The following is a 144,179-nucleotide window of genomic DNA, read 5'->3' as shown; positions in this document are numbered from 1 at the left end:
GCACTCTACCACCCTGTCTCCATGTTTAGGGTTTCTATGTTCATATCCCAAAAAATAACTCACTATCCCAGTGACTACCTTTCTCTAACTTCATCTCGTGGTAACTCCCACTCAATGTCATACTATAACTGCCAACCATTAACTATTGCCCTAACTACCTCTCTCTCTCTCTAACTCTAACAATAATGCTAACTCTTTCTCTTAATCACTCTAACTACCCAACCATTCTAACTACCTGTCTCTTTGACTCTAACGTTTACGCATATTGTCTAATTCTCTAACTCTAACAATAACGCTCACTCTTTCTCTTACTCACTCTAACTACCCAACCACTCTAACTACCTGTCTCTCTAACTCTCAAGTTTACGCATATTGTCTAATTCTCTAACTACCTGTCTCTCTAACTCTAACTTTTACGCATAGTCTTATCTAACTCTCTAACTCTAACTATAACGCTAACTCTTTCTCTTGCTCATTCTATGTCGACTTCTAAGTATTAGCCTAACTATGCAACGACATCTAAGTATTAGACTAACTATGCAACGAGGTTCTAACTCTAACTATAACTATAACCATCTTTGTCTCTCTCACTTTGACTACGACTCTTAACTTATTCTCTAACTTTATCACTAACTCTCACTCATCAAAGTCATAGTCTAACTACCAACCATTGTAGCTGTTACGCTAACTATCAATTCTGCCTAACTCTAACTCTAACGTTAACTATCTATCTCTCTAACTCTAGCTATAATGCTAAATTATTCTCTAACTTTTTCACTAACTCCCTCTCTCTCGTAACCCCTTTATCTCCGACTCTCTCTATTTAACTCTCCAACGGTGCTCTACCTCCATCTCCCCCTTATCTCCAACTCTCTTTATGTTACTCCATACTTCACTCTAACTCTCTCTATGTAACTCTCCCTCTAATGTATAATCTAACTACCCACTCTAACTCTATCTTCTTAACTCTCATTCTGTAGCTGTAACTGTAACGAAAATTGATTGCCTCTATAACTTAAATTGTCATGTGTAATCTATAACTTAAACCGTCTCTATAACTTAAACTGTATCTCTCCTCTCTTTCTGAAAAATCTCTTTTTTTGTCATACTATAAACCATCACTACACCAATTGTTGCTAGTGTGATTGACAACGAGACCACCATGAATATTTAGTGATAGGTAGGCAAAGAAACAATCAATAACTACTCATTCACAATCTGTCAAACTCCAAATTGCATTAACTCTACAAAGAGACACAACAGTGTCATGCAAGAGAGACTCAAAGAGTAAGGGAGAGACCATGTTGAAAGAAATGACGCAGGCATTGCTTTATTTTATTGCTGGGTTACATCAATATTCTGCCTGACAAGATGCAATCTTAAGTCAAGCATCTCGTCCACTTGCCAAATTCTTGCTATCTGCAATTGTATCTCTAGAGCTTTCTCTGCACGCCTTTCATCAGCTTCAATTCGACGCACTTCGGCCTCAATCCTGCGGAGTTCGACCTCCTTCATGGTTTCTGCAAAACTGGATAGTCCTTCCTTCAGCTCAACACCCAAGGAGGAGCCAGCTTCGGATAGACGGTGTTTCTTCTTGCATCGTTGGCCCCGAACGGAGGCGGCAGGCCTACCACCATAACTTTCTCCAGCACCAGCACTGCTTGGCGCACTGGTAATTGGTGTGGTTGGTGGTCCCTCTTGGGAGGGGGTTGCTACATTTTGATGCTCGTCATTGTTAGGGATGTGGACGTCATCATTGTCTGCATCACTGTTGTCGTCGTCTTCATCCTCCTCTGGTGCCCCAGGCAAAAAGTCCTCCCCATTGAAGCCACCGGCTAAACCACGCACCTTGGGTGTTCTTCCGAGAACCTGAGACATCCTATCAAAAAATTCCCAAGTAGACGGGGATGCACCAGTACCTTCTTCAGCCCTTTTCTCTCTTTGGTAGGTCTTGCGAAGAGAGTCCCATTTATCTTTGCATTGTTGTGTCAAGTAGGTAGACGAAAACTTTGAGTTCATTTGTAGCGCAAGACCGGACCAATGCTTCTGCTTGAAGTTTCCTTTGCCTAGGCTAGTCCACTTCTTCTGGAAGAAGTCGATCAAGCACAAGACCCTTATGGTTGACCACTCCAAACCTTTCTTCGAGTTGGAAGGCTTTTTAGCCTTGCCCTTAGAGTCACAACTGCTGAAGACATAGTATTTGTGACTAAGCTTACTTCATTTCCTTGCTGAGAGGTTGCCTCGACCGTTGGAAACTCCAGCAGAGGTATGTTCTCCTCCATGGCAAGAAGGAGAGCAGGAATAGATGGCAAGGAGCCATCGGCACTTTGAGGAATTGAATGTCCAAGTGGACAAACGCTCGACAGGAACACCGGCATGGATCCAGGTGGAGCCGTTGCAGTAATGCCTACCATTCTATTGTGTTCTGTAGGGTTTGGCGGTAGGTAGTGGATCCCCGAAGGAAGAGGCAATTGCAAATTGACTTGATCATGCATAATGTAGTCGCCAGTCTGCAAAAGTTGACTGAATCCACCGGGTGGTGGCGGTGATGGCACCATCTCTATGGGCAGAAATTGTGCCTGAATTGGATGGGGTGGTTGTTACCGGTGGACGGAATGTGGAGGCCGATATGTTGTGAACGCACTCAACATTGGAGAGCTTGGTCGCAAACGAGGAGAGCGTTGGTGGTCCATTGTGTTTCCCTGCAAGCATTAGGACCAGCACCATTAGCTAAAACGCGAGGTAAATATTGATACTTCAACACAGAAAGTGTCGTTTGCATTGTCATTAAATGGGAAAAGTTTCTAAACTGCTCTACGCCTTCCCGAGAGAGAGAGAGAGAGAGAGAGAGAGAGAGAGAGAGAGAGAGAGAGAGAGAGAGAGAGAGAGAGAGAGAGAGAGAGAGAGAGAGAGAGAGAGAGAGAGAGAGAGAGAGAGAGAGAAATGAAATGAAATGAAATGTTATATTAACATCTTCAGAAGGCCAAAGTGACCTATGAGACCAGGAAGTTACAATGCGGTGTATCTGATATCAAGTCAGAGAGAGAGAGAGAGAGAGAGAGAGAGAGAGAGAGAGAGAGAGAGAGAGAGAGAGAGAGAGAGAGAGAGAGAGAGAGAGAGAGAGAGAGAGAGAGAGAGAGAGAGAGAGGATACCTTAGTGTGTAGGGCTAGCTGTGGGTTACTTGATGTTTTAAGCTCGCTACCTTTTTCCTTCGAAACACAGTAGAGGTCGGAGCTTTGTATGACAAGCGGCAGTGCCTTTAAATATTTTTTTTGATGTGGCGCAGAGCAGGTGGTTAACGCTTGGCAAGGCACTAATTATGGTGCAATTGCATCAACTAATCACTTATTGAAAGACGGAGAACAACTGTTTGAGAGTGTAGCAGTTCTCGACTGTACCCTAACCGCGAGCAGAGCAGGTGGAGGTTGCTACCAAATTCGGGTTGGTTGCCGCCCTATGATGGCGCTGCAGCAAGCAGGAGGCAAACGCCAACAGGTGGCTCACATGGTGGGTACTCCAAAAGGTTGCCCACAATAGCAATAAACGCAGCGGTGAACTACGTTCATTGCCCGGCAGGTTGCTCACGTGGTGGGTACTCCAAAAGGTTGCCTGCAATAGCAGTAAACGCAGCGGTGAACTACGTTCACTGCCCTACTTTCGCACGAAAAATGCTACGGCTTTAAATTGACTGCCACGTCGGACGCTGGAGCCGCAGCGGCATGAAATTTGTTCATGTGCGCACCTCTTGAGGGGCTTCTGGGCCGGAAAGGAAAACAAATTTTTGTGCCATTTGGTCCTCTATCTTGGAAAAGGGCCTTCACAATGGACGCCAATAGTTCATAGGTACCTGCCCAGCATGAAAAGGTCGCCCACTTTCCGCCAAAAATTTGAATTTGAAGCGTGTGTAGGCAAAAATCCCATTTTTCGTCTACTCGAAGAGCTCCAAATATCCTGCTCGCGGTTCGCCTCGTTCGCTTCTACGACTGCATGTAGAGGTACATTTCTAGCCATATCTCGCCCCTAAGCTTTTCCTTAACTTTCGTGTGAAAATTACGCCAAGCTCTACGGTCTGTCTCCGTCTCGCCCATCCGAGTCCGAGCAATTCGCTCCACAATAGAAATCAAGGGAGCTCAATTCGCGCCATTGCCAACAAATTTGAACCGTATTTCCGATTTCGTAGGGTTGGAAGCCTGCCAAATTGGCGGCCTCCGGGCGTATGGGATCAACAGACAAAAATCTCCTACCTTTTGGGCGAGGGGCGGGCTCAATTAGAAGCAAGGAATACAGAAAATTCGTTAATTTTGATGCGTAATTAACAGCATCATTGAATTTGTATAATTTCTGTGTGCATAATTTTGCGTCATTTGCGTCACTCAGAGTACATGTGCGCACCTTTTCATGAGATGAAGCAGCAAGCAGGAACGCTAAAGGTGGGTGCGAGATTTTCTAGGGGCTTTCCCCCACCGCTCGCATCGCTGAAGAATGTGACCATGTTCAATGTACTGGAACATTTCTAATCTAACGCATTCTACTATAAAGACCAGACTATAATCTAACGCATTCTACTATAACGCAGGAAGGGAAGGAAAGCCCCTGTTTCTCTCTTCCTGGGCTTTTCTTTACTCTGTCGAGCCCAGAGAGAGAATGCAGCCCCCCATCCCACTCCTTTGAACTGGATTAGTCTAGCGGGATTTCTTTTGCTTCAAGCTGTCGCAGCTCTAAAACCTTCAAATTGCGGCTCTCCGGCATATTCCAATATACCTTGCGCTCCTCTTGCATATAAGCTATGGCTCCTTCCCGCCCCCTTCTATTCATCACATTATACATTTGGCTGGTCTCCATCTCTGTTAAGGCAGGCACACTATTGGGCAGTTACAATTTCAATCTGAATGCACACACGGATGATGAAATGTGGGCTTTGTTCAACAGCTGGAGGGCTAAAAATCCAAGGCCTTACGACAACAATAATTCGTTGGATGAGGAACTGAAAAGGTTCAACATTTTTAAAGAGAACGTGCAGTACATTAAAGAGCACAATGAGAAGAAAAACTCTTCATATTGGCTGGGCCTTACCAAGTTTGCAGATATTACAAATGAAGAATACAGGGCATTGTATCTCAAGGGATCAAGGAGTGAGCAGAACCAATCGTCCGGCTCCAGTTACAGCATTCCTTTTAAGTTCAAATCGCTTGTGCAAATACCTTCCTCTGTGGATTGGAGAAAAAGTGGTGCTGTCACTACTCCCAAGGATCAAGGCCTTTGCGGTAATCTATCATTTGTTATGGTTTATGTTTATGTCTTTTCTATTGATTGCTGTTGTGGTGTGCAACTTTTGGCAACATGGATTACTTTGCAATCCCACCTCTTGTTAATTTTACATCTACTGTTGCATCATAGTGAAAATGCAAATATATCACTATTAACATCATAAATGAGGCATGTTTTTAACACCTATGGTTTCTATAAACATAGGTCTATTCAATTTTTGTTGATTCGAAATTTTTTTGGTGGAATGAAGGCGACTATACAAAGGAATGATCGAGTTTGTGCATTAGATTGTCCACATTGTCTTTTTATTTATTTAGAGGGATATGGCCTTTGCGGAGTTTTTTTCTATCTTTTAAGTGCATCATATATAAGCTGCGGCCAGAATGATTAATCTTTAGAAAATTGAATCATGTAAGCTACTTGAAATTACAGGAAGCTGTTGGGCATTTTCAACTGTTGCAGCGGTGGAAGGTGTGAATCAAATAGTTACTGGTGATTTAGTTTCCCTATCTGAGCAGCAACTGGTGGACTGCGATAGGGAGAAAAATCAAGGTTGCAATGGTGGCCTCATGGACTATGCATTTGACTTCATTATCAAAAGCGGGGGCCTGCAAACCGAGTCTGATTATCCTTACATGGCCATGGGTGGAATGTGCAACTCTCAGCGCAAGGTTGGCTATTTATTTTTAATTTTTATCTTTCAATTGCCATTATTTTAGCTAGTATTTTCTGGTTATAAGCATAAGAGATTTTATACAGCTCACTGTTTTGTGTTTTATGTTTGGTAGCTGAACATTTTCAAAGTTTCAACAAGTTCTGAGGTAACGATTAAGTGATGGCTGGGGTCGGTGAGTGAAAATTGGAAGCTTACCAGTTGTCATGTCTTGTCCCCGATTGACATCTTGGCTCCATAGCACCAGAGACTTATGATGTAGTCTGTGTGCGATAAACATGAGCAGACACTTGCCATGATATAGTCTTCTCTCCAATATTCTGTTAGTCACATGGAACTTCTAACTTCTGAAACATTGAGCTTGTTGCCACATTGGTCTTGATTGGTAGCTAAGCTCTTCTACTCCAGGCTCTTTATTAGCGAAGAGTTTATTGTGGTAGATCCTGATAATACACTCATTTGATCATTGAAACATTGTTTTGAAGAGTATAATGTGCTCACATAGTAGGCTTAGATGCTACTTACATCAAGTGGGTAGGCAGCTGCTCAAGCAACTTTAAAGTGGGCACCTGTTGCCAGTTGCGCCACGTCGTGAAATGTAGCGAAACCCACGTTAGTTGAGCATACTCAGCCTCGAGCCTTCTGAAGCTAGTGGCTCACGATAAAAGCATGGCCTATATGCATGGCAATTTACTTTATATTCAGCCCTTTTGGAAATCTTAAAGGTCGATATTGTTTTGTGCAGCAAAACTTGGAGATTGTGACTATCGATGGGTTTACGGATGTGCCTGCGAACAATGAGGAAGCTCTTCTCCAAGCTGTCTCTCAGCAACCTGTTAGTGTTGCTATCGAAGCGTCTGGACAAAATTTTCAGCTGTATGCAGGGGTAAGAAATGGCTTAAATTCAGGGGGCTTGATTTACATTAAACAATACTAGGTTCTCCCATGCAACCTTTAGCATGTTTTGTGAGTGTTTATACATGCTGATGTATTTTCGTGTTACATGCTGATGTGTTTTGCTTGTCAACATTTATTCATGTGTGCGTATGCAAGTTTATTGTATTGTCACAATGCGACACAAGGAAGCAAGAAGCAAGTCATTGAGATACATGCTCATACAGCAATATTCATTTAATGTCGTCTCTGCTCATGCATGTAGATGTCAGTTTTGTGTATAACAATGCTAGTAACTGGCAGTGCATGTGGATGACAATGCATCGTGTAGTTGTGGCAATAACCATAACTGATCATTTTTGCAGGGCGTCTTCAGTGGCGAATGTGGGACTCAACTTGACCATGGGGTTACATTGGTTGGTTATGGGGCTATTAAAGATGGTTTGGAGTATTGGATTCTGAGGAACTCATGGGGCGAAGGATGGGGTGACGCAGGGTATGTGCTCTTGGAGAGAGGCAGTGGAAAGCAGGAGGGTATCTGCGGAGTGAACATGATGGCCTCTTTCCCGGTTAAGCTAGGGCCAAATCCAGCCTCTATTCTTGCACCTACATTTTCCTCCCTTTTGCAGTTGGGTGGTGTTGAGGATGATGGTACCCACTCACCATTAGCTCGTCAGCTCCTTGGTCGAAAAGCTGCCTGAGCATTTCAGCATAATCCCATTTAGCCCTGTACATATTCTCTCATGATTTGGCTTGTTTGATACCATTTGTATCCTGGTGTAGAATTAGCCCACACCATGACGCTGTCCCATTTGTTTGCATGTACATTGCATTGATTTGATTAAAATGCTAGGTTAGCCCTATTTTAACCCTAGGTCTTTTGGAAGAAGCCATTGTAATTGGGGAGGAGATACTTTTTACACGAGGGCGCCTTCCTATTTAGCCTAAAGGTGATATTGTTGTTGTAATTGAGAAGCCATTGGAAGTGCGGAAAAGCCCATTACCATGAGGCCTTCAAAAGGCTGTGTAAAATGCTCAAATTCATGAGCTTCATCACCTAAAAGGTTGGCAATTGCAGTGGACAAGTTTTTTTTTGTTCACCATTGTTACAATATAACTCCCCCTCCGCCCCCCCCCCCCCCCCCCCCCTCTCTCTCTCTCTCTCTCTCACTCTCTCTCACTCACACATCCATCTTACAAGCAAGGGCAGCTCTTAAGTGACCACTGCATTGACATAGGATTGGTACACTCACAGGAGCCATAGCATCTCAACCACGTACTGCATTAAGGAGGCGGAATTTTGTGATATCTTGTATATTTTGGAATATGGATACATTCATCAATATATAGTCATTAGACTTGAGTCTTTTTGATAGCTTGGAATTGTTGCCAGAAATAAGGGAATGAAGCATTTCTTACATTTGAAGGGTGATGATGTTGTGTGCTTGCCCATTGGCGATCTCTCTCTCTCTCTCTCTCTCTCTCTCTCTCCCCCCCCCCCCCCCCCCCCCCCCCCCCCAAAAAAAAAGAAGGATAAAGAGGGGGCGGTCAATACTCCTTATTAGTGCATATGTTGCCCTTGTTGTGTATAATGGTTTCTAATTTAGCACACATTTTGTCCTCTTGTTGGTGCTTCGCATTGTAATGAAAGCTACCAACAAGAGAAGGACCAAATTAAGAGGGTTTTGAGAGAGCTAGTGCGCAAGGCAAGGACATAGGGTAGAAGTCCCTATTTGGAGACGAATAGATTGGGAATGTTGGTGTGGGCCCAATATGTGTCCAAATGTATGTTAGGTGCTGACTTGGAGCGCTACGTGGAGCTCTACACGTGGCACTAAGTTGGTGATGTGGCGCTGGGGAGCATTGGAACAAATTGTGTGTAATTTTTTTGAGGGTGAGTGGAGGTATGAGCTTGCCCTTGCATGTGCGTGGTAACTGCCCAAGAAAAGTTTTGGCAGTTACCAGTACCACGAATGGTGCTCCTCCATAAAGGCCTGACACTGTGCCACTTCAGAGACGTGCGCCCTCTCAATGCATGCCCTGTGTGTGTAGGTACACGCTACGAATTCTTGGTGCGCCAGTGGCCAGGTCTTGCTGTGCCAACCTGCTAGACTTTCCAAACCATCCCAAGATCTTTGAGGTGCGGGGGAAGGCGAATCCAGCTTTGGCAAGTAGAGCTGGCTCGCAAACTGAGCACTGGAGTCAAATTAAGAGGCTGCGCTGATATTGGCTTCTGCTGGTTTCTTCAACTTCTGAGACCCGAGGAATCACAGTCATACTGGTGCAATCCTCATTACAATGCTGTGCGACTTCTGTTCACAACAGTTGTTGGGCTCATCTTTGGAACCATCTATTGGAGACTAGGTCAAAAAACGTAAGTTTTAGTGTACAACACTCTGTACAAGCTAATGTATGTCACCATATAAGCTTCGCTAACTCTTAATGTGTGCCTGCAGGAGCACAACCTCTGACTTGTTTAACATCTTTGGGGCTATGTATTCAATCTCATTGTTCATGGGCTATCAAAATGCAAATACTGTCCAGCCAGTTGTCGCTATTGAAAGAACCGTCTTTTATCGAGAACGGGGAGCAGGAATGTACTATGCATTAGCATATGCATTTGCTCAGGTAGAACAAAGGCAAATTTCACTTTGTTTGTCTCTAGTGACCATCAAAAAGCTAACTCTTTAATCCAATTGCCTTTGTTTGTAAATATCCACCTATTTGTATGCATGTGCATGTCTATTACATGTTTGCATGTGTTTTTTGTGTGCACAAGCTTGCTAGACACATAGCTTATCGATCTTACAAGCTTGTGTATGTTTTTAGATGCTAACATCATCGCGAAAACGGTTTGAGGTCATCACAGCAGAGGCTCCTGCGGATGTCAAAAGCAATCTTGTGCAAGTACTCAGAGCAAATGCTTGCTCCTCCAAGGTGAGCTGCAGTTGCTCACTCAGCAATCATGATTCATGTCTCTGAATTTTTTTCTTTCAGGGGTTTCTTGAGCATCCCTATAATGTGAGGTGTATCAGTGGGATTCATGGCATGATTGTCTACTATTCTACTATTTTTCTGAACTTTAAATCTGCTTTGAAATCAGAATAAAGGAGTGACATTTATGCATGCTTTGAAGGCTACATAATTGCATTTATATTCTGAAGACTCAACAAAGACTTGAGCTTCAAAAAGAGCACCAAAAATTTGAGGTCCAAAATGATTGTACAACTGGCTGAAAAGTAGTTTTAAAGTTCTAATATGAAAGAGGTCAAACACAAAACCTTCAAAAACTTGGGGTCCAAAATAAGTAAACACTCGGCTGAAAAGTAGTTTTAAAGGGCTACTAGGTAAGAGGCCAAACACTAAACCCGCATACTTGTAGTAATGCCTCGGATACTTCTAGCGGCCTATTGGCGAGACCTTCGCAATTTCTCCATTTGTCTTCTTCGTGCATTGGCATGGAATGGATGATCAACATGCAAAGGCCTTAGAATTAGACCTGCTGAGGAACCACCCTCCCAAAGAATAGCTCGCATTCTATTTTCAAAAGCGAGTTGTTGTGCTTCCCAAGCTTTCTTAGAACTCTTTGCTTGAGCTGCCTCTTCTTGTCGTTGTCTACGTGCATCTAGTTCTGCAAGTGATTCAAGTCGTCGTTGCTCTTTCTCCACTTTCTTCTGCTCTCTTGCTTTTGCAATCTCGTCTTTCTTAGCGTTTTTAGCCTTCATGCTCGCAATATATTGGGATGAAGTGAGAATTAAATTGTTTGTATAGTCCACAAATGCCTCTCAAGGTGCTTGTCTTACTGATACCTCTGACATTGGTACTCGTAAAAGATCAATTACACGAGTGTTTTCGCTTGGAGATTGGTTTCTTTGCATCGGCAGCTTGCTTGAAGAGATGGGATTGTTCTCCTTGTCAGACTCCACTATTTCCCGAGCCAATCGAAGATTTGATTGTATGTTTGTGCTATCTTCTCCTTGCCAAGGTATTTCATGCTGGTTGTTTGCTGATGGAAATTCTGAATTGATGTCAGCATACCCTTCTACAAGTGGCAAATTAGTATCATCTTGAAAATAATCTCCCTGTAGCAATCTCATAAAACTGATTTGATGTGCTGATTCAATCTGATAATGTGACGTTGACAGGTCAGTTATCCCAATCTGCTCATTTTGCGTGTGACTTGCCATTGAGCGTAATGCCAAAATAGCCTGATTCTCTATTCCTGCACTAGGTGGAGTGCTGGGTACCTGTGAGATGCTTTCATCATCTTGATTTGCTGGTTCATTTCTGATCTGTATATTATTGCATGGCATGCCATCGAATTTTACCGCTGAAGCATCAAGTGGCCAAATTCCTGTTGCCCGAAAACCTACCTTAATGTTTGACTCCGTTAAAGATAGTTTTAGGGCACTCGCCACAATGGTTGCGAGCTCTCTCTTGCTTGCTTGGCTGGATGTTGTCCGTTGCTACCACATTGCTCTCTCTTTGCAAAAATTCGTCTTTAATGATTTGAAGACGGAGACATCCAAGGGTTGTAGCTTGTGTGATGTATGGGCAAGTAAAGTGATAGTATCTATGCCAGCTTCATGTGCTCTTGCCACCACTTCGAGGGAAACATGACTTCCATGACCATCAAGAACTAAAAGGTGTCTGCTGTCAAATCTAATGTCTTGTATGATGAACTTTCGTAAGTGCTCTAGCCAAGCTTGGAAGAGCTCGCCTGTCATCCATGCTTTCTTTTGCATGGCCATTGCAGGCCCCGCTTCACAGTCTTCAATGTAGTTGTCACTCATTCTACTTCCCTTGAATATATAGTATGAAGGGATTGCATGGCCAGCTGCATTAACACAGCATAATACTGTCATCCATTCTCTAGAATCACATGTAATACCATACACTGATTTAGTTCCCTTCTTTGCAAGGATCTTCATGCCTTTGTCCCTTGACCCTTGAAATCCAGTCTCGTCTGCATTCCAGATATTAGAAGGCGGGTACTTATTTTCATCATACAGCATCCGAAGATTCTCGTGAAGAGTCTTGACAATTTCTGGTCTGAACCTTATTACTCTTGACTGATCTAGGCCCTCAGAGACACGAAAAACAAGTTGAGGGTGCCGTTGACGGAACCCTTCCCACCAACTCCTTCGAGGAATGCCATTTGTGAAGAGTGCGTGTCTTGTCTGACAAATCTCTGCCACCTTTAGCTTGACATCCAAGACAAAGACACCATGTCCTGATTCGCACTTTTGAAATATCCATTTTTGTAGTGCTTCTTCTTCACCGAAGGTGAGTGTGGTTTCCGGCCCTCTCCTCCTCTTTTGTGATCGTCCTTCTTCCCAATTTGTTATTGCAGATTTGCTCATGCCAAATTGCATGGAGCATTTTTGCAAAGAAAGTCCTTGTTCTCGCGTTGAAAGAGCTTTTGCCATGTCCTCCTCTGTCCAAGATAGCTTTGCACGCGTTTGTTTTTTGATGGCTGGTTTTGGAGTGGATCCCTCTGGTTGAAATATTGGTTCTTGACGTTGTATATCTGTGCTTGGTCTCGGAAATGTTGCCTTGGCTTGGAGCGCAAGAGGAGGCTTCTTAGTTTCTGTTGTCCATTGATTCGTCTCTTCTTGATGTCATGAGATTTCCTAAACAACGGTGAAACAGGTGAAGTTTGGCTTGCTGGTGCACTGCCTTCGTTCTTTCTCGTTGCCCTTGTACCTCTGACCATAGCCTAAATGCAAATATAAAACTGATTATTAGCTAATGAACTATGCAGTCGGTTTAAAGTAACCGTGGTGGACAACATATGTGAAATACTTAGACTTTAAATGGTTATGCAGATTCGTAACAATCTTATTGTATTGTTGGAACTCAGTCACTGACGCTCTCAAGTAGGTGAGAGTATTCCTTTACAGAAAATTTTTTCTTCGGGGAAGGGGGAGCGGTCTTCTCTAGGCTGGCAGCTCGCTTTGCAACTCCTGTTGTTGAAGAGGACTCCTTGGGATTGATGAAAGGAGCTTTCTTTCTTGGGACACTGCACATGAAGGATGGCTTTACATGCACATGTCCACAGCAATAGGCTCGGCCACCATGTCTATGTACTAGTTGAGAAGTACACAAGAAGTCAGCCAAACAGGGTGTCTTTCTAGCAAACATGTCTTGCACTCACATGGAGCCTTTGAACCCATCTGTGTAGAATTGCATATTTGATCAAAACTGGTTCTGAAATTGTTCTGCAAATCAAGTTTGTATGTTCTTGCTGGGATTTCTAAATGGTTGTAGTGCACACTTGCAAATTTGTTTTTTCTTGCTGGGATTTCTAAATGGTTGTAGCAAGGAGTAAGATTTAAAGATAGAATTGGTTGTAGTTTGAATGGGTTGAGGCTAACAAAGTGGAGTCATGGAAACCAAAGTGAGAGCCAAGTAAGAGTGCTGGAGACAATTGCAGGGCAGAAAAGAGAGTGTTCATGGGATGCAAGACAAGTTAAAAACAGTGGCAAACACCGCATATTTGCATGGAGGTGTAAATCGTGACTGGTCGTAACTGTAATTTGAACGTAGTGGCTATAAATTTTTTTTTTATCATCACTTGGAACTTGTACTGATTGGATTTCTACATGGATGATTCATGATTGCTGAGGTATACTGTCTTTGATTGTGTGTAGGTGTGGAGCCTGCGTTGGAGAGAGGTGGCGATTAAAGAGGGCATGGAGCCTTCTCGGGAAGAGGAGACGTTCATTTTGTATTTTTAAGACACATCTTGTAAAAGCCTTAATATTGAAACAAGAAGTTTTTTTTTTTGGCCCCATCATGTTTCTAAGTCTTGGCCCTAAAAAGGCCCCCGCCTTTTAACTGGTATCTCTACCCTAGGAGCTTGAGATTTTGGCTCAAGAAATGATGAGATTCATGGTGCTTGAAAAAACCTAGGTTTATTGTAATCCCACCTACAAATCTCGAGATTTACTTGGACGTTTCAAAACCTTATGCGAACGTGCTCTTTAGATGTAATCACCTATGCTCGCATCTCGAAGGCATATTGGCATTACATATGAGGTTGAAATGAGCAAAAGAATTGACGATGAGATAGTCAAGGGTTCTTGGGTAAAAGTGTCGTGATTGGCAATGCTTTTGTCAACCTATGTGCCAAATTTGGTGTACTTTTGAAAGCACAATAATTTACTAACAAGCTTCCTATCCAAGATATTGTCTCTTGGGTTGGATTGATAGCAACTTTAAAATAGAAGGCCTAGGAACCGCTAGCCAGATTGTTCAACTAGGGTTTCTCGTCCAATGTAGTCTCTCAAACTACATTATTTGTAGGATATGCTAAAAGGGGCATGGCTAGGAAGTTGTAAGGGCAAGGATCCTATTGTGGCTATGTGAGGGCAAGGCCTGCCACATGTCAAGCATGTATGCTAGGAAATTGGCATGTGCACATGGTAGTGCTATTGATGCTGAAAAATGCTCCCCATTTTTGGGCAACCGCATTCGGCATCAACAACGCTACCATCTGCATAGGCCAATTTTGGCTACCCCTCCTCCCAAGCCTCGTTTCCCACAGTCTCCTTCCCCACTTCATCTCTGTAAGGGTTGCTTCCCACGATCGTCTTCCATGACAAAGCATTCTTCACCATCACTTTTCTTGCATGCACTTCACGGCATCTCCTCCACGCATGCCAAGTTACCCCTTAAAATTCTCTATCATCCTTCTCTCCCTAAGTGTCTCCACTTAGGCTCATATACCAATGTAAGACCAAGGGAGTTTAGCATGCCAGTAACCTCCCAACCGTGCTCTCAATAGAGTAGGGTTAGGGCTCTCTCTTATCGATCCCCACCTAGCATACATGCTTGACATGTGACATGCCTTTCCCTCATAGCCACCATAGGACGCTTGCCCTTACAAAAGTTGCAGGCTATTTTTCAAGAATGTGAAGCAAGGCTTTCTTTCTAGATGTAGTATCCTCGAATGCACGCAATGGAGGCTATTTCTAGCAAGAGTTGACCAATAAAGTTGTACATTGTTTTTAGATGTAGCTATCTGTGCTTGCATGTTATGCAACGTAAGAAGTAGATACGGGCAAACAAATGATGAGATTGTTAGTTAGGGGCTATATACGATTGCAAGACGTGCATAAGCTACAGGGAGCAATAGAAAATTATGGGGCTAGAAGAATCATGGGAGGTCACCACAATAGTCAATTTTACCTAAAGCCAACCGATGTGGCAATTATAATGGGAACTACATGAATCAATCTTCATAGGCAATTAAGACTACACTTTGTGGGACACTCCCCCTACATTTTTGTAAACTTCTATGTAGAAAGCCTAGGGATGAGATTAAGGATGGAGTGCTAAAAGCTCAATTTCTCTCTCACCTAATTTGTGCTTCATTCATTGTAATGGGCCACTTTCAATGTATGATTTCTAGCCAAATGTGATCCCTAGAGGATTCCATGCACATATGAAAGTGAATTTTATGCTAGAATTGGAGTTATGTCATGTTATTTCATAAGTGCCAACTTTGAGGCAAAAGAGAACACAAGAGGTTGGAGCTCCATCTCCGCTTTCCCTCTTTCAAATAGCACCTTGTATTCATGCCTCCTTTAAGCACATCATACTTAAGAGATCGTGGCTTTTCTACTTATTGGGTTCATCGTTCTTCTATTTATTTTGTCGATTATCTTAAGGCTAGACTACCTGCTTGAAATTGTGGAATGATTGCTTAAGTGGATCTGTATTTATTTTGTCGATTATCATAAGGCTTGACTACCTGCTTGAAATTGTGGAATGATTGCTTAAGTGTGTCTGTATAAGTGTCTAATAACTTTTTCTATTGCTTACAATTTTCTTATTTAGGCAATGTTTGTGTGCATTTAAGTATAAACATTAAATGCTTTGGGTGTAAGGTTAAGGAGAACTATCCCATTGCTTGAGAAGGTGATACATTACCTTGCTTCTAACACTTAAATCAAAACCTAGGATTTAAGGGAATGAATTGATTGAGACAAGTGATTTGGAATATATGTTTGTGACGTAGATTTTTGAGGTCTCTTAGGATTGTCCCTAGGACGCTAAAAACCTGCCTTTGTGTGTGTGTGTGTGTGTGTGTGTGTGTGTGTGTGTGTGTGTGTGTGCACGTGTGTGTGCGCACGCATGCATGGTGCACCACTGGGATGTCTCTACCTCCCTTTTTAAAGAATATGTTAGAGATATAACTGGAAACATCAAACAAAAAAGCTATCAACCTATTAGGCCTCCCCAATCTCAGAAAAATAAAAAGTCTTTCAAAACATATTAAGTGCGTAAGTGAAGGGTGAGTTTAAGATATAAAAAGACAGATGAAGGTGGAAAGTCAAAAGACTTTTTGTGTCCATATAAAGAGGTGGTCAACTTCACATTGGTATATTCAAGTTTCTCTTCTCCTTTATTTCACCGTTAGCCTTTTCTTCTCTCTCTCGCAATGTTGTATCCGTCCTTCTCACATCCAACTTATACTATTGCAAATATACGTGCTTCATCATTGCCCGTTGCTGCATGATATAGGTTAGCACATCGTTTTTATTGTTGTTGAGGGTAATGCTTTTTAATTTTTTTGAAGCCATTAGGAATACCTAGTATAATGCTAAAACATTTTCTTCATTTCTTTTCATAGGAATCTCCATAGATGCTGCCCGAGCGATTGATAGACACCATCCTTAAAATGCCATATTCATGACACATGGCAAGGAAAAAAGAAGGGAAATTTTTGTCCTATTTCTTTCATTGCTTCTAACCAATCTCAATGGATTCTCCTTTGGTTTTGAGAGCAAAAAGGGGAGAGAGATGCCACATGGAGGAGAGAGGTAGGGAGAAGAGAGAGAGAGAGAAATGTCGCGTGTCAGTCATAGGGACGAGCACAAAGCGAGAGATTTTTTCCCTCTGCGCGACGCAACAAGATGAGGCAGGAGAGTGTCTTTTTTTTATAATGTTCTGCGCATTGTGTGCGAGGGTTCTACTAATATTGTTCCTTGCGGTCAATAACTTTCTTGCATTGCGACGGAGGTTGCAAGGCAGGGCGGTGAAGGGAAGAGGGTGTGCTTGATCCGTTGGAATTAGACACGCATAACAAGGCAAGGAAATAGGGTGTGTTGGGGCGGAGAGGCGTGGATGGCAAGCGCAATCATAGTTGCATGGCAGATCCAAGCGAGTTGAAGTCTTGGCGCGCTCACCTTAAGCGTGCAAATTAAAAGGCGAATGGTGGATGTTTGCGGAGACAAACAACCTAATTTCTCCACATGACATGCATACTCTTCTTCATGACCTTGCATTTCCAAATCGAGAGTTGCATTTTCATTGTCTCAAAATGGACATTTGCGAAGCTTGTGAGCTTTATCATCGCTGGTTGCGACCATTTCTTTTTGAAGCCTTGTGAAAGTCCATGGGATACCACATTGTAGTTGTTGGAAGGTTTTAGGAAATGTTCTTTGCTATTTGTATTGTTTGTTTGCCCACATAGGAGATGATTTTGTGGGACATGGATCTTATTTTTGTAAATCTCAAACCTTAATAGAGATGCTCTCTTAAATAATGCATTGTAAACAAAGTAAGAAGGAGTGGCATCCATGTGGTGTAGGTTGAGTAGTTGGAGGACAAATGGACACTTACTAAATGAAAGCGAGTCTCTAAATGAAAGAGGAGAGAGTAGCCATGTTTAGGGGGCTGCTTGAGATAAAAGAAGTAGAAGAGGAGGTCGCTACTGGGTTTTGGAGCAAGAAATCAAAATTTTGCACATAGATTTCTTAGTCGGCATCAAAATTGTGCAATCTAGGAGTCTTTTTTAGGGTTTTGATATGCTTCAAACGTGCTTCTGTATTCAAATTTCGCAAATTCTAAGTGTAAAGTTTTTTTGCAACACCCTTGAGTAGTAATTTGAAGCTTTTTATTCAAATTTTGGTGTCTACAATTGTGTATTTTTGGAGTTTTCAAGTGTTTTTTCTTAGTATACAAATCATTGTAGCAAAAGGTTTATGTCTCATTATCATGTTACAATCTCTTATTAAGTTCGTAACCAATTTTCTTAACTATGTATTAGCCTATCTATGTCATATCTCAATTCAAAGACTTGAGAAGAAGGGCGTTTGATTTTCTATGTTATATGTGGAAGTGTTGGTCTAGTTGCAAAGTGTGTGAAGGGAAATCTATAGAGGCATTGGGATAGTTTTTCTTCTTCCTCGCACTATCATACCCCAAATCAAGTAGGGCTATCAAGGTCTGTGTGTTTACTAGAAAGTATAGTGACATTGGTGGGTTGTAGTCTTCCCCCTAAGTCAATCGCTGCTGCTGATGCAATTAACTTGAAGCCACTTTTGCTTTATGATTCTTACTTGTTTCTTTCCTTCTGCTTCGGCTTTAATAATCTATGGTATTTTTCTTCCTTTCTTGTCGTTGGCTACATGCAATCCATTCAATAGTTCATCAATTTAGTGATCCATGGTTTCCACTGCCATTGATGTAATTGGCCATCTATTGTCTTGAGTCTGATGGCTCCATTGCTAGTAATGTTCTTATTGAAAAGGGTCCTGGTCCTCTAGTAGTGAGCTTGCACTTAGCTTTTTTCAATGTATAAAGGAGTACCAAATCGTCTTTTGAATTTTTGAGTCTACAAATTTTGATTTCATCAACAAACATGTCAATATTTCTTTTCATAATTTCATCCAATTTTTCTTGATCATCAAGCCTAGTTGATAATGTGTGGGCATCTCATTCATACACATACACTTCTCACAAGGTTGGTACTATAAACACAATGGAGAACAAGATATATGCTATAAACTAATTCAAATAGTTTTGTTGCTACACTCATCTTGTAGGATGTGCCAACGAGACACTTGAATAGTTCCTTCTGGGTGTTTCTATTTCCCACTACTATTTTTCCAAGGATGAATAGAGTGTCTTGTTTTTCCTTTCAACTTGACCATTGGCTTGCAAAGAGTAGGGTGTGAACTTTCGTGAGAAATCACGAAATCACCTTGTTAAGAGTGTGTTCCTTGGTTGTGTATGGTACTCCAAAGTGTACAACGATTTGTTCATAAAGAAATTTGGTAGTAACTCAGGTGGTGAGTGCTTTTTATAATAGCCATATATTTAGTCTATTTTGTGGAGTAATTTGTGGTTATAAGTATATATTGCATCTTGTGCCTTTGGTTCATTGCAGTGGTCCAAAAAATCCTAGTTCTTACTTAGCAAATGGTCTCGTACACACACACACGTGTATGTATGTATATATGTGTGTGTGTGTGTGTGTGTGTGTGTGTGTGTGCATATACCCCTTGAACTTTTAGATATCGTGTGTTTCTCAAGAAATGGGAAGATTTATAATAACTCAAATGTTCTATAGTTATGCCATGCTTATACACACAATGTCCTAGGATCCTTCCTTGTCTTTCCACTTGCACTTTTTAGGCTTTAAGAAGGTTTTGTAGATGTACAAGTGAGTAAATACTTTTGATGATTGAGAAGAATGGTATCACCATCTCTCTATGAGAATTTCCAAGTAGTCTTATAGATATTTCTTAACCGCATGACACAATAGTGGTTCAAGTCAAATGGAAAGACCTTATAGGAAAACATGTTCCATTCCCTTGAAAAGGTTGTTTTATGTTGGTCTTTCAAAGCAAATTGGTAACTAATTGTAGCCAAAGAAGCTGCTGTTCAAAAAGTGATAAGCTTCTTTTCTTGCTATTCTTCCTAGATCAAGATTTGTAATGGGAGGAGGGTAATTATCTCAAGTATTGACTACCTTGATTTATGTTAGGCTCACATAAACCCTTTGTTGGGTAAATGTTGCCAACATGTAAGAGGGATCAACTTGATGGATAGACCGGAGGTCCCCACACCTTTAGGCTTTGGGGTCTAGATGGCTAACTAGTTTGCAAAATCTTTAGTTAAGCACGCATATCCATCGACAATACTAGGATGGGTGACGTACCCCCGGGAATTTTGTCCCCATAGATTTCTTGCATGGTTCTCTACATGGGATTAGAGCTAGGTATTGTGCATTGCACTTTAAAGGCATAGTGACTGGCATTTGTGAGTTCTCAGACTCGTTGGCTAGCAAAGTGGCCTTGTGTGTTGTGTCCTTTCTAATAATCTTGGATAAATTGGCACCAAGGGGGGATGTTGGGTAAATGTTTTTAACATGTAAAGAGGGCTCAAACTTGATAGACTGAAGGTCCCCATCACCTAAAGTATTTGTGATCTAAATGGCTAGTCAAGTTTGAGAAATCTTTTAGTTAACTAAACATGTGCGATGACAACATTGACATGGGTTACTTCTCAAGAAGTTTTTTCCTACATGGTTTTCTCCACCCTTATGTTCCAGGTCTTCTTTGACGCAATTAGTACACGAAAGATTCACTTTGTACGGTAGGGATAGAAGTACGGCTAAGGATACATATTTCTGTTTCTCAATTCTTGTGAGCAAGAGGTACAAGAAAAAAGAGAGAAAAGTTCATGAGCATAAGACCATAGAGGAGGAGAAGGTAAAGGATGAAGAAGAAGATAAGGTAGAGGAGGATGAAGAAGAGAAGGTAGAGCCAGACTCTTGGGCGTAGACTCTGAGCAAACTTTCATCATCTCAACTTACCTTAAAAAACTCCCACCATGGTTGGCAGAGTATTTAGGGTCTTCATGTATAAGACAAGAATATGACATGGATTATGCTTTGGGGCTTGACGTGCTACTTTCAACACAATTAGATTGGACTAAACATGTAGATTTAAATCCAAGGGTTACCACAATAGTGGGTGAAACTGAAAAGCTTATGGGAGTTTCACAAGAGCTGGAGCCAATGAAATTATAAAAGTGAAATCCTTTGGCTCAATTTACTTATATTTCCTCTATTTTCTCAGTGTATAATCAAAAGGTTTAATTTTACAAAGGATGTATAGCTTCCAAGAAGCATCCGTTCAAGAAGATATTCTTTACATTATCTACAAAATGTTATGTGATTTTTACAAAATGTTCCACCTAAACTTTACCAAGAGTCCTAATACTCTTTCTTGTGGTGGCCTCCTATATTATACTACATGCTAAGTGACTTCTTCACGATGGCAATCTCGTCTTTAGACTTCTCAACAATGAGCATATCATTGACATAAAGTATCAAGATCTTCCAGGTATACAATCAATGATCTTCTTGGCTCCGTACATAACCTTGGGACTGTATGTACTTGTCAAATAACTTGTACCACTACCTTGAGCCTTGCTTTAGGCCATACAATGCCTTATGCAATTTACACACTAGTTCTACCCTCATAGGATTTTCACGTTTAACTTTAAAACCCTCTCGCTATTTCATGTAGATGTCTTCTTCTAGATCCTCATGAAGGAAAGCCATCTTCATGCCCACCTGGATGAGTTCCATGTCCTCAGTGGCTATTAGTCCAAGCACAAGAAGCAATGTAGTCATCTTGACTACTAGAGAGAAAATCTCATCGAAGTCTACACCTTTCTTCTGCTTGAATTCCTTAGCAACCAATCTAGCCTTATACTTAGGCTTGGAATCTTCTACCATGTATTTCTTTTTATACACCCATTTGCAAGGCAAAGCTTAATTTCCCACTAGCAAATCTCCCAATTCCCAAGTCTCATTTACCTGCTCCCACTTCACACTATCTTCCATCAAGATAGCCTCTTGGTAGCAAGTAGGCTCTCCACAGTCAGTGACCAAACAGATAGCCTAAAACTGGCTAAAAACGCTCAGGGGCACGCGAAAGTTCATCATCAAAATTGAGTCCCTTAGATGTTAGTTTCATAAACAATTCGTTGAACTTATTTAAGTGTGAATTGAGACTGTTGCTCTCTTTCATAATCAAATGCATGAGATTTTTCATAAGAAAAGTCTTACTCGAGGTACACTTGCCATCACAAGCTGAGCATAGTGACTTCAAGAAATCCTTTGTAGTAGTCTTGTCCATAATTGTAAAGAAAATGGACTCACCAAGGTTTAGGCGAATGGTCACCATAGCATGAGCATCAAGCTCCTCCCATTGATCATCAATATAAACACCATCTCTGCGCTCTTTCAATGGTGCTGCAAGGCCCTTATTGACCAAGACATCAAGTATGCACCGCCTCCATATCGTGAAGTTTGTGCTTAGTTTGTGCCATCAAACTTCTTGATATAATACTCTTCTTTCTCAGAAGATCTAGCCATAACCGACAAGAGCAAAATGCAAAAGAGTGAGACTAAGGATTTTGAAATTTCTATGAAATTTTTGGAAGAGTCATCTTTGTACGGGGAGAAAAATCTCAAACCCAAAACAAAAACAATCAATTCATAAGCCATTAAGGAGTGCTAACAGGGCATCAAATCCCATATACTGCTCAAAAAACACTATTGAAAGACTGCCAACTAAGCGTGAGAAGCACCTACACACCTCTATACATGTCCTATGGCGAGGCCACGAGCAAGTGGATCTCCAACAACTTGTATCACTAAAAGTGTCTCATACATCCAAGAACATCCCCACTCAATAAAACCTCACGCAGGGCCCTCCAAAGGTTCGCCAGACTCAGTGACTAACCACAATCTTAAAAATGGCTCTTTCGAACCAAGTCTTAAAAACGACCGAGTAACTGTCAAATCAAGCCAAAATAGGATCCATAATGGCGTACATAGGCAATATCTGCAACACAATGTACATGAATTATATTGATCACTGCAAAGTGCAGGAGATGCGCATAAACAAGCGTCAATAGATATGCAAGTAGCAAAATCACTATCCCAACGGGGATCCGCTCTCAAAAGAACATAACAGTGTCAAAACTATGCAAAAATTTGCAAAACCACCCATTGAAGTGAGAAAACTATGCATAGAACTGTCAATTGAAATTAATGTATGAAGAAGACCTGTATTCAATCTTGAAGCCGCTACTTGTGTCTGTTTGAAGCCTGAGATGGTTATAAGTATGAATAAGGAATAATCAACTCTTGATAACCACAAATACACATACATAAAATGTAGCAAGTATGGTTGCAACAAAATCTCTCTCCAGCCAAGAGACAAACATGCTTCATTGAAGCACAACTTGTATGCTTGTATATTTGTGTCTATGTCTCTAACTTGTAATGTAATGGAAATGGCCTATGAACTTTGAGAATAGCGGAATTAAGAGAACTAGAGTGAGCATTTTTATGAGACTACTTTGAGAACATAGAGGGTGAACTCATATCAAGAGACCATGATAGTATTAGGACAAGTGTCCTTCTTATCCCTTTGAGAGAGAGAGCTTGGATAAATGCATAAACAATTATAATAAACTAGAATCTCATTGGACCCCTTTAGAGGCCAACCAATAGGCTTTAGGCACCTTAAGAGGGCAACATGGAGAGGAACTTGACATTTGTCCTTGTTGCTTCTTTAGACTAGGCTTGCCTTGTGTGAGGGTGTGTGTGTTCTATCTCATGTCCTACAATTAGGGATTGCCCCCCCATGCGTAGGGATCTTGGTTGACTTTTGGAACACCGTAAGCCCCTCAAGCACCTTAGTCATGGAGGACCTTAAGCACCTTAGTCATAAAGCACCTCAAGCACCTTAGTCAGCAAGCACGACAAGCACCTCAAGTTTCGGCCGGGTTCCCACCTCAAGCACAACCCTAGCTTGCCTAAGTTCCTAGGTCTAAGGACTTTTAACACTAACCTTTGGGAGTTCTTTAATGAAGCTCACCCTAAGGTCTTTAAGCTCCATTAGCTAGCATTGCTCTTTGACAGACCATCTCTTATTTGGACCCTTTGACTTTGGCCCTATGTTGAAATAGATTCATAAGCACATGTCTACATTCTAACCCTTGTTCACGTTTATCCTCCCACATTAAATGATCAAATCTAATATGAGAAAATCATTTGGGTTGGTTAGATATTAGATTTTATGACATGTAATGAGGCTAGAGAGCTATGCTCACTCTCTCTTTGTGTAGTCACAATCGGAGAGCTACACTCTCACTATGTTGAAGTTGCTGATGCTGAAAGTATTTGAGTGTCCAATCTAGAGAGAGTCTCTCTCTTTGTGTGTGTGCGTGTGCGGGCGCGCTCTACTGTGTGTGTCCTTAAGGACTTCAATATTGAAGTCGAGATGAATCCCCTCTCTTACTCAATTCAAATACACAATCTGTCTTGAGAAAACAACCTTTGTGTTTTTTATTTTAAACGTCATGCACTACAAAATAGCTAACAAGCTCTTCTACAAAGTTGTAGAGCTCAAATAGAGCTTCATTTTGATAAAAAAATGTTTTTGAATATGAGTTTTTTAAGCTCAGGTTATGAGCAAAATAGTGGCGTGCTGTCAAAGCGACCTGTTTCTCTGTCTCTCTCTCTCTCTCTCTCTCTCTCTCTCTCTCTCTCTCTCTCTCTCTGAGCTCACAAAAAGCTCAATCTCTCTCCCCTTGGGGCTTGTGGAGTTTATCCCCTTTCCACCTTGATGCGTAAGCTCTATGTGCCGAGCTAACAATGCCTCCATAGTGATGGAAGCTTCGACCTTCGATTCGTTGCCGATGTCAGGCTTGTCGGAAAGAGGGAAACGTCGGAAGAGGAGTAGCACCACAAACTTTGGCTCTGATACCACTTGAAGAGTGTGTATGCACGAATGCGTGTGTGCCATGCTGTGTGAGGATTCATAGCATGAAGTGCGTGAACCATAGAGAGTGAGTTATTTTCTCTCGCTCCTTATTCTATGTCAAGTAAAGAATAAGTGAGTTAGTAGAGATGGGTTACTAACGGACGTCCGGCCAGTTGGCTTGAACCCCAACAAGAAAAGGCCAAGATTTTCCATTGGCCTCTAAAAAGAAGAGTTTTTGAAGATGATGATTAGACAAAACATTGAGCATCAAGTAGCTGAGCAGCTGGGAGCTCTGTATTTGCTAGCCAAACTCCTGAGAGTGCTGACTCCTAGTAAGCCCAACCTCCCCGTCAAGATATTCCTCCTATGGTTCCATTCGAAATTAGTACAAGGGTATTTTGAAAAATTTTTAAATATCAGAGGAATTTCCACAAAATACAAAGAGTATTTTGGTAAATTCCCCGTGATATATTCCATTGTGTCACGAGTTGCGTTTTACTTGGAGGAACGTGTTGGCAGCAGACATGGCAACGCCACCTCTCAGCTTCTTCGGTAAGGCAGTGGAGCTCTCTCCGCTCTTGTTTTAAAGAGGGAATCTGTTCGTTGTTAGGTTTTCTTACGCCTTATGTACAGTCAGAGGGCCCGATGGATTGTCATTGCTGGTTGGACCCCCCTTCCAAGGCGAGCCTGCTGCTCAAATGCTCAAGTAAAGCCTTCTCTCGTCCTCAAGAAGTTTTCTTTTTCTCTTTTTTTTTTTTTCAATTCATTGGATATATATCACATCGAGCACTCTCAAGGACGCAAAGCCCCCATCACTCCTGAGCAGTATCTCCCTATGTTCTTCTAAGCTCTTCTTGTTCTCTTGCTTGTGCTTAATGCAGAGCCTATACACATTATGCCATTTCTCACGGCCCTCTTCATGGTGGTCACGATTATTTGAATAGATGTGTCAAAATGCGCTTTTGTTCAACAGCTTTAGAAGGAAGGCATCCATACTAACTATGTCCGACAAGATTTCAATTATGGGTGCAATTTGTTTGAAAATTTATTTCATTGTCTGCATGTTTGTGCGGCTTTGAATGCATAGGATATAGCTCCAAAAATTGGTTGATTAATGAATAATGGTAATTTAGATAGCAGTTGGTGTACCCAAGAGCTTATGGGGATGTAAAAGGATACAAATCTCTTGTCACGTGTGTAGGTATGTTTGATGTAAGACGATGTATTTGTAAACAATATATATCTGACTCAAGCCTATGTTCATGCTATTCAGGATACCTTGTGTGTCAGCAGTTTTTAGTAATGATGGCAGCATGCTAGCGGTGACTTCAGAAAATGCTGTAACCATTTATGATACAAGAGATGGGGCAATCATTCAATTGCTAAAAGTTGCTGGAATCAAAGCAGCTGCGTTTTCTCCAAAGGGCACCTTCCTGCAAACTTTTGAGCCTCCAACTCAATCACAGAAAAATGTCACAGTTTGGAATGTTGCAACAGGAGATGCCGTCTTTCAGCAATCTCAGAAGACCTTCTCAAAAGCAGCTTGGTATGTCTGCTGCAGCTCGCCGAGTTTTCAAATCCATAAGGGTTGGGATAAAGGCTTGCACTTTAAGAGCAGGAAGCTGTTAAAAGCTTTTTTCATTACCTGAAAGCTTCAATGGACTGCATGCATACTGTTTCACTAAACTGCAGATCTGATAAATGATAAGTGTAGCTGTCGCATGTATATCGCATGCATGCAAAGTCTGGCTGTGTTTAAGTTGGGAAGGGAATGTCTGCTCCTGTGTTTATTTTCTAGGAATGAGGTATTATTATATTTGCACATTTGAGAACGTTGCAACGGTTTGCTCCAGGCCAACTATTCAGTTTAGTGATGATGAGAGTGTGGCCTGTCGCACTGTGACAAACGAGGTGCATTTTTTTGATCCTAAGGATTTCACCAGAGGCATTATTGAGAGACTTCGAGTGCCTGGAATTGACATAGCACAGCTCGCCACGTCACCTCCAACACATGTTGCAGCATACGTTCCAGAAGTAAAGGTGTGTTGTGTTTTTGCCAGCCGCGCTTTGGGGTTATAAAAATAATAGTTAACCTTTTACACTTTGTCTATTCTCCTCTGCACAAACTTGAGAATACCAGTTTCTGTCAGAAATTCAGAATCTGTTAAAACTAGTTTGGTAACTCTAGTGGACATATAAGTGTGGTTTAAAGGATTTTAGAAAAAGTGCATGATGTCTACTCTGTTCCTAAACCTTTCTTTGGGCTTGAAGAGTAATACTACCCTCTTCAAGCAAAAACTCCATTTACTGGTTTAAGCTCTCAAAAGTATTTGTACAATATGGTATTTTTTAAAAACACCAACCTAAGCAGAGCAATAATAGCTGCATTAGAAAATTGATTTGAACGCTGAAATAATTTTTGCTAGAACTTAAGTATCATCCTCACACAGGAGACCCGATTGTTGTTCAGCAGGGGACTGACTCTCTTTAGCATTGCTGAGACTGGCCATCATGGACGCTTGGAGTTTCAAGGTGAGGTTCGACCTGCTCGGCAATTGACTGCCCATTGGCAGCCTGTTAAGAGTGGTAGGCTCTTTCCACAGGAGATCATTTGTTTTTTACTACTTGGGAGGCATCAATTTGAAGACTGGATTTGGCTGGGAAAGCCCCTTGTTCAGTTGGACTGGGATCCCGGCGAGTGGGAGTGGCCTTTGTTGAGTGATGATGGAGCCCCTCTATCCTTTTTTGAGTACACTGTCTCCCTTGGGAGGAGGCTTCTTTTGCAGACCCGGCACCCACCTCATCGTCCACGCCGGTCAGAGGTATGGCAGGATTAGCGCATCCTCCCAGCTTTCGAGCGACAGTTTTGGTCATGCATCTGGTCCCTCCAGATCAGCTGTAGGATATGTTTTTTCATGTGGATGATAGCACATGTATGATTGCCTGTTGGCACTTGGTCAGTAGTCATTGGTCACGATCTGACTTGTCAGAGATGTACTTCAAAACCTGAGTCTTTGCGGCATTGCTTCTGGGTTTGTCCATATGCGCAGCCAGTGTGGATGGCAGTTTGTTGTTTGTTGATTAGAGTGGGCATCCATGATGGGTTTGTGACGTGGGGGGCAGTTGCATGGCTTTTGCAATTTCCGGGGTCACACCCTTTTTTTTCAGGGCTTGCTAATAGATCTGGTCTTTATGCTTACTCCTTTAGGATAAAGACCGGCAACATCATGCTCTGGACCATGTGGAAGGCTCGATTTGCGCACATTCTGGGCTCACAATCCTCCCTTACGTTGCATACTCTTCGGGCAATGGGATTCTTCAGTGGGCTCCTCCAAGGCAACGGAGGAACGTCGATGCGTCTTTCTTCACACATGGTCAAGTTTGTTAGTTCTTTTCAGTCTGCGGGATCATGCCCACATCACATGGCATTATGCACCTCCCCAGTGGTTCATTTTACTCTCATTGTACAAATCACCTTGATGTTTACATAGCCTACACACACATTGTTCCCTTGTTTTTGTACTTCCTCTGGGTGATAGGCCATTCAACATCTCCAGAGGTCTCTTTTGTACACAAAATACAACCCCTTTTCCAGAGAGAGAGAGAGAGAGAGAGACCAAAAGTTACAATTGGTGAATCTGGTACAGTGTCTGAGTACAAAAAGTACAGATTTTTAGGCGACAACCCCAAAACGGGAAAATGTGTGTAATTGTGCCAAGTGGCGCATTTTAATGCACTTTCCTCATGCATGAAGAGGTAGCGCTGATTTTTAAACTGGGAGGCTCATTTTGCAAGAACTGTCAGGTTAGGAGCTATGGAGTGCTTTCTGTCCACTCTATGTACGGTGTGGTGCTAGGAGTGATGCCCTACACACTACACACTGCTCTCTCTCCCCCCTACGTGCAGTTATGTGATGCCCCACAAGAGGGCTCTTCATTTGACTAATGTACAGTTGTGTGGGTTCATGCGCGATTGCCGAGGCAAGAGCCTCTTACACAGGTACTGGATTAGCTAGTTGCTAATCCCTTGCAGGTATAGGTGAATTCGGAGAGGTTTCACGTGAGAAATCTCGTCCGATTCAAAGGGCAAGTAGCCCTACTGGTGCGGGAGCTTGAGGACTTGCTACGGATGCGACCGGCTCATGAAACGGAGCCCAAAACAGGGAATTACAGCCTGCTGTGTATTTTTGCAGGTTTAGGTTTCGGCCCTAAACGGTCCCTAATACCCCCAGGAGGTCCGGGGACGCGAGGGGACCGTTGTAGAGGTGATCTGACGCATTTTCGGGGCAGAAAACAGAGAATTCAGCGTGCTTCAGATTCTCGCCAGGTTTTGTAAATTGTTCGTATGCGTTGGGAAAGTCATCGATTGCGTGGGGATATTGTCTGTGAAGCGTCCTAGTACAATTATGTTGCCGAAATCGGGATTTCAGCCCGGATTATGCGGGACAACTCGTAGGAAATCACAGGTTTTATTCCCTCTGTTAAAGTATAAAAAAATACCGAAAGGGGCACCAATTTTGGGGCCTACAGGTTGTCGGCATCTGCTCGGGTCATTCTAGCTTCCGAGCCGTGTGTGTACTTAAGTGTTAATTCCTATCGCAGGTTCCTTTTGCAAAGTACTCTCTCTCTCTCTCTCTCTCTCTGTGTGTGTGTGTGTCTAAAGTAAAGTAAAGAATTTCGGGCGAAAGCCAAAGCCCACCGCCCCACGGGCCGGTTGCATACCCCCCTCTGAAAGAAGAGCAATCGTGCGCGATTATATCTGCAATACTCAATCAATTTAGCTAAAAAATATTGGAGGGTCATTATAAGGGTCAATCCTGAGGGTCATTCAGTTTTCTCATTTTGTATCGGAGCTCTTGATCTTCTGCTGTAGCAAAATTAGCCATTATCTTGGACCGCACTTATCTTTAAAGAAGTGTCTCGATGCACTAAAGTCATATACCTAAGCAATCTCACCCAATTTCGAATATATTCCATGGTTGACACAACACAATGCAACACAGATGATTACAGATGCAAGTTACAAGACTTCAAAACATACAATCGTCGATGAACACTCCCCCCATAACTAACTAAAAAGGTATGGGCCATGAGATATTCAACGATGCCCTCATCACTCCCCCCATAAATAATCTAAAAAGGTCCGGGCAATGAGATATAGAGGCCTGCTACAACCAAACGTTCTCTAGACCACAGCCCGCGTCGCTTGGAGGCTCTAAGTGCAACTAAACTCCCCAGACAGCCTGCGTCATTCAAAAGTTCCACAACGAACATGAATACTACTCTCAGAAAAGCTCGAGCCATGAGATATTCAGACATTATCAAGCACAGTTCTTCTCTTCATTATTCCTCCTAGACGAAGGTCCGAGCTATGAGTATCACATATTTTCAAACGCAGCTGTCTCTTGAATACTCCTCCCCTCCCAAGAAAGCTCGAGCTATGAGTATCACATATGTTCAAACACAGTTTTCCTCCTCCCAGACAAAGGTCCAACCATGAGTGATTTAAAGGTGATTCCCAAAATCATTGAAACCAGCATCAAAACCAGAATCAAGCAATCTCAATTGACACCAAGACAAGTTTAAACATGTTCAAACAAGTCAAAGCAAGTTTAAACAATTTCCAAAGAGTATTCACGCCACTTGACTCTTCTTCCACATGTGATGAATATCACTTTCTAGCATTTTATGCCACCTTTCACTTTGAGCCTATATAAGGCCATAATGCTTAGATTGTAATTCCTCTATCATCATAATCAATCAAGTATTTCTATTTTCATTGAGTACACTCTCTCTAATCTATTTGCATCTAATTGTTATGAAACTCTCACTACAATGAATGTCCGTTAGTCTATCCAAATTCCACCATAGGCATTACAAGTGGTATCAAAGCTTGCAATGTGATTAGCATTTCCTAATCATTCCATTTGGTCCTAATCTACTCATCCCTCCCCTCCCTATGCTAGATTGAGCTTCACCATATGCTTAGTCACTAATCATAATTTCCTTTTATATTATTTAGCAATAAGCATACCTACACTTGTTGATTTAATCAAGGTGTGGCATGTTCTTGGTAATGCCAATGAGTCACTACCTTCGCTTGCTATAATCACTAGTGCTTGGTGTGATAAGGTTTTGGATTTTTTTGTGTTTTGAGTACCCTTTGAAATTAAACATGTGTGTGTTTATCTTTTGAAAAGGTCTTGAAGAAGTCAAAAAGGCTTTTAATGCATTTGTGGGACCATTGCCCAACTCTTTTTTGAAGGAGCCTTCACAAAGACCAAAGTTGCCTGGACCTGCCCGAGGGCTGCACAAAACGGCATGAAGCTGACCGGATTTGCCCGAAATTGCCCAGGCTGCCCGGATTTTTACCCGACTACCCAGACTTGCCCGAAACTGCTTGGCCTGTTTGCGCCTACCCGGATTGCTGCCCGACTGTCCGAGCTTGCCTAGCCTATCGACGCTGCCCGATTCTTCTAAGGGGTGCTCCCACGAACTCAAGGGTGCTTTAAGAGGGGCTTCTCCCACCAAGCCCATGTTCCTACACTCTTAAGTTAAGCTCCAAGGCTTACTAATCCTTAAGGCATGACACCTTCCTTGAGAAAGCCCAAGTTTATGACTTCCTCGAAGACAAAAGCAAGAAAGCAAAAGAATTTAAAGGTGGACAATCGATAAAATTTGAATCCTTTTTTGGATTTCGAGATGCTGTAACAGACTTGGACACTCCAAGTCAAGAATCAATCGCGATAACACCAAATAACCACTTCAAAACAATTCACAGATCACAATAGATTTGCACTGGCTCCGCGGAGTTCTGTGCCTAAAGATATTGGCCCCAAAGACTGGCGTCCCTTTCAGTATTTCTTTATGTATTAAATCAATGTTAAAGTACAGAGAGCGGTTAGGGTTTCACTTTCAGACTCTGCGTCCAGATGCTCTCCAAAGTGAGCCATAAACCATGTATATAAAGATTACAAGGGATGCCCAAAAGCAGAGCCCCAAAAGCTTTCACTCCAAAAGCAGTTTCTCTCTCTCTCTCTCTCTCTCTCTCTCTCTCTCTCTCAATGAGAGCAAAATAAAGTAAAGCGTAGCCCAAAAGCTGGGATTTGCGTCGCTCAAAAAAAAAAAGGTTTTTTTTTTTTCACCTCCGTGATTTTCGGAAATATCCGCACATTGCAGCCACGTGGCATGGCCGCCTGCTTTTAGGGCTTCCAGCCATTTTAGGGTTTCAACCAGTAGTTAGGATTAGGGTTTTCAGAAATTAGGGTTTTTGCAAAATCAGGGTTTTTGGCAGAAATTAGGGTTTGCAGGAATTTTAGGGTTTTTGGCAGAAAATAGGGTTTCTGCTGTCGGTAGCCATGTCATCACTTTGTGACAGATGCTCCGAGGGCTTTGGCCTTCATCCAGCAGTTTGACATAGCCTTCTCTGGAGGGCATTACTTAGAGCACTCCAAGATTAGGAGGGCTCCATCTTTTCTCAAAGGAAATGCTCGAACATGGTGGTCCACTCTTATTCTGAGGAAAGAAGCTCCAGTCAAGTGGTTGAAATTCAACAGGCTCTTTATTTCTTCTTGGCTGACTCGGCAGTACGAACAGGATATAAGAACCGCTTGGAACCATCTTCGGATGACCAAGGGAGATTCTTTGGACGCTTATTGCGAGAGGTTTTGGGACTCTTTTCTACCAACCTCTTCATTTAAGAAGGTCACATTTAAGGAACAAATGGGGCGGATTTGCTGCGGACTCCCTACAGAGATCCGAGACTACTGCCTTGAACAAAAGTCAAATTCTATCCAAGAATTAATGGGTCATGGGAAACGAGGTTTCTCGATACATTCAGGAAATTTGACTTACCCCACTGATGAGATCTTGACTCAAAGAACCCGACAGACCTCTAACAATGAAAGTAGAAAGAAAAAGAGTTCCCAAGAAAAGAAGGATAAGGATGCACGACCCCAACTGACTCTTCAAGAAAGAGCAAACTATATCAGAGAGGGGAAGTGTTTTGGTTGGGGGAACAAGGGCACATCTCCGCAAAGTGCTCGAAAAGGCACAAGAAGGACAAACTGAAGACAGGCCAGAGAGTTAGAGAGCAGGAGAGGAACGTGGCAGAAAAGGCAATATGAAAGCAGGACTGGTACTAGATTGCATGGGTACTGACCCAAGCCTGATTGATGAAAGTATAAAACTTTGCCGAGCTTGGGGCAAAGTGAAAGATCAAGAAGCCCCGATTTTCTTCGATGGAGGAGCCAAGGCCAACTTCATTTCACCTGACTTGGCGGCACGGCTCGAGATTACACCGGACAGGATGTGACCAACCAGCAGAGGCAGTTCTAGCGGCGCGCGGACGGGACATAGCCATTACACCTGTCATTGGAAAACGTTGGTTGCATTGTCAGGGGTATTTAGGGCACGAGGACTTCGACATCATGCCTTTGGGGATGATGGCCTCCTAGGAGGGCAAAGAAAGCAACCTTGACGAATGAAAAGGGCCGAACAATTGTACTTGATGTAAAATTGAAGGGAGAGTCCGTCCCTATTGTGTCGGCTTTGGTCATTTCCAAATGAATGAAATGTAGTCTCTTTGTTTACTCCATCTACTTGAAAGAGTTAAATGATGAACACAGAACGAACATGTCTGAGCTTGACAAAGAATGCCAAGATTTTCTCCACACACATGCTGATTGTTTCTCTGAGGGCCTGCCAGGCGAGTTACCCCCATCTCGTCCTGAGGATCACACCATTGAATTGATTCTTGGAATCACACCACCGAACCCGCCACCTTACCGTGTTAGAGATCATGAACCAAGTGAAAGACCTTGAAAAGGGTCTTATCCAGCCGAGTACCTCTCCCTATTGCTCTCCGGTGTTGTTGGTATTAAAGAAAGACGGATCTTGGAGAATGTGCATTGATTACAAAGCTCTCAATAAAATTACTATCAAAAACAGATTTCCGATTCCAAGGATCGATGATATTCTTGACCGACTTTAGGGATCCTCTTGCTTCAGCAAGATTGATTTGAAAGGCGGATATCACCAGATCATAATCGCTCTGGGAGATGTCTACAAGACAACCTTTTGGACAAGTTTCGGTTTGTATGAATTTTTGGTGATGCCTTTTGCCCTTACCAATGCTCCAGTGACTTTCAACCGAATGATGGATAGGATTTTCCGAGAGTATCGATCTTTTGTCGACACTTTCTTTGATGACATTATAGTCTTCTCCAAGGATGAAACAGAACATCGACACCCCATCTGCTACAGGTCTTTCAGGCATTGCGTGATCACAAATTAGTAATCAATGCCAAAAAGAGTGAATTTTTCTTGCTGGAGATACACTTTTTGGGACACATCGTCTCGGCAAAGTAGGAGTACAGATGGACCTGCCCAAGATTGAGACTTTACGTGACTGGCCAGATTTGAAGAATGTTCATGAAGTTAGAAGCTTCTTGGACTTGTGTTCTTACTACCGGCGGTTGATTCGAAAGTTTGCAGAGGTAGCTTCCCCTTTGCACATATTGACACAGAAAGGAGTCCCTTTCTCGTGGGGAGACCGACGGAGGTGACTGTCTTTCAGACACTTAAAAAAAATTTGACTACTGGACCAGTGTCGACTTTGCCGGACTTGCAAAAGTCATTGAAGTATATTGTGATGTGTAACAAACTGTTGACGTGTCGGCCTACTGAAGAACGGAGCTACCGGCCGAGGGCCTAAATCCTAAGAAGAACAAGTAACAGAAGAAGTCCTACCGACTTATGGGGACCCCGTCCGATGAGGCCCCAAGTGACAAAGGATTAAAATAAGACACACATGCAAAAACTAATGACGTGGCAGATTTTCGAAAATTACATTGGCATGATGATGCGGCAAGCTGTACGGATTTCCGCGTTTTGCGATGACTGATGACGTGGCATGCTGTACGGATTTTCGTGATTTACGCTGGCAGCTTTTTGGCTTTGTTTTTGGACCAGATGCTTTTGAGTTTGAAGGCTTTTTACTGTAAACTGCTTTTGGGGCCTAGGGCCTTTAAATATGAGGTTAGGGTTCATTCTCTGGCATGCTTCCTAGAGAAGATGCAGAGTCTGGAGTACCGACTTGTACTGTGTTGATGCACTATAAAGAAATACCGAAAGGGGCGCCAAGGTTTGGGGCCAATACTCTCTGGGGTGGAATTCCGCCACTCCGTGTCCCGTGTCGTCTCTCTCTCTTTTAGTTCAGTTGTTATTGAAGTGCTAAAAGTCTGTTCAGTCTGTTCTTTTCTATTGGCATGTGGTGCCCGTCTTGTGACAGTGGTATCAAAGCATCAGGCATGTGCTTTTCTGAAAGCATACCGGTCCTACAAAAGAGCAGACAGAGCTATTGGAAGAACAGACAGAGCTATTGGAATTTTATTTGAGGGATCTTCGCCCTCCAACCTGGACTTATTAGCCACTCCCACCCTTACTTCATTGCGCATCGGGTGCGCTCCCGTCTTCACCGCTCATGTCTTACAGGGCATAAGCCATAAAGATCACTTGCAAGAGAAGGATCCAGATTTGTTTCAGGTCACTGTTTTTCTCAGAAGCAGTGCCATGCAGATGTTGATGTCTATAGCTACCAAGCCGCACACTTCCAAGGACTAGGCAAGTTTTTAAGAAAATTTTTGCCCGAAGTTATATGGTTTCTGACATCTTCCTTCGGAGTGCAACTTCTGGCAGAGTGGGGTAACCTAAAATGCTTGCCATGGAAACCGTAGCAGATTATAACTTGAAATTTCTCGACATCTCTCAGTAGATGTCTCTTCTCGAGTTGATAACCTTGGTGGTTTAGTGCGATTGCTATCTTGGGACTACGATAGCCGCCAAAGGAACACTGTCTGTCCAAGAGCTGATGGACCATGTCCAAGAGCTGATGGACCATGCTGTGCTCAGCTATGACCTTATGGAAGAAACCTAACCCTAATTTTTGGTGTAGGTTTCAGGATGGAAAGTCAGTCGACTTTGACAACACAAATTCATGAGAAGGAGATTTTGGTAGTGATCCATGCTCTTATTCAGTGGCGACATTATCTACTCGGAGCCGATTTCACGGTCTTCACTGATCATCAGAGTTTATGCTACTTCTTGTCACAGAAGCAACTTTCGGAAAAGCAGACGCGGTGGGCTAACATCTTGTCATAGTTTCACTTCCAGTTGTCCATGTCCAGGGACAGAAAAACTTGGTGGCAGATCGGAAGCCCTTGGTCTTGCCTATTTCCGCGATTCATCATAGAAGCTTCGAGGACATGGTTGATTAGTATGACACAGATCCGGATTTTTCCAACGTATTTACTCGAATACAGAATGGGGAGGTAGTAGCGGGATATTCCATACGGGATGGCTACTTGATGAAGAAAATGATGTGCGTCACACAGCCGTTGATGGAAAAGGTTTTGACTACGTGCCATTGTCCACCTTTTACTGGTCATCCTGGCATCGACAACACCTTGAAAGGTGTGGAGTGTACTTCTTTTGGCCGAGACTCAAGAAAGATGTGGATGACTTTGTTCGCAGTTAGGTCAAGTTTGACAGGCATAAGGCACCGGGATTGTTACAGCCTTTAGCCATTCCCACCCGCCCCTGGGAAAGTATTGCAATGGATTTCATTTTTGATCTCCTGAAGACATAGAGTGGGCATGATGGCATTTGGACTGTCATCGACAAATTTAGCAAGCAAGCTCACTTCGTTCCATTGAAGAAAACAGTCAAGCCGGATCGTTAGCGAGACTGTTCATTGCACAACTTTTCAGACTACATGGCATGCCTGAGGCAATAGTCTTCGACAGAGATCCCCGATTCACGAGTTTGTTTTGGAGGGCTATTTGGAAGAACATTGGCACACGGTTGCAATTCTCATCATCATTCCACCCGCAGACAGATGGGCAATCTGAGATTGCAAATTCAGTTGTACTAAATTTATTGAAGTCTTACATTTTTGATCAAAAGACTCAGTGGGAGTTATTTTTGCCCTTGGTGGAATTTGCCTATGATAACACGATCCACTCTTCGACGGGGAAGGTGCCATTTGAGATCATTGAAGGTGCTCCGAAGGTTCCACCCTTTGCACTAAAGAGAAGAGTTTTGAAGCCTGCCGATACACGAGGGATTTGGACATTGCTTTTGCCAAGGTCTGAGAGGCTTTAGCGAAATCTCAAGAACGACATAAGAAGGCAGCATATCGACATCGACGAGATTTGAAATAAAAGGAAGACGATTGGGTGCTCTTACGTTTTGAGAAGGCATGCCTAAGAAAGAAAAAGGGAAAGCAGCTTTTTCCAAAGCTTAGCATGAGGTATTATGGTCCTTTCCAGATAAAAGAAAAGATAAATGATGTCTCCTTTAGACTCAAGGTGCTCGATACTTGGAAGATTCATAATGCATTTCATGTGAGTGTATTGAAGCCTTTTAAAGGCGATGTGCCCGATGATGGGGAGCCTGATGAGCAACCCGAAGTAGAGGAAAGCGAGGAGATACTCGTTCCAGAATAGATTTTGGCACACAAGGACAGAAAGATAAAAGGTAAAGTGATTAGGCGGTTCTTGGTTAAATTCAAGAACTATCCTGCATTGGATGCGAAGTGGATGGAGGAGGAGGACCTAGCAGATACTCCTTAGATTTTGGAACTTTACCTTGAAGCATTCTGTTTAGCATAGTCTACTCTGGTAGAACCTCGAATTTAGGGAGGGTGAATCTAGTGCAGCGGGTTTGCACAAGAGGGGAGTCACTCCGCTCCTTTGTCAACGGATTATCCCGATTTTGAATAGAGTCACTGATGTCCCCTTTGGGTTTCAAGGATACTAATGAGTAGTATCTTGCTGTATGACTTTATGACAGTAATTCCCGAAAATAAAAATGATTGATTTGTACTTGACTTGTTTGAGTGCAGGAACTGAAAGACGGAATGACTGTAGCATTTTGGTCTCATAAATCCCTATAGACATGATTGCAATAAGGATTAGCTAATCGGGCATCAGCGAGGTTTGGAATGGATCTAGATGCAATTATTAAATATGTTGCCGATGGTCATGGTCTGAGATTTGGAATGAATTTGTTTGTGATCTAGATGTGATTACTAAATACGTTGCCGATGGTCATGGTCTGAGATTTGGAATGAATTTGTCTGTGATTTATCATGTGATGTCGTGTGATGTCAAGATTTCGTGTGATGTCCTGTGATGTGGCTGTCGTTTCGTACAAGTGCTAGACGTGTCGTGTCTAGTGCATCGGTACTAACAGTCAGTGTCTACTAAGACAGTTTATGGCCTCTGTCTGTTTTGTAGGCGTAATCGAGGGCGATTACAATTCTTTCAAGAGGGGGGTATGTCACAAACTGGTGATGTGGCAACCTAACAAAGTTGTCCCAACTTATGGCCAAGGGACGAGGGGGCCCCGGGGACATTAAAATAAAGCGCATAATCTGCTGACGTGGTTGCTATATGGATCTCCGCAAATCACGTTGACTGTACGGATGGCCTCAAAACGTGCTGGCTGCTAACGTGGCCCGACTGTACGGAATTCCGCGATTTTTGTTGGCTGTTGACGTGGCCTGACTGTACGGAATCCCGCGATTTCTGCTGGCTATTTTTAGCCCTGGCAGCTTTTGGAGATTATTGCTTTTGAGTTGAAGCTTTTGGGGCTCTGCTTTTAGCAACCCTTGTAAACTATTTAAAAGAAGCCTTAGGGGCTCACTTCTCAGAGCATCTGGACGTAGAGTCTGAGAGTGAGCACCCGTGGACTCAGTTGTACTTTGCACACAGATTAATATAAAAATAGATACCGAAAGGGGTGCCAGTCTTTGGGGCCAATACCTCTTGGCATGGAACTATGTTGGGCCGTGTTGCCTCTCTTTTGTTGTGTCAGTTAATTTGAAGTGAATCTCTGCTGTGTCGCGGCAGAATCTTGACTTGGGGTGTCCAAGTTTGTTACACTTGTGGGTGGTGTGCGTGTGTGGATGATTGCATGCTGTCTGTTTTCTTGTTTAATTGCCCTGTTTTTGATCAATCGGCTAAGGTGTTTAGAGATTGTGGTGGCCATGGAGGGTCGGGTGTTTGAACCTATAGCCTCTTTTTCAGCTTGCTCCATACTAGGTTTTTGCTTATGCAAGTTGTAGAAAGTCATAGCCCTATAGATTCTTGCGAGGCTCTCTCTCTCCCAGAGTCTTGATGCAAAGTATTTGGCGGTGGTGGTGCTTATTTTGCTCGGATGTGCCGCTGCTTATGGCCTTGGAGACTGGAGTTGGCTATTAGAGATTCTTTGATGGAGTTTATGGCCTCCTTGTCGAAGTCTGCGTGGTGTGGTTCTGCTTCGGCTCTCTACTTCCTTCTTCCCTTACTCCTCTGCTTCTAGCTTTTGTTGTATCACCCATCTTCTATAACTTTGTATCAATGGTAGTCTTTCTGTATGCTATGTGGTTGTTGAATAACCTAATATCGATGTAACTGTAATATTATTACGTAATGCAAAAGGGTATCAAGCCCCCTTGAGAGAGAGAGAGAGAGAAATGAAATGTTATATTAACGTCTTCAAAAGGCCAAAGTGACCTATGAGACCAGAAAGTTACAATGCGGTGTATCTGATACAAAGTCAGATTAACAAAATAAATTAAACTAGGATAACAAAATATAAATACTGCGGGATCCTAAACTAAGCAGTACAATGTGAAGACTGATCTTGTGAGCGCCTCAATCTCCATAGAGAGAGAGAGAGAGAGAGAGAGAGAGAGAGAGAGAGAGAGAGAGAGAGAGAGAGAGAGAGAGAGAGAGATTTTATTATCGTCCTCGGAGGTCAAATATGACCTATGGGACCAAAGATACATGTAATGTACTATGTATGGGGCTGACAATTGATTCTCTATGCTCCAGGATTGTGGTGGTGAGAGTCGAAATTGAGAGCCCACACTGTGGCTGTGAGAGGAAAGTGTGTAGGTCTAAGTCATGGCTGATAATGCGAGGGAAGTAAGTTTGGATGTGAGGAAAAGTGAGCATTATAGTAGTGTGTGGTACTCAGACTCTTGAACTTGCAGTGAGCTTATGTGGAGAGTCGATTTGACTCTTTTCCGTTGCCCCAGCACCTTGTCTCACATCGAAGGGAGTGGGAGCTAAGCCGAATGGCTGCGATAGTGTGTATCACCGACAAAGGGATAGGCTCAAGCATATAAGGGTGAGTATGGTTTCCTCTCTCGGCAGAGAACATGGTTTTGTACTTGGGGGCAATATGGGTGGTGTAATGTATGAAGCGTGATGCATCGGATTCGTCCCAAGTCGCAGTACATTGGCGTTGTAGAAGAGCTTCATTCACTTGGGAGTCTATTGAGGCATCATGTAGCAAGTGTAATTCATCCCATCTCCCAAACCACTTGCTACATGAGAGAGAGAGAGAGAGAGAGAGAGAGAGAGAGAGAGAGAGAGAGAGAGAGAGAGAGAGAGAGAGAGAGAGAGAGAGAGAGATGATGAAATGAAATGTTATATTAACGTCTTCAGAAGGCCAGAATGACCTATGAGACCAAAGAGTTACAATGTGGTGGATCTGATACCAAGTCAGAGTAACAAAAATGACAATGACAAAATAAAATGACAGAATAAAATGCTATGGAATCTGAAACAGCTAGGTGTGATCTAAGCAGATAGGTGGGATAGCTAAATCACAGATCACAAAAGATCCAGCATTGGTCGCTGGTGGATCTCATCAATCTCCTCCATGGTCAATAGCCTGACCGGGCGTCGTGCATGTTGGGCCAAAGTGATCCGAATCCTCTGATGCAACCTGCTGTGTAGTCCTCCACAGTCGTGGGCGTCTGGATCTCCCTAGCTCGGTCGCTCGGTCGATCAGTGTGTCTCCGGTGTGAGGCGGCGAGCTCTCCTGTGATAGTAGCTCCTCCGGGTGTCCAGTGTCTGCTCTAAAGAAGTTTGTGATCCGTCTCTGAGACTGGCTGGCCTCTCCTCTCATCAGGCTCTCTCTGTGTCTGCGCAGCTCAAGCAAAAAACAGACCCAAGCATCTCTGATCCTTGTACTGCATGACTCTAGAGAGTGGTCCAAAGCCCTCTCTCAACAAGCAGTGGAAGCGGCCGCGTATCTCGTAGTAGACGGGGCAGTGACGTGTACTGCAACTCTGTCTCAGGCTATGTAAACAGTGACGTGTAGTGCAACTCTGTCTCAGGCTATGTAAACAGTGACGTGTAGTTGCAACTATGTAAACAGTGATGTACTTGCTCTCATACTAGGCACCATTTGGGAGATTTTCCAGTCATAGAATCAGCCTCTTTTTCTTGCGTGCGTGCGCGCGCGCGCAGAGAGAGAGAGAGAGAGAGAGAGAGAGAGAGAGAGAGAGAGAGAGAGAGAGAGAGAGAGAGAGAGAGAGAGAGAGAAATGAAATGAAATGAAATGTTATATTAACGTCTTCAAAAGGCCAAAATGACCTATGAGACCAATCAGTTACAAAATAGTGAATCTAATACCATGTCTGGGTACAAAAGAACTAGAAAAGAACTAGAAGTGGAACAAAATACTACTACTACTACTACAATCTAAAACTACGTGGGTGTAGCAGCTGATACAATAGGTACCCGGTAAACTGGATGTAACAGTGTGTGAAACAAAGATGGAAGAAATGGTGAGGATCCATCCTCATCTGCACTCTGGATGTCGAGAGAGTATGGCTCGAATCTTCTGTTGTAGTCTCCGTCGATGCTGTGTAGCTCCTCTCCTCAGTCGCGGTCGTCTGTATCTCTGTAGCTCCAATGCTCGGTCGATGAGAGTGCCAGTAGTGGTCGAATGAGTGTGGGACGAGCTCTGCAGTGGTGGCTGCTCCTCTGGCTGTCCCATATCTAGTGAAAAGAAATCTGTAATGTGTCTCTGGGACTGCCTCTCTCTAGCTCTCCCCAGTAAAATGTCTCTATACCTGTGTAACTCAAGTAGATATAGTCCAAGACATCTCTGATCCTCATAACTCATGACCCTAGATAGAGGACCAAAACCCTCTCTGAATAGTGGGAGAGAGAGAGAGAGAGAGAGAGAGAGAGAGAGAGAGAGAGAGAGAGAGAGAGAGAGAGAGAGAGAGAGAGAGAGAGAGAGAGAGAGAGAGAGAGAGATTATTTTTTGCCAGGGCTCGCCAGCTAGTGTACGTATTTATGAGCGGCAAAATGTTGCTCAAGGTGATCCAGTGGCCCGCCGTAGTTTCTACAAATCCTCAAGTGCAAGGTTGCTTTGGAATGTTGGATCTACAGGGCTTCTAGTTCTAGCGCTGTCAGATGTGGACAAGAGCAACCAAAGCTATTTTGGAGAGGCACGACTCCACTATTTGAGGAGTGACGGGAGTCACGAAGGATCTGTCCCTCTAAGTGAGAATTTTTGCAGTTTTTTTTCCTTTGCTTGTGGTTTTCATAACAATATTTCTCCTTCTTGAGTCAGAGTGGTAATATGTAGAAGTCTGTACATTTTCCTAACTGTGTCATCTGAGTTTTGCAGGTAAGGAGGGACCTGTGCATGATGTGGGGTGGTCTCCTTCAGGCAGAGAGTTTCTAGTGGTTTACGGATGTATCCAGATAACTTTGTAGTTTTAATGTCTTGGCCTGTTGAAACAGCAAAGACTGTAGAGTTGGGCCTCTTTTTTGCTAATGAAAAATAGAAGCTCCTTTTTGGAATTTCTTTTTGGCTGCCAAAATTTGGTTATTGGTTAGATGCACAATGGACACTAAGCACCTGGACAAGACTCTATATAACAATTACAGCTCATAAGCATGCCTTGAGATATGAAGATCTATATATAGCTCATAATGGAAAGTAAAAGGTAGCAGATGCATCAACTAAGGTGTTCTAAAATTCAAAACTAAGGTATATAAAAGAAACACTTCTGCTTTTGCATAGACATGGAGTATTGGCACTGTGATGGTCCCAATTGGTGTAATTATATTGTTTCTTTTTGTGAAGGAGTTCGCAAGGAGTATTCACATTGTGATGTTCACATCTAGTGTAATGTTATTGTTTACTTATATACATGTGTAAGTTACTTTCTTTTTGCCCCGTTTGCTGTATTTTTATTGGAGGAAGGCCTTGCTTGATCAGGTTTTGTGCCTATTAATTTCTGAACTCCTTGACCCGCAAACAGTTATGCCTGCTTGTGCAACCTTGTACGATGATAAATGTAGAGTACTCCACAATTTCAAAAGTGGACCTTACAACACTGTTCGTTGGAATCCACATGGGAAATGTATCCTTTTCCTTGAGCTTAATATAATTTATGATTGAGAGAAATTAAATCAAAAGATAACGAGAAGCGCTGCTTTTCATAGTCTTTGTTTTGCTTTACATGTTTTTCTCAGTCTTGTGTTTGGCTGGCTTCGGCAGTTTACCAGGAGACATTGTGAGTTTTTTCTTGGCTCTATCGGGCCCATTTTCTGTCTCTTTTGTGATTAATTGCCATTGAGGTGATCCATCTATGCAGACCTTTTGGGAGCGTACAGGCTTAAGTTGTCTGGGCAGCACAAGAGCAGAATGCTCAGTTACTTGTGAGTGGTCAGTTGATGGTAGATATGTGTTAACAGCAACAACAGCTCCTCGTCTGCAAGTAGATAATGGGTAATTTCTTTTGATAATTATGTCTTTAGGAGTATTTTTAAACTATTATATAGTCCTGAAGTAATTGAGTTTTAAGGACAACTTTTCAACATAAGAGCAATTATACAGGTGTTTGTATATGGTTAGACCTTTTACATGTAAACCTTTACAGACGAGCAACAGTCTGATTTTTGATTTTAAGATTATCATAGTGCCTGCTATCAGTTAATATTCTTTCTATGTATTATATTTAATGGGGGAGGGGGGAGGCTTTTTAGAAGCTAAATGTGTTGCATTTGTTTAGCTGCATATAAACAGTATTTTAGCATTTGTAGTTCTGATTGCTGATTTTTCAGGATCAAGGTTTTCAAATATGATGGCTCTCTTTATTTTGAGAAGAAGTACGAAAAGCTGTTTCAGGTGTTATTGACCTTATCTTTGTTTTTGGTTCAATTACAATTACACATATGTAGATATGGGTATGTACGTAGATAGCTTTATACGAGTAGCTGTCATGTCAACTTTGTATTGCTTGTTTTGTAATGTGTTGGTGCGGTGAGTGACAGGCAGAGTGGAGACCAGCTGCTGTGGGAGTTTACGAAGATAGACCGGCTTCTCCTCAGGCAGTGGATGATAAGAGAAAAGACAAAGGTCTGCCTGTTTTTCTCTGATGTTCTGTATTATAACCATAATGCAACATCCAAATTTTAAAGCAAAGGACTGTATTAGCATACTTTTCATTAGTGTAGAAGGACAATAAGATCTAGTGTATTAATTTTCTTTTTGGAAGCTTGTGGGGTTCAAACTTGGGCAACAGCTCCTATCTTGGCCATAGTTGATCCCACTCAGCCATTTGATGTAATGATGGATGCTTTTGATCATGCGTTGGGTGGGGTTCTCATGCAAAAGGATCATGTCAATTGCTTTTGATAGTCACAAGTATTCAGCCATTCAAATGCGATATCTACTGTATGACAACGAATTTTTGGCCGTTGTTTATGCTTACCGGACTCGCATATTCAGTGGTCCGAATAGATCTTCAGCTCTGACATACATTTGTACTGAACCAGTAATGCATGCTCGTCAAGGACATGGGGTGAGTTTTTGGCAAATTTTCACATGGTCATTGAGTATGTGCCTGGTCTTCAGAATGTGGTTGCAGATGCTTTAAGCCACATTGCTTGGGCCACAAATTTTGCCATAATTTATGTGTAGATGGAAATTCCTATATGTTTCAAGAATGAATGTTTAGTAATTCGCGGCTTTGGAGATGCCTTTGAGATCTCAAGTCTTTTGGCCCAGCTGCTGTGTTGTTTTGATTGGATTTGTGTTTCTCACAATGCACCATTGAGAAAGATTTTGATTCAAGAACATCATGATGTCACGTGCACATCTAACCCTATGTGCATGTGGACAAGCTGCAACTCCTATTTCTAGGGTTTAGGACAGCCTAGGAAGTGTTCTGGCAACCTTCTGAGCCTGTACGCAGGACATGCATGTCCAGGCACTTAGAGTAGCCGCATACCCTCTGATTCCACAACCCATGATCACTAGCATCAGTACCCAGTACCCAGCATGGGCATTTTCACCGCATAGGAACCCAGTATCTGACTGTGTGTGAACCACCTCTTAGTAGGCAGATTTTATTATTAAGTTACTTTTTAACTACCAAATCGTGGGGGCTGATTTGGGGCTGCTCGACCCAGCCTTTTCCAGCTATATATGTGACCCTTGGGGCCCCGGTAGACATCAGAAGACCCAGCGGATCAGAAGCACCAGCAGTAGACCTGTAGTGCCCCCATCCTCTCCAACGTTTTCTCACAAGACAGGGTTTTTGATCAGCGTTTTCAGCCCTTGATCATCATCGTTTTTCAGCCAGCAGCGTTTCCGCTTCTGCCGGCATACAGCCGCAGTACCCCATCAGATCTGACCTTTTCCTCATCGCAATTGGTCGTACCATCGTGGCCAAGACGACGAGCAGTTTTCAGCACTCAGTCTAGCCAGCGTTTTTCAGTTTTCAGCCATCGTCGTCGTCACCGACGATAGATGAGTCCCTTAGCTTCGCCGCATGACCCAGACCTCATAAGCATCCCTAGCGTTTTCAGTTTTCAGCAGATTCAGTCCTTAGCCTCTACCTTGTCGCTGACACTGTCGTCGTCATCTTCGTCGACATCATTATCGTCGTCATCAAGTACCACAGCATCTAGAACCATTGTACCAGACTTTGTGCAATCTAAAGCAAATACCTCTCTAGCAATAGAGAGGGGGGCCTTGGAGGGGGGTTTGGGACCTTATGTTGTCTCTTCTCTCTCTCTCTCTCTCTCTCTCTCTCTCTCTCTCTCTCTCTCTCTCTCTTAGCACTCTTCATTCACAGTATCCACTCACTTTTGTTTTGGTCATTGCACATTCTCTCATTTAGCAAAAGAAGGCTCTTCCTTTCTCTAAGTAAAAGGAACCTTGAGCACTCACTCATCACTCATCTGGAGCATACATCATCATTTACTTCCGTTGCACATTACATTGGTACCAAAGCTCTTTGGCATTGTTCAGTAACATCACTCAAGGAAAGAATCTTGAAGAACCACATATTTTTTTTTTTGCTTGTTGAGATTGCACGTAACCCAAGACCACTTGGGCGTGTCAATCCCTAATCTGTGTCTTTGAAGAGTGGCAGGTAACCCAGAAAAGAAGGGCTTGTCCAGCCTCCCCTAGTTTCTCTTTTCCACTCATTGAGTGCGGACCTTGCACTTAGTGGCAGGCCAATCGACGTGAGGTGGGAAAAAGCAACGTTGGTGTGAGCACAAGGCCGCCAAAGGGTGTACTTGCAAGAAGGAGTTGAGGTTGGATAAAACCTTTTTAAACGTAGATTGCAAGCCATGAACCCAAGTATTCAAGAACCTAAAGAACCAAAGCACACAAGAACCCAAGAACCAAAGAACCGAAGAACTCAGTGCATGGTCATCACTCGAAGCGGAATGGGTACTTTGTGTGAAGGTGATGAGAGTGGAGTTGGAGGAGACGAAGTTTCTACACCAGGAGGATTGTTCCCCGATCCTCCCCCCATCCCCATCTACGCCACGGATTGTACCAAGCCCTATGGAGACTTTGGTCAAGTTGATGATGGAGATATGCTACAACAAGAGGCTCAACGTGCCGCCATGGATAGAGATCGTGAAGAAAGAAGGGCGGTTATGGAGCTTGAGCGTGAGCAAGCATGCGAAGCTCAATGCATAGCGTTTGAAGAAAGAAGGGCAGCTATGGAGCTCGAGCGTGAGCAAGCACGCGATGCTCAACTCACAGCGGCCGAAGAAAAGCGAGCGGCTATGGAGTTAGAGCGAGAGACGCAGAGGGACCAACGCATGCAGGAGTTGGTCCTATATGTACTCTCCACGAAGAGCGACCACTCAAGGGACCGGCGTGTGATCACGTAGCACAGGTAGAGGCGACGACTCCAACAATCCAGTCACTCACTGAGAAGTTGACGTTCAGTAAGTATGATGGTAAGATGGATGCTTCTGTGATTCATTCTTGCTTGCATCAATTCAATGCTTACTTTGCGACAAGAAAACAAGAAACAATAAAGGTTTGACTGTTGCCATGTACCTAACGGGTGATGCCATTAATTGGTATCAAGCTTGGTAGGAGTCACAGTTGGCTGAGCATCTTGAGCATGTCGAGGAAGGCGTACCCCTCTCTCTCAGTTGGGGCGACTTTCAAGACAAGCTCAAGGCTTGTTTCATGCCACCACAGTACCTTGATCGGTTAAAAGAAGATTGGCGTGGTATTAAACAAAATGGCACTCTTGCTATGTCTTTTTCTAACCGTATTTTGTAGATTGGCGTACAATTGCGCAAATCGGATGCCGAACGAAAGGAGGCTTTCCTTTTTGCTTTAGACGAGTACATCAAGTTGGATGTGCAAGCCTTCAACCCTACGAACTACAATGACGCCGTTAGAAGCACAAGAAATGAAGCACAACAAAGGTAAGCCTAAGGAGAACAATTCAAGTACTTCTCAAGACCAAGTGAATGGAACGATAAGGCCAATGATACGCATAACGGTAATTCTTCTTCTCAATCTTCTTCTACACCTATAGCACATAACTCTCACAATAATAATAAAGAAAAGGCTAAAACTCAGGACACCTATAAGCGTAAGGTGCAGTGGAAGTGAATGTTGAACTTTGCTCAAGATGAGTGCTCCGAATTGTGCTCAAGGGTTCCTTTTACTTACGGAAGGGAGAGTGCAAATGATCATAAACAAAGTGAATGACACTGTGAATGAAGGTGCTGAGACTGAGAGAGAAAAAAGAATACGACACCAGACGGTTGTCAAACCCTCCTCCAAGGCCCCCCCTCTCTATGGTGAGAGAGGTCTATGCTATTGATTGCACAAATCTGGTACAATGGTCTAGATGGAATGGACTTGCCGACAATGTCGACGACAATGATGACGACGACGAGACGGGCTGAAATCTGGAAACTCTAGAGGCTGAAATCTACAAATCTGCTAATTGCTGAATTCTGACACTGTGTCGGCGAGGACGGCAATGGCGACAATGCGACGACGATGCGCTGAAAACGCAGATGCTGAAATCTGCAGACAACGGGCTGAAATTGAAAATGCTGGCTGATCTGACCGTGCGGCGAGGATCTGTTGCGGGTAGGTAAGATCTGCGAGGTTTGGGGCTGATCTTGCGGAGTCTAAGTGATGAAAACTGGAAACGCTATGTGCTTGGGTTGAACTGTCGCCGAAAACTGCAAAACGCTAGGCACTTTGCAAACTGGAAACGCTAGGTGACTGTAGCAAAAACGCTATGCAGATCTGTAATCTGAAAACGCTAGCTGCTGAAGTCTGAAAACGCTGGCTGATCTGGGAACTCCACAAACACCAGGTTGGTCTTGTGGCTGAAAACGATGAGTCTCCTGTCGGTCTTGCTGAGAAGGTGCACCTACAAGTCGATGGAACTTTGCTGCCTCTTATGCCAGAAAGTGCTAGTGCTAGGTTTCTTTTATAGAGCTTAGCAAATTTGCCCTACCCAGTTTCCGAACAAAGTCACTTATTAATAATAAGTGAAAAATGAATAAAATAGGAAAAATGGGTTGTGTGCATTGTTAAATGCTCATGATGGATACTGATTGTAATGTTGATGATCATGCTGTGTGCAACCAGAGCGTATGCAACTTCTCTAAGTGCCTGGACATGCACGGCCTGCTCAAAGACTGCGCATGCAATGCAGATGAACAAAGTGACGGAGTGCCAAACCGTTCACCAAACACACGCAAAAAATGGAATTGAATCTTGTCTTTCCGACCTAAACCTATCAACTGTGGCAAATCACAATGGAAATGCCGATGCGTGAGTGACAATCTTACTTGTGCTCTTTCTGAGACTGTGTCATGCCAAGGAAGAGACATGGAATGTGAATTCCTTGAATGCAAACTTTTCTTCTTTTTGAGAGTGGTCCGCATACATCTGTGCTCATCCGTGAGTGAGTCATGTGCATCGTTCAGTACGGCATGCCTGTGAAAATGGAACACATAAAGACGGTGATGAAAATACAAGAAATTGTCACAAATGAAACACTCAAACAATGCGTGTTGACTAATTATGCGAACACACAATACTTCCTGAGTGGGTTCTTTGGACCGAAGCTCGAGAGCCAAGATCGGTGCTGCGTGATTGATCGTGTCTGCAATGAGGTTAGCTTCACGAGAAAAATCATCGACTAAACCATCATCCTTGTGATCTTTATTATGTAAATCATCATCCTTGCGAATAATCACATCTGTATCATGCAAAACATGTGGGTCGTGCTTTGGAGAAGAAAAGACTGAGAGAGTCTCCTTCTCCTGTTTCTTTTCAAACTTCGCCTGCACATTAGAAATGAGAGGTAAAGAATGAACAACTTTCTCACCACGAATGATGACGGGAGAGTCACTTTTGGCATTTAGAGTGAGAGTATTGTCCGCCCAATCAACGAGAGGGTTATGCTCACGAAACCATCTAATGCCAAAATCATATCACATCTTGAAAGAGGACGCTACAAATTTTCTGCGGAAGGACGCTTGCTGAACAGTGAATAACACATCAAGGCACTCTCGTGTAATGAGAGAGTCCATACCGGAAGCAAAGCCCGACACCTCGAGAGGAGATCTCTTGCGAACCTCCAAGCGGGCCTTTTTGACAAGAGAGTCACCAATCACATCATGCATACTACTAGAATCAAACAAGACCACCATGTGTTGACCATTCGCATGACCATAACACTTCATGAGAGACTCGTAAATGAGAGGATCATTAGAAACTTGGGACACACGAGTGTTCTCATTTATGGCATTAACAAGGGATGTGGGTTCTGTGAGTTCTTTAGGTTCGTTGGATGGGTTCTTAGGACATGTGCTCTTTATATGACCCGTGATGTGACATTGATAACAACGACCTTTCTTAGAATAAATGACTTGTTCTTCTGCCGTTATGTATCCTCCTATGATTCCTTGTGCAACTTTTTCATATGGGGTGAGCTTAGGTTTAGCAAGTGTGTTAGCATTACCCTTAGATTCATTTTGAGTGTTCTTTTTCGAAAGCCTAGAGGAAGATTGGCTAAAAGAGTTATCTTTCTTACCATTCTTTCCGTTCTTACCGTTTTGTGGGTTCTGAGGAGTCTGAGAGGTACTGTGAGACGACTTGTTCTCCTTGGGCTTTTGTCACTAGGACGTGGCATCTGTTAACTATGTCACGAGGACATGGCAACTGCTAACCTTAGTTGTTGGTTTCTTTCCAATGATTTTTGTTTTATTTTTGAGACCCTCTTTTTGAAGTTGCAAATGGTCGGAGAGTGTATGGCCCATGTGAATGGTAGTTTCATACGCAGATGGGAAGTTGGTCGGCACTGGAATTCGTATAGTAAGAGGATTTCTAGGCTCAGTTCAGGATCATGTAGGTCCCCCCGTCGCACTTAGCAAGTTGGTGTATACTAGGTAGTGAACTCAATAAAGGCATAAAGTCAAGGTGAGATCACCAACAGAAAGTATCCGACAGTTGGGCCACATTGCACTTTTGGATGCGGTCCCAATGAGGATAGATGGTCAGAAGACCAGTGGGAGCCCAACGGAAGCATCTCCTAAAAATTAGGGAACTGCTATTTTTTGGGCCGTGAAATGTGTTCGCGTCATTACCTTCGGAATGACAAGGGGAACATTTTACAACTTTGCCGCGAAGTCAACTGGGCAACCAATCAGGAGATTTTAGGCGGCAACCCCGAAACGGGAAAATGCTTGTAATCGCGCCAAGTGACACATTTCTGTGCACTTTCCTCATGCATGAAGAAGTGGCGTTGAATTTGTAGCTGGAAGGCCTCATTTTGCAAGAAGTGTCACAGGTTAAGAGCTATGGAGTGCCTGTTTTACACTCTATGTACAATGTAGTGCTAGGAGTGATGACCTGCACACTACACACTGCTCTCTCTCCCCCCTATGTGCAGTTATGTGATGCCCCACAAGAGGGCTCTTCATTTGACTGATGTACAGCTGTGTGGTTTCATGCTTTTGTGCTGAGGCAAGAGCCTCCTTGAGCAGGAAGAGGAGTAGCTAATTGCTACTCCAAAAGCAGGCACAGGAGAGGGTTATAACCTCACCAAACAGGTGTGTTTTCAGAACTGTGTATGCGCTGTAATTTGACTGTTTTTCAGCCATACGGATGCCAGAACCATTGGGAACAATGCCCCATTGACAGAGGACAGTTTGAGGACTGTTTAGGGCTGAAAATAGGGCAAAAACCAGTAAATACAGCGTGCTGAATTTATTGTTTTTGGGCAGGAATCAGCGGGTTTACGCCGGTGGAAGTGAGTTCCAACAGGAGAATTGGTTTCGCGCAAGTTTTGGGGTACTGTTGACAGAGCAGATAGAGAAGTACTGTTGTGGGCTTCCTAAGGGCTTCGGGACTACTGTACCAAGAACAGAGTGGCTACCCTTACCCAGCTTATGGAAGTTGCTAACACTGGCCTTGTATTGTTGAAAGGAGAGGAGAGTGGGTTTCCGAGCAACGAGAAAGGACGGCAGCAAAAGAAAAATTTCAGCGAAGAAGCCCTTTGTGAAAACGGCTCTTGAAGCGGCACAGGGGTCAGAAAAGGCCACCAAAAGACAAGGATTCAGCCGGGACTTCTGGAGCGGAGGCAAAGAAACAGAAAAGGAAGCCTTTTGTGCGCAAGTTGCTCAAGGAAAAGAAGGTCCTAATGGCTGAAAACAAATGCTTTATATGCGAGCAACCCGGTCACTTTGCTACTAATTGTCCACAAAGGAAAAGACCAGCTGATTCAGATGATAAATAGGACCAGAAAGGCAAGAAGCCTAAACCCACAGCTGGTTTGGTGCCAGATATGGTGGGTGATAGGCCCAATGCAGATGCCAGTGAGTTATGTAGGGCATGGGGTAAAATTAGGGATCAGACGACACTCATCTTTTTCGATCTAGGTGCCAAAGCAAACTTTATCTCACCAGAGTTAGCTATGAAGCTGGGCATCAGAGCTGAAGAGATGGGGTACACAGCAGAGGCAGGGTTGGCATGTCCTGGCTACTCAGAGTGTGTTACTCCCATTATTGGAAAGCTACGTCTGCATATTCAGTAGTATGTGGACACAGAAGAGTTCTATATCATGCCATTGGAAGGGTGCGATGTACTAGTTGGAATTCCGTGGATGTTCAGAGTGCATGGCCTGTTGGATGCCTTCGGCAAGACGATCACCCTTCAAAATAGGGACAAAACTCATGTTTTGGATGTAAAGCTCAAAGGGGAGTCTGTCCCTATTGTATCTGCTTCGGCTATCACTTCTGTAATAAAGAATCATCTTTCTGTGTACTTGTTTTTTGCACGTGATGTCTCAGATAATTGTTAGTCAAATTTATCTGTGTTAGATAAAGAAAGATCAATATTTTTGCAAGAGTTTAGTGACAATTTTTTTGATTTATTACCGTCGCGATTGCCGCGAGAGAGACCTGAGGATCATCGGATAGATTTGGTGCCAGGGTGTAGCCCACCAAATAGACCTCCCTACAGGGTTAGCGCGGCGCAGCAGAAAGAGATTATGGGGCAGGTTGAGGAGTTATTAGAGAAGGGGCTGATTCAGCCTAATTCTTCACCCTTTTGCTCCCAGTGCTCCTAGTGCAGAAAAGGATGGCTGATGGCGCATGTGTATTAATTATCGTGCGTTGAATAAGAATACCATCAAGAATAAGTTTCCTATTCCTAGGATTGATGATATTCTCGATCGTTTAGAGGGTGCTGCAATTTTCAGCAGGATAGACCTTAAGAGTGGCTACCATTAGATTCGTATAAGGCAAGAGGATCTGCACCAGACTGTGTTTAGAACGACGTTTGGTCTTTATGAGTTTTTAGTGATGCCATTTGGGCCAACAAATGCTCCTGCCACGTCCAACAGAATGATGGACCGGATTTTCAGCTCGCATCAACAGTTTGTTGGGACGTTCTTCGATGACATGATAGTCTATTCGAAGAGATAGCATCATCTCTTCACGCTTTGCAAAGGAAAGAGGTCACTATCAGATGGACCCAAACAGAGATTTCAGCATTTAGTCTCTTAAAAGTTGACTTCAGATCCAGTAATTGTTTTGCCAGATCTCAAGAGGTCATTTGTGGTCCAGTGTGACGCGTGTGGCAGTAGCATCAGAGCAGTACTAATGCAAGATGGATGGTAGTAGCTTATGAAAGCCGAATTTTGCAAGGGCCAGAGAAGACTATGAGAGTCTATGAGAAAGACCTCTTGGCCGTGATTCATGCGCTTTCTAGCTGGAAGCACTACCTCTTAGGTGCTGATTTTGTTGTCCAAACAGATCATCAGACCTTGCGATACTTCTTGACACAGTCAAAGCTATCCGAAAAGCATATGTGATGGGCAAACATTCTTTCTATGTTCCACTTCTAGATTATGCACGTGGAAGGCAAGAAGAATGTTGTGGCTGATGCGTTATCAAGGAAGCCACAAATTTCAGCTGTGTCAATTCCTTATCATCATAAGTTAGATGACATGAAGAAACAATATGCTATTGATGAAGATTTTGCAAGGATCTTCGAACAGTTGCAAGAGGGGCAGCATCATGAGCACTACCTCCTTAGAGATGGTTTTATGATGATGCATGGCAGACTTTGTGTCACTAGGCCATTGCGACATAAGGTCATAGAAGAGAGTCATGTCCCACCGTATGCAGGGCATCGTGGTATTAATGCGACAGTTAAAGCGGTAGGGACATTCTTCTATTGGCCTACCTTGAGGAGAGATGTGGATGCCTTTGTGCGAGCATACTTGATTTGCCAAAAGGTCAAGTTTGACGGGCAAAAGGCACCAGGGTTGTTACAACCACTGTCGATTGTGGATAAGCCATGGAAAAGCATTGCTATGGACTTTATCTTTGATCTTCCAGGAACGTTTCAGGGAATGATGGTATATGGACCATTATCTGCAGGTGCAGCAAGCAAGCCCATTTTATCCTTGTTAGGAACAAGATAAAATCTGATCAGATGACACGCTTGTTCAAGTACAATGTGTTTAAGAACCATGGTATGCCACAATCGATTGTCAGTGATCGTGATCCCCGCATGACTAGTTTGTTATGGAGAGGATTGTTTGAGAACATGGGCACTACCCTCATGTTCTCGTCTTTGTTTCATCCACAGATTGATGGACAGTCAGAAGAGGCTAATTGTACTGTCTTAGATCTGTTGAAATGCTATGTGTCAGATAATAAAGGCAAGTGGGAACAATATTTGCCTATGCTTGAGTATGCGTACAATAATGTGGTGCATTCGTCGACTGGCAAGGCATCTTTTGAGATTGTTGAAGGCGGCAAAAAAGTTCCTCCCATTTTACATAGAAAGGACAAGATCTTTGAGGTAGATCGATATGTTGAGAACATGGATGAAATGTATGAGAAAATTAAAGTTGCCTCGAGAAGACTCGAGCGAAACAAAAAAAGGCTGCTGATCGTCACCGTCGTGAATTGCTGCTATCACTTGGTGATTGGGTTCTGTTAAGGTTCGAAAAGGCAAGGTTAAAGAAGATGAAGGGGAAGGAACGGCTGTTTCCTCAGCTCAGCATGCGTTACTATGGGCCTTTTCAAGTGCTTGACAAGATCAGCGATGTGGCTTACAGGCTGAAATTGCTTGATGCGTGGAAGATTCTTAATGCGGTTCATGTGAGTCTTCTAAGACCCTTCGTGGGTGATGTGCCAGAAGATATGCTAGATGAGGATCAACCAGAAGTTGAGGAACTTGATGAGATCTTGGTACCTGAGCAAGTTTTGGCACATAAGGACAGAAAAGTTAAAGGAGAGGTTGCAATACGCTACTTGGTGAAGTTCAAGAACTACCGGCCTATGGATGCAAAATGGATGGAAAAGCATGAACTGTCTTAGTCACCAAATGTATTGCAGCTTTACCTTGAAGCCTTTGGGTTACAACCTACTTACGCCCCAACCCAACGTGTGCAAAGGAGGGGTGATGATAGGGCTAGCACATCAAATGTACATATGAATTCAGTGTAATAGATGGAAATGGCAAAAGTATGAAGGTCTCATTAAGTCATTTGTATCTATGTGTTACGACCTTTCTTGCGGATACATGCAATGATAAAAGAGTGCTAACAACACAAGATCATCAGTGGCGTGTATTTATGGTATGCAATCGAGGACGTTTGTCACGTGAGAAAAACTCAGAATTCAGCATATAGAACAATAGCAGATTCCCCCCAAGACGGTTGCAGATGTTCCCCCATTTTCAGCCATAAAAACGGAGCCAAAACAGTCATTTTCAGCCACCGAAACAGTCCCAAAAAACAGTAGATAGAAGAACTCAGATTTCAGCCATCAAGTCGCCGTCGTCATCACCGTCGTCGTCATTGGCATAGTCCAATTTGCATCTGTCCATTGCATACGCATTGTACACCTTTGTGCAATCAAAGTAGACCACTCTCGCCAACGAGAGTGGGGCCTTAGGAGGAGGGTTTTACAACCTCTCGGTGTCGTATCTCTTCTCTCTCCTTCTCTCAGTTTCATTCACTTGTACGCACAATCCACTCACTTTGTTCGTGACCACAGCACTCTGCAGACGGAAAGCTCTCTCTTTCCCTAAGAACTAAAAGGAACCTTGAGCAATAAAGATCACTAATCTTGAGAAAATACAACATTCATTCTGCTGCACCTAACATTGGTATCAGAGCTTTGGAAGTATTCTGCATTACTCAAGGAAAGAACCACAAGAACCACAAGAATTTTTTTTGCTTGTTGCGATCGCACGAACCCAAGTTTACTTTGGCGTGGCGATTCCTAATCGTGTTTTGTTGAAGAGTGACAGGAATCCCAAGAAAGAAGGGCTTGTCCAGCCTCCCCTTGTGTCTCTTTTCACTCATTGAGAGTGGACCGTGCACTTAGCGGCCGGCCAATCGACGTGAGGTGGGAAAAAGCAACCTTGGTGTGAGCGCAAGGCCGCCAAGGGGTGCGCCCGCAGAAAAGGGTAGAACTGGGGTGAAGAGAAGATCCTTCTCCAACGCGATTTGCAAGCGAAAGAAAACCTCAAGAAACCCAAGAATCAAGACCCCCAAGAACCCAAGTTCCTCGTGAACATAAGAACCCAAGACCCCCAAGAACCCAAGTTCCTCGTGAACTTCAGAACCCAAGAACCCACAAGAACCCACGATTGCAGAATGATCATCACTCGAAGCGGATTGGATACTTCGCTTGGCAGTGATGAGCATGAGAGAGGCGAAGAAGAATTTTCTCCACCAAAAGGTTTTTCCGACCCTTCCCCATCTACGACAAAGATTGCACTAACTCCTATGGAGGAGTTGGACCAAGAAAGAAAAGCCTACGAAGAAGATATGGAAGCCATCGAGCGTAAGTACCAAGACAGAATGGCAGCCATAGCGCGTGAGACCAAAGCACTACAAGAACAGAGCGACCGACAAAACAAAGAGTTCTTGCGACTTTTTTCTCAAGTACAGGCGTACTTTGCACAGAATCACGGAAAGGAGACCGTCTCAGTCTCTTCTTCTCCAAAGCATGATACACAAGATTTGCATGTTTGTGTGAAGCATGATGATGATTTGATTGACAATGACTTGCATGATCGTTTGAAGCACAATGATAAGCATGATGATTTGGATGCCAATGATTTGCATAATGATTTGGATGACAATGACAAGCATGATGATTTGCATGATCAAGATGTGATTTCTCACAAACATGATGATTTGCATGATCAAGATGTGATTTCTCACAAGCATGATGAGTTGCATGAAAATGATGTGATTGTTTACAAGGATGATGTGTTAGTGGATGCTTTTTCTAGCGAAGCTAACCTCGTTGTAGATTCGATCAATCACGAAGAACCGATCTTGGCTTTTGAGTCGAGGTCCAAAGAACCCCCAGAAGACGATTCAATCATTCAGGACGAAGCGATCTTGGCTCTCAAGCCTTGGTCCAAAGAGCCATCATAGGAAGTATTATGTGTTCGCATGATTGATACGCACTCATTGTTCGAGTGTTTCATTCGTGAAGGTTTCATGTATTTTAGTCAGCATCGTTATGTGATCCCTCTTCCTAGGCATGACATATTGTATGTTGAGCACGTTTCTCTCATGGATGGGCACGAATGTATGCGGATTGTTGATGAAAAGTTGAAAAGCTTGTATGTCAGGAAGTCACATTCCATGTTTCTTCCGTGGCATGACACAAATTCGGAACGAGCACATGATAGTATGAGCACCAAGCATGGGTATTTCCATTGTGATTTGCCACAGTTGATTGATTTTGATCACACAGAAAAGATTCGACCTCATTATTTGCATGTGTTTGATGAACGGGTTGCTACTCCGTCTATTTGTTCATCTACATTGTATGCACAGAGAAGACAAGTTTTTTTTCCTCCACTTTACATGGAATAGGTATGTTCATGGTTTTGTGTTGGAGATGGTTTCAGGAATTTTCAGCCATGGAGATTCTTGAAGACGAAAGAAGCAGGACTCTAGACGAAGGTGAAGCAAGAAAGGAGATTCAGAAGACTTTGAGTCGCTTTCGGCGCGGCCCAAAAAAGCAAGCGTTGCAGACCTTTATGAAGTTCAAGTACCGCACGACCCCCACATCAGAGTGGGCCGGCGAAGAGTCCCTTCCAGGATTCCGGATGCTGTTGGCGATCTCCCTCGACGCCATACAGTTCGGTACCAGTACCTCACTTTGAAAAGGAGGGGATGTCACGTGACACATCCCAACCCTATGTGTCCGTGGACAAGCTACACCACATCAGGGTTCAGTCAGTCCGATCAGTTTAGAATAGCAGTGATCTGGCACTTTTTCGAGTCTATTCGTAGACCGTGCATGCCTAGTCACTTAGCATAGATGCATATCCTCCGGTTGCACACAGCATGATCATCGGAATTCCCATCAGAATCCATGAGCATCAGTTAGGGGAATTTTCCAGTGCATTTAGCCTATTTTCCTATTTTTGGTTATTTTCACTTATTATTTTTAAGTGACTTTCCAACAAAAGTAGGTAGGGCAATTTTGCTAAGTTAATATATAAGCAAACCCAAGTTAGCACTTTCTGGCAGAAGAGGCAGCAGGAGCTTCCCGCTCAACAGGCAACTTCTCAGCAGTACCCCCCCCCTTAGACCCCTAGCGTTTCTGTTCCCAGCAGCAACCACCATCTCTGGCGTTTCTTCTCTAGCAGTCATCGCCATCGCCATCGCCATCACCATCAACACACTAGCGTTAGCAGATTGATGTCGCCGCAAAGACCATCAGCATTAGCATTTTTCATTTGCAGAGAGCCCTACTTTCAGCCAACGTTTCTCATCCAAAAACGCCAGCAAAACCTCAGCCTTTCTCAGCGATTTCAGCCTCAGCACTAACGCTAGGAAAGCTGCAGTTTCAGCAGGGAGAAAAACTCAGAATTCAGCATATAGAACAATAGCAGATTCCCCCCAAGACGGTTGCAGATGTTCCCCCATTTTCAGCCATAAAAACGGAGCCAAAACAGTCATTTTCAGCCACCGAAACAGTCCCAAAAAACAGTAGATAGAAGAACTCAGATTTCAGCCATCAAGTCGCCGTCGTCATCACCGTCGTCGTCATTGGCATAGTCCAATTTGCATCTGTCCATTGCATACGCATTGTACACCTTTGTGCAATCAAAGTAGACCACTCTCGCCGACAAGAGTGGGGCCTTCGGAGGAGGGTTTTACAACCTCTCGGTGTCATATCTCTTCTCTCTCCTTCTCTCAGTCTCATTCACTTGCACGCACAATCCACTCACTTTGTTCGTGACCACAGCACTCTACAGACGGAAAGCTCTCTCTTTCCCTAAGAACTAAAAGGAACCTTGAGCAATAAAGATCACTAATCTTGAGAAAATACAACATTCATTCCGCTGCACCTAACAACGTTTGCGATTTCGAGAGGGGGGTATGTCACGAGGACGTGGCAGCTGTTAACTATGTCACGAGGACGTGGCAACTGCTAACCTTCGGTGTTGGTTTCTTTCCAATGATTTCTGTTTTATTTTTGAGACCCTCTTTTTGAAGTTGCAAATGGTCGGACATTGTATGGCCAATGTGAATGGTAGTTTCACCCGCAGACGGGAAGTTGGTCGGCACTGGAATTCGTATAATAAAAGGATGTCTAGGCTCAGTTCAAGATCATGTAGGTCCCCCCGTCGCACTTAGCAAGTTGGTGGATACTAGGAAGTGAACTCAATAAAGACATAAAGTCAAGGTGGGATCACTAACAGAAAATATCCGACAATTGGGCCACATTGCACTTTTGGATGCGGTCCCAATGAGGATAGATGGTCAGAAGACCAGTGGGAGCCCAACGGAAGTATCTCCTAAAAATTAGGAAACTGCTATTTTGGGCTGTCAAATGTGTTCGTGTCATTATCTTCGGAATGACAAGGGGAACATTTTACAACTCTGCCGCGACGTCAACTGGGCAACCAGTTGGGAGATTTTTAGGCGGCAACCCCAAAACGGAAAAATGCTTGTAATCGCGCCAAGTGACACATTTCTATGCACTTTCCTCATGCATGAAGAAGTGGCGCTGAATTTGTAGCTGGGAGGCCTCATCTTGCAAGAAGTGTCACAGGTTAACAGCTATGGAGTGCCTCCTTTACACTCTATGTACAATGTAGTGCTAGGAGTGATGACCTGCACACTACACACTGCTCTCTCTCTCTCCCCCCTATGTGCAGTTATGTGATGCCCCACAAGAGGGCTCTTCATTTGACTGATGTACAACTGTGTGGTTTCATGCTTTTGTGCTGAGGCAAGAGCCTCCTTGAGCAGGAACAAAAGTAGCTAACTGCTACTGCAAAAGCAGGCACCGGTGAGGGTTATAACCTCACCAAACAGGTGCGTTTTCAGCGCTATGTATGCGTTGTAATTTGACTTGTTTTCAGCCAGACGGACGCCAGAATCATTGGGAACAGTGCCTTACTGACAGAGGACAGTTCGGGGACTGGTTAGGGCTGAAAACAGGGCAAAAACCAGTAAATACAGCATGCTGAATTTACTGTTTTTGGGCAGGAATCAAAGGGTTTATGCCAGTGGAAGTGATTCCAGCAGGGGAATTGGTTTCGCGCAAGTTTTGGGGTTGTTATGTTGCCGAAATTTGGCCAAAACAGGTGGTATCTAGTTGGATACAAGTAAAGAATTCCCAGGACTCTACTTTGTATTTATCCTCTCAAAGTATAGAAGAATACCGAAAGGGGCGCCAATTTTGGGGCTTACAGGTTGTCTGCGTCTGCTCGAGGCATTCTACCTTCCGAGCCGTGTGTGCACTTAAGTGTTAATTCCAGTCGCAGGTTCCCTTTGCAAAGTACTCTGTGTGTGTGTGTGTGTGTGTGTGTGTCTAAAGTAAAGTAAAGAATTTTGGGTGAAAGCCAAAGCCTACCACCCTACGGACCCGTTTCAGCTTTCCTTTGTTGTGCTTCATCTCCTGTGCGAGAGCAATCACTACCGCCTTGTTGAGATTGATTGGATTGAGTACCTCGACATCAAACTTGATATGCTCGTCGAATCCATAAAGGAATGCCTCTTTGCGCTCATCATCCAATTTGCATAATTGGGTACCGAGTTGCATACCATTTTGCTTGAGACCGCGCAAATTGTCTTTCAACCGTGCTAGGTACTGAGGGGGCACAAACCACGCCTTGAGCTTGTCTTGGAACTCAGCCCAATTAAAGGAAAGGGGCGCGGCTTCTTCGACTCCCTCTAGGTGCGCGATCAACTGTGCCTCTTGCCATGCGTGGTACCAATTAATGGCATCACCGGCAAGGTACATGGCTGCCGTCAAAACCTTGTTATTTCTCGTCTTCTTAGTTCTCGCAAAGTAAGCATTAAATTGATGCAACCAAGAGTGAATAATAGTAGCATCTATCTTACTGTCATACTTATTGAATGTCAACTTCTCAGTGACGGGGTTATTAGAGTCCGAATCTCTGCTTGTGCTACTTGATGAACTACCAACATCTTTGACCGGCTTGGGCTTCGAGGTGAGTACCTGTAGGACCAATTCTTGCATGCGTTGGTCTCTTTGCGTCTCACGCTCTAACTCCAAGGCCGGTCGTCTTTCTTCGGCCCCAAGCGCGATTGCTTGCGCTCACGCTCCAAGGCTAACCGTCTTTCTTTGCGCTCGCGATCCAATTCTGCCTTTCTTTCCTCGGTCGCCAAGCGCGCTTGATCACGCTCGCGATCCAAGGGTGCCTTTCTTTCTTCGCACTCGCGATCCAAGGTGGCGCGTTGCGCTTCTTGCTGTAACATCATGTCCATCATCGTCTTGACCAAAGCTTCCATAGGATTTGGTGCAACCCTTGGCGTAGATGGGGAAGGGGGAGGTTCGGAAAAACCTCTTAGTGGGGAAAATTCTTTTCCGCGACCTCCATGCTCATCACCTCCACGTTAAGTCTCCATTCTGCTTCGGGTGATGTCCATACACTCGTATTTTGGGTACTTAAATTCACGAGGAACTTGGGTTCTTGTGGTTCTTTGGTTCTTGAGGTTCTTGAGTTCTTGAGGTTCTTGAGTCCTTGAGGATCTTGAGTTCTTGAGGTTCTCTAGCTTGCAATTGGTGTTTGAGAAGGCTTTTCTCTTACCCGAGCTCGACTCTTCCCTACGGGCGCACCCCTTAGCGGCCTTGCGCTCACACCAAGGTTGGTTTTTTCCACCTCACGTCGATTGGCCGGCCGCCAAGTGCATGGTTCGCTCTCAATGCGTGAAAAGAGAAACAAGGGGAGGCCGGACAAGCCCTTCTTTCTTGGGTTACCTGTCACTCTTCAAAAACACGATTAGGAATCGACACGCCCAAGTTGACTTGGGTTACGTGCGACCGCAACAAGCAAAAAATTTTCTGTGGTTCTTTCCTTGAGTGATACAAAACACTGCCAAAGCTCTGATACCAATGTAAGGTGCAGCGGAAGTGAGTGTTGAACTTTGCTCAAGATGAGTGCTCCAAACTGTGCTCAAGGGTTCCTTTTACTTACGGAAGGGAGAGCCTTCCGTTCCTTTAGTGAGAGAGTGCAAATGATCATAAACAAAGTGAATGACATTGTGAATGAAGGTGTTGAGACTGAGAGAGAGAAAAGAATACGACATCAGACGGTTGTCAAACCCTCCTCCAAGGGTCCCCCTCTCCATGGTGACAGAGGTCTATGCTATTGTTTGCACAAATCTGGTACAATGGTCTAGATGCAATGGACTTGCCGACGATGTAGACGACAATGATAACGACGACGAGACGGGCTGAAATATGGAAACGCTAGAGGCTAAAATCTGCAAATCTGCTAATTGCTGAATTCTGACACTGTGTCGGCGAGGACGGGGATGGCGATGACGCGACGACGATGCTTGAAAACACAGATGCTGAAATCTGCGGACAGTGGGCTGAAATTGAAAACACTGGCTGATCTGACCGTGCGGCGAGGATCTGCTGCGGGTGGGTGAGATCTGCGAGGTTTGGGGCTGATCTTGCGGAGTCTAAGTGCTGAAAACTGGAAACGTTGATGTGCTTGGGCTGAACTGGCGCCAAAAACTGTAAAACACTAGGCACTCTGCAAATTGGAAACGCTAGCTGATTGTAGCAAAAACGCTATATTGGTCTGCAATCTGAAAACACTACCTACTGAAGTCTGAAAACGCTGGTTGACCTGGGAACTCCACAAATGCCAGGTTGGTCTTGTGGGTGAAAACGCTGAGTCTCTTGCCGGTCTTGCTGAGAAGGTGCACTCCAAGTCAATGGAACTCTGCTGCCTCTTATGATAGAAAGTGCTAGCGCTAGGTTTCTTTTATAGAGCTTCGCAAATTTGCCCTACCCAGTTTCCCAACAAAGTCACTTATTAATAATAAGTGAAAAATGGATAAAATAGAGAAAATGGGTTGTGTGCACTGTTAAATGCTCATGATGGATATCGACTATAATGTTGATGATCATGCTGTGTGCAACCAGAGGATATGCAACTACTCTAAGTGCCTGGACATGCACGGCCTGCTCGCAGGCTCACAAAGGTGCCATAACACTTCCTAAGCTGACCTGAACCCTAGACCTGAAGTAGCTTGTCCACATGCACATAGGGTTAGATGTGCACGTGACATTAAGTTGACGCCTGATGAAAAATCTGTTCAAGGAACCTTAGGAGGTAGTTAACTCTTGAAGAACTAGCCGAATATGCAAGAGAAGGAAGATGTTTTGGATGTCACACTAAAGGTCACATAAAACGAGTTTGTCGTAAGAAAGCACCTAAAGAACCCACATAATCCACATCATTGTTAATGCAATCAGTGAGAACACTAATGTGTCCCAAGTTTCTAATGATCATATAGATGAGTCTCTCATGCAGTGTTGTGGTCATGTTAATAGTCAACACATTGTGATCTTGTTTGATTCATGTAGTATGCATGATGTGATTAGTGATTCTCTCATGAAGAGAGCATGTTTAGAAGCTCTTCCAATAGATCCCATTGTGATCTCTGGTTTTGCTGGCATGCACTCTTCTTTCACGTATGAATGTCTTGATGTGACAATGATAGTTCAAAATGTCGGTTTTTTTCGTAAGTTTGTGGTTTCTCCTCTCAAAGGATGTGATTTAATTTTTGGCATCAAGTGGTTTAAAGGTTATAATCCACAAGTTAGTTGGAAAGAGAACACTCTCTCTCTCACAGTCGAAGGAGCACCTCCCGTGGTTCTTCGCTGTGACACGAACATTCCATCTGTGTCATTAATCTCTCACTCTCAAGTTTTGAAAGAGGATAAAACACGTAGTTTCATAGTCTCTCTCAGTACGCAGTCCCACAGTCTCAAAAAGAATCAGTCATTGCATGAAAAGGAATCTCTCTCAGTCGTACATTCTCCTAATCACGACATGCATTTTTTGCATGATAGAGATGTGATTGTTCGTAAGGATCATCAAGCCTTCAAGTTGCTCCGGTTTGTATCGAGTACACCTTGGGGTGACCGTCAAGTTAGATGGTTTCAGTCTTGTGAGCAATTTGGTGGTTTGGTTGATTGTGTTCCTAGTAAAGCTAACCCAATTGCAGATACGATGAGTCACGCAGAACCGGTCTTGGCTCTCGAGTCGAGATCCAAAGAACCCATTCTGGAAGTATCTCTTTATCACATGATTAGTCAATATGCATTTGTCCGAGTCTCTCATTGGTGACGGTCTCTTGTATTTTCGTCACCCGCTGTATGTGTCTACCTTTTCATAGGAATTCCATATTGCACGATGCACACGATTCACTCACGAATGAGCACAGATGTATGAAGATCGCTCTAGAAAAGATGAAGAGTTTGCATTCAAGGACTTCAGAATGTTTCACCAATGTAGGTCATGTTGATCGGTTTTGCATGTTCATTCCTTGGCATGACACAGTCACAACAAAAGCACGAGCACGATTGTCCATCAAGCATTGGCATTTCTGTTGTGGTTGGCCACAATCGACAGTTTTGGGTCGAAAAATCAAGTTTAGCTCACATGCTTTGCGTCTGTTCAGTGAACGGTTTGGCATTCCTCACATTCTTCATTTGCATTTCATGCAGAGTCATTTAGGAAGAATAGTCTTTTTATGTCACTTGACAAGGAACAAATATGTTTATGATTTTGTGTTTGAAGTGGTTTCAGGGATATTCCTCAGAGGTGATTCTTGAAGAAGGTGAACCCGAGATCGTAGACAAAGTTGAGATTATTCTGTGTCGCTTCCGGCGTGGGCCAAAGAAGTAAGCACTACAGACTTTTGTGAAGTTCAAGTATCACGGGACCCGAACAGTTCTTTCCAGACTCCCAAGAGTTGTTGGCAGACAATATGGATACCATACAACTCGGTACCAGTACCTCACCTTGAAAAGGAGGGGATGTCACGTGCACATCTAACCCTATGTGCATGTGGACAAGCTACAACTCCTATTTCTAGGGTTTAGGACGGCGTAGGAAGTGTTCTCCCAATCTTGTGAGCCTGTACGTAGGACGTGCATGTCCAGGCACTTAGAGTAGTTGCATACCCTTTGATTGCACAACCCATGATCACTAGCATTAGTACCCAGTACCCAGCATGGGCATTCTCACCGCATAGGAACCCAGTTCTTGACCGCTTGTGAACCACCTCTTAGTAGGCACATTTTATTATTAAGTTACTTTTTAACTACCAATTCGTGGGGGCTGATTTGGGGCTGCTTGACCCAGCCTTTTCCAGCTATATAAGTGACCCTTGGGGCGCCAGTAGACAACAGAAGACCAGCGGAGCAGCAGACTTGCAGTGCCCCCATCCTCTCCAGCGTTTTCTCACAAGACAGCGTTTTTGATCAGGGTTTTCAGCCCTTGATCATCATCGTTTTTCAGCCAGCAGCGTTTTTGCTTCTCCCCGGCGTACAACCACGATACCTCATCAGATCAGACCTTTTCCTCGTCGCAGTCGGTCGTACCATCGCGGCCAAGACGATGGAGCAGTTTTCAGCCCTCAGTTCAGCCAGCATTTTTCAGTTTTTAGCCGTCCTCATCGTCACCGATGGCAGATCGGCCCCTTAGCTTCGCCGCATGACCCAGATCTCATCAGCATCCCTAGCGTTCTTAGTTTTCAGCAGATTCAACCCTTAGCCTTGACCTCGTCGCCGATACCGTTGTCGTCATTGTCGTTGACATCATCATCATCGTCGTCAAGTACCACAGCATCTAGAACCATTGTACCAGACTTTGTGCAATCTAAAGCAAACACCTCTGTAGCAATAGAGAGGGGGGCCCTTGGAGGGGGGTTTGGGACCCCATGTGGTGTCTCTATCACTCTCAGCACTATTCATTCACAATATCCACCCACTTTTGTTTTGGTCATCTCATTAAGCAAAGGAAGGCTCTCCCCTCTAAGTAAAAGGAACCTTGAGCACTCACTGATCACTCATCCTGAGCATACATCATCATTCACTTCTGCTGCACATTACACATGAGGTCCCTTTTGCTGCTCACCCTGGAATTAACAAGACATCGCTTTTTGTCAGCTATATATATTTTTGGCCTCAGATACAACAAGATGGATCAAGTTTGTAAAGGGTTGTCGCTAATGTTAGATTATGAAGGCCTCGTGACAACATCCTCAGGGTTTACTTCAACCTTTGCTGGTACCTCAAGAATGGTGGGAAAGGACCAATATGGATTTTTCCACCTCTTTGTCCGATTACCTAGAGGTAATGCTCAAATTGTAGTGGTGGTGGATCCATTTAAAAAAAAGGCACATCGTATTTCTTGCAAAAAAGCTGCTTCTACCTCTCGCATGTTGCATCATTGTTTGTGCAACATATTTTCAGATTGCATGCCTTGCCAAAGTCCATTGTTTCAGATAGAGATCCAAAGTTCACTGGATATATATGGATTTCTCTCTTTAATCTCTTGGCACGAATTTGTTGTTCAATTCAGTCTATCATCCTCAAATAGATGGTCAGACAGAAAAAGTTAATCAGATTTTGAAAGAGATGCTTGGACATTACATTTAGATTGATTGGCATCTTGGGAATATTGTTTGCCACTTGTGGAGTTTGCTTACAAAAATTCTCCTGATTTAGTGACCGGCATAAATCCGTTTCAAGTACCATATGGGCATACTCCTCTTGTGCCTACAAACGTCATTCTTCAACACAAAGTTGTATTAGCAGATCAATTGGTTTAGGAGATGCAAGATGTGTTTGTACGAGTTTGTGATGAATTGGTTTATGTTCCGCAGAATTATTAGAAAGAGGTCAACAAGCATCGTCGTCATGTAGAATTTCAAGATGGTGATTTGGTTCTGTTATATGTAGCACTTCATCGCTACAAAATTGTGAAGTCAGTTTTTTAGAAGTTACTTCTATGTACCTTTCAAGATTATGAAGAAGAATTTAGTTGTGGTTACAAGTTGGAACTTCCGTCTTCGTGGGAAAGAATTTCATGGCTCAAACAGTATATTCAAGGAGATTTGCCTACTGCAAACTTATCTTCTTTTGTGCCAAAAATTGAGGATGAGCATATCTTTCTTTTTCCCGAAAAAATTCTTGGCGTTCATGAGAAAGAAATAAGAAGAAAAATCTCAATAGAATTTCTTGTCAAGTGGATGGACCAAGATGAGTCAGATTCTACTTGCAAACAGATGAAGACATGTCACAGTACCCCAACCTCCTTCAAGAGTTCTTTGATAAGTGGACGACTTTGATTCGACGCATGGGTTTTATTTTAAATGGGAAAGAATGTCACGATTATGACATGTTTGTGTGTTCGATCATCTCTACTTTGCCGATTGCTGTTGGGAATGCGAAGAGCAATCAACTCAGGGGGATCTCTGCCTCGATTGGTTGCAATTCTTTGTCCTAAAGTTACACCTCTTCATCAAGAGCCACGCCCTTGCGATGACTAGCCATGTTCCTTTACCCCGTGGTTGCAGCTGTTCGCCTAAAGACACGGCTATTCACCCAAAGGACATGTCTGTTTGTTACTATTTGCTACTCTTCATTCGTGTCTCTTGATCTCCTATAAAAGGAGCCTATTGTACTCGGTTCCAATCAATCAAGCGAGAATGTTCTAGTCCCTTGAGTTCAATTTCAACTTCAGTCTTGATCACACCAATAAGTAGCATGAAACACTAATTAGTAACTAGTTACTACTGGAGTCCTTACACCCTCGGCCTTCTTGCACTAAGAAACTAACTCTGTTTGTGTCAAAGTGCCTTCTCTATGGATTCTTATGTAAGGTCTTCCCTCAAAAAGTTTAAAAGCAATTTTCCAAAAGCCTTGGGCTTTTTAGCCCATACACATGGTTAAGAGCAAAACAAACTCTAAAACCCAAAGCACAAAAGCAAGTGCATTTCAAGGAAAAGCAAAGCAAGCACTTTTTGAGGAAAAGCAAAAGCAAGCACTTTTTGGGGGAAAGAAAAAAGCAAGAGAAAAAAAAATTAGTTTTTCAATTCTATAGAGAAAATTAGCTCTCTTGAGAAATTTTTTGCTCGAATCTTTAGAGAGAGAGAGAGTAGATTCTAGAGAGAGAAATTTTTTCTTGGAGAGAGTAGTAGAGAGAAAACATTCTAGGGAGAGAAAATCAGCCTTCTCTAGAGAGAGGATAGAGATTCTAGTAAAGAATATCAATGCGCAGCCTAGGAGGATTCTAGCTTTGACTAGACAACCTTTCTAGAGAGAGTATATGGATGCAATGATTGGTTGCCTTTTTGGCCTTCGACGGAGAAATTGCAATCCAAAAATGTGTTACACAGGGCATGCCCACTTTGTTTTAAGACAACCCCTATCAAATTGGAGGATTCGCATTGCTTTAAACTACGTCAACTGAGGATGATTGAAATCATTGTTGGAGCTTTTAGACTTTTGAGGAAAACTGAATGTAATCACTTCTGCCGAGGGATTGGACGGAAACACAGAGACAAGTACAGAACTCTGAAACACTTTCGCTTCAAACAATTGAAGTTTAAAGAGAGTGAAGAGAGAGAGAGAGAGAGAGAGAGAGAGAGAGAGAGAGAGAGAGAGAGAGAGAGAGAGAGAGAGAGAGAGAGAGAGAGAGAGAGAGAGAGAGAGAGAGAGAGAGAGAGAGAGAAGATGTCGGAGTGGGATGCCCCTTTACACAGTTGGTGGACTTGAACTGCCACTGTCAGCGTCTTTATTAGTTGAGCTCTTCTCGTACAAGGAGTTGGAGGGCTGAAATCCGAGAGTTGGTGCTCAAGCATCACATGGCGTTAAGCTGCAAGTGAAGTGTGTGAAACGTGATGCCTAGTGTATCACAAACTGCTGACATAAGAAGAAGCAATAGTCTTGCCGACTGGCCTATTTTTAAAGGAGAGTTCCCACCAACTTACGGGACCTCGTTCGATGGGGCTCAAGTGACCTAAAGAGATTAAATAAAGCAAGACCCACACACAGAGATTCGCGTGGGAGCATGATGACATGGAAGTTGTATGGACGCCCTGTTTTGTGTTGCAGTGCCACGTGGCAGACTGTACGGATTTCAGCATTTTATGTTGCTGATGTGGCGGGTGTACGGATTTTCGTAATTCGCGCTTGTAGCTCTGGGCGCTAGATTTCCGGACTAGATGCTTTTGAGTTTGAAACTTTTCATGTAATTGCTTTTCATAGGCCAAGGGCCTTTAAATATGTGCAGAGGGCTCAATCTCTTGCACTCTCCCTGGTGAAGGTGCAGAGCGCGATTACCGGCATTGTACTGAGTTCAAGCAATATAAAGAAATACCGAGAGTGGCACCTGGGTTTGGGGCCAATGCTCTCTTGGGGTGGAACTCTGCCACTCCTCGTCTCTGTGTTGTGCATCTCTTTTAGCTCAGTGTCATTTGAAGTGCTTAAAGTTGCTCAATTTGTTCTTTTTCATTGAGACGTGGTGCCTGTCCCTGTTACAGTGGTATCAGAGCTTCAGGTGAGTGCTTTTCTGATAGCATACCGGTCCTACCAAAGAGTAGACAGAGCAAGATGGCGCTTCCAAGTCCTACATGATATTTTATCAAAGAATCTTTGTGTCATGACCCCGGATTTATTAGCCACTCACCCTTACTCCATCCCGCATTGGGCACGCTCCAGTCTTCATATCTCTGTCTTACAGGGCATAAGCCATTAGGAACCCAAGACATGGCGTTCATGGATTCGGCAGAATACTTGCAGTTTCTCCTTAACGAGCTTCACGACATTCTTTCGCGGCATCCTTAACAGAATCTCCCGATGCCGCAAAGTTTTCAATAGTTTCTGAATTACATGTTACCCCCTTTGATGTCCCCCCAGGTGGTACCTCCTTCTTCGGCACCAGAAAGTACAAGAGCTTCCAACGGGCAACCATCCTTGCCGTCTGTTCCAGTCGGGGATTCGGGACACGCGCCCAACCAACCAAAAGAATTCAAGGATGGCGGATCGATAGTAAAATTTTTCACCTTTTCCGGGATGAAAGATCGGAAGAAAGCATTGCAGTTCCTACAACAATTTGACAACATCTATGCTTTGAGGAACTATACGAAATAATCCAAGATTCTCGAGTAGCGGGATTCCTTAAATATAATGCCATGCAATGGTGGAGTTCAATTGCGAAGCAACCGCATGCTCCAAGAACCTGGCAAGCTTTCAAGACACTATTTTCACGTAGTTATATGACTTCTCTCTTTGAAGTCCGGATCTTGGTAGAATGGGGAAACTTGAAAATGCTTGCCACAAAGACCATAGACAATTATAACCAAAAATTTCTTGATGTCTACCTTCCAGTGTCCTTCTTTAAGCTCATTATCTTGGAGATTAGTGCGAGCGATACACCATTAGACTACCATCACCGTTAGAGGAATATTGTCCATTCAAGCAAGTCTCAACCATGCAAGAACTTATGGACCATGCCGTGGTCGGCTACAAATTGATGAAGGGAAAGTTGGAGTTTACCACAGAACCAACTCCGGCCACCAATCAAAACTCTCGGCAACAATGAACAAATTCTCGGGATTCTCGTGGAACCCAACCTCAAAGGCCTCGTCTGACACAGCGTCAACGAGAAACCCTTCTTTTCTGCTCCCATGATAGAAAGATCCACAGGGCCACCTCCAGCTAAGAGAGCTAGACCTGCTATTGCACTAGTCCCTGATATCTATGGCATATGCCTTGAAAGTACAAATGAATTGTGTCGAGCATATGGCAAAGTCAACGGCTTGAAAGCCCTTATTTTCTTTGATCCCGGAGCTACAGAGAACTTCATCCATCCAGAATTCTTGAAGCAGATGCATTTTGATTATGATCCAAAGGGTGGAGAAATTGAAGCCGAGCTAGCCATGGGGCAAACTCAGAAAGTGGTACCGTTCTCCAGTGACTATCCAAGATTATCATGGAAAAGCCGATTTCCACATTATGAAGTTGGGCGATTGCGACGTTCTATTGGACATGCCTTGGCACGACAAGAATGATGCGACACTCCACATTCGTAACTGAACCATTACCTTGATGCAGAAGGACAAGCCAATCGTCCTCAAAGTTCGGCTGTCCGAACAAAAACCTCAATGTAGTTAGATACTTTTGAACTCTGTTTGAGAAAGTTTTGTTTGAAATGGATGGTATTTGTTTTAAACTTGTCTTGGTGCCGATTTAAATTGTTTGATTTTGGTTTTAATACTGGTTTCATTGATTGGTGATTTTACTCGCGGGTGGAGTAGTGAGAGATGCTGTTTTGGTATTGTCTGAACCTTGGACGACGAAGACGGGATGTTTGGGGAGTGTTTTGTTGTATGCTTGAAAACCTCGGAATGACGCAGACAGGATGTCTGGGGAGCGTTTCGTTGTATGCTTGAAAACCTCGGAATGTCGGAACAACGTAGACGGGATGTCTGAGGAGCGTTTCATTGTATGCTAGAAAACCTCGGAACGATACAGACGGGATGTCTGGGGAGTGTTTGGTTGTATGCATGAATCTCCAAGCGACGCAGACTGCGGACTGGGAAGAGTTTCCGTCTGTCTCAGTGGAGTACTCAATGGCGCGCTGTTCGTTCTTGTAACATGCATATGTGAGCATTTGTGTTGCATTGTGATGTGCCAACCATTGAAAATATTCCTTTTTGGATAATATTTTTCTGGGAAGCCAACGACCCAAGATATCAAGAGTTCCAATTTGGATTGAGAAAATTGATTCTCTCTCTGAATGTCCCTCGGAATGACCCTTCTTGAGTTGTTTTGCATATATGCTGTAATTGCGGACGATTACTTTCTTTCAAGAAGGGGGGATGTCACAAACTGTTGACGTGTCAAGCCACCAACCTGCTGATTCCGGCCCAAGGGACTAAACCCTAAGAAGAAGCAACAGAAGCAGTAGAAGAAGTTTTACCAACTTGCAAAGTCTTGCCGAGTTGCCTATTTTTAAAGAAAAGCTCCGATCAACTTACGGGACCACGTCCGATGGGGCCCAACTGACCTAAAGAGATTAAATAAAGTAGGACCCACACTCACAGATTTGCGTAGAGCATGATGATATGGCAGTTGTATGGACGCCTCCGTTTTGCACTCCGGTGCCACGTGGTAGACTGTACGGATTTTCGTGTTTACATTGCTGACATGGCAGCTGTATGAATTTTCGTAATTTGCACTGGCAGCTCTTGGGACCAGATGCTTTTGAGTTTGAAGCTTTTCATGTAATTGTTTTTCATAGGCCAAGGGCCTTTAAATAAGGGCTCAATCTCTGGCACTCTTCCGATGAAGGTGTAGAGCGCGAGTACTAGCATTGTACTAAGTTCAAGCAATATAAAGAAATACCAAAAGGGGTGCCAGGGTTTTGGGCCAATGCTCTCTTGGGGTGGAACTACGCCATTCCCTGTCTCATGTGTCGTGCATCTCTTTCAGTTCAGTGTTATTTGAAGTGCTTAAAGTTGCTCAATTTGTTCTGTTTCATTGGGACGTGGTGTCCATCCCCGTTACGTCCACATGACCTGCAACAATAGCATGTCCAACCAAAAAGTAGGGAGCCTGAAAAGTACGACGTTAAAATACTCTTCTTCTCGTGTGTGTGTGTGTGTGCGCGCGCGCGTGCGCACACGTGCTAATAATAAAGGAAAATGGTATAACCTTTCTATCACCTAAGTGTGGTAAATTGGTTATGCCATTTCCCCTTGAATAACAGGTTTCGAGTTCAACTACTCTCGTTGGATAGATCTTTAAGGTCTCTTGGGATGGTTTTCTACGACGTTAAAATACTCTTCTTCTCGGGTGTGTGGGTGGGTGTGTGTCTGCGCTAATATAAAGAGAAAATGGTATAACCTTTCTATCACCCAAGTGTGTAGACTGGTTATGCCATTTCCCTCTTGAATAACAGGTCTTGAGTTCAACTCTCCCCGTCGGATAGATCTTTAAGATCTCTTGGGATAGTTTTCTACGACGTTAAATTACTCTTTTTCTTGGGTATGTGTGTGTGCTAATAAAAAGAGGAAAATTGTATATCTTTCTATCACCCAAGTGTGGTAGATTGGTTATGCCATTTCCCTCTTGAATAACAAGTCTGGAGTTCAACTATCCTCATCGGATAGATTTTTAAGGTCTCTTGGGATAGTTTCCTCCGACGTTAAAATGCTCCTCTTCTTCTTCTTCTTCTTCTTTCTCTCTCTTTTCATATCAGTACATTATTGCGTGATTGTGTTAGAGTTCAGACATCTCTCTGGATTCGTCCAGTTGGTCCCAATTTCTCTGAAGGACAGGCGTTAGGGAGCGAGGGCTGTTTTGTGGCTGTGCTTGACCAGTGTGACGTAGGTTTCTCATGTCGGGATGTGTGTAGCCACGTGTAGCTCAGGGTTTTGGCTCAGTCTCATGGCCATGTAGGCTCTAGTTTCCCTAGGTGTTTTTTTGAAACGAACGAGGAGAAAGGATCTCCTTGCTACACAGACCGCCTACAGATATGCGTCGGACGAACCACCCGACCATAGCCACCATCCGGCAGCTCCCTCGTGCTGGGGCTAGCGTCCGAGGACGTAGGCGTGCATCTGTAAGACCGAGCGTCCCATACCACCCGGCCTCACCTCCTCGAGGTGACCTTGCGCACTCCTAGCCTCGTGGGCTAACCATTGGCACTCTGCTAGTGGGGGTCGATAACTGTAAAAATGAGGCCTTGGCCTCCCTTTTATAATAATGGCCGGCCACATTGGCCGTGTTCACACTACATCCGCTCGGACACTGGACGCCCATCCGGACGGCATCTGGGCTAGATTCCCTCTCCTGTGCGCGGGACATAACATACTTCCCCCCTTAAGAACCATTGATGTCCTCATCAATGAAGTGGGGATACTGAGCCTTCAAAGCTCTAACAGGTTCCGAAGTAGCAAACCTTTCAGATTGACCCTTCCATTTAATTAAGTACTCGTCATAAGCCTTTTGGCGCGAATGACGGGTACGATGATCTAAAACTGCTTCTGGTTCTCGAGGAATATACTCAGTTTGCATATCTTGCCATACATTTCCTCGATAGGCACAACAATGTCGGCTTCGCCCAATTTCACTCTAAGGCGGCTGACATGAAACACGGGATGTACACTAACATCCGAAGGAAGAGCCAGTTTGTAGGCAACTTGGCCAATTTTCTTTGTGATCAAGAACAGACCACAATAAGTAGCTGAAAGCTTATAATGCTTTCCCATTCGCATAGTCTTGGAATCCTTGGGTATCTTCAGATAGACCCATTGTCCCACATCTAGAGTCCTTGGAGATCTCTTTTGATTAGCATAAGTAGTGACTCGATCACGAGCCGTTCTTATACTATCCTTAGCCAATTCAAGCATTTCTTGCATGTCATACAGGAAATCACGAGCTTGGCGTTCCATGACTTTCTCTAAGCCAATAGCAATTGGGGATTTAGGCTCAAATCCATACATCAGCATGAATGGGCTAAATTCAGTAGCAGAATGCTTGCTACTATTATAGGCAAACTCTAACTGTGGAAGATATCTTTCCCAATCAGATTGCCTATGAGAGACATAGGCTCTCAACATGTCCTCTAACGTCTGATTCTTCCTCTTAGTTTGTCCGTCGGACTCGGGATGGTCAGGAGACGACATACTCAACTTCGTCTGAAGATGAGCGAACACATCTCGCCAAAATCGGCCAGTGAACTTAGTATCTCGATCATTGACGATATCCTCTGGAAGACCATACAACTTATAAAGCTGATCGACAAATAAACCCGCCAACTCATGGCTTTTTACTGTCGACTTCGTTGGTATATTTGTGAGTCTATCGACCACAACCCAAATAGCGTCATTGCCCTGACTAGTATTAGGCAAACCAACGATAAAGTCCATGGAAATACTCTGCCACTTGGCATATGGGATTTCCAATGGATGTAGCAGGCCAGCTTTCCTAAGGCGCTCTGCCTTATTGACCTGACATTGAGCGCATCTCTTCACATAGCTCTCTATGTAAGAGCGGATCCTTGGCCAATAGAAATATCGCTTGACCAAAGCCAAAGTTCTCTGGATGCCTGGGTGCCCAGCGCTAGGAACATCGTGGCATTCGCACAAAATCCTTTGTTGAATCTCATCGATTTCCGGCACGCAGACTTTACCATTTTGGAACAATAGTCCACCTCTAATGGAATATTGTTGCTGTCTCGTCTCTCCAGCACGACTCACTTGGGTCTCCGGACCACCCAAGCCTGTATGCGAGTCATGCCCCGCTTCGACCTCGTTCCATATCTTGCCAAAATGGCCATCAGAACGACATAGCCCTCGGAGAGAGATAGAAATCCGTCGAGATTTCAGCCATAGACAAGGCATTGACCTCAGGAATCCTGCTGAGCGCATCGACAACTCGATTGCTGGATCCTTTTCTATAGCGGATCTCAAAGTCAAACTCTTGCATAAGCTCAACCCATCTAGCCTTCCGGCCTCTGAGATCACCCTGATCACAGATATAGCGCAAGGAATGATGATCTGTCCATGCAACAAACGTAGAGCCATACAAGTAGTGCCGCCATTTTCTCAGGGCGTGGACTACGGCGTAAAGCTCCTTTTCATACGTTGGATAACGCATCTCAGCGTCAGAAAGCTTCTTACTTTCAAACGCAACAGGACGTCCATCCTGGTATAATGCCGCACCAATAGCATACTCACTAGCATCCGTTTCAACCACAAACGGTTCGCTAGGATCCACAATGTGTAATATTGGCGCAGTAGTCACCAAGTGCTTTAGTGTCCGAAAGCTCTTGTCGAGACGCTCATTCCAGACATAAGGGGGATTACCTTTACGATGAGGGCCCGAAGTCTTCGGCCCTTTCACCCCTCCTTTTAAAAGTTGCGTAAGCGGGGCAGCAACTTTAGAGTAATCCTTGATAAACTTGCGAAAGAATCGGCGTACATTCTTCAGAATGGGCCATTTTCGCACTTTATCCAACTTTCGAATTTCATCGCGAGTAATGATGTGACCCAAGTACAGAAGCTCTTTCTTAAAAAATTCACACTTCAAAGCCTTAGCGTAAAGCTTCTCAATTCTCAGTACTTCGAGAACAGTGCGTATATGCACTAGGTGCTCATACAAACTTCGGCTGTAGATCAAGATATCATCGAGAAATACAACAACGAAGTTGCCTAAAAATGGTTTCAGCAGATCATTCATCATCTGCTGAAACATAGCTGGAGCATTGGTCAAACCAAAAGGCAAGACGAAAAACTCGTAGTGACCATAACACGTATGGAAGCTTGTCTTAGGAATATCTTCCAATTTGATCCGTATCTGATGATAGCCTGATCGCAGGTCTATCTTCGTAAAATACAACGCTCCATGGAGCCGATCCATCAGATCGTCCATGCGCGGGAGCGGATACTTGTTCTTGACAGTGAGCTTATTCAACCCCTTGTAATCCACGCAGAAGCGCATAGTGTTATCCTTCTTTCGAGAAAGTAGCACTCGCGCTCCCCACGGGGATTTGCTAGGCCGAACAAAACCGCTGTCGAGATAATCCTTCAGCTGTCGCTGAATCTCGTCCTCCTCGGTTTTACTAAACCGATAGGGTTGCTTTGAGAAGGGCCGACTACCAGCCACCAACTCAATGCCATGATCTACTCCTCTCGAAGGCGGCAAGCCAAGAGGTAGATCATCAGGAAAAACATCCTTGAAATCAATCATGATTTTTCGGATAAGGTTGGATTCATCGGAATCCCCAAGTTCAACAGAAGAACATGAAACGTTTTTACGAAATTCAGTGACAGAAGTACCAAGCACTAATGAATCAAACCAAACAAATGGTACACATTGATAAAAGTCAACATCAGAAGAGTTTATTTCTTTATACATTTCCAAAGCAGTAACAACTGGTATTGTAAAACCATTATTTACAGACTTCTAATTACAAAGCGACACAGATACATGAGGCATGTTCTGCTTAACTAAAACAAGGGAGTGATGTACATAGTCTATATACAATGAGTCTTGCTTATCATAAAACCATGGAATTCCTAAAATAACATCTGCTCTGTTTAGGCGCATAATGTGGAAATCCAGGTTCTCTTTGTAATCAGCCAGCTCGAGCGACAAGTCTGGAACCATCCGATTCCATACATCCGTATCCACGCCACGAGCCATCTTCATGCGATACTCATGGTCACCGTCCCGCGTCTGCAGGCTCAGTTTCTGCATCAATTTTGCATCCACAAAATTGTGTGAGCTTCCATTATCAAGGAGTACGGTCATATCGTGACCATTGATCTTCCCGGGGAAACGGAGAAGATCGTGCTTATCAAACACTTCGGTGCTAAAAGTACAGTTAGTGCATGAACTGTGCGCTAAATGATGGATTTCAACTTGAACAACATCAGAGTTACGTGAGATGTCGTGAATCTGAACCGAAGGATGGCCTTGCAGTTTCTGCGTCTTCTTCTTCTTGGGGCAATCCTTGATTTGGTGACCCGTCTGGCCACATCCGAAGCAAGCCCCCTTTTTCACTGCATCAGCAATTGAAGCATTTCTGGCTTTCTTCTTCTCTTGAGAAGATCTCGGCGGTGATTTGGACTTATGCTGGAATCGGGGTCACTTCCTCGAAGCACCCTCACCGGATTGATGGCCTGTAGTTCTTTTCTTCTCATAATTCGCTCCATTCATTAAATGGAACGTCCTGGCCTTTGCCACTACATCCTCGACATCCGTCGGGGCTTTGTCCTTAATTAATGCCCAACAGTAGTCCTCATGCAATCCCAGTAGATACATGTGCATAGCGTGCGTAGAAACCACCTTGCAGAAGGTGAGCGCCTCTTTGAAAGCTGTCGTATATTTATCAAAAGACAGCGTTTTCATCGAAAGACTCTGCAGTTTGGTATAAGCTTTTAAAGGGTCCATTTTGGCGAAATCCCTCTTGAATTTCACACAAAAGTCAACCCACGTCGTAGGCTTCTCTGTCATGTCGCGCCACCAGGTAAGCGCCTTGCTGCGCAGATAGAGAGGAATCGTCTGAATCCTCTGTTCATCATGCTCTCCATGGAGATCAAAGTATGTGGTCCACTGGTGCAGCCAGTTATTTGCGGCCAATTCCGTACACTCCTTCTCTTCACCTGAGAAATTTGTCGTTTTGTACGGAATTGTGGCAGTCGGACCACCCTGCGAACGCCCAAAAGTAGCAATCTGCATCCGCAATTGCTGGAGATGGGTTTCCCCCTCGGAAATACGTGCAGTCGTCGACTGAGCCATATTTTCGAGAGTAGAAAGTTGGGAACTGAGTCCCTGTACGACCCCTTTGAGAGAGTCCAAGTGAAGGTTCGTTTGAACATTCGCGTTTTCCAGAGCGGTAACACGTTGGTCGAAACTCTGGAAAGTGCTTGTAATCCATGTGTAGAGAGCATGCGTGAATGGAATTTGGATGTTACTTGGCGCGTCGTCACGTTGCACATTTGAGTTGGAGGAATCCATGGCGAAGTGCGTGAAAAACTGGAATTTTCACGCGAAACCGGGCCTTTTATGCACTTTCGGTCGCGAAAAAGTGAAGTTCGAGGAGCTCCACGTGTCGGCGTGAGCGTTTGAAGGCGAGCAAGTGATAGCGGGAGTGCGAGAGCGCGAGCAGGTGAGAGAGGGAGAGCTCAGGTGACGAGCAGAGGAGTGAAAAGAGAGATCTCTGCAGACTTTTTTAAGTCTCTGTAAGTTATTTTTTGTAATAAGCTGCAGGTTTTATACTAGCTCCTTAAAAAAAATCAAAGGCCTATGCCCACACTTAAAAGTCACTTTGGCCCATTTTAATAAAAGGGCACTTGATAAATCAAGTGCTAGCATAAAACTGCAATGCAAACTCTTAAAAAAATCGAGTGCTGCCCACAGCAGGATGCCGCGTGGAGAGGAAGAAAGGCATCACATGCGCGTTCCTGGAAGGGGGTACCCTTGCGCACACCCGTGCCACACACACGCCCATCCTCCAGGTCAGCGCCCACGTTGGCAAAAAAAAACGAGTATTGAAGGTGGGAAATCCCCTGTGCAAGGTTCTCTGTCACGCTTCAATCCACCCAGCAAAGCGCTCACAGAGAGAGGTAATTCTCTCTCTCTCTCTCTCTCTCTCTCTCTCTCTCTCTCTCTCTCTCTCTCTCTCTCTGTGCTTCGCACAGAGGACATTACAGAGAGATTTTAAATGCTGAATTTAGTCTAAATTCAGTAAATTAACAAGCAATTCTCTGATTTTCATCGAAAATCAGTAAAATTTATCAGAAATCTTTCAATTTCCAGCACTCACGTATGTTAATTTGCTGTTTTTTAATTAAAAATCAGCAAAATCCTCACCTGCAAACATGCTTATGAGAAAGAAAACAAGTAATTTCAGCAATTAATTACTAAAGATTACGTGAAATTGAGGTTTTTCGACCCGAACCGATCCGTAGGTGTGCACACTGTCCTTCCCGCAGCCAAGCCGGCTCTGATACCATGAAACGAACGAGGAGGGAGGATCTCCTTGCTACACAGACCGCCTACAGATACGCGTGGGACGAACCACCCGACCGTAGCCACCATCCGGCAGCTCCCCCGTGTTGGGGCCAGTGTCCGAGGACGTAGGCGTGCACCTGTAAGACCGAGCGTCCCATACCACCCGGCCTCACCTCCTCGAGGTGACCTCGCGCACTCCTAGCCTCGCGGGCTAACCTCTGGCACTCTGCCAGCGGGGGTCGATAACTGTAAATGAGGCCTTGGCCTCCCTTTTATAATAATGGCCGGCCACACTGGCCGTGTTTACACTACGTTTTGCTCGGACACTGGACGTCCATCCCGACGGCATCTGGGCTAGATCCCCTCTCCTGTGAGCGGGACATAACATTTTCCCAAGTGGACTATGATGCTCACATGCCTATTACCCTATTATTCCCTATTTTTTGCCCATTTCCACAGTCATGAGGGTTGGGAGTTTGGGTTGGGCAGCCTCCTAGAGGAGGTATATAGGTGAGAAGGGAGGACCCCTTAGGCAGAGTAGACCAGCCCCCGAGGAGGGGGGGGGGGGGGGGCTTCCTTAGGTGTCCCAGTGGGCATGCTGAGGAGGCTAGTAGGCGGCAGAGATACATCATGCCTAGTGTTTTTGACCGAGACAACAACATGCCTAGCGTTTTTGGCATCTGCTTCTCGTGTCTTTGGGCGGCTTTGGGGGTGTTGCTCATCTCCAACGCTTGCAACCCTTCCCACACCTTGTGATGGCCAGCAAGAGGCTCTCATCCCTAGCGTTTTTCCTCAGGGAAGCTTGTGGAGGGCATGGAGTGGAGAGATCCCAGATTCCCTAGGGGGCAGCCATGCTCTTATGGTTGCCTTGAGTCCCGTCTCTCTCCCTTCATTCAGATCTGCGTTCCAGCCGCAGGTTGCTTTGTTCCTAGCGCTTCTAGGGGTGCTAGCCAATGTTGTGGCGGTGTTAGTGGTCTCGAGTGCAGGAGCAATTGGCAATGTCAGTAGGAATCGCAGTTGTGTGTACCTTTGCCCTATCCATTAGGGCATGTGAGTTCTATGCGGGACCACACTTCTTTCCCAGATCTCTCTCTCTCTCTCTCTCTCTCATTCTCATATGTCCTCTCTTTCTAGATCAGTGATCTCTCTTCTCCATAGGTGCCTTGCTGATATGTGTGGCATTGCAGGTGTTCTACATCGGAGTCGAGGTGTCCACCAGATCATGAGCCAGTTCTTGTCTTCATTGCATCTTCCACTGCCACCCTTGCATGGTATCAGAGCCCTAGGTGACACGACCACCTTGGATGCTCGGATTTGACTGATCCAGTGCCGTTTTTGACGTGATTGAGAGAGAAGAAGCTTGCTGTTTTACATGGTTTTTCTCTAGTTTTGGGCAGACTTGGGTATGTGGAGGCTATGGACCCTCGTCTACGACTTCCCTGTCGTTACCCTTGTTTTCCCCGACCTCTCCTTGTCCGGGGGACCCGATGGAGGTTTCAAGATGTGTGGCAGTGCTGGATTGCTTAGGTTTTCCCAGATGGAGTCATGTTGTCGTGCCTTTCCACAAGGGGAGCATGCATGCGGTTGTTGGATCTAGAGGGGGAGTTATTCATTTCCAGACACTTCTTCAAACAGAAGTGTTTGGACAATAGTAGGATCTTCTTCAACACTTTTGGAGTAGGTTTCTATGGATGTGTTTTTTCTTTGAGGAGGTGGCTTGGCAGATTTGCTGTGCCTTTTGCAAATGCACGTCTCTTGGAATTTTCGACGGAGCTACCTAACCAGTGGGTAGCAAGTTGATGATTTGGTTGCACTTGTAACAATGTCAGTGTTTGTAAATGATTAACTTATTTGCTAGAAAATAATTATTTAATTAGTTGTGTGCTCATCAGAATAGAACTAGTAGTTCTAGGGCCTTAGGTGTGCCTAAATGCGGGCTAGAACACCTGAGGGAGACCCTTGCAGAAAATACCATGAAGCCTTCAAAAACGGGTAGATAGTAGCCTCAAGTTTTAGGCTTAGAAAAATTACGCGCGTCAATGCGAGCACAGGAATGAGATGGGGTCCTTAGAATAGTAATCCTAAGGCCTTCATTATTTTTAAATAAATCCTCGGGATAAGCAAGTTAAATTAAGTCTTAACTCTTTGTGCTTAGGCAAATGGCCCGACAACTGTAAACAGGTACTGCAGGTGCAGTGCCGGTGCGGCATTGTGTCGGGAACCTTCAATGTTCTCATTGGTAGAATTAATGTTAACATTTGTGAGTGAGTTGCACATTATTTAAGTGACTTGTGAACTTTTAAAACTTAAAAGTTGAAGGATTTTAAAGTGTTAAAGTAAGTGTGCCAAGTGACACACTTACCCATGCAAGCACTGTCTCTCTCTCTCACACACACACACACACACACACACATTTTTCTTTTTGTAAATCAATTTGATTTATCTATCTGTGGGAAACCTCAAAGAGAGGAAAACCGAGAATCAAGACAATGGCGAGGCCAGTACAACAATGGCAAAAAGAACTGGACACATGCCATGACGTTACTCTGAACGATTCGCAGGCGAACATACAGAGGCCAAGTAGAAAGCTTCCATTAATGCAGTTTAACTTTCAAACGATACATAACCCAGTCCACTTTTTGCGTGTGAGTGACATTCCATTCAATTGGATATCCCAAATGCTTGGTGATCACATTAGGAGGAACAGTCTCTCTTGGCCACAACAGAGCATGCCAATCACAAGAACGAAGTGGCAAAAGCTTTGATTTATGAAAGTTGACTTTAAGACCAGCCGCAATCGCAAACAATTCCAAAACTTCCAGAATCACCTGAACGTCGCTCTGCTGGTTGTGGGGCATAAACAAGGAGGCATCCGCATAAGCCTGCCCAATAAAGGTATGACCCGATGGTAACTGCAACTCTCACTCTCACACACACACACACACACACACACACACACACACATCTCCTAGCGCCCCCTCCTCTTCCTCTTCCTCTTGTCTATTTACGAGCAGCACCCCTCCTTGGGAGGTTGGTAGTGCTCCTACCCCTTTTAATGTGAGCATGCTCTATGCGGTGGAGCTCTCCGTTGAAGCTTGGGAGCAGCCCCTTGTGACTTATGTGGTAGCTTTGAGCTCCCATTGTTTAGAACAAGGCTCCCATCGTTTAGAACAAGGGCTTTCATAGCCATAGTCACCTTCTTGAGTTCTGTCGCGAGAAGTTGCAGCAAATGCTCTTCTCCTAGAGCGTTGTGGCTGTAAATTCTCTGTTTTCAGCCCCAAATCATCTCAATTAGGGCGAATTTCAGCAGTGCACTTGTAGAATCTCAGTCTTCTCTACTTATCCTATGCATACACAAAGTTTGGTGCAATTCCAACGTATACAGGTAAGAACTTCAGATTATGTGCTAAAAATTAAAGCAAGTGTATGTGTATGTGTGTTGCGTGTTTCTAAAACCGGCCCGTAGGGTGGTAGACTGTAGCTTTCACCCGATCTTTACACTGTTTAACTTTATTTGAACCTTACGACACGAAGGAACTTCACGTATAAGCGTGTGATTGGAATTCAACACTTCAAACAAAACACGGCTTGGCAACTAGAGTGCTTCCAAGCAGACAACGACACCTGTTGCCCCCAAAGATTGACGCCCCTTTCGGTATTTCTTTATTCTTATTACACTTGGGAAAAAACCTGTAAACTTCTTTAAGCTGTCCTACTTTTATCGGGCTGAAATTCCCTTACTCTAACCCAATTTTGACAGCATAACCATAGTGGAAGTCTCCGCGGACAAAATCCCAAGTAAATAGTGACTTTCCACGCACTTTAGAGCACTTTACAAAACCTGGCGAGAAATCACAGCACACTGAAATATCTGTTTTTGGTCTCAATTTGCACAAAAAGACCTGTTCGGTGATTCCCTAGCTTCCTCGAAGCTCCTGGGACCTATAGGCATCAAAACTGGCCAAAACCCTAAACCTTTTAAAAATTACAACTAGCTGTAATTCTCTGTTTCGAACTTCAGGTACTTCTTTTGCAAAGATAAAGTATGTAGGAAGATGATTCTTTATTACAGGTGAAATAGCATATGCAAAAACAATTGGAACAGACTCGTCTTTAAGCTTTATATCAAGGGCACAAATCTTGCCTCTATTTACAAGGGTAATCTTTTTGTTGTAAGTATCCACCATAGCATGCAACATGTAACACCATGGGATACCCAATAACACATCACAGCCCTCAAGTCACATAATATGAATTTCTTTCGCATCCACATATCTCTAAATGTGCAGACGAAGCTTCCCCAAAATGGGAGTAACAGGCTCTGAATGACCTAAGCATGCCAAACCTGCTTCACCTGTCATACACATCTCCTCTGTACGAATGCCCAACTTTGATGGCAATTCTGGACATACGAAATTTGCATTGGCTCCTGGATCAAAGAAAACCTACACTGCTTTGCCCCAGGCTCTGCACAATTCCATTTTGCACTGGGCTTTGGCTTCTTTCCTTTATGCTTTGACTTGTCATCCTTATCCTTTGACTTTTGTGGGCATTCATTCGCAAAATATCCCTCCTCTTCACAAATGAAGCATTTCTTGGCCTCTCTTAGAGCTTTCCTTCCTTCAAAAGATTTGCCAATGAAATGCCCTTTCTATTCTTGTCCTCGCCCCGAAGAAGGTTTAGACTGCTTCTTGGACGTGTCAACTTCATCAGTGGAGGGTTTCTTTGTGGGAGGCACAAAAGGCTTTGCTGCAACATTTCCCTTGGATAGAAACTGTTTGCCTTGGAACCCTCTCTTGTTGCTATTAAATCCATCGGAATCTCCTTTTGACAGATTGCTGGCCACTCTCGCATTCTCAATCAACTGCGCCATATTCATGACACTTGTCTTTGTGCGGTAGTCCCTTATTTTCTTGGGGAATCCTTGGGTTGACTCAAAGGAGTCAGATTACGATAAATAGGTGCCCATAAACGTGGTGCTCTAGCATTGTCCTGTTTTACTCGTCATATTTGCATTTTGGGTAGATGGCTGCAAAAAACCAGCCATACCAAACCGCGTTCTAGGCATTTGAAATTGACTATAGGCACCCTAAAAACCTGGTTAGACACCCATGTACCCATACATAGGGTTAACCATGCCTGGTTGCATTGTCACAAACACATTCCTTGGCATATAACCTGTGGAAGGTCTAGCCATAGCTTGGAACACTGAACCACCTTCAAAATAACCAGGATATGAAGTAGGTAACGAAAGGATCTGGCGCATAGCCTGTTCATGGCCCTTGACCATTCACAAACGGTTCTTGTCCAGGTAAAGCAAATTGCTTGGGATCAATGGACATCGCTGGTTGCTTAATGACATGGGCTTTCCCTCGAGCTTCACGAGACCTTCATGCATTGGAAATCTCCTTTTCTTGCAACGGCTCAATCATACTCTATGTCGGAGCCTATAAGAACTCCTGCATCCTTGGATTATTGGCCAATTGCTGAAACATTTCCATGCAGCTACACTATTGAGCTCTGAACAACTTGTCCTCTTCTTGAGAAGTTGAAGAAACTTTCTGTGTGCCATGTGAGGAAGATCCCTCTTCAGATACTTGGTCTCTCTTCTCTGCTATATTGACAAGCTCTGTGCTGCTTTCACCCGCAACAATCCACGTTGCACTTTTTGAAGAAAAAGTGACTATCACGTCGATGGAACCATAAAACCGGCATGTACACAATAGAGGCCGGTACTAATTCAATTATATGTTAATTTTACACAAAGCATTGAGAAGAAAAGAGGGCACAGATGCGTCCAACGACTGGATCGTCACTACGCACACGAAGACTTACACTCTGTAGGCCCGAAAGATTGGCGCCCCTTTTGGTATTTTCTTTATTCAAGGAAAATAGACCATCCGAACACTTAGATCAAACTCTCACCAAATTGTCCAAACCTGTCAAGGGCTGAAAACACAGGTTTCCAACTTATAAAGTTGTAAGTGACTTGCCGAGTCCATTTTGACGCACATGCTTCCATACTCGTCAGAATTCAGTGCTAATTGGCCCGACTAGTTCTTGACTGATTGATTTAGATTCCCGATGTGAGAAACCCGTTCGGCCGCAGCCATTTCACACTAGCCATGTGCCATGTAATGTCCACTTGCACCTTTTCAAGGGTTTCGGCGAAAACAAGTAATAAATAAAAATATGTAGTACATATTTAAAGAAGGCAACATGAAAAATACACCTCCTAGTGACATTTACCCTTAATTTTGATGCATTCTCTTGGAGCGGTCAGCAACAGTACCTTCTGTAGATGTTGATTGTGCGACTTGTGAGTCGATTGAGTTGAGGAGATCCTTGTTAGAGTTGGAGTCACTCTCAACAGATAGTGTTTTACATCCTGGCGTGGGTAGCAGTTGGATCGTATTTACTGCAGGATACTTTTGTACTGCGGAGTTTGTTGCAGATATCCTCATCCACAAAACCCTCTCTTTAGAGTCATAGATTGCTCACTCCAGCTTCTTGGTCCCTCCTCCTTTCTAGGAGCTGAGAGGGGGTGTTAAGAGTTCAAGCATCTCACTGGATTCGTCTAAGCATGTCAATGGATTCGTCTAAGTTGGTCCCAGTTTCTCCCAAAGACAGGTGTTAGGGCTGTTTTGTGGTTGTGCCTGGCCAGTGGGAGGTAGGTTTTTCATGTCAGGATGTGTTTAGCCATGTTAGCTCAGGATTTTGGCTCAGTTTCATGGTCATTTAGGCTCCAGTTTCCCTAGGTGTTTTTCCCGAGCGGACTATGATGCTCACATGCCTATTACCCCATTATTCCCTTTTTTACCCCTTTCCAAAGTCGTGAGGGCTTCGTGAGGGCTGGGAGTCTGGGTGGGGAAGCCTCCTAGAGAAGGTATATAGGTGAGTAGGGGGGGACCCTTAAGGCAGAGTAGACCAGCCCCAAAGGGGGGGGGGGGGGGGGGGGGGGGGGGCGCCCATCCTTGGGTGCCCTAATGGGCATGCTAAGGAGGCCAGTGGGTGTCAGAGACATCATATGCTTCTCTTGTGTTTTTAGCAGCCTTGGGGGTGTTGCTCATCTCCAATGCTGGCAGCCCTTCCCACACCTTGGGATGGTCAGGAGGAGGTTCTTATCCCTAGTGTTTTTCCTTAGGGCAGCTTGTGGAGGGCATGGAGAGGATAGATCTGAGATTCCCTAGAGGGCAGCCATGCTCTTATGGTTGCCTTGAGTTGAAGTCCGTCTCTCCCCCTCCATTCAGATCTACCTTCCAGCCAGGAGGAGTTGCAGGTGGGTGCTAGTTAGTCTTGTGGCTGTGTCAGTGGTCGTGAGTGCAGTAGCAGTTGGTAGTGTCAGTAGCAGTCACAGTTGTGTGTACCTCAGGTCTATTCATTGGGGCATGTCAGTTCTATGTCGGACCACCCTTAGTCACTTGTATGAGCAACTTGTTATCAGCATGGAAAGCCTTTCCCAGATCTCTCTCTCTCTCTCTCTCTCTCTCAACTCGCAGACAGTCTTCTATGACACTTAAGATGAGATGCTTAGAGAGCTGGATGTGGGTGAGTTGGGACTTGACAGATGCTCAGATGACAGAGAGCAGACGGAGTATGGGAGATACCTCATGGAAATGACGACTACACATGGATTAGCCATACTTAATGGCTTACAGCGATTTCCTGAAGCAGTCGGTTTCACATGCTTTCCACACAGACATGGGGCCAATACAATGGATTATGTTATGACACAACCGAGCCCTGCATTCAGGATTTCACAGTGGGAGCCAGGCCAGTGGGCATAGCAGTAGATCATGCTCTCTTGACACTGTCCGTTAAATTTCAGTATAGTACAACCCAGACATCAGGAGGCAGGTCACACACCCGCTATACATTTACACCAGAGACTGATTTCGTTTATACAGAGGAGATCTAGGACCGTCTATTGGAAGGCACAGCTGGCACAAATGGTATAGGCCTCTCAGTGGAGGAGTGCACCACTCTACTGACTGAGACACTGCATGGGGCTGCATCAGTGGCATACCCACACACTCAGCCGGGCAGGAGACGACATTCTGGGAGCATGCCCCAGAATAGTTGGTATGATGAGGAGTGCAGAGAGATGATAGCCCAGCTTTAGAGGGATCTTCTTTTAGGAGTCATCACTTACAGACAGTCTCGGATTGCTTTCCGATGCCTTGTGCGATGGAAGAAGCGAGCTTACCTAGCTCAGATGGAGCGAGACTTATATCAGATGTTCTTGAGTAGGGACTCAGGAGAGGCATGGCGACTCTTCCATGAGCACTCCCCTCCCCCAGTGATTACTTCACCTGATATGTGGGGCCAATATGCGACATCATTATATACGGTTCGTGGACAAGAACCCCTTCCAGACCCTACCAAGCCTTGCCCAACTACGAGCACTTTCTTTACACCTGAGATGGTACAAAGGGCCATCGACAAGATGAGGACCGGGAAGGCATATGATCATGACGGTCTAGTAGCGGAGCACTTTATACATGCCAGGGATATGCTGATGGAGGTTCTCACAGTGTTGTTCAATTGTGCCATGTGTGAGGGATTACCTGAGACTTGGAGGTTGTCTACTATTGTGCCCATCTTCAAGGCTGGTGACCCTACAGAGCCTGGGAACTACTGCACTATTATGGTTGGACACACATTGGCACGGCTGTATGCATCTATTCTGGAGCAACACTTGAGTAATTGGGCAGAGGGCGAGGGTGTACGAGCAAAGGGTCAGGCCGGCTTCAGGAGGGGTTTCTGCACTCTTGATCATATTCTGACACTCAGGGCCATCATTGAGGAGGGCAGAGCACATGGGAGACGGATCTATTGTAGCTTTGTGGATTTTCGCAAAGCATTTGACATGGTACCAAGAGCTCGATTGATGCACAGATTGCAGGAGATGGGGGTGCCCATAGAGGTGATTTGGGGGATTATGGCTTTGTACAGATCAGTGGTGGGATATGTACGCACTCCGGAAGTTCACTCTACTATTGGAGTGAAACAGGGCTGCCCATTGTCTCCTACTCTCTTTGGTATGTATGTTGATGAGGTGTCTGATTACATTGACAGAGAGGGGGTGACAGGGGTGCCCAGCTGGCAGGGATGTGGATCCCATTGTTGCTATATGCTGATGATATTGTGCTGATATCTGACTCATCAGAAGGTATGCAACGACATTTGGATGCACTACGCAGTTTTGCAGAGGATAGTGGACTGTGTGTAAACCTAGGTAAAACCAGGGTTGGTGTTTAACACCACACCGCAATGGGTCAAGATATCACTACCTACTTTCAAATATGGTCAGGAGATTGTGGAGTATACAGATGCATACACTTACCTGGGGGTAGTCTTTACTGGGCCGAGATTTTCTTTGAGAAGAGTAGCAGAGACTAGACTAACTAGAGCTGGTGCGGCTCTGGGAGGAATGGAGAGGATGTGTTCGCAGGTTCAGTTCCAGGAACCTAGGACAAAGTTATGCTCTTTGATACTTTGGTTGCCTCTACTATGTTATATGGGGTGCAGGTTTGGGGACCTTCTATAGGCCAGGATGGTTGGAGGCGTATGGAGAAGCCCCTGGTATCTATGATCTCTCGGTTGATTAGAGCCAAGGCTTCCGTACCGCATGATATCATTCGAGCGGAATTAGCTGCCCCCCCTATGGAGATTGAGGCGCTTACCAGATTAGTCTCCTTTGCACACAGTCCGTGGGATACTACTAGAGACCAGGGTGGCTCTAGAGTCCTCCAGACAATTAGCTCTTAATGGGGATACATCATGCTGGTATGCACAGATGGCATCATGGTTTCAGACACATGGTTTCACCATGGACAGGTTGCCTCCTTTTCAATACTCACTACAGGCACCCTTGAGGTCTCTGACACGGGTAGAGATTAATAGACTTATTCGTCAGGATCTGATCTAGCTGGACACAAGGAGGACATGGATAGAGCCGTTACAGGAGTTGGGCACAAAGATGGCTTTCTATATAGAGCATCTTCTCCACCTCTCGGGGGATGGGTTTGTGATTCGACCTAGCTATATGGACACGCAGCTTTCTCATGGTTTGCGTTGTGCCATTGGCCAGATACGCACATCCTCACATCAGCTTGAGATTGAGACTGGCAGATTCAGAGGGACACCAGCAGATAGCAGGATATGCCGCTTATGCCATCTAGAGCCAGAGACAGAAGTACATTACATATGTCATTGCACAGTGTACTATGAGATACGAGGCCGTTTTCATTGTCTATTCAGAGAAGGTTTTGGGCCTCTATCTAGGGTCATGAGTTATGAGGATCAAAGATGTCTTGGGCTATATCTACTTGAGTTACACAGGCATAGAGAAACTTTACTGAGGAGAGCTGAAGAGAGACAACCCAAGAGACAGATCACAGATTTCTTTACACTAGATATTGTACACCCAGAAGAACAGACAGAGGAGCAGCCAACAGTGGAGAGGTCTACCCGCACTACTGGCATTCTCATAGACCGAGCATTGGAGCTAGGGAGATCTAGACGACCCCGATGGAGAAGAGGAGCTACACAGTTTCGAAGGAGGCTACAACAAAGGATTCGAGCCATACTCTTTCGTCGTCCAGAGTGCAGATGAAGATGGATCTCTACTCCCCTCCCATATTGTCTTCACATTGTACTGCTTAGTTTAGGATCCCGCAGTATTTATATTTTGTTATCCTAGTTTAACTTATTTTGTTAATCTGACTTTGTATCAGATACACCGCATTGTAACTTTCTGGTCTCATAGGTCACTTTGGCCTTTTGAAGACGTTAATATAACATTTCATTTCATTTCATTTCTCTCTCTCTCTCTCTCTCTCTCTCTCTCTCTCTCTCTCTCTCTCTCTCTCTCTCTCTCTCATTCTCAGATGTCCATCAATGATTTCTCTTCTCCACAGGTGCCTTGTTCATGTGTGTGGCATTGCAGGTGTTCTAGATCGGAGTCGAGGTGTCCACTGGATCACGAGCCAGTTCTTGTCTTCATTGCATCTTCGGTTGCCACCTTTGACAGATCGATCTAGCAATTTTTATGTCAAACTTCCAAACTGTTACTCAAGTAGTTTAATCTCTCAAATGAGTCACAATTCCGTTGCGTAAATCAAATTCTCTGACATGAAGGATTTGCATGATCCATACTTCCTAAAACAACTATGATTAAGGAGATGGAATCTGGTCTAATACAAGAACATGTGGAATGGTTATTCAATGCATATGGAAGACAAATGAAATGTTGGTTTCTTATGAGACTGCATTCAATTGGCCATGTCCACCAGGATGCAAATGTGTCTATTTGATGCTTAGGAACTGTGGAAGTCCAAGCAATACTCTGGTATTTGAGTGGATGTGCTTACACTTGCCGGAAAAAAAGGCCCAAAAAAAGGATAATGGGCTAAATGACACTAGCTTTTCATCCATACTGAAGGCATTGAGTAGTCATCAGTTCTGGATAAAGGGGTTCTCTTTTGTCTTTAACTTTAGTAGTGGAGACAAATTTATGCATTGCTGTTAAATGTGGTTGCTCTCGTATGTTTGTGCATATCAGTTTTTTAATTTGTAGCAGTTGGTCTATGCTACAAATTTGAACCCTCTGTTTTTCAAGTTTTTGATATATATGGCATGTATGGATTTGGAGAATGCTTTGCACATTTTTGAAATGCTGTACAGATGTGTTTGTTCTTGTTCTCTTGTTCTTGTCCATCTGTTTCTGGTTTGTAACCTCAAAAGTTTTCAGATTTCTGACATGTTATGGACTTATAGAAACAGTTTACTGCTAGAAACTATGTGGTCATCTGTCAAGCAAACTCAAGGGGTTTCAGTTATGGCAGGAACCAAAGCTGGAGCTCTTGCAAACAAGAGTGCAGCAGCTTTGAAGCCTACAGCATATGTATCCCCACATGCAAAAGCAGCAGCTGCAATAAGAGCTCAGGTGACAACAAACAGACCAAACTTCCCCCCCCTCACTCTCTTTTTTCGTAAGAAAAGAAAAAGCTCATGCTCATGTACACGTGCACGCACATAATGTGTGCATGCATGCCTAAACTCAATCTTCTTTGTTTGAACATCTTGGAGGTGCCAGACTTGTCATTTCTCTAATCCTGTTTTGTCACTGAATTTGCGAAGTGTACCTTAGAATATCTGTTCTAGTTGTATATCATGGAGCGTCTCTGTCAGTATTTGAGTGAGCTCATCTAGTGGCCGTCCTGGCTACTGAGTGCATAGCTGCCTGTATATCTCATCCTTGTGTTTGTGTGTGTGTGTGTGTGTGAGAGAGAGAGAGAGAGAGAGAGAGAGAGAGAGAGAGAGAGAGAGAGAGAGAGAGATGAAATGAAATGAAATGTTATATTAACGTCTTCAAAAGGCCAAAGTGACCTATGAGACCAGAAAGTTACAATGCGGTGTATCTGATACAAAGTCAGATTAACAAAATAAATTAAGCTCGGATAACAAGATATAAATACTGCGGAATCCTAAACTAAGCTGATAGGTGTGAAAGGTGAAAGGCGTGAAATGTGTGAACTAAGCAGTACAATGTGTAGACAATATGGGAGGGAAGTAGAGATCCATCTTCATCTGCACTCTGGACGACGAGAAAGTATGGCTCGAATCCTTTTCTGTAGCCCCCTTCGAAATGAGAGAGAGAGAGAGAGAGAGAGAGAGAGAGAGAGAGAGAGAGAGAGAGAGAGAGAGAGAGAGAAATGAAATGAAATGTTATATTAACGTCTTCAAAAGGCCAAAATGACCTATGAGACCAAAAAGTTACAATTGGTGAATCTAATACCATGTTTGAGTACGGAAATTACAAAGTTACAAAGTTACCAAGTTACAAAGAACTAACACTAAAACACTAAGGAGAAAGGAAATAAGGGGGAAGCGGGGGGGGGGGGGGGGGGGGGGGGGTTTGTGGGTTCAGATGAAATTTCTCATCGGTCGCTGTCGGATCTCATCGACCTCCTCCATGGTCAGAACTCTGGTTGGGCGTCTTGCATGTCGAGCTAAAGTGATCTGTATCTGCTGTTGCAACCTTCGTCGGTGGTGGGAGACCCCCCAAGGTCGTGGACGTCTGGATTTGCCAAGTTCAGTGGCTCTGTCAAGCAGTGTACCTCTAGTATGAGTAGGCTGTGAGATCTGCTGTAATGACTGCTCCGTTGGCTCTCCTCTGTTTGGTGTAAAGAACTCTGTGATGCGTCTTTGAGACTGTCTTTCCCCTGATGTCCTTAGCAAGCTCTCCCTAATTCTGCGCAGCTCTAGCAGGAACAATCCGAGACACTTCTGATCCTTGTATCTCATGACTCTAGAAAAAGGTCCGAACCCTTCTCTGAACAGGCAGTGGAAGCGGCCGCGTATCTCATAGTATGCCAGGCAGTGACATGTGTAGTGCAGCTTTGTCTCTGGCTCTAAGTTACATAGGTGACATATCCTGGCTCCTGCCGGCACCCCTCAAAATCGGCCAGTCTCGATCTGGAGCTGATGTGAGGATGTGCGTATGTGTCCAATAGCGTATCTTATCCCATGAGATAAGTGTGTATCCATGTATGCTGGCCTAGTCACAAAGACGTCCTCTGTGAGTTGGAGAAGATGCTCTCTGTAGAAGGCCATCTTCCAACTCTGTGTCGGCTGTATCCATGTGCTCCTGGTATTTAGCTGAATCAGATCCTCACGTATGAGCCTGGTGATCTCTGTTCGTGTGAGAGACAAGGAGGGTGCATCCAAGGAGTATTGAAGCGGAGGTAATCTATCCATGTTGAGACCATGCGACTGAAACCATGATGTCATCTGTCCATACCAACAAGCTGTATCGCCTTGTAGAGCTAGTTGTCGAGATGACTCCAGGGCAAGCCGAGCGTATCTGTCTCTGGGGAGATCCCATAGACCGTGCATAAAAGAAATTGATCTCGTCAGTGCCTCCACCACGAGGGAGGGGGGGGGGCGGCTAGCTCGGCTCCGATAATCTCATGTGGTACTGAGGCCTTAGCTCGAATCATCCGAGCGATCATAGAGACGAGAGGCCTCTCCATACATCTCCATCCATCTGTGTTGCTAGATCTCCCATGGTGGTCTATTGAGGGTCCCCATACCTGAACTCCATAGAGCATAGCTGGAGTCACTAGTGTGTCAAAAAGCCAAAGCTTTGTTCGCGGTTCCTGAACCTGCGAACACATCCTCTCTAATCCTCCCAAAGCTGCATATGCTCTCATCAGTCTAGTCTCTGATGCTCTCCTTAGTGAAAACACCGGTCCACTGAATACTATCCCAAGATAGGTATATGCATCTGTGTACTCCACAGTCTCCTGGCCATGCATAAATGTGGGTGCCGACCTCCTGACCCACTGTGGTGTGGTGTTGAACACCATAACCTTGGTTTTCCCCAGATTGACCGACAATCCACTATCACGAGCAAATGTATGCAGAGCATCCAAATGACGCTGCATCCCCTCCGGGGAGTCTGAAATCAGCACAATATCATCAGCATATAGTAACAGCGGAATCCATGTCCCTGCTAGTTGAGCCCCCCTGTCCCCCTGCCGCTCTACATAGTCTGAAAACTCATCCACTTAAATCCCAAAAAGAGTCGGGGATAGGGGGCATCCCTGCTTTACTCCAATAGTGGAGTGGACCATGTCAGACATTCCCTCAGTGGTGCGTACCCGCCCCATCACTGTCTTGTATAGAGCCAGAATACCCCATATCAGCTCTGTAGGCACACCCATGTCCTGTAGTCTATGTATAAGTCTGGCTCTCGGCACTGTGTCAAAAGCTTTGCGGAAATCCACAAAGCTACAATAGATTCTCTTGCCATGGTGTCTACCCTCCTCAATAATAGCTCTGAGTGTCAGAATCTGGTCAAGAGTGGAGAAACCTTTCCTGAAACCTGCTTGCCTTGGTGCTCTTATACCCTCTCGCTCTGCCCATCTACTCAGCTCCTGCTCAAGAACGGATGCATACAACCTAGCTAATGTGTGGTCAACCATGATGGTGCGATAATTGGCGGGAATCATAGGATCTCCTGACTTGAAAATAGGCACAATCGTAGACATACTCCATTCTCCGGGAAGCCTTCATACATAGCTCGATTAAACATCATAGCTGCAAGCATATCCCTGGCATGGATGAAGTGCTCTGCTACCAGACCATCATGATCATGTGCTCTCCTTGTCTTCATCCTGTCAATGGCTTTCCTTACCCTCTCGGCAGTAAAGAAAGAACATGTCTCTGGGCATGTCTCTAGTGGGTCCGGCAGAGGTGGTTGCCCTGATGCTGTGTAGAGAGATGTGGCATATTCCCCCCATGTCTCAGTGGAGGTGACCGCGGGCGGTGGTGAATGCTCGTGGAAAAGCCTCCATGCTTCGCCCGAGTCCTGACTTATAAATAGCTGATATAGATCTCGCTCTAGCTGAGATAGATAGGCCCTTTTCTTTCGTCGCACTAGGCGGCGAAAGATAATCCGTGACTGTCTATGTGTGGTAATACCCGTGAGCACTTCCCTCTGTAGTTTGATCCTCGTCTCTCTGCACTCCTCATCATACCAACTGTTTTGGGGCATGTTCCTAGATTGTCTCCGTGTGGGCTGGCTGTGGGGGTATGCCTCTGATGCTGCTGAGTTCATCTAGTGGCCGTCCCGGCTCCTGGGTGCATAGCTGCCTGTATATCTCATCCATATACACAGAATCCGTCTCCCTCATGAAGATATACCGAGTGTGTGTGGGGACCTCTCCTAATGGAGCTGTGCTGAACTGAAAGGTCAGGGTGAAAGACACGTTAGCATGATCAATTGCTACTCCAACTGGCCTAGTGCCCACCATGAAATCCTGAAAGAAAGGAATGAGACCTGGCTGGGCCATAACATAATCCATTGTGCTGGCACCATGTCGGTGTGGAAAGCAAGTAAAACCTCCAGCTGTCGAAAATCTTTGTAGGCCATTCACAATGGCCAATCTGTGTGCGGTTCCCATATCTATCAAGTATCTGCCATATTCAGTGTATTCCTCATCTTGTGATAGTCTGAATAGACCCATCTCTGTGACGTCCAGCTCCCTAAGCATCTCTTCGGAAGTATCATAAAATATTGTCTGGTGGTGGGCAGTCCTAGCATTGAAATCCCCTAGTATGATAATGTCACCATCCTTGGAAAACTCCCATATGTCATATTCCAAAATAGCAAAGGGGGACTGTCCTCTAGGTGATGCATATACTGACGTACTAGGAGGAAAGTAACAAATAGCAATGTAGAGGTATTTGCCCGTCTCTGCCCTAAGCCTCACCCACATGTACCTAGCCTGTTCATCCTTGCGTGCTATATATATCATTGGCTGCAGTTCCTCCCTGAATAGAACTGCTACTCCCCCGGAGCCCCGTCCTCGATGCTTCGATCTGGTCTCCTGTCTGTAGGCTGTCTCCCATCTATATCCGCTCACCTTTGGCATGGATTGTCCCGGTGCTTGATGCGTCTCAGAGTAGAAAATGATGTCTCTCCCCGTGAAGCTATCCTCAAAGGCCCCTACATCAAGACGAAGTGACCCATTACAATTCCAGGTTGCCATCTTTAGTGTGGTCCCATAGGTCTCGCACCGTCATGCGGGGCGTCGCTCCAATATCACCACCTTTCCATCCCTGTAAAAAGCAATCTTCCCCTTTTCCCTTGCTGCTCTTATTTCCGGCATTACTTCTTGCATATGAGCAATCTGCGAGAGGGTGAGGTCATCTCCAAGAAAGATGCCCGTCTTTTTTAGAGTCGCTCTCTTCTTCAAGAAGTCTTTCTTCGCTTCCATGGAGGGGAAGCGGAGAATGAGTGCCCTTTCCTTCGAGGTTTCTCCGTTGCTCCCATTTTTCTTAGTGCCCTCTCCAAGCCCTCGTATGCGTCTGCTCGTTGACCCCCACCAGAGTCATGAGTTCTTTCACCTCTTTATCTACATTATCTTGGTCTCTGAGGCCACATATCCTTACGTGTAAGGCCCGCACACGTCTCCTTTGCTCCTCTTCTAGTGTCAAGTTGATGATGGTTGGTGTGGGAGTGGGAGTTATTTCCTTGCCTTTCCATTTCTTGACAATCTCGATCCATTTTTGGGCCTTTTCTGCTTTTTGCTGGGTCTTTGTGATGACATCTACCCACGAGGTCGTCATTTCTTTTTGTTGCTCCCCACCTTCTTTGATGGCCCGTACTTGTTCCTTAATCGTGTTAAGCTCTTCAATGACAAAGGGTTGAAGTTCTCCCTCTTCGAGGACATTCTGCGATCGCAGCTCTACAAGCTTTCTTGAGTAGTGCGATTTCCTCATCTTGGGCCTTCACGTGATCTTCGAGTGTACGTATCGTGATTTCCTGTGCTGCCACGCGTGCATTGAGTCCGTTAATAGTACCTAAGAGGTGGCGGTTGATCTTGATGATGGACTCGCTCAGTTCTTCTTTGCATTTTTGGATGGCATTCTCCACCGGGCCATCCTTGCTATTCGGCTTTCTCATGATTGAGAGGCCGTGACCGGAAAGGGAGAGGGGGTACCGGAGTGAGGAGGAGGAGTTTCTCTCTCTCTCTCTCTCTCTCTCTCTCTCTCTCTAAACGTGCAAGCTCTTTCTCTCTCTACGCTTGCAGGTTTTTTTTTTTGAAGACGTTAATATAACATTTCATTTCATTTCATTTCTCTCTCTCTCTCTCTCTCTCTCTCTCTCTCTCTCTCTCTCTCTCTCTCTCTCTAAACGTGCAAGCTCTTTCTCTCTCTACGCTTGCAGGTTTTTTTTTCCCTCTCCTCTCTCTACGCGTGCAGAACTATTCTCTCTCTACGCTCTCGGATTTCCTCTCTCTACGCTTCAAATCCCCTCTTTCTCTCTCTATGCCTTCCCTCTCTACCTACGCCTAAAACCTTCCCACTCTCTCTCTACGCTACCTCTCTCTCTCTCTCTCTCTCTCTCTCTCTACGCCTAAAACTCTCTCCCTCTCTCTCTCTCTCTCTACGCTACCTCTCTCTCTCTCTCTCTCTCTCTCTACGCCTAAAAACTCTCTTCCTCTCTCTCTCTCTCTCTCTCTCTCTCTCTCTCTCTACGCCCCTGGCTGGATTGAGATCGCCTGCAAGCAAAGGCTACCCTGCAAGGTGCAGAGCATGTACCACGCTAGATACAGGAGATGCAGCCCCAGCGGGGTCTGCTCCCGTTCCCTCTCTTGCAGTGGGATGAAGTTCACGCAGCCCCCGGCTGGAATAACCTGCGGGTTCGACAGACCTGCTCAGGCTCTGAATGCCACCTGCACGCAGCCCACTCTGTGGGGACTGCCTTACTGCCTCACTCTTGCCCGACTGTGGGGGCTGCGTGCTGTTCTCAGCAGGTACAGGTCTCGGGGGCAGCCTACAGCAGGGTTGCGCAAGAGCAGCGAGGGAGCAGGGGAGCGCGAGAAGGAGCGAGGGGGGCAGCTTGTACTGTTGGGCTGCTTTTGTCTTTGCATAATTGCTGGTTCTGCCATGTATTGCCTTGGTTGTTGCTGCGCCACGTGAGCCAGTGCTAAAGAAACACGACCTTTAGTGTTGTAATTTCCTGCTCTTCCTCTACAAGCACACTCATGCACACGTTGAAGCCCACAGGTTGAAGTTTCCCCACAGGCTCGGGGCTGCTAGACTTGGGTGCAGTTTGTGAGAGTTTCCTTGCTGGCTGCACCAGGTCTATCTGGCTAGGAACAGTTGCTGCCCATTGTTCCGACGAGAACAGATTGACCTCCTGGATATCGCCATCGCTGGTCTTGACCATTTCCTCTACATCGGCTGCTGGGGTTGATGTGCACCTTGCAAGCAATGGAGCCTTGCATTGCAATGTGTGTGACAAACTTGTGACGTGGCATGGCCTCTAACTTGCAGAGTTTGGCCGAGAGGCCAAGGAATTAGGGTTAATAACCTAATCTTACCAACGTATAGAGCTTGGCCGTGGGGCCTAAACCCATTAAAAATAAAGCAAGAACCCAAATTGTGTGAAGATTGCTGAAGTGGCACCTCTGTACGGACAGGCCCATGAATGAGAATGCTGACATGTTAGGAACGGACGTCCGTGTTTTACGGCAGCCCACTGTGTGCAAGCTTTTGGAGCTTTTGGAGACAAAACTTTCATAGGGGTTGCTTTTGGGCGGGAGGCCACCGGTAAAACGTTTCTAAGCGGAGCCATGTCCTCTCTCTCAGGCAGATTATCTTGGGAGCACTGCAGAGAGAGGATCCTCGGACTTTGTACCTTGTGAAGCATAATAATAAAGAAACATCGAGAAGGGGTGCGAGTCTTTCGGGCCAATGCATTTGGAAGGGGAATTCTGTTGTTTCGTGTCGACTCTCCTCTTTTGCCTCTCTCCTTATTCAAGTTCAGTTCAGTTGTTTGCAGTTTTCTCATGTGTATTGATGTATATCTTTGGCGTGGGGTGTTCAAGTGGTATCAGAGCTCATAAGATTCTTCTTCTATGGAGCATCGGATCCCTTTTCCTGCAGTACACAGTTCATAGACTACCCAACTTTGCGAATATGAAGTCAATCCCAACCCTAGCAGGGGATCAGCAGATACCTACGAGAATTTCGACCTTCCTCCAGGGAATCAAGGGGAGAGCATGGCCGTTCACGCTCTGAGATCTTGATAGGGTGGAGTGCCGGCATCAGCTACAAGTCGATACTTGTGCCAAAATAATGGTTAAGTACTCTTAAGAACCCGATGTTCGCGAAGTACCTGAAGAACCACCCGCTTGATGAGGTCCATTCACGATGGCTTGATGCCACTCTTTCACCTCTTAAGTCGGCCATGAACAAGAAAGCACATCCGAGTGTAGAAAAGCAGAAGGTGTACTCACAAGCAGAGTTTGATGACGCTCTTGAGCACATGGTCAACAAACTGATCAAGACTACAAAGAATCCTTGGAAGAAGAGCCATTCAACAGATTATCCCGGCGATTTGGGTTGGAAATATACTCGAGGAGCAAAAAATTCCAAGAAGAGTGTTCGCTTTGAGGATGATCCTAGTTCGTCGTTTTGCCTTCACACAGTTCAGAGAGCTCCTCCTCCTTTGATTCAAGCGAGGAGGACAGGAAACATTGGAAGAAAGAGGAAGACTTAGAAGAGCAAGAAAAGGAGATCCACAAGAATTCTTGAAAAGATTGGAAGCATTCGAGCAGTTACGAGGAGGATACCTCATCCTCTGACAGTTGATACTCTAATGAGCCAATGTATGGAAAAGAAGACCTTTAGTACTTCCGGCTCAGTACAATCATCTCGACAAAAAGGGCAAGAAGACCAAGGAGTTCAAGGATAGAGGGCAAGCCATCAAGTTTGATATGTTTTCAGACTACAAAGACACACATCGAGCCCTTGCCTTCATACAATATTTGGACACTGTCTTTTCAGGAGTACGTTTCTCGAAGGCCTCCAAGATACGAGGACGACATCTTTTGTGAAAGGTAACTCCCAAACATGGTGGTCTCTCCTACTCTTGCACAAGAAAGCACCTAAAAAGTGGTTGAAATTCAAAAGAATCTTCACTTTAGCATGGTCACAGAAGAATATGAACAGGATGTCATAGAAGAATACAAAGAGGATGTCATCATGGCTTGGCATCATCTGAGGATGACAAAAGAAGGCACCTTGGGTGTGAAACTGGCCCGTGGGGCGGTAGGCTTTAGCTTTCACCCGAAATTCTTTACTTTATACACACACAGAGAGCACTTTAGAAAGGTAACTTGTGACGGGAATTAACACTTATGCACACGGCTCAGAAGCTAAAATGCTCCGAGCAGACGCCGACAACCTGTAGGCCGCGCCCCTTACGGTATTTCTTTATTCTTTAAGAGGGTAGATTACAAAGTAGAGTCCTGGGAATTCTTTACCTGTATCCATCTAGATACCACCTGTTTTGGCAAAATTTTGGCAGCATAACAACCCCAAAACTTGCCCGAAACCAATTTTCCTACTGGAACTCACTTCCACTGGCATAAACCCTCTGATTCTTGCCCAAAAACAGTAAATTCAGCTCGCTGTATTTACTGGTTTTTGCCCTGTTTTCAGCCCTAAACAGTCCCCGAACTGTCCTCTATCAGTGGGGCACTGTTCTGAATGGTTCTAGCGTCCGTATGGCTGAAAAAACAGTCAAAATACAGCGCATAACCAGCGCTGAAATTGCACCTATACGGTGAGGTTATCACCCTCACGGTGCTTGCTTTTGGAGTAGCAGTTAGCTACTCTTGTTCCTGCTTAGAGAGGCTCTTGCCTCAACAAAAACGCATGTAACTACACAGCTGTACATGAGTCAAATGAAGAGTCCTCTTGTGGGCATCACATTATTGCACGTAGGGGGGAGAGAGAGCAGTGTGTAGTGTGCAGGTCATCACTCCTAGCACCACACTGTACATAGAGTGGAAAGCATGCACTCCATAGCTCTTAACCTGTGAACAGGAGCTTGCAAATGAGCCTCCCAGCTAGAAATTCAGCGCCACTTCTTCTTGCATGGGGAAAGTGCACCAAATTGTGCCACTTGGCGCATTTATAAGCAATTTTCCGTTTTGGGATTGCTGTCTAAAAATCTCCCGACTGGTTGCCCAATTGACTTTGCGGCAGAGTTCTAAAATGTTCCCCTTGTCATTCCAGACATAATGACGCGAACAGATTTCATGGGCCAAAATAGCAGTTTCCTAATTTTCAGGAGATGCTTCCGTTGGTCTTCTGACCATCTATCTCCATTGGGACCGCATCCAAAAATGTAATGTGGCCCAACTGTTGGGTACTTCCTTTGGTGACCCACCTTGGCTTTATGCCTTTATTGAGTTCACTACCTAGTATCCACCAACTTGCTAAGTGTGACGGGGGGACCTATGTGATCTTGAACTGAGCCTAGACAACCTCTTACTATACGAATTCCAGTGCCGACCAACTTCGCATCTGCGGGTGAAACTACCGTTCACATTGGCCAAACAATGTCCGACCATTTGCAACTTCAAAAAGAGGGTCTCAAAAGAAAACAAAAATCGGAAAGAAACCAACAACTAAGGTTAGGAGTTGCCACGTCCTCGTGACATAGTTAACAGTTGCCACGTCCTTGTGACATACCCCCCTCTTGAAATCGCAAACGTCCTCGATTGCATACCATAAATACATGCCACTGATGATCTTGTGTTGTTAGTACTCTTTTATCATCGCATGTATCTGCAAGAAAGGTCTTACCACATAGATACAAATGACTTAATGAGACCTTCATACTTTTGTTATTTTCATTGTCACGTGACACATCCAACCCTATGTGTCCGTGGACAAGCTACAACACGACAAGGGTTCAGTCAGTCCAGTCAGTCTAGATTTAGAAGTGTTCTGGCACTTTTGTGAGTCTGTTCGCAGACCATGCATGCCCAGGCACTTAGTGTAGATGCATATCCTCTGGTTGCACACAGCATGATCATAAGCATTCCCATTAGAATCCTTTAGGGGAATTTTCCAGTGCATTTAGCCTATTTTACCTATTTTTGACATTTTTCACTTATTATTTTTAAGTGACTTTTGTTGAAAAGTAGATAGGGCAATTGTGCTAAGTTTGTTTATATAAACCTAGCGCTAGTACTTTCTGGCAGAAGAGGCAGCAGGAGCACACGCTCAACAGGCAACTTCTCAGCAGAACTCGAAGCCCTAGCGTTTTTGCTCCACAGCAACCATCTAGCGTTTTTGGACCAAATCAGCCAGCGATTTGCACTTGCAGATTCCGGCGACAACAGAACATCAGATCAGCATAGCGTTTTGCATTTGCAAGACAATCGGCGACAGATTTGCAGATTCCCGGCGACAGTAGACAGCAGATCAGCCCTAGCGTTAGCAAATTTCCCCGAAACAGTAGATCAGCCCTACCGTTAGCAGTTCTATCAGCAAGGACAGATTTCAGTCCCTAGCGTTTTTGGTATGCAGATCAACCGCATCGTTTTTGCAGACCTTCGCGACAAGGACATCAAGGACACCAGCGTTTTTAGATTTTCAGCGTCAAAGACCTACGAAAACAGTCCTAGAATCAACGTTTTTGGACTAGTCGCAGATTTCAGCCCATAGCGTTTTTGGACAGCAGATAAAAGATTGCAGATTTCAGCCCTTAGGTCGGTGTCGCCATCCCCGTCATCATCGTCATTGTCCACATAGCCTAGGCTTGCATCAGTCCCATGCATTCAGTTTGTACCAGTTTGTGCAATCATAAGTAGGCCACTCTCGCCGACGAGATTGGGGCCTTCGGAGGAGGGTTTTACAATAGTCTCTGGTGTCGTACCTCTCTTCTCTCTCTATCTCTCAGTCTCATACACTTGCATGCACAATGTCCATTCACTTTGTTTGTGATCATAGCATTCTCTCATTAAGAATGGAAGGCTCTTCCTGCCATAAGAACAAAAGGAACCTTGAGCAGAGTTCGGAGCACTCATCTTGAGCAAAGCTCAAACATTCATTCCGCTGCACATAACATTGGTATCAGAGCTTTGGCAGTGTTCTATATCACTCAAGGAAAGAACCACAAGAATCACAAGAAATTTTTTGCTTGTTGCGGTCGCACGAACCCGAGTTCGCTCGGGCGTGTCGATTCCTAATCGTGTTTTTAAAGAGTGATAGGAATCCCAGGAAAGAATGGCTTGTCCAGCCTCCCCTTGTGCCTCTTTTTACTCATTGAGAGCGGACCGTGCACTTAGCGGCCGGCCAATCGACGTGAGGTGGGAAAAAGCAACCTTGGTGTGAGCGCAAGGCCGCCAAGGGGTGCACCCGCGGAAAAGAGCAGAACTCGGGTGAAGAGAAGATCCTTCTCAAACACAGATTGCAAGCAAAACAAGAACCTCAAGAATTCAAGAACCTCAAGACCCTCAAGAACCGCGAGAACCCAAGTTCCTCGTGAACTTAAGAACCGAAGACCCGCAAGAACCCAAGTTCCTTGTGAACTTAAGAACCGAAGACCACAAGAACCCATGACTTCAGTGGATGGTCATCACCCGAAGCGGAATGGATACTTCGCATACATGTGATGAGCATGAGAGAGGCGAAGAAGAATTTTCCCCACCAGGAGTTTTTTCCGACCCTTCCCCTTCCCCATCTACGTCAATGATTGCACTAACTCCTATGGAGGCTTTAGACCAGATGTTTATGGAAAGGAAGTTAGAACGGGAAGCAAGACAAGCAGAAAGAAGGGCAGAATTTGATCATGAATGCAAAGAAAGAAAAGCAGAAATGGATCGCAGACATGCAGAAAGAAAAGCAGAAATGGATTGCAAACACGCAGAAAGAAAAGCAGAAAGAGAAGTAGAAAGAAAGGCAGCCATAGAGCGTGAGCAAGAGTTGTTGCGACTCTTTTCTCAAGTGCAGGCACAAATGCAAGAGATTCGGGAAAAGGAGACTCTCTCAGTCTCTTCTTCTCCAAAGCAAGACACACAGGATTTGCATGATGATATGCATGATAATTTGAATGATGATGATAAGCATGACGATTTGAATGATAATGATGAGCATGATGATTTGAATGACAATGATAAGCATGATGATTTGGATGATAATGATGAGCATGATGATTTGCATGATGATTTGCATGATCAAGATGTGAATTCTCACAAGCATGATGATTTACATGATCAAGATGTGATTTCTCACAAGCACGATGATTTGCATGAAGAAGATGTAATTGTTCACAAGAAGGATGAAGTGTTAGTTGATACTTTCTCTAGTGAAGCTAACCTCATTGTAGAGACGATCAATCACGAAGGATCAATCTTGGCTCTTGAGCCTAGGTCCAAAGAACCCTCAAAGGAAGTATCATGTGTTCGCATGATTAGTACGCACGCATTGTACGAGTGTTTCATTCGTGATCGTTTCCTGTATTTTAGTTAGCGTCTTTATGTGATCCCTTTTCCTAGGCATTGCATATTGTACGTTGAGCACGTTTCACTCATGGATGAGCACGGATGTATGCGGATTATTCATGAAAAGCTGAAAAGTATGCATTCAAGGAAGTCACATTCCATGTCTCTTCCTTGGCATGACACATTTGTAGAAAGAGCACATGAAAGTATGAGCACCAAGCATGGACATTTCTGTTGTGAATTGCCACAGTTGATTGCTCTAGATCATAAGAGCAAGATTGGATCTCAATGTTTGCTTGTGTGTGGTTAACGGTTTGGCACTCCGTTTCTTTGTTCATCTACGTTGCATGCACAGTCTTTAGAAAAGACGAGATTTTTTCCACTCACTTTACATGGAATAGGTATGTTCATGGTTTTGTATTGGAAATGGTTTCAGGAATTTTCAGCCATGGAGATTCTTGTAGAAGAAACAAGCACGACTCTAGACGAAGTTGAAGCATCGAAGGAGCCACACAAGACTTTGTGTCGCTTTCGGCGCGGCCCAAAGAAGCAAGCTTTGCAGACCTTTATGAAGTTCAAGTACCGCACGACCCACACATCAGAGTGGGCCAGCGAAGAGTCCCTTCCAGGATTCCGGATGCTATTGGCGATCTCCCTCGACGCCATACAGTTCGGTACCAGTACCTCACTTTGAAAAGGAGGGGATGTCACGTGACACATCCAATCTTATGTGTCCGTGGACAAGCTACAACACGACAAGGATTCAGTCAGCCTAGTCAGTCTAGATTTAGAAGTGTTCTGACACTTTTGTGAGTCTGTTCGCAAACCGTGCATGCCCAGGCACTTAGTGTAGATGCATTCCTCTGGTTGCACACAACATGATCATAAGCATTCCCATCAGAATCCATCAGAATCCTTTAGGGGAATTTTCCAGTGCATTTAGCCTATTTTACCTATTTTTGACATTTTTCACTTATTATTTTTAAGTGACTTTTGTTGAAAAGTAGATAGGGCAATTGTGCTAAGTTTGTATATATAAACCTAGCGCTAGTACTTTCTGGCAGAAGAGGCAGCAAGAGCACACGCTCAACAGGCAACTTCTCAGCAGAACCCGAAGCCCTAGCGTTTTTGCTCCACAACAACCATCTAGCGTTTTTGGACCAGATCAGCCAGCGATTTGCACTTGTAGATTCCGGCGACAGCAGAACATCAGACCAGCCTAGCGTTTTGCATTTGCAAGGCAACTGGCGACAGATTTGCAGATTCCTGGTGACAGTGGACAGCAGAGCAGCCCTAGCGTTAGCAGATTTCCCCGAAACAGCAGATCAGCCCTAGCGTTAGCAGTTCCATCAGCAAGGACAGATTTCAGCCCCTAGCGTTTTTGGTTTGCAGATCAACCGCAGCGTTTTTGCAGACCTTCGCGACAAGGGCATCAAGAACACTAGAGTTTTTAGATTTTCAGCATCAAAGACCTACGAAAACAGTCCCAGAATCAGCGTTTTTGGACTAGTCGCAGATTTCATCCCATAGCATTTTTAGACAACAGATAAAAGATTGCAGATTTCAGCCCTTAGGTTGGTGTCGCCATCCCCGTTGTCATCGTCGACATAGCCTAGACTTGCATCAGTCTCATGCATTCAGTTTGTACCAGTTTGTGCAATCATAAGTAGACCACTCTCGCCGACGAGAGTGGGGCCTTCGGAGGAGGGTTTTACAACAGTATCTGGTGTCGTATCTCTCTTCTCTCTCTATCTCTCAGTCTCATACACTTGCACGCACAATGTCCATTCACTTTGTTTGTGATCATAGCATTCTCTCATTAAGAACGGAAGGCTCTCCCTTCCATAAGAACAAAAGGAACCTTGAGCACAGTTCGGAGCACTCATCTTGAGGAAAGCGCAAATATTCATTCCGGTGCACATAACATCCATCTATTACACTGAATTGATATGTACATTTGATGTGCTAGCCCTATCATTACCCCTCCTTTGCACACGTTGGGTTGAGGCATAAGTAGGTTGTAACCTTTGAAAAGGCTTCAAGGTAAAGCTGCAATACATTTGGTGACTCTGACAGTTCATGCTCTTCCATCCACTTTGCATCCATAGGCGGATAGTTCTTGAACTTCACCAAGTAGCGTCTTGCAACCTGTCCTTTTAACTTTTCTGTCCTTATGTGCCAAAACTTGCTCAAGTACCATGATCTCATCAAGTTCCTCAACTTCTGTCTGATCCTCATCTAGCATATCTTCTGGCACATCACCCACGAAGGGTCTTAGAAGACTCACGTGAAACGCATTGTGAATCTTCCACGCATCAGGCAATTTCAGCCTGTAAGACATATCGCTGATCTTGTCAAGCATTTGAAAAGACCCATAGTAACGCATGCTGAGCTTAGGAAACAACCGTTCCTTGCCTTTTCGAACCTTAACCTGGTGATAACAACAATTTATGACGCTGACGACCAACAGCCTTTTTCTGGGTTGTCCGAGTCTTCTCCAAGGCAACTTTAATTTTCTTATACATTTCATCCATGTTCTCAACATATCGATCTGCCTCAAAGATCTTGTGCTTTGTATGCAAAATGGGAGGAACCTTTTTGCCACCTTCAACAATCTCAAAGGGTGCCTTGCCTGTGGACAAATGCACCGTATTGTTGCACGCATACTCAAGCATAGGCAAATACTATTCCCACTTGCCCTTATTATCTGACACATAGCATTTCATCAGATCTAAGACAATAAAATTAGCCTCTTCTGACTGTCCATCAGTTTGTGGATGAAACGAAGACGAGAACTTGGACGTAGTGCCCATGTTCTCAAACAATCCTCTCCAGAACAAACTTGTCATGCGAGGATCACGATCATTGACAATCAATTGTGGCATACGATGGTACTTAAACACATTGTACATGAACAAGCGTGCCATCTGATCAGATTTTATCTTCTTCCTGACAGGGATAAAATGGCCCTGCTTGCTGAACCTGTAGATAATGGTCCATATACCATCATTCCCTGTTGGCGTTCTTGGAAGATCAAAGATAGTCCATAGCAATGCTTTCCCATGGCTTATCCGGAATAGGCAGTGGTTGAAACAGCCGTGGTGCCTTTTGCTTGTCAAACTTGACCTTTTGGCAAATTATGCATGCTCGCACAAAGGCATCCACGTCTCTCCTCAAGGTAGGCCAATAGAAGAATTTTTCTACCGCTTTAACTGTCGCATCAATATCACGATGCCCTGCATACGGTGGGACATGACTCTCTTCCATGACCTTATGTCGCAATGGCCTAGTGACACAAAGTCTGCCATGCATCATTATAAAACCATCTCTGAGGAGGTAGTGCTCATGATGTTGCCCCTCTTGCAACTGCTCAAAGATCCTTGCAAAATATTCATCATTAGCATACTGTTCCTTCATGTCATCTAACTCATGATGATAAGGAATCGACACAGTTGAAATTTGTCGCTTCCTTGATAACGCATCAGCCACAACATTCTTCTTGCCTTCCACATGCATAATCTGGAAGTGGAACATAGAAAGAATGTTTGCCCATCGCATATGCTTTCCAAATAGCTTTGATTGTGTCAAGAAGTATCGCAAGGTCTGATGGTCTGTTTGGACAACAAAATCAGCACCTAAGAGGTAGTGCTTCCAGCTAGAAAGCGCATGAATCACGGCCAAGAGCTCTTTCTCATAGACTTGCATAGTCCTCTCTGGCCCTTGCAAAATTTGGCTTTCATAAGCTACTACCCGTCCATCTTGCATTAGCACTGCTCCGATGCTACTGCCACACGCGTCAAACTGGACCACAAATGACTTCCTGAGGTCTGGCAAAACAATTACTAGGTCTGAAGTCAACTTTTCCTTTAAGAGACTAAAAGCTGAAATCTCTTTTTGGGTCCATCTGAAAGTGACCTCCTTTTGCAAAGCGTGAAGAGGTGATGCTATCTCTGCAAAATTCTGATGAACCTTCTGTAGTAGGAACACAATCCCAAGAAGCTTCTGACATCGTGCACAGTCTTCAAGTCTGGCCATGTTTTAATAGCTTTGACCTTTGCGGGATCCATTCTGACACCATTCTAGGAAAAATTCACTTTTCTTAGGATTGACAAGTAACCTGTGACTGCGGAGCTCTTCGAACACAATGGTCAAGTGAGCCTATGCTCTTCATTCTTCAAATAGACTATCATGTCATTGAAGAACGTCCCAACAAACTGTTGATGCGAGTGGAAAAGCCGCTCCATCATTCTATTGAACGTGGCAGGAGTATTTGTTAGCCCAAACGGCATCACTAGAAACTCATAAAGACCAAATGTCGTTTTAGAATATCGTTAGTTCTAGGAATAGGAAACCTATTCTTGATGGTATTCTTATTCAATGCACGATAATCAATACACATGTGCCATGAGCCATCCTTTTTCTGCACTAGGAGCACTGGGGAGCCAAAGGGTGAAGAACTAGGCTGAATCAGCTCCTTCTCTAATAACTCCTCAACCTGCCCCATAATCTCTTTCTGTTGCGCCGCGATAACCCTGTAGGGAGGTCTATTTGGTGGACTACACCTTGGCACCAAATCCATCCGATTGTCCTCAAGTCTCTTTGGCGGCAATTGTGACTGTAATGAATCAGAAAAACAATCGCTAAACTCTTGCAAAAATGCTGACCTTTCTTTATATAACACAGATAAATTAAACTGACAATTATCTGAGACATCACATGCAAAAATCAAGTACACAGGAAGATGATTCTTTATTACAGAAGTGATAGCCGAAGCAAATACAATAGGGACAGACTCCCCTTTGAGCTTTACATCCAAAACATGAGTTTTGCCCCTATGCTGAAGGATGATCGTCTTGCCGAAGGCATCAAGCACGCCATGTACTCTGAACATCCATGGAATTCCAAGTAGCGCGTCGCACCCTTCCAATGGCATGGTATAAAATTCTTATGTGTCTACATATAGCTGAATATGCAGACGCAGTTTTCCAATAATGGGAGTAACACACTCTGAGTGGCCAGGATATGCCAACCCTGCCTCTGCTGTGTACCCCATCTCTTCAGCTTTGATGCCCAGCTTCATAGCTAACTCGGGTGAGAATAAGTTTGCTTTGGCACGTGGATCAAAGAAGATGAGTGCCGTCTGATCTCTAACTTTACCCCATGCTCTGCATAACTCGCTGGCATCTGTACTGGGCCTATCACCCACCATATCTGGCACCAAACCTACCGTGGGTTTAGGCTTCTTGCCTTTCTAGTCCTCTTTATCATCTGAGTCAGCCGGTCTTTTCCTTTGTGGACAATTGGTAGCGAACTGCTCGCATATAAAGCATTTGTTTTCTGCCATTAAGACCTTTTCCTCGAGCACTTGATCAAGTAAAATTCAACACCTTCTTTGTTCCCCTCCTTGGCATTGACAACCAAGTTGTCACCTACCTGAATCGCATCACTCAATGCTTCATAGTGCCCTTCATAGATAGGCTCCTCAAATTTGTCATCACTATTTCCACCATCACTTTGAGCGATTTTGTGGAAACTCCAGCTAGAGACGTGTGTTTTGTTGCTGCAATTCTTCCACTGGTTGTGCATGCATGCACTACAATAGCAAGATAGGTGCTTGTGTGCAGTGGAGGAGCCATCTTGTTTTGAGTAGCCACAAACAGAATGTATGGAGCGTGCATCAGGGATAGCTTCACAATCCCATATGTTCTCGCGGGACACTTCTCCAAGCTTGACCTCCCAAAACACACGCTCTACCTGCCTATGCTTGGAAGGGTAGTGAGCAATGGACCCATCGGAAAAATGCTGGTGAAGATATTGCACAACATGACTTGCGCACAAAAGGCTTCCTTCTTTGTTTCTTTGCCTGCGCTCCAGAAGTCCCGGATGAATCCTTATCTTTGTTGGCCTTTTTTGACCCTTGTGACGCTTTAGGAGCCGTTTTCACAAAGGGCTTCTTCGTTGAATTTTTCTTTTGCTGCCCTCCTTTCTCGTTGCTCGGAAACCCACTGTCCTCTCCTTTCAACAAGGCAAGACCAGTGTTACCAACTTCCATGAGCTAAGTGAGGGTAGCCACTCCGTTCTTAGTACAGTAGTCCCGAATTCTGCAGCCCACAACAATACTTCTCGATCTGCTCTGTCAATGGCACAAATCTGTAGGTGGTCACTGAGAGTAACGCTTTACAAAACCTCCAATTGTACTCCAGCAAGCTCTTGCATGTAGCCGAAGTAAGCTGGTGCTAAGCTGTCATGATGTCGGCTTCAAATTCATTTGACAGCCAAGCAGATGCAAACATTTGCTTGAAGTAGATCCAAGTGGCGGGTGCCTGTCCTTGCATTAACAATGTTGTCCACCATGTAAGCGCCTTCAAGAAAGTGGCAACTTTCCTGACTTTAGAGGCCTCTGTAAAATTTCCTCCTGCATAAGCTGTATCAAATCGCTGGAGGAAAGTGAGAGCCTTTGCTTTATCCTGGAAGCCGCTGAAAGTGCTAAACTTTATAGTTGCACCACCTTCTTTGTAAGCTTTCGGCTTCTCTAGTGCCTTCAAATTGTCATAAGGAATAGTCTGCCACATGGCGCTGTAGTAGGCATCATCGGCACACCTTGGCCATTAACATTTTGCATCAGAGGTGCCATATGTGGCTGCTGTCCAGGAAAACCAGCCATGCCAAAATGAGCCTGTGGCATGCCAAACTGGCCCCGGTTCACTGTTCCTGGCATGTACGGCTGACTTCCAGGCGCATAACCAACCATACTTTGGAACAACGATCCGCCCCCAAAATACCGAGGATGTACCGTGGGTGGTGGAAAAACTGGATGCATTGCCTGGTAATTAGTTCCCGTCCATTCAAGACAGCATGCGGGCTCTAAAAGGTGGCGGGCTGAATTGACATAACTTGTGGAATAGGCGTTCTAACCACCTTTTCAAGGACGGGAGGAGCCTGTTTTGGAGCCTCTGACTCCGCAACATGCGAGTGTTCTCTATCTTGCTGAGACGCATGAAGTACTTGGGCTTGAGCCTCAACAAGCTCTATTTGCGGTGTAGGTTGCCTATTTTGCTGCGGCACTGGTGGCGCTTGCAAGAACTCCATAAACCTTGGGTTCTGCACCAGTTGCGAAAATACATTCACCGCGGCAACTAATTGAGTCCTGAATGCATCACCCTCGAGTTGTCCAGTCATAAAGTCCTGTACTAGAGGGACATTCACATCAATAAGAGGTACAGACTGACGTGGCCGTGAGCTTTCGCCAGTCTCAAACACCATAGGAATTTCTTGTCTGTCCTTCGAAGAGGAACCCTCTTCCATAATGCCCTTCCCTTTGTCGGCCATAGTGTAATCCCGCGTTCCTGTACTCCGTGTCTTTACCCAAAACAACCGAGGCTCACTTCTTCAGGAAAAAGTGATTGATGTCCTTGAAACCGGCCTGTGGGGCGGTAGGCTTTGGCTCTCACCCGAAATTCTTTACTTTAGACACACACAGAGAGCACTTGAGAAAGGTAACTTGCGAGGGGAATTAACACTTATGCACACACACGGCTCGGAAGCTAAAATGCTCCGAGCAGACGCTGACAACGTGTAGGCCCCAAAATTGGCGCCCCTTCCGGTATTTCTTTATTCTTTAAAAGGGTAGATTACAAAGTAGAGTCTTGGGAATTCTTTAGCTGTATCCAACTAGATACCACCTGTTTTGGAAAAATTTTGGCAGCATAACAACCCCAAAACTTGCCCGAAACCAATTTCCCTGCTGGAACTGACTTCCACTGGCATAAACCCTCTGATTCCTGCCTAAAAACAGTAAATTCAGCTCGCTGTTTTTACTGGTTTTTTCCCTGTTTTCAGCCCTAAACAGTCTCCGAACTGTCCTATCAGTGGGGCACTGTTCCCAATGGTTCTGCCGTTTGTATGACTGAAAAACAGTCAAAATACAGCGCATAACCAGCGCTGAAATCACACCTTATGGTGAGGTTATCACCCTCACCGATGCCTGCTTTTGGAGTAGCAGTTAGCTTCTCCTGTTCCTGCTCAGAGAGGCTCTTGCCTCAGCAAAAGCGCATGTAACCACACAGATGTACATGAGTCAAATGAAGAGCCCTCTTGTGGGGCATCTTATTACTGCACGTAGGGGAGAGGAGAGCAGTGTGTAGTGTGCAGGTCATCACTCCTAGCACCACACTGTACATAGAGTGGAAAGCATGCACCCCATAGCTCTTAACCCGTGGAGAGGAGCTTGCAAATGAGCCTCCCAGCTAGAAATTCAGCGCCACTTCTTCTTTTGCATGAGGAAAGTGCACCAAATTGTGCCACTTGGCGCATTTATAAGCAATTTCCCGTTTCGGGGTTGCCGCCTAAAAATCTCCTGACTGGTTGCCCAGTGGACTTTGCGGCAGAGTTCTAAAATGTTCCCCTTGTCATTCCGGAGATAATGACGCGAACATATTTCATGGCCCAAAATAGGAGTTGTCGGGTACTTTCCTTTGGTGAACCACCTTGGCTTTATGCCTTTATTGAGTTCACTTCCTAGTATCCACCAACTTGCTAAGTGTGACGGGGGGACCTACCTGAACTTGAACTGAGCCTAGACATTCTCTTACTACGCAAATTCCAGTGCCGACCAACTTCCCGTTTGCGGGTGAAACTACCTTCACATTGGCCAAACAATGTCCGACCATTTGCAACTTCAAAAAGAGGGTCTCAAAAATAAAACAAAAATCATTGGAAAGAAACCGACAACTAAGGTTAGCAGTTTCCACGTCCTCGTGACATAGTTAACAGTTGCCACGTCCTCGTGACAGGGCGCCTATTGCCAGAGGGTTTGGGATACTTTTCTATGTGTCTCTTCTTTTCAGATGATCACCTTCAAGCAATAGGTTGAGTGGTTTTGTTCCGGCTTACTAAAAGAGATTCGGCAAAGTATGAGATTAGGAAGTCCTTATGTTTTCTGATGGAGGAGCCAAGGCCAACATCATCTCATCGGAATTGGCGTTTCGACTTGGAATAACGCTTGAATAAATGGGATCACCGATGGAGACAATTTTAGTGGCACCATGGCGAAATGTCACCATTATATCTATTGCAGGCAAATTTTGGTTGCATTGCTAGGGGTATCTAGGCAGGAGGATTTCTATATCATGCCTTTGGAGGGGTGTGACGTCCTCTTGGGGATCCTTTGGTATCGGAAGAATTGCGTCGTGGTTGACTACGGGGCAAGAAAGGCCACATTGAAGAATGAGAAAAACGAAGAAATCCCTAATGATGTAAAATTAAAGGCCGAGTTTGTGTATCGGATGTGGTCGTTTCCAAATTAATGAAATCTAGTCTTTTTGTTTACTTGATCTATTTGAACTCACTCGATGAGAGTAAGAAGTTAAATTATTCAAAGACTTAGGTAAAGAGATGTATGCACGACCGTGTTCAGGACATCCATCAGATTGTATGAGTATTGGTGATGCCTTTTGGTCTGACAAATGCTGCTGCACCATTCAATAGGATGATGGGTTGGATTTTTAGGAGTACATGCCATTTCTGGGCACCTTCCTTGACGATATCATCGTATTCTTCAAGAATGAAGGAGATACCGACACCATCTCTTATAGGCTTTTGAGGCACTATGACGACATAGATCGGTGGTCGACGGGAAAAAGAGCGAGTTTTTTTTGCTAGAAATACACGTTTTGCGACACATCGTCTAAGTAGAGGGTGTACAAATAGATCTGGCCAAGACCATACGAAATGGGCTATAATAAAAGAATGTACATGAAGTTCAAAGCTCTTTGGGTTTATGCTCTTTCTATAGGTGATTCATGCGAAAGTTTGCGGACTTTGCTTCTCCATTGTATACCCTGACTTAGAAAGAGGTTCCGTTTGTTTGGGGACCCTTAAACATTGCAGCATTCAACACTCAAGGAAAAGTGGGCGAGTAGTCCGATTTTTATTTTATTGGATTTGCAGAAACATTTTGAGGTTTACTGTGATGCTTGTGGTAGCAGTGTGGGAGCGGTCTTAATGCAGGGGGGCCATGTCATAGCCTATGAGAGTAGAATGTTCTCTAGACTTGAGAAGGTTACATAAATCTACGAGGAGTTGTTAGTAGTGATACAAGCTCTGACACAATGGGAAATTTCCTTCTTGGAGTAGATTTCATAGTGTTTATAGGTCATCAGAGTTTGAAATACTTCTCATCCCAGAAGCATCTTTGGATAAGAAAATGATTGTTCATGTGACGGGAAAGAAGAATTTGGTAGCTGATGCGTTGTCTCGAAAGCCATAGGTATCGATCATCTCGGCGTTACATCATCGTAATTTTGAAGATATGCTTGATCAATATGCTACAGATCCCGATTTTGCAAACATCTTTGAAGAGTGAGACAATTGTAGGTTATACTATCGAGGAAGGCTATCTAATGAGAAAGATTATGTTGTGCGTCACTCAAGATTTGAGGATAAAGGTGTTGATAGAGTGCCATAATCTACGTTTTGAATTTGCTAGGCATAGAGACATTGAGAGTACCTTAAAAGGGGTGGAAAGTTTATACAGGCCTCAACTCAAAAAGGATGTGGGTGAGTTTGTACACACTTGTTTGGAGTGTCAAAAGGTCAAGTTTGACATACATAAAGCACAAGGACTCCTACAACATATACCCATTCCAAAAACTGACCTTGGGAGAGTATAGCAATGGATTTTATCTTCGATCTTCCTAAGACTCAGAGTGCCTTGAAGGAATTTGGACGGTCATCAACATTCACCAAGTAGGCTCACTTCATCCCAATAAAGAAGACAGTGAAAACCGATTACTTGGCTAAGCTGTTTGTTTCTTGGATTTTTAGATTACATGGCATGCTTGAATCTTTAGTGTCAGATAGAGACCCTAGATTTATGAGCTTGCTAGAGCAATATGGGAGAATATAAGCACTTGCCTTAAATTTTCTTCCTTGTCCCATCCATGGATGGGCAATTGGAGATAGCCAACTCATTGGTTTTGGACTTGTTGAATTCCTACATCTCTGATCACAAAACTCAGTGGGAGAAGTATTTGCCTATGGCAGAGTTTGCTTGCAACAACACAATTTGCACGTCTAGGGGGAAGGCGCCATTTGAGATAGTGGAGGGTGTCACAAAGTTGCACCGATTTTGAGCACAAAGGACAAGATTTTTGAAGCAGATAAGTATACACTGTATCTAGACACTGCTTCTGCCAAGGTAAGGGAGGCTTTGCAAAAGTCTCAAGCATGAAATAGGAAGGCAGCGGACAAGCATTGATGTGACTTGCAGTTGAAGAAAAATGATTGGGTGTTATTCCGGTTTGAGAAAGCACGCCTACGAAAGTGGAAGGGTAAGGAGAGGCTTTTATTAAAGCTTAGTATGTGATTCTATGGGCCCTTCCAGGTATAGGAAAAGATAAATGATTACAATTCTTTCAAGAGGGGGGTATATCACAAACTTGTGACGTGGCATGGCCTCTAACTTGCAGAATCCAAATTCTTGCTGAAAAAGGGGTTAGGGTTAATAACCTAACCCTACTAATTGGCAGAACTTGATCGTGGGGCCTAAACCCATTAAAAATAAAGCAAGAATCCAAATTGTGTGAAGATTGTTGACATGGCACCTCCATATGGACAAACCTGCAAATTGTGGAGAATGCTGACGTGGCAGGTACAGACATTCGTGTTTTACGGCAGCCCACTGGGCGCAAGCTTTTGGAGACAAAGCTTTGCATAGGGGTTGCTTTTGAGCCAAAGGCCACTCGTAAAACGTTTTTAAGCAAAGCTAGGGCCTCAGATTAGCTTGGGAGCACTGTAGAGAGAGGACCCTCGGACATTGTACCTTGGGAAGCATAATAATAACGAAATATTGAGAAGGGGCGCCAATCTTTGGGGTCAACGCATCTGGCAGTGGAGCTCAGTGCATCTGGAAATGGAACTCCGCTGCTTCGTGTCGACACTACTTCTTTCCCTCTCTTTGTGAGATTGCTGACTATATTGAGACTGTAGGGGATAGAGGAGCACAACTGTCAGGTACATGGATACCTCTATTGCTTTATGCTGATGATATTGTGCTTATTTCAGACTCTCCAGAGGGTATGCAAAGACATCTAGATGCGTTATATGCTTATGCACATGACAGTGGCTCTCCATCAACCTTGGCAAAAACAAGGTGATGGTATTCAATACTACAACGCAGTGGGTCAGGAAATCAACACCTTTTTTTACATATGGACAAGAGATAGTTGAGTATGTAAACTCTTATACATATCTTGGTGTTGTATTTAGTGGACCTACTTTCTCTATGAGAGGGCGAGATTGACGAGGGGATATTCAGCATTAGGAGGACTAGAGAGGATATGTTCACAGGTGCAGTTTCAGGAGCCATGTAGTAAGTTGCGTCTATTTGACACATTGGTCACTTCCACCATGTATGGAGTGCAGATATGGGGGCCTAGCCTGGATCATCGTAGTAGATCAGGCCACACATATGATGGATGGAGATCCATGGAGTGACCACTTATATCCTTGATCTCCAGGTTGATCCGAGCGAAAGCCGCATTGCCACATGAGATTATCAGAGCTGAGATGAGCGCACCACCAATTGTAGTGGAGGTTCTTGCAGATCAGTGTCTTTCATTCATAGCACATGGGAGCTACCACACAACAAATATGAACGACTAGCACTTGAGTCATTGCGACAACTGGCCAGTGACGGTGATACTTTATGTTGGTTTGCACAAGTATCATCTTGGTTTGAGTTACATGGATTTAGTATGGATACGCTGCCCCCTTTTCAGTATTCCCTGGATGCACCCTCCCTCAGCCTCTCACATTTAGAGATTAGCAAGATTATTAGACATGATCTCATTCAGCTCGATACTAGAAGGATTTGGTTGTCTCCGTCAAATGAGCTGGGGACGACGATGGCTTTTTATCGAGACCGTCTTCTCCGAACGACAGATGATGGGTTCATCTCACGCCCCAAGTATATGGACACTCACCTATCTCATGTGTTATTGGTCAGCTACGCACCTCATCTCACCAGTTGGAGATAGAGACTGGCCGATACAGAGGTATACCTCCAGAGGAGAGATTATGCCAAGTTTACTAGAGAGAACTAGAGACAAGCACTATATCACAATATACTATGAGATTCACGGGCGTTTTCATTCTTTTTCAGAGAGGGATTTGGTCCCTTATCCCGCATCATGGATTACTATGATCAAAGGTGTCTAGGTCTCTTCTTGGTGCAGATCTGTAGACTCGGAGTACCCTTAGGAGCAAAAGGCCTACACATAAGAGGATCCATATAGAGCCAAATCACTATTTTTATAGAGGGACTACTTTGGATGGCCCACCACAAGTTACTCAGTCACACCCTCATCAAGGCGTTCTTCTTGATCGAGCCATCCAGCTTGGCGGCTCACGATGCCCGAGGATGCGAGGATCTGCACACCGTAGACGAGGTCTATATTGGAGGCTACGGAGCATCATTGAGCGACATCTAGCGCACCCCCCCCCGAGAGCTGACCATGAAGGACATTGAGGCCATACTACAGAGACCCATGAGAGAGCTCATGGGATGATCACCATTCTCTACTTCCCCCACTATGCACCTCATTAGCCCACATGTGAATGTACCCAACCCCCCATATGTTTTGAGCCGATGTACTATTTTTATCTTTATGTTCCCTCGACATTGTACTAGAGTTACACATGGTCGTAACTGTCACAAATCAGTGATGTGGCAGCCATTTGGGCAGGACGCACACCCCAGGTGTTGTGTCAGGCATGGCCCTGGACATGGGGAACAGAAGAGCAAAGCACACACACCCTCTCCCTGGCTGGCTGGTCCCGGAATTTACGCTGAAATGCTGACGTGGCAGGCCCGCAAAACCCGGTGGAAATTATGGAGTGTTGACGTGGCATTGGTTGTACGGAAGTCCACGTTTTATGGCATCTGTACAGAGGCTTTTGCCTACGCAAATCAGGGCTGAAAATCTACGCAAATTACTGGGCAGCTTTTGGGAACAAGTTTCTTTAATTTTGAATGCTTTTAAACTGGCAGCTTTTGGGGCTGTGCTCTTGGCAACCCCTGTAACTCTTTATAAGTGCGGTTTGGGCTCCCACTTCTTAGAGCATCTGGACGTAGAGTCTGAGAGTGAGACTCACCCACTCCTTTGTACTTTGTGCAACAGATTTGAATACAAAAAGAAATACCGAACGGGGCGCCAGTCTCTGGGGCCAATACCTCTTGGCACAGAACTCCGCCGGGGCCGATGTCGAATCAAAGCGTGAACTGTTCTGAAGTGAATTCCTGTCGTGTCGCGGTAGATTCTTGACTTGGAGTGTCCAAGTCTGTGACAGTGGTATCAGAGCGCGGCCGAGTTCTCTTCGACCGGGAAATCCGATCCTTTTTCTAGCGACACTTATGGATTCAGACAGAAATCAGTTGACTTCCTGTGCATCTGGAGATGCGGGAAGAGATCACGAACAAGATTCTCACGAGGAGTATAGCCCGCCTCGGCCTACTCAGGCGGAGATTGAAGAGATGGAGCTTTAAAGATTGATTGACGATGCAACAAAGATGATAAATTTTGCGAAGGACCTGAAATTTGCAAAATTTATGACCCATACCTCCTTCGACGAGGTGCACTCACAGTGGCGGCAAACCATAGAACCACCCCTCAAACTGGCACTCAAGAAGCCTCCTACTCCAAGGATGTTTACATAGTAAGAATTAGAAGAGGTGGTTGATACACGGATTTCTCAGCTTTTTGACGCGCAGAACAAAGTTGAAAAGCACGACAAAAAGCAGAAGAAAGGAACTGACTTCCCGGGTTATTTGGGTCGTCAATCTGCTTTTGCCTTGGCAAGAAAGCAGAAAAAGCATGCCAGATTTGAAGGAGTATCCAATTCTTCTTCTTCTTCTTCTTGCGACAGTTCTTCTAGCGCTTCTGACTCGAGCGAAGAAGGTAGAAAAGGGAAAAAGAGAAGCAAAAAGCAAAGCTTCGGAAAGGGCAAGAAAAAGGCAAAGAAGCCTAGATTTCGCCCGGTTTCTGACAGTTCTACAGAGGACTTGTCTTCAGACAGTTCGGACTTCGATGATCATAGATTCTATGCAAAGAAGAAGAATTTCTATAAAGCCAACCAGTATGACTTTCTGGAGGATAAAAGCAAGAAAGTTCGAGAGTTTAAAGGTGGACAGTCAATTAAATTTGACACGTTTTCTGGATTTTGAGATGCTTCGAAGGCTTTGGCCTTCATACAGCAGTTTGACCTAGCTTTCTCAGGAGGACATTACTCAAAGCACTCCAAGATTCGGAGGGCTACCTCTTACTTCAAGGGAAATGCTCGAACTTGGTGGTCCACTCTTTTGCTGAACAAGAAAGTGCCAGTTAAATGGCTGAAATTTATTAGGCTTTTTATTTCTTCCTGGTTGACTCGGAAGTACGAACGTGACATACGAACTGCTTGGAACCATCTTCAAATGACCAAGAAAGATTCATTGGACGCATATTGCGAGAGATTCTGGAGCTCTTTTCTACTGGCCTCTTCATTTAAGAAGATCTCGTTCAAAGAACAGATTGAGCGGTTTACCTTGGGACTTCCTACAGAGATCCGAGATCAGTGCTTAGAGCAAAAGTCAAATTCCATTCAGGAACTGATGAGTCATGCGAAACAGGGTTTTGCCATTCATTTAGGCAGTTTGACCTACCCCACAGATGAAATCATGACGCGAAGGACCGAACAGACATAAAAGTAGAAAGAAGAAGAGCAACCCAAAAAAGAAAGAAAAGGATGCACGACACCAAGCTCACTCTTCGAGAGAGGGCAAACTACATGAAAGAGGGGAAGTGTTTTGCATGCGGGGAAACTGGACACATCTCCGCAACGTGCCCTAAAAAGGCACCGAAAGAACAGACGACAAGGATGAAGACAGGCCTGAGGGTTCGAAAGCAGCTGAGGAACGTGGACGAAAAGGCAAGATGAAAGCAGGACTGGTTCCAGATTGCATGGGTACTGACCCAAGCACGATTGACGAGAGTACAGAACTTTGCGTTGCTTGGGGCAAAGTGAAAGACCAAGAAGCCCTGATCTTCTTTGATGGAGGAGCCAAGGCCAACTTCATTTCACCTGAATTGGCGGCACGGCTCGAGATCACACCCGATCGGATGAGACCACTAGCAGAGGCAGTTCTAGTGGCACCCGGCAGGGACGTAGCCATTACACCTGTCATTGGCAAATTTTGGTTGCAATGTCAGGGGTATTTGGGGCATGAGGACCAACGCCGTGGTCGACTATCGGGCGAGAAAAGCGACTTTGACTACAGAGAAGGGCTGAACTATTGTGCTTGATGTAAAACTTAAGGGCGAGTCTGTCCCTATTGTATCGGCTTCGGCCGTTTCAAAATTATTGAAATCCAATCTGTTTGTTTACTGATCTTTTTGAAAGAGTTGAATGATGAGAATAGGACAAATATGTCTGAACTTGATAAAGAACGCGAGGATTTTCTCCACACTCATTCCGATTGCTTTTCAGAGGACCTGCCACGCGAGTTACCTCCCGCTCGTCCCGAGGATCATACCATTGATTTGATACCTGGAAGCACACCACCGAACCTGCCACCTTACCGTGTGAGCCGAGCCCAGAACGAAGAATTATGAACCAAGTGAAAGACCTCTTGGAAAAGGGTCTTGTCCAGCCTAGTACTTCACTGTACTGCTCTCCAGTGTTGTTGGTTTTAACGAAAGACAGATCTTGGAGAATGTGCATCGATTATAGAGCTCTTAACAAAATCACCATCAAGAATAGATTTCCGATTCCTAGGATCAATGATATTCTTGACCGACTACAGGGATCCTCGTGTTTTAGCAGGATCGATTTGAAGAGCGGATATCATCAGATCCGAATCGTGCCGGGAGATGTCTACAAGACAGCTTTTCGGACGACTTTTGGGTTATTTGAGTTTTTGGTGATGCCTTTTGGCCTAACCAATTGTCCAGCGACATTCAACCGGATGATGGATAGGATTTTTCGAGAGTACAGACTATTTGTTGGCACTTTCTTTGACGACATCATTGTTTTCTCCAAGGATGAGGCAGAACATAGAGAACATCTACTTTAGGTCTTTCAGGTATTATGAGATCACAAGTTGGTGATTAATGCAAAGAAAAGTGAATTTTTCCTACCCGGGACACATTGTCTCATTAGCAGGAGTGCAGATGGACCTGGCCAAGATAGAGACTATCCGTGATTGGCCCGATTTGAAGAATGTCCATGAAGTTAGAAGCTTCTTGGGCTTGTGTTTGTACTACAGGCGGTTCATTAGAAAGTTTGCAGAGGTTGTTTCCCCTTTGCATATTTTGACACAGAAAGGAGTCCCTTTCTCATGGGGACCCACAGAGGTGACTGCCTTTCAGACATTGAAAGAGAAATTGACTACAGGACCAGTTTTGACTTTGCCGGACTCGAAGAAGTCATTCGAAGTATATTGTGATGCTTGTGGTCGTAGTCTGGGTGCGGTCTTAATGCAAGAAGTCCATGTCATTGCCTACGAGAGCCGATTGTTCTCAAGGCCGGAATTGTCAGCACAGATTTATGAGAGAGAGCGTTTGGCGGTTATCCATGCTCTTACTCAGTGGCGACATTACCTACTCGGAGCAGATTTTACTGTCTTCAGAGACCATCAGAGTTTACGCTACTTCTTGTCACAGAAGCAGCTATGGGAAAAGCAGATACGGTGGGCGAACATCTTGTCACAGTTTCACTTCCAGATTGTCCATGTGTAGGGACAGAACAACTTGGTGGCAGATGCTTTGTCTCGGAAGCCGTTGGTTCTGGCTATTTTCGCGATACATCATAGGAGCTTCGAGGATATGGTCGATTAGTATGCCACAGATACAGATTTTGCAGATATTTTCACTCGGATACGGAATGGGGAGATAGTAGCGAGATATTCCATTTGGGATGGCTACTTGATGAGGAAAACGATGATGTGCGTTACACAGCCGTTGAGGGAAAAGGTTTTAACCGAATGCCACTGTCCACCTTTTACGGGTCACTGCGGCATAGCTACCACCTTGAAAGGTGTGGAGAGATACTTCTTTTGGCCGGGTCTCAAGAAGAACATGGATGATTTTGTACGCAGTTTCTTGGTATGCCAAAAGGTCAAGTTTGACAGGCATAAGCACAGGGATTGTTACAGCCTTTACCCATACCCACCTGCCCCTGGGAAAGTATTGCAATGGATTTTATTTTTGATCTTTCGAGAACACAGAGTGGTCACGATGGTATCTGGACTGTTATTGACAGATTTAGCAAGCAAGCTCATTTCATTCCAATGATGAAAACAGTCAAGACGGATCACTTAGCGAGACTGTTTGTGGCCCAGATCTTCAGATTACATGGCATGCCTGAGACGATTGTCTCCGACAGAGACCCCAGATTCACAAGTTTGTTTTGGAAGGCTATTTGGGAGAACATTGGCACGCGGTTGCATTTCTCATCATCGCTCGACCCGTAGCCTGACGGGCAATCAGAGATTGCTAATTCAGTACTACTAGATTTATTAAAGTCTTACATCTCGAGGAAGACTCAATGGGAAAAGTATTTACCTTCAGCAAAACCGCGAAACGCGTTTCGGCCAGGGTGAAACGCCTGAAACGCTTGAAACGTTTCAGCATGCAGGTGAAACGCCTCTGCTGAAACGCCTAAATTTTTTGGGGGGTTTTTAACATGTGCACACCTATTATGTATATATATATATATATACACACCCAAAATTGGCGTTTTAGTCATACGTTTCACTAGGCTCCTCTCTTGGGTGAAACGTTTCGCGGTTACGCTGTTTACCTTGGGTGGAATTTGCCTACAATAACACTCTTTGATTGGGAAGGTGCCATTTGAGATTATTGAAGGTGCTACGAAGGTTCCACCCTTCCTAAGCACGAAAGATAAGATTTTTGAAGCCGACGAGTATACTTGTGACTTGGACACGGCTTTTGCCAAGGTCCGCGAGGCTTTGTAGAAATCTCAAGAAAGACAGAAAAAGGCTGCAGATTGCTATCGTCGCGATTTGAAATTGAAGGAGAACGATTGGGTGCTCTTATGTTTTGAGAAGGCACACTTGAGAAAGAAAAAGGGAAAGGAGAGGCTTTTTCCAAAGCTTAGTATGCGATATTATGGACCTTTCCAGATTTCCGAAAAGATAAATGATGTCTTCTTTAGACTGAAGCTGCCCGATACTTGGAGAATTCACAATGCTTTTCATGTGAGTCTCTTGAAGCCTTTTAAAGGTGACGTGCCCGAAGATGGGGAGCCTGACTCGAAGTGGAAGAAAACGAGGAGATCCTTGTTCCAGAACAGATATTGGCACATAAAGACAAAAATATTAAGGGTAAAGCGATAAGGCGGTTCTTGGTTAAATTCAAGAACTATCCTGTATTGGATGCGAAGTGGATGGAGGAGGAGGACCTAGCAGTGAATCTTTACCTTGAAGCATTTGGATTAGCATAGTCTATTCTAAATGGAACCCCGAACTCAGCTTGGGCGGAATCTGGTGCAACGGGTATGCACAAGAGGGGAGTCGCTCCACTCCTTTGTCAACAGATTGCCTCGATTTTTGATATATATATATATATTTTTTCCGAGAAAAAGATCCTTCTATTAGTTAATAAAAGCTGCCCATAGGGCTACATCCACCTCTGCAGGAGAGGGCTACAACAAACATGATGGGGAGACTCTCCCAATGAAAAAACAGCATATATACAATAGGGCTAAATCAAGAGATGGGAGGAGGGAAAAGCCACACAGGTGGACAGTAGTGCCATCTGAGCACCCCCTGGACCATGGAGTAAAACGGCCCAGGGCGCTAGAGACGAAGGAAAGCCTCGCGGCGCTCCCGCATGCGGTCGTAGCAGCCCTGTAGTCCCTCAAGCTGTCCTCTGAGAGTATGGATCAGCTCTAGCCAAAAGTCACGAACAGTCTCTGCTGGTGGTACAAGGCGAGCCTCAAAGATGCGGAAACAACGGGCCCGCCAGATGAACCAGAGAGCTAGGCCGTTGATGAGCTCCCAACACTCCGCTCTCTCACTGCTCCACTCCTGTGGAGTAAGGTCTGTAGCAGGCTGGAGTGTAGGTCGACCCCCCTGTATCACTATCATCCTGCTGGTGGAAGATAGCTCAAACTGAAGTGCCGGGCCCGTGAGGGTGGACCAAGCCGCCGCCCCCCAAGTGTACTGTCGAGCCGTGGAGAGGGCAGGCATCAGCCGAAGAACTCGTAGCCACACTTGCTGGGCCGAGGGACAGTCCCAAAGACAGTGTCGCTGACTCTCCACCAACTGGTCACAGGTTGTACATGCGGCCGAGAGACCACAATGTACAAGCCAGCTCCCTACTGCTGTGGCTCTGTGTGCAACCAACCACTGGAACAAGGTGACGCGCCTCGGCTGTCTGGAGTCCCACAGCCTCTGCCAAAAAGCTGCCAAGAACTCAACTGTGAGACCCTCCTCCTGCCAATGACGTGCTGCAGCGGGGCGGGCCTCTCTGTGTGCTGCAAGTATATGACGTCCAAGCCGAACAGTGTACTGAAAGAAAGGGACTCCTGGGCGGTCTGCAGAAGAGAATGGGTCCCTCCATAGCCACTCACCAGGATCCCACTGTACTCGTGCCAGTGGACAGCACTCCCAAGCCCATAGCCTCCAGTGTCCTGTCTCAAGAGCTGCTGGGTCAGGGTCTATGACGCAAGTCCTCCCACAGATGCCCACAACTCGGATCCTCTGGAAACAACACTCTGCTACCTGCGGGGCCTCTACTGCAACTCTCTGTAATCGTCCCCCACCCTGAAGCTCGAAGAACAGGGCTGGGACAGTCTCTGAGCAAGCCCTGACTGAAATGAGAACCTCCAGTCGTGTGAAGGCTCCCATCCACCGGGGTGCTACTGGCTCGAGAGGCGTGAGCCAATCAGCTGGAACTGACTCTGAGATATCTTGACACATGCTCTGAACCCCTCTCATGCCCTGTAGCTGGACAACCTGCACCTCCTCTGACAAACCTGTGAACTCTAGCCAGTCACCTAGAGAGCGCGCTGGACCTGCTGCCATGGGACCCCAAGAAACATGAGGCCTACTCCCAACCAAGTGGCCTCTCTGAGTGATAACCATGGGGTTCTAGACGAGGGGCTGCCGTAGGCGCTCCTCCGTGCACGTCGGCTGTCGCTGCTCTAGGCCACGCCGCAATAGCTCCCAAGACCGAAGCAAACTCACAGCGAATCGGTCCTCCAGTCTCCTGCTCAAACCAACACGGCGCAACTCTGTAAAGATCCATCTGGTCGAAGGTTGCCAAGGGCCTCCTGCCTGAGGCACCCTGGCACGAAGCCTCTGCAACAAGAACTCCTTCCAGGGCTCCTCGCCTGGAAGAAGTCCTCTGACGACGAACTTCCCAAGAAGGGCTCTGCTCTGCTGTGCTGGATCAATGATCCCAAGCCCTCCCTGAGAACAAGGAAGTGTGATGACCGACCAAGCCACCTTGGCTCGGGCAATCTGAGTGTCGCGACCATACCAAAGGAAGTTCCTGATCAGCCTCTCTACCTGGCTGATACAAGAACTCGAGAAGATCCAGCAAGAAGTGATGTACCACATAGTCGCCAACAACACCTGGTTGGCAACTACTACTCTACCAGCCAGCGAAAGTCGTGCTGAGCTCCAATGTAACAGCTTTCTCCTGATGGACAGGAGAAGAGGAGCAATTTGCTGCTCGGGGGACAAATCCAAACCAACCTGACAACCCAGGTACCGAACTGCAGTCCCTGGAGGAATCCACCTGAAACCCTCTCCTGGCATCCAATCCGGCACAGGAGCACTACCAACTGAGAAAGCCACTGTCTTTCTCCAGTTGATCAGTGCGCCCGATGCACAGTAGAAGGTCTCCAAAGCCTGCCCACATCTGTGTAAATTGGCCTCCTGGCCCTCTAAGTACAAGGCTGAGTCGTCGGCAAACTCAGCGTCCAGAAGCTCATCTCCCCATATAGGGAGTGCTAAGCCCCTCAAACCAACCTGCTGTGACACCAAAAATCTGCTCATCGCCTCCGCATAGAACAGAAAGAGAAAGGGGGCAAGAGGACAACCCTGTCTGACCGATCGTGTGAGCATGAAGCGCTCACCTCTACCTCCTGCCAAAAGCACCTGACTGTGGGCCTGTCTGTACAAAGCTGACACCCCTCTGATCCAAGCCTCTGAGAAGCCCATCCTACGTAGCGTGCCCTCTAGAAAGTCCCAGTCAACTCTGTCGTATGCCTTCTCAAAATCGAGAAGAAGAATCACAAGGTCCTCCCCACGGAGCCGTGCAAGGGCAGAAGCCTCCCAAAAAGTGAAGGTGTTGTCAAGGATACTGCGTTCCTTGACAAAACCTGTCTGAGTCCCATGTATAAGGCTCTCCAAAAGTGGCTGAATCCTCAAACTCAGAGCCTTGGCAAGAATTTTGTAGGCTGAGTTGAGAATGGTGATGGGACGCCACTATCGAATCTCATCCAAGGAGCCACCCTCCTTAGGAATGAGGTAAATCAGGCCCTCACTCATGCTATCCGGCATCACTCCTGTGTGCAGAATGTACTGAAAGGCACTACAAAGATCTCGGCCAAGCAGGTCCCAGTACTCCAAGAAGAAGTTGGGAGTCAGCCCATCCTCACCTGGACAGCTACCACGAGGGAGGGCCCTAAGAGCCGTGTGCAGCTCCTCAAGCTGAAGAGGTAACTCAAGCCTCTGCCGCATCTCCTCAGTCACAAGACATGGCATCTGTGCCCAAACCTGCTCCCTGCATGCATCCTGCCTCTCTGACTCTGGCTCAGCCGACAGTAGCTCACGGTAAAAGTCAGTAGCAACTGCACGCATATCCTCTGGCTCGCAAACAACTAACCCATCGGGTCTCCTCAACTGATTGACCTTGGCATGCGAGTGCCGAGGTCCCACTGTCTCAAAAAAAACACCTGTCACTCTGTCACCCACCTGAGTCCACTGAGATGCATGCCGATGGAAGGCAAACTCATGGCGCCTTTCCTCTGTGCAAGCAAGCTCCTGTCGAGCCTGCTGAAGCTGCTCCTCCAACCATGGACTGTCTGGATGCTGCTCCTGCATCCTCTGTAGTGAAGCAATGCCTCGTCTGAGACGCTGCTCCTCCTCTCTCGCTGCAGCCCGTCGAGCCAAAGACTTCTGGAGAAAGAAGTGGCTGAGCTGAGCTAGGCCTGAGGCCACTCTGTCTGCAGGTGGAGCCTGGCTGTCCATGCCCTTTGTCCATAGAGCCTCGACCCTCTCTCTGAGTGCTGAGTCCAACAAGACCCGCTCTGGGATGCGAAGCATCGTGCTCCCACTCCTCTGCCTGTCTGCCACTGTGAGGATCACTGGTGCATGGTCCGAGAAGGATGTCCCTGCCAGGATGCCCACTGATCCCCCCAAGTCACTGAAGTGGTCACTAGTGTAGAAGCGATCTATGCGCGATAGATTCACTCCTCCCACTCGGCGGTCCGATCTAGAGAAGGCAAGACTCTCTGGAGGCCTCACAAAGCCAGAATGCTGCCATGTATCCGAGACCCTCAACGTCATACAAAACCTCTCCCAAGCTGCTAACTCGACTCCATGCACAGTAGCATGGCTGCCTCCGATTCTGTCAGAAGGGTCCTCCAACATGTTGAAGTCCCCTCCTACACACCACTGGTCAACCTGTGGCAAAGACTCAACAATCTGTGACCAAAACTCTGCACGAGCACTCGCCACATTGGGCGCATAGATGTTCAGGAAACCCACAAGGCTACCCTGAACCTGCATAGTAATCCACTGAGCCCTGCCTGGTACAATAATCCCTCTGCCCACAATGGCCTGCTGTAATGAGTCCGCAATAGTCATACATACCCCACCCTGGATGCCTCCAGGTCCAAAAGCAGCTGACCAAAAGGTATCATAGCGTCCACGCAAAATCTGACCACATCGCCGAATGCGGCTCTCAGACAAATGGTGCTCCTGAAGCATAAGGAGATCAATCTCTCCTCCCACAAGGCATCGCTGAAGCTCCTGACGCAATCGGCCCCGCCGTCGCTGAAACTGGGGCCCACCGAGTCCCTGCACGTTCCACGAGACGATCCTCATGGGGAGCGAGAGAGAACAGATGCTGCCGCAGCAGCAAGACGAGCTATCTTCGAAGCAGGCTTGGATGGGGAGTAATCCGCATCCGAGCGCCCTCTAGATAGGCGAGACTGCAGTGAGTGCCTGGTCCAAGCCCAAGTAGAGCAAGCCGTGCGTAAAGCAACCTCCTCTGTCCAGGAGTCCTCATGAATGAATACATAGCAAGGCAAACACTGCGTATCAGCAAAAAAGTACACCACAATGTGTCTACATCCTGCTGAATCTGGGGGTGTCACCGCAAACTTGGCCAGTGGCCACAAAGTCTGCAGCAGATCTGTAACGCCAAGTTCTCCCATGTGGTGAGAGAAGTCGAGAACCTGTGTATGCAACCATCCCACCACTGAGTCGAGGGACCACTCTGTCTCAGTCCTGCCACAGAGGGGGAAGGAGAAACCAACTGCTGAGTCCAAGGCCTCTGTCCCCCTAGCGGCGAGGAACAAAGCGTGGACTCTGAAGCAGGCTGCCTTGTGGTCTGCTGCGGAATCGCCAAGAAAACGAGTAAACCCGTAGTCGAAGAAATCCCAGCGGCGTCGGAGGTCAAAGCTCGTCAAACCACGAGGGATAGCTGCAAGAGGAGATGTCTGAATCTGCAGTGGGGGCCGCATGAAGGGCTGACCCTCTCTCGCTAGGCGACTCGTGGCGAAGGCGCTGCCAAGAGATCTCCTGGCCGTCGGCAAGGGTCCAGTCTCCAGAGCCGACTGTGGTACTGAAGCAGGAGGAGGGGGAGAAGGGGCTGGGGGGGGCGGGGGAGAGGAGAAGCGGGGTGGGGAGGCAGAGACATGGGGGGGGCGAGGTGGGGAGTGAGCGGTAGCAGAGGGCGGGGGAGGGCATGAGGAGGAGGAGGGAAGATCGGAAGGCGGAGCGGCTGGCGAGGGTGAAGCGGAGGTGGAGGCTGGCGTAGGGGGCTCCTCCTGCTCAAGAGGACCAAAGTAGTTCCCCGTGGGAACCCACTGTTGCTGAGTAGGCACCTGGGGGCCACTCTGAGTGCCAGGCTGTCGCTGTGGCCCCTGGCGTCGACGGCCACGGGCCTGCTGCCACCCCTCCTCCGCTGGAGCCCCAGGCTCGGAGGGTGGCGCTGGATCTGTGCTCTGCGTCGCTGGCTGTGGGTGCGGCCCAGCCTTGGCAGGCTGGGGCTGAGGCTGCGGTGCGGGTCGTGGTCTCCTCCGTGGACAGGCCTTCGCTAGGTGGCCCATCTGTCTGCAAATGAAACACTGGTTCGGGAGACCCGAGTACTCCACACTCTGTCTAAGCCAACCCCCACTCACCCGAGGCAGAAGGATGACCTTCGGGAGCGTGTGGGTATCTCTTACCAAAACTCGAACTGAAGGGATGCCAGCCGCCTTGGCAGCTACTGATGCTGCCGTACGAGGTGTCTCCAGGACAGTTCCGATGGCGGAGCCAATCCTGGAGAGAAGTGGAAGGTACTCCCTCCGTAAACCCGGAAAGCAGACTGATATGGGGATGTCCGCCTCCTCTACTAGCACATCCGAAGACGGGTCAAAACCATGTCGCCACTGTCGAAAGTGGACGTGTGTTGCTCGGATGGCCAATGGACTCATAGCTATGACCTTGGAGGCCATCTCGGAAGTCTCGAACTCAATCTGGTAGTACCCCCGTCCGAGAATCTGGATATCCAAGATCTTGCCCACCTCTGCGAGGAGGCGGGCCTGGAGAAGATCTCGCAGCTCTCCTCTGCTGGGACGAGTGCCGAGAACCTTGCAGATGACAGAAGTCGCCTGCAAGCGTTCTACCTCTGTGGCAAGGCTCGCTTGCTCTACCGGCGTAAGAGCAAGTCGAATGGTGGGCTCAGCGGGGTCGGGCGAGGGGGCTTCAGGCGAGTCCCTCTGAGGTGGAGCTGGAGCCTCCATCTATGTCTACTGCTGAGTCGAAGAAGCGGGCGATGAAGAAAATCTGCGAACGAGTACGCCAAGCACTTGTCCGAAGAGAAAGCGTTGCCGAGCCAGGTGCAGAAGACCTTTGGGAGCAAAGAGGACGGGGGGGGGGGGTGGGGTGGGGATGGCAACGCGAGAGGAGGGCAGCGGGCAGCCTGAGGGGCAGCGCGAAAACAGGGGGGGGCAGCGGGCGGGCGGCAGCGCGCAGGGGCAGCGGGTGGGGGGGGGGGGGGGGGGGGAGAGGTTAGCGCGCAGGGGCAGCGAGTGGGGGGGGAGAGGGCAGCGATGGCGCAGCAAGGGGGGGGCGAGCAGCAGTAGCGAGCTCAGGGACTCAGTTTTTATTTTTGATATTAAAGTCACTGATGTCTCTTTAAGTTTCAGGGATACTGTGAGCTGGCAGTATTCTACTGTATGACTTTATGAATTGGAATTCCCAATAATATGATATTAATTTGTTCTTGACTTGCTTGAGTACAGGAATGGATCAGTGTGACATGAAACGTTTCGGGGATTCGTGCGTTTTGGGGTTTCGAGGTTTTTGAAACGTTTCGTTTCGAGGCTCAAAGAAAGTGAAACACATGTTTCGTTTTACATATATGTACCTATAATTATACATTGAATATACATATAAATTTACCTGTCAAAACATGTGAAATACCAAAATTTGGATGTGAGACTTGAGTCACGAGTAAACAAGGTATTGATTTTGTGAAGCGGCCTGGCTTTAAAAATTCTCAAATGGGTGGTTTAAGGTCAACTGATCAAAAGGGGGCCAAAAAAAAAAAAAGTTGACTTGTTTCGCCCGTTTCGCCGAAACGTTTCGGCTGTTTCGTCATTTCAAGGTTTTAGAGGGCCGAAACGCGTTTTTATGTCACACTGGAACGGATAGATGAAATGACTGCAGCATTTTGGTGTGAACGATCTCGATAGACATGGTTGCAATAAGGATTAGTCAATTGGGCATCTATGACATCCTGATTGGATCTAGATGCGGTTGCTAAATACATAGCCGATTGATCATGCTCTGAGATCCGAATGAATTTTGAATGTGATTTGTCATGTGATGTCCTGTGATGTCAAGTGATGTCTTGCGATTTCGTGTGATGTGACTGTCGATTGGTACATGTGCTAGATGTGTGTTCCTAGTGCGTCGATACTAACAGTCAGTGTTTGCTAAGACAATTTATGGCCTCTATCCGTTTTGCAGGCATAATGGAGGGCGGTTACAATGCTTTCAAGAGGGGGTAAGTCACAAATCAGTGACATGGCAGCCATTTGGGCAGGACACACACCCCAAGTGTTGTGTCAGGCATGGCCCTAGACATGGGGAGCAGCAGAGCAAAGCACACACAAACCCTCTCCCTGGCTGGCTGGTCCCGGAATTTACGCTGAAATGCTAACGTGGCAAGCCCACAAAACTCGGCGGAAATTACGGAGTGCTGACGTGGCACTGGCTGTACTGAAGTCCGCGTTTTACAGCAGCTGTACGGACGCTTTTGCCTACGCATATCAGGGCTGAAAATCTACGCAAATTATTGGGCAGCTTTTGGGAACAAGTTGCTTTAATTTTGAATGCTTTTAAACTAGCAGCTTTTGGGGCTTTGCTTTTGGCATCCCTTGTAACTCTTTATAAGTGCGGTTTGGGCTCCCACTTCTCAAAGCATTTGGACGCAGAGCCTGAGAGTGAGACCCACCCACTCCTTCGTACTTTGTGCAATAGATTTTAATACAAAAAGAAATACCGAAAGGGGCGCCAATCTTTGGGGCTAATACCTCTTGGCACGGAACTCCGCCGGGCTGGTGTCGAATCAAATTGTGAACTGTTTTGAAGTGAATTCCTGTCGTGTCGCGGTAGATTCTTGACTTGGAGTGTCCAAGTCCGTTACAGTAACCTTTTGGTCGCATAGGTCATTTTGGCCTTTTGAAGACGTTAATATAACATTTCATTTCATCTCTCTCTCTCTCTCTCTCTTTCTTGTTGAGGTTCGGTTCAATTGTTTGGCTTGGGGTGTCTATTACAATGTGCCTCATGGTCTTCCTGGTGATGCAACTGGCTTGGTTACTGCCCCAACTCTACTTCATGTGTAGCTTTCGATCTGGAAGGGTATTGTTTTGGCTTTTTTCTTTTCTTTTTCTTGTTGTTTTGTCTTCCTTTGTCGTATTAACGTTTCAATTATTTGCTCGTGTGTGTGTGATATATATGTCTGGAGGAAGGTTTTTTGGGATTTTCTGTTTGGTTTTCCTATGTACTTTTATGACTTGCTTCTAGGTGTGAATTCGTGAGTGTGCGTGTCTGGGTGGGTGAGTGAGTACGGGTGAAGTTGGTGTTAATGTACATTTCTTTTGCTTTTTGGCTGTGTTCTGGTTTTCTCGTGCTCTTAAGACTAACTTTAGGGGGTTTGTGGGTGAAGTTTGTTTTGAGAGCACCTTTCTTTTTGCTTTTCATTGTTTTTCTTTGTCTTTTCTCGTTTTGCTTCTTTTCCTTGGTTGTCTTGCTTTGGGTTGTTGGATTTCTTCTCTGCTCTCTGCTCACTCTACTAGGTTTCTACAACAGGATTTTCACATGGTTATGGTCATTAGAGCCTCCTTTAGTGTCTTCTTAGAGTTCCCTCTCCAGCTCTGGTCTCTAAGAAGGACCTTCAACAAGTGGACCGGTCTCTATCCTGGTTGATAGTTCCTTGTCTGCTCCAATAAAGCGCTGTGTTACTCACCTTGTGGCGACCTCTTACAATCTCTTGGTGATGTTAGCTGTGTCTTATCTATCATCTTCGTCATTGATTGCTCTCTCCTTTTTGTATATCCATTGCCTTTTGCTGGTCATACCAATTGGTGGTGGGCATATGCCCGACGTCGAGCTCTTGCAGATGTTCCTTGTCCTTTTCACCGCTGGTGGTCTTTGGTGGTTCAGATTTTTTTATATACAGTTGCAAAGTGTGCTTTTGGTGGAAGTGCCTATCTTTTAGAGACAACTGTCATCCTCTCTCCACTTAGCTTGCCAAGGCACTTTCTAGGAGAGGTAATTTACCCTAGCTTTCAGTTTCTATAGTTTGCCTATGTGGCTAGTTGTTTCCATTCTAATTTGTTGCCTTTGGACCTACTTTGTAAAAAATGATGTACTACCCCTTGGAATCGGGGCTTTAAGAGGGACTTTTCAAATAATGGAAACTAGCCACTTCTTTCCTTGCATGCGCACGCGAGAGAGAGAGAGAGAGAGAGAGAGAGAGAGAGAGAGAGAGAGAGAGAGAGAGAGAGAGAGAGAGAGAGAGAGAGAGTTTATTACCGTCTACTGGTGGCTTTCTTCTCATTGCCAGTAGCAATCGTTCAGTGTCCTAGTTCCTCCCCCATGCAGGCTGCTGCCCACTTGCCTTTTAGCAGGTGCTTGGTTGGCTACAACGATGACCTCGACTGGTTTTATGCTGGAAATGGATCCCACTGGAGGGTCTCCCCAGTCCTGCTTTGGTGGCGCCTTTTGTGAATCTTGCAAGAAACGGGGCCCTCCATTGTGACATGCTTTCTGATCTTCTTGGTGATGTCGATGTGGCTCATCTTAGCGGTTTTCGGATGTGGAAGGGTTCATCTTTCTTTATGCTTTGTTGCTTTGTTGTTTGGGTTGTGGTTTGGTTTTTGTTTGTTTGCATTTCCTCGGTCTGGTTTTTGGGCACACGTGAATGTGTGTGTGTGTGTGTGTTGAGTGGAGTGCTTGTTTTGGTTTATTCGTGCTCTTAAGGCCAACTTTCGTGTGTGTGTGTGTGTGTGTGTGTGTGTGTGGGTGAAATTAGTCTTAGAACACTTCCTTTTCGTTTAATTTTGATTTTCTTGTTTTGCTGCTTGCTTGCTTTATTTGTTCGTGTGCTTTGGGCTCTTGGGTGCTCTACTCTCTCTACTAGGTTTCCAAATGATGTCTGTCATCAGAGCCTTCTTCACTGTCTTCTTGGAGTTCCCTCCCCAACTATGGTCCTTGGGAGCCACCTTCAACAAGACTCAAGTGGATTGGTCTCTACTTGGCTGATAGCTCCCTGCCAGCTCCAATGCAATGCATTGTTGCTCATCTTGTGGCATCCCCTGCAGTTCTTGGTGATGTTAGTTGCCTCTTCTCGCTCGTTTTCGTCTTCGACTGCTCTCTCCCTTTTGTTTATCCATTGCCTTTTGTTGTCAGATTATACCAGTTGGCGGGCAATGCCCAACATTCGAGGTCTTGCCATTGCAGATGTTCCTTGTCCTTTTCACCACTGGTGGCTTGTGGTGGTTTTTGATATACAGTTGCTGAGTATGCTTTTGGTGGAAGTGCATATCTTTCAGATGCTGCTGTTATGCTCTCTCCATTTAGCTTCCCAGGGCACTGTTTACTCTCTGTAGGAGAGGTTTTTTACCCTGGTTTATAGGCTTCTATAGTTTGCTATGTGGCTAGTTGTATTCAGTTTTACAGTCTCCAGATTGTCACCTTCGGGCCTGCTATGTAATCGGTGATTTACTTGCTCTCAGAATCGGCTCCATTTGGGCATTCTGAGGGATTTTTCAAGTAATAGAAATCAGCCTCTTTCTTTGCGCGCACGCACGCACGCGCGCGCGCACACACACACACACACACACGTGTACACACACACACACACACACAGAGAGAGAGAGAGAGAGAGAGAGAGAGAGAGAGAGAGAGAGAGAGAGAGAGAGAGAGAGAGAGAGAGAGAGAGAGAGAGAGAGAGAGATTCTTTTCTTCTTTACAGCTACTCGGAGAAGATACAGCTGGGTATGTTCTCCTTTAATCGATGCTTTTGTGTTGATGCAATTCTCAATTTCCTCGCTTTATTTGTCGTTTACATGTGGAACACAGCTCTGAGCTAAGCAAGAGTGCTCTTAAAAATAAGAAGCGGAGAGAGAAGCAAAAGGATAAAAAAGATGTGGCAAATGTGAATCCTACTTCAAATGACGATATATCCACGCTGGTATGGTGTATTTCTTTTCTGAAAACGCAGTTTCTTGCAAAGTTGCTAGAAATAGTATGATTGACTCTTTCCATGTCTTACTTATTTCATCATATCATCCTTATTTATCTGAGCTTGTAGGTGTGGAACTCTTTGACCTTGAAAGGTCTTGTTCTCAGGAAGTCCTTCGCTGTTAATTGGAAAGCTAATTCTCAGTTGTTCATTTGGAAAATATTTCTGAGGGAGAGGGACAAGAGGCTCGCTGTGCCGCTTTACATGCTCTATCTCTGTGGCTCCCTTATCTGCACATGTGCATCACACTCCTCTTATCTGCATGGCTGCATGCTAGCAATCACATTAGTACCATTGCCTTTTTTGCAAAGACTTTGGACCATTGCGTAGGATCATGAGCTTTGAGGACGTACGTGCCTTATATTGGAGCTTAGGCATTATAGGGAGACTCGCTTGAAAGAGAGGAGAGCAATGCACCTCATGCTACCTGTTTGGGTCATTCTAATACTATGGCCATAAATTAGTATGGTTAAATATACTAATCTTTGCATTATCTCATAAACTTAGTATTTATCTTATCAAGTAAGCCAAGAGGTTTTTCATAGGATTGTGTGTAGAGCCTTCAACCCTGATTGGGTAATCACTTTTAGCCTACCATTTAGCAAGTACCTGCCCACTGTACCTCTTTCTTGAGATAACTCAAAGCTCATGATATACACCATACAAATTTATGGCTAGAGTACAAGAGTGAACCAACAATCTCCCCTTCACTCTTATATTTCGGGGTTGCATCGGAGTGAATAGAGTATGGCTACAAGAATGATGGTTCACAACACCAACTAGTACAAACTCCCAACTTTGGAGTGTCTGGTAAAGCTTCAGAGGTTCTTTCATTCTCAGACTTTTGAATCCCTTGGATAAAAATCTATGAGCTTTGTAAAACAAATACCTGATCGACTACTGCAACATTGACCCCATTGTTAAAGTTGATGCACGTTCTTTAATTGCTGCTTCCTATTCTTCAGTGGCAAAGGCTTTACTTTCTGCCTTAGATAATAACTAGCCTCTGTGTGATTATTTCAACCACAAAGGGTACATTGCTTGCTACTAGATTGTAATTCCACTTTAGGAGAGAGATACTTCCTAAGGCCTTTATTTTTGGCATTCTTTTGCCTTTAAAGGAAAAAGCACTTTGATGATGCACTGTTGATTCAGCCTTTTAATGTGATTCTTCCCCTCCAAATTCCCTTCCCTTTTGAAAAAATAAGGTCCCTAGTTAAAAAAAGGACAGATCATTAGGGTTTGGACCCTGCTTTTGTGTCTCCCATTCTGGCCCCTTCCAAGTGATGCTTCCCTTCCAAATTCCCTTCCCTTTTGAGAATATAAATTCTCTAGTTAAAAAGGACAGATCAGTAAGGTCCGACCCTGCCTCTGTGTCTCCCCTTCTGGCCCTTGAACTGATTTGTGTCGTTAAAACATTTCCGAAGTTCTCTGTCAGCAGGTTTCAGTAATTGCTTGATGGGTGTGGTTTATTGACAGGAAAATAAAATGGAAGCTCTTCCTGCATCGCTTAGTAGCAATGCTGATGCTGATGCTGCAGGTGGAGTTTGGACACCTTTTGTTTATTTATAAGATAAGAGTGCTCTCTTTTGGGTTCTAATTGTTTTGCTGTTGGAACTATACACTAGGTGATGACGCAGGAAAGAAGTTGAGGGCGCTTTACAAGAAAGTCAGACAAATTGAAGAGATAAAGCAAAAGGTCTCAGAAGGGTCTGGTAGCTACTCTCTCAATTCAGCACAAAAAGAGAAGCTATCGCAGGAGGCTGCTATCAGAGAAGAGATCAGAAGTTTGGAAGCCCAAAGGTAGCCACTCAGGTCTGCGTGTGGTTTGGTGCAAGAATGAGTCTTATCTTGATTGTTAAGCTGAAGAATGCAGCAGTGATTCTATATAAATGAAGGGTGGTTTCATATCCCAATAAGCATGTGGGATCCCTTGACCGACCCTCAAAATGGGGTGCATAGCTTTGTGCACCCTACATTTAACACACAAGGTCTCTTGCACCTTGAAGACAGAAAGAGAAGCTACTTGTAGAGTTGCAAGGCAATTTGTGTGTTGGCACTTCATTTATTTCCAGAAGTGCACGTCGGACTGAAAGCTTGCGGTTTCTATTGACCATCAAGTTATGTCCTGATATTGGTAGAGCCTCTTTGGTTGCAACAGTTTGTGCGGTTCCATATGAGGAGGCACAATTTTGACACCATCTCGACCTTTTTCTTTTTTCTCAATAGTCCTATGGTGTATTCTTTTTTAAAGTCGTGAATCATATGAGCTTCCAGAACTACGGTATCCATTTTTTTATTTTGAGAAGTTTTTTCTTTTTCTTTTTCTTTTTCTTTTTTCATATGCCAATATGGTCGGATACCCGGAATGGAATGTAACAAATAGATGTTGACATAGGCCTCCCAGGGACGTCAATATAACTTTTTTCCGTTCTCTCTCTCTCTCTCTCTCTCTCTCTCTCTCTCAAGCTTTCAAGAAAAGAGGGAAATGGTATAACCTTTCTATCACCCAAGTGTGGTAGATTGGTTATGCCATTTCCCTCTCGAATAACAGGTCTTGAGTTCAGCTCCTTGTGGGCTAGATCTTTAAGGTCTCTTGGGATAGTTTCCTACGACGTTAAAACTCTCTTCTTCTTCTTTCAAGAAAGATCAGCCACAAGAAAACAAAATAAGGAGTGCATGAATTTCTCATTATGCAAAGTTATCAATCAAGCAAATCATGTGCAATCTGACCATGTCAATTTGATACATTTGTGTGGGTGTGCATTTTGATATAGAAAGCAGAGCCTAGTACTATAAGAGAAGTTGACAATATTTTAGGGTGCTTTTAGAACCTCTGCTGAATCTATATCAAAATTTGGTCCATAGTTAATAAGTTGCACATGCTTGTTGTGTTCTATTGTAGACTATAAAGAGGTATGCACTAATCTACTCTTTTGAAATAAACCGTGCATCCATGTTAATGTTGTAGTTAATAGATTTTATCTTGTACTAGTAACAAGCTACAAAGATCCTTTGTCAAATAGATGATTGGAAACATTTTACTTTCTTAATTAGTAAAGGTGGGAACGATAAGCGACATTTGAGTAACAACTCTACACACCAATGATTACTAGATCATACTTGAAGGAAATATCAAAATTTTTATGTGTAATCCTCTCAATGACTAGATAGATTGCTTTACTTATTTTGAGGCTTTCTTAATGATTGTGATTGTGGAGTCAATTGATTGCCGATCACCTTGGGACCAACATAGTCTCCTAGATATTTAGCATGAAATCCTTAGTTGTGAACATACAGTCCTTGACATAGTCTCTTGGATATTTAGCATGAAATCCTTAACCAAAATAAGTTGTGAGCATAAATACACCCTAGCATAAAAATCCTCTCCTAGTCATAGCCATTTTGGTGAATTAAAATGGCAAACTTGAAGAGCAAAAGAGTCACTTCCATCGATGGAACATAAATGATGAAGAACGATGGATGTGTCTTAACGACATTTGCCATATTGTAGATTGCATTTGATAACCTTAATAAGTTGAATGCCACTTGGGAGAAATGCTTTAGATGCAAAAAGATGTTGGCCACTCACCATGCTAAGTACAATGAATAGAGCCATGGCACAAAATTTGGAACACATAAAAAAGGGACAGCCTTGTTGCAATAGCGGCTTCTGCGATCATAATGAATGTGTATGAAGCAAACCCTTAAGAGTGAAAAAATTCCACGACTTGTGTTTGACTTGGATATAATATGTCTTATTATATCTCTAAATTCATTCTTGAAGCATCTAAAAGAGTAGAATCAAAGTAATGTTCTAGATTTATTCTTTATTCTTTTTATAAAAAAAGCCGCACTCACTCCAACAAGAGTGAGTCGTGAGTACAATAAATCAAACCAAAAACAATAGCTATAGCTTATATCACTCCATAAAGGCGAGCTTTTTATAAGGAAGCTCCAAAACTATACATAGGATAACAACAACTAGACAAGTACCATACCATACACATGACAATACATTTAGCAACCAATGTCATGAGAGCCACCATTCCCGGTGGCCTCTCACCCCACTCCAAAGTGTGCATGGCACCACCATAAAAAAACCCTAAGACAACCAATAACTAATAAACAAGGAGAAGACGGGTAGATAAATACCTTTAGTGACAACCCATGAAGCATGGTTTTGAGGTGAGCCAAACACCTTTGAAACTCCAAAGCATAGGAGCCTACCTCTTATACACACCTCTTCCATTTGTTTATTGTCAAAACAACACAACAATATGATTTGTGAGATGGCATCATTGCTGTGTGTTTCATCCAATCTCTCTTTGTTGCATAATTTAGATCATGTTTCCAGGCACGTTTTATGTTGTTGGATACAATGTTGCTAGACACTCATGAACATATTCTCATATAAGAGGCAAAGTATCATTGTAGTCCCTTTTTCTTATTTCCATACAATTGTGAGAGGAGATGTTATATTAACTTTGCAATGAATGTACAAAGAACCTAGAGCACAACATGTGCCTTGAGGGGACACACTTTCCAATAAGGAATTGTAGAATACACAAGAAGGAAACCCTCTATTTTCCTTAACCAGTACCTGTGCAATAGCCCAATGGACTATTGGCCAAAACCTGAGAAGGTGATACATCTTAACACTAGTTCTGGAATTGGACATGCAAGTGTCTTGAGATACTAAAGTGTCCTGAGACACTAAAGTGTCTTGTTTTTCCAATGACTTGTCATAATTATTTGGTGAAGCTAGAAAACAAAATTATAGGTTACGTTCATACCCTAGGTCAATTATGAGGTGGAGAGCATGGCCAAATTCTATTTTTTCCAAAATTAATACCAAATCAAGATTATGATGATAAATTCTAAGATGAAAAAAGCATAAAAAATAGTGTAGTTTTAACAAAATTTCCATAAATTGAATATAATTTCTCATCAAAATAAGAATTTTCATAGATTTCAAAGTGTATGGATAGGAAAAACCTTTTTATAGCAAGAAATTGAGTTTCATAACTTAGTTATGAGAGTAGTAATTTGTTATAAACAAAAAACCCAAATCTTGAAAATGCGGACAAAGAGGAAAAGTTTGATCTTTCGAGGCTTTTTCATTAAAATGATGAGGTTATGGAGAAAAAATCTAGCTCTATAATGTATTTTCGAGGCATTTTCATTAAAATGATGAGGTTATGGAGAAAAAATCTAGCTCTATAATGTATTTATATGCCAATAACCATCAACTAAATTTTTTTCAAGGTTTCAAACTCACATGCATCTTGTAACTTAAGCTCATTTAAAAAAAAATATTATATTGCGTAAAAAACATTGCTATTAAAAACTTATAAAAGTGTGTATATAGTTTCCCCAATTGTGTCCATATGAGGTATTTGTATACAAATAAGTAAGATGAATGAAAAAAGCAAAAATTGGACTTAATTTTAAAGCTAATCTTTAATAAATAAAAAATAATAATTACAACATGTGCAATGTATTTGGGATATGACATAAATCACCAAATGTAGCTTGCATAACCATCAAATAGTATCACCTTATGTAGTGGAGTTGCAATCTAGTATGCATCATAAGACATTGCAAATCTAGATAACTTAATGTTTTACGTGGTCATTAATTGAATTCCTAAACATTGCATATTTGAGAAACAAAACTTTCTGTATTTAATTCTGGCCATCAAGATTATTTTTTTCGCATGACATTTGCAAAAATGTCAAACACATATATAAGTAGTCACAATGGATTATTTCATGCATGCTACTCATTTGTTATTACACTAGAGTACGAGTTTTAGTGAAACATTGACTATTGGTTTGCGTAGGTACTTTTCATTAGTATAGTTACTATTGAGGTTGTGTACAAAAGTGATGGATTATAGCTTTATGAGTACTTTGGATAACATAAAATAAGTTATTCGAAAGAATTTGTTGAGATTTTTTCTAGATTTCATGTACCATTTTATTTATATTCGGAAAAAAAGGACACTAAAGTGTCCTATTTGGTACCAAACTAGTGTTAAAGTATGCTACCATTCTTCAATTTGCATAGATGATCCTATTGTAGGTTATATCAAGTACATAAGCTCCTATTTTTATGTATGAGAACTTTGACTTGAATTACTATAGATTCCCTCTCAAATACCCGACGATTTTGGGCTTTCCAAACCTGCTTCAAAAAGCACTTGATTATTTGCGTGCACACCAGAATGGCTTGGTTCTAAATGTTTCTCCCTCCCGCAACTAATTCATTCGTATCGAATGCCATCTTCCATGTCTTATGCACCCATTTTCATACCTTGGCAGCAAGACCCTACAAGGAGGGGTAGTCTTTAAAGCGACGCGGGGGATCCTTTGTAGCAGCTTTGCACCCACAACAAGTGCCAATGCCTATCCCTTATGCAAGAATCTTGTTCCCATTTTGGATCGCCCCCACAATACCTTCCAAGTGAAGATCTTCATTGCCCTTGGCCACTTTGCCTCTCAAATGTTGTTTTCACGTTTCCTTCCCTTCTCTTCAAACAAGTTCACCCTCTATATTTTAGAGAGTAGAGTGAACCAATCTGCTTTATAAATCAACTGGGCTTAAATTTCTAGGGTGTAAGGGAGAGTAAAGATCATGGCTTATGACCAATTCCAAGCTTTCCATTCAAGTTATGTCCCTACATCAGGCATTGGGCTACTATATAACACTTTTGAGACTATAGTGATAAGTAACCTTTTGTTTAGATTCAAATTAAGTAGTATCATTAACTAGTCCACATCCTTTCAATAGAAATTGATGTTGATAATGTTGTGGACCCAATTGTTTTGATCAATTTTATCAAACTTCAAGTTTACCTCATCAACCAAAACATATTATGGACTTTCATGTTTTATGTACACGATCTCATGAACACCATCAAGTTTTGGTAAAGTGGAAGGACGACCTTGAGTAGGGTTTCTACTCGGGAGAACATTAGTGTGATTAAGAAATTTCTTTTCAATGTTGTTTTTGAGGATGAAAACTAGCCTCAAAGGAGGAAGTAGTGTGAAGATAAGGGTCTTCGGCAAAGTGCCCAAATGGTATATGGTCAAGGGGCCCTATCTAGCAAGGCTAAACATTGATAGGATGGGTGGAGACTCATACGCCATACCCAAGTCTCTCACATCTCTCAAGTTTGACTGTTTGCTACCACAAAGTTTTCCCATAGTGGAGGATGCAACAAGGAAAAGGTTGATAAATATGATTTATGAGAAAAAAAATCATTCTCAAAAGTAGAATAACTAAGGATTGATCTCACACTAGAGTATCAAGGAGTGGAAGACAAGCAATTTTTTTGTGTTAACATGGTACACGAATTTGGAGTTTTTGTGGAATGAAGGATCATGCTAGGTTTTTGTAAGTCTTCTTCAAATCTCAAGAAAAATGGAAAGACAATTTTTCAAAGTAAGATAAGCCTACATAACCTATCGCTTAGCTACTGGTAATAATAATTTTTCATATTCGATGTCCGTGGACTAAAAGAAAATGACATTAAATACGCTTTTTGATAGTATATAAGGTCATTCCTAGTGAGTCAACCACAAATAGTGACAATTAAAAGAAGGTGTAGTCATTGCAAGTAGGTGCTATACTCAAGTAGTGAGGCAAAAAGACACCCTTTAGTCCAAGCTTGTAGACTAGTAGTAAGCTATGGCAATGCAATAAGGATAGCACAATACCTTAGTCAAAATGCCTATGAAGCAATAGATGCAACCTTAGGTTGATACATCTCATTTTGCTACGTGTATACAATCTATTTTAAATTTGGAGAAATACCATTGCATAATTGAATAGGGAGTGAGATGCTTTTTTGCATGTGGAAGGAGGGACTTTGTGTTTTCTGGGGGGTGGGGGGTTGAGAAGTTATTTCCGCTTAATCTCAAATGATGATGATGAGCTTTTGATTTTTTGTCTTAACTCAAGATAATGATTTTTTAGTATTTTCTCTTTGTTCTCTAAAAAGGGGTAATATCATTTAACGAGCGTCAAAACGTGAGCAAGGGATAAAATCCGAGCAAGAATAAAAATGGATAGAGCATACTGACCAAATAAAAATCTTTTTTTTTTATAAAATATATCTTTCGTGTCATAATAACTAATATCTAATTCTCCTAAATGATTTTCTCATGTTAAACTGATTATTTAATATGGGGAAGTGCTAGGGGCGAAAAAGCTAGAATATTGGTTAAGCTGGCATACCGGCCACAGTAGGGATCCAAAGGGGGGGCCATCTGCAAAAGAGAAATGTGCAACAATGGGCTTTAAAGACCCTAAGGTTCAGCCCATTAAGGCTGTGTCCAAAGGTCAAACACTAGGGAAATTGGATGCTTTGTGTGTGTACCAGAAAGTCATCGGGGGTGAGCCTTGCAAGTAGGGGATGAGAGAAACACACACACACACACACACACACACACACACACACACACACACACACACACACTCTCACAAGCTTCCTTTACACAAAGGGAATGAGGGACACATGTCAGCTCCCTAGCCCAGATGCCCACAAGGTGCACTCAAATCCTATTGGATGGTCATGGAGGTGGACCAATGAGAATTAGGCTAGAGTAAATCTAGTTTAATTAATTTAAAAACACTTAATAAAAGAACCAATAATAATTAAGCTCTCTAGAAGCCTAATGGCTTGCCTGATTCCTATCGGCCAGAAGACAAAGGGGTCCAATGAGAGTTTAGTTGCAATAATTAGTTACCTAAAGCTCTCACAAAAGGCAAAAGGGGGACACACGACAGAAGGCTATCACTTATGCTACTTAACTCTCATTGGCTAAGCTTGGAGAGGTCCAATGGGGTGTCAGCATGAGCAATTAGCAAGAGGGGTCGACCAAGAGAGAGAGAGGGGGCTGAATTTCTCAAGGCATTATTCCACACACACTCACACTAGTTCATGTGTGAAGCAAGAAGACTCTCTCTCTCTCTCTCTCTCTCTCTCTCTCTCTCTCTCCTTCTCAAGCTTTAATAGAAAGCTTATCACCTACTCCAAGCTTGTGAGAAGGGAGGCCTACACCAACAACTCTTGGCTGTGTGATGCAAATCCAACCAAGATCCAAGCTTCAATGTATGCTCATCTCCTCTACCATGCTAATTAATAAGCTATGCTATGCTAATATGAGTGATTATGTGAGGTGATGTACATCTTTCTCATAAGACTACTCCTTCTTCCTCTCAATCTACTCTCATACCCCGCTAGCTCTCACCATCTTTGGGGTCAAGAAGGGAGGTCATCAAGCTAGCTATAAATGGTTGTTATTATTAATTGCAATTGAGTAAGTAGAATAGGGATTTTTCAGCCGTGTAGTGCGCCTTCCTTCGTGCAGATAACGGGGCATCACCGTCGAGAGCTATGGTCTTAATAGTGGAGT

General features: G+C 44.5%; 3 protein-coding genes and 2 pseudogenes across 3 annotated transcripts; 3 read left to right on the top strand and 2 right to left on the bottom strand.

Annotated features, from left to right (window-relative positions):
- Positions 1 to 1,384: 1,384 nt before the first annotated feature.
- Positions 1,385 to 2,495, bottom strand: LOC147423623 (uncharacterized; annotated as a pseudogene).
- A 120-nt stretch (positions 2,496 to 2,615) lies between these two features.
- LOC147423622 (uncharacterized) lies at positions 2,616 to 4,712 on the top strand. The gene is made up of 4 exons (XM_086501994.1): positions 2,616 to 2,742; positions 3,288 to 3,508; positions 3,910 to 3,996; positions 4,578 to 4,712. The coding sequence occupies exons 1-4, from the start codon at positions 2,616 to 2,618 to the stop codon at positions 4,680 to 4,682; spliced, it is 540 nt and encodes a 179-aa protein (XP_086358120.1). The 3' UTR covers positions 4,683 to 4,712.
- On the top strand, positions 4,652 to 7,931 carry LOC147423621 (cysteine proteinase COT44-like). The gene is made up of 4 exons (XM_086501993.1): positions 4,652 to 5,265; positions 5,702 to 5,940; positions 6,688 to 6,828; positions 7,202 to 7,931. The coding sequence occupies exons 1-4, from the start codon at positions 4,788 to 4,790 to the stop codon at positions 7,535 to 7,537; spliced, it is 1,194 nt and encodes a 397-aa protein (XP_086358119.1). The 5' UTR covers positions 4,652 to 4,787; the 3' UTR covers positions 7,538 to 7,931.
- A 2,398-nt stretch (positions 7,932 to 10,329) lies between these two features.
- Positions 10,330 to 12,447, bottom strand: LOC147423620 (uncharacterized; annotated as a pseudogene).
- A 12,368-nt stretch (positions 12,448 to 24,815) lies between these two features.
- LOC147423619 (Eukaryotic translation initiation factor eIF2A family protein) lies at positions 24,816 to 137,033 on the top strand. Its single transcript, XM_086501173.1, has 16 exons — positions 24,816 to 24,973; positions 25,055 to 25,127; positions 25,695 to 25,967; positions 26,275 to 26,461; positions 41,540 to 41,774; positions 41,902 to 41,970; positions 42,542 to 42,643; positions 42,756 to 42,796; positions 42,878 to 43,011; positions 43,347 to 43,410; positions 43,557 to 43,641; positions 90,743 to 90,843; positions 134,485 to 134,507; positions 134,592 to 134,703; positions 136,234 to 136,294; positions 136,383 to 137,033. Exons 1-16 carry the CDS (start codon positions 24,946 to 24,948, stop codon positions 136,559 to 136,561), a joined length of 1,767 nt encoding a protein of 588 aa, XP_086357299.1. The 5' UTR covers positions 24,816 to 24,945; the 3' UTR covers positions 136,562 to 137,033.
- Positions 137,034 to 144,179: the final 7,146 nt, after the last annotated feature.

The sequence above is a fragment of the Adiantum capillus-veneris genome, chromosome 26 (assembly GCF_014529385.1).
Source record: "Adiantum capillus-veneris isolate H3 chromosome 26, ASM1452938v2, whole genome shotgun sequence".
Taxonomy (NCBI): domain Eukaryota; kingdom Viridiplantae; phylum Streptophyta; class Polypodiopsida; order Polypodiales; family Pteridaceae; genus Adiantum; species Adiantum capillus-veneris.
The sequence above is the reverse complement of the archived record's forward strand: the minus strand, read 5'-3'. Positions and strand labels throughout refer to the sequence as shown.

What these genes read in the sequence shown, in the direction of transcription:
- LOC147423622 (XM_086501994.1), top strand. Translation starts at nt 2,616, where the DNA reads ATGTGGAGGCCGATATGTTGTGAACGCACTCAACATTGGAGAGCTTGG. An exon ending in GCCAACAGGTGGCTCACATG is followed by an intron (nt 3,509 to 3,909) that starts GTGGGTACTCCA and finishes AAGCGTGTGTAG; the next exon opens with GCAAAAATCCCATTTTTCGT. An exon ending in TTCTACGACTGCATGTAGAG is followed by an intron (nt 3,997 to 4,577) that starts GTACATTTCTAG and finishes ACTATAACGCAG; the next exon opens with GAAGGGAAGGAAAGCCCCTG.
- LOC147423621 (XM_086501993.1), top strand. Translation starts at nt 4,788, where the DNA reads ATGGCTCCTTCCCGCCCCCTTCTATTCATCACATTATACATTTGGCTG. An exon ending in CAAGGATCAAGGCCTTTGCG is followed by an intron (nt 5,266 to 5,701) that starts GTAATCTATCAT and finishes TTGAAATTACAG; the next exon opens with GAAGCTGTTGGGCATTTTCA. An exon ending in ATTTTCAGCTGTATGCAGGG is followed by an intron (nt 6,829 to 7,201) that starts GTAAGAAATGGC and finishes TCATTTTTGCAG; the next exon opens with GGCGTCTTCAGTGGCGAATG.
- LOC147423619 (XM_086501173.1), top strand. Translation starts at nt 24,946, where the DNA reads ATGGCAACGCCACCTCTCAGCTTCTTCG. An exon ending in CATACGTTCCAGAAGTAAAG is followed by an intron (nt 26,462 to 41,539) that starts GTGTGTTGTGTT and finishes ATTTTTTGCCAG; the next exon opens with GGCTCGCCAGCTAGTGTACG. An exon ending in AGTACGAAAAGCTGTTTCAG is followed by an intron (nt 43,411 to 43,556) that starts GTGTTATTGACC and finishes GGTGAGTGACAG; the next exon opens with GCAGAGTGGAGACCAGCTGC.